Source organism: Coptis chinensis, chromosome 2 (genome assembly GCF_015680905.1).
Source record: "Coptis chinensis isolate HL-2020 chromosome 2, ASM1568090v1, whole genome shotgun sequence".
NCBI lineage: Eukaryota > Viridiplantae > Streptophyta > Magnoliopsida > Ranunculales > Ranunculaceae > Coptis > Coptis chinensis.
The window spans coordinates 103,566,355-103,705,714 of NC_141457.1; the positions used below are offsets into that span (position 1 = coordinate 103,566,355).

The following is a 139,360-nucleotide window of genomic DNA, read 5'->3' on the forward strand; positions in this document are numbered from 1 at the left end:
GATGTATCATCAACTATGGATATATCAATTCATGAACATATATCAACTGGCGTCATCGCGAAAACATTATCTCATAATATATACTTCAAGTTTTCGATATATAAATTAAAATAATCGAAATACGTTCAACCTCTATATACTTGATTTTTTTTGACGTATTATTTATATTTGTTTCGATCGGTACATCGCGGCAATCACATATATTTGTTACCTTGATATATTTTACTGCGGCATACACATATATTTGTACACGCCGCCATTAATCCTCGCAGATTATATTTTAAATCTAACATACGAAAGGGCTGTGTCTTACAATTATATCCCATCACTAATTTTTAACATGAACACTACATATTGGTTTATAATAAGTAGCGGTACCACAATATATCAAGCATTGTATCCTATTTAAATATACATGTGCATAAATTAATAAATATAAAATGCAGTTCTATCGGTTTTAGTTCTCAACGGTTTTTAGTATGAGAATTATAGAATTAACCCAAAACCATCAAAACCCACGGTTTTATCGGTTTCGGTTCTAATTAGGGTCTTTATTATTTATTATGATTATTAAACAATTTCAATCATTTAAACACTAAAACTTATTTTTATTTTTTTATTTTTTTTTTTTTCCTACATGATAATATTTTATGTATAATTAGTGATATATCAACAACCATATTTACATCAATCTATGAACATATATCAATCATACATGTAAAGACCCTATTTTATTTCTACTTTATTTTATGTAACTATATTTTAATATTTCTATATTTGATTTTATTTTTCTCGTCAATGTGCTAGTATGGGATTTGATTATCTTTAATTTTTCGAAAAATTTTAAATAAAAAAGGAAACAAGATATTAACCTAAGGAACATAATATATATAATACTTTTAATATTAATAATATTCCATAGTTATGATATAAGAATATTTAGTAAAATAGGAAGGAGAGCTTAATGTAGGGTACTGAAGAAAGGAGTTTTCTCAAACACAAACAGACACTCAAGCAAAAACGGCGAAGAACGGTAGATTTTGCGAGAAGCTAGCTGGATTGGTTATCACGCCGTCAGATTTCGATATTTCTTTTTCCGATAACACGTAAGGTGAGTAGTTTAGTTTCATTTTTTTTCGCCTATACACATAGATGACTTTACCGGTAGGACTATACGCTTAGTTCATTTTTCATGTCCGCTCATTTATGTTCAACAATGGTTCTTCCCCTTAAGGTTTAAACTTATTAGATTGGTTATTTGTTAGGATGGTCAAATCCTTAGGTGGTTGTAAAGGGAGGCGAATCCCCCTCCTCCTCCCCTAACTTTTCATTATCGCGACATCTTTGAGGGGTTGGATTTTTATATGTGATTTCGTTTTGTGAACCCGCTTTTGGTTGTGTTATGGGTTGTTGGTTTAATGAATGGTGGTAGTGGGGAGTTTGTAAGGGAAAGCTTCAAGAACTTTAATGGCGGTCGGATCTGTGGATTTGATAGGGATTTCAAAACTGAAAATTCGGGGTTGCTTGGTGGGTGAAGTTGTGGGTTTTTTCACCCACACAAATTTCACGAGTTATTTTGTAGGTGGTGTGTGAAGGATTTTTTGGGTGGTCGGAAGCTAGCGGCTATTCTTTGGTGAAGGGATGACCGCGGAGAGCCATCTAGTGCTCCTGTTAGACTTGTGAATTTATTAGTTGGGCGAGACCATATCAGTTTTGGTTTTGGGCGGTTTAAAGGGCTCATTATCTGGTCCTTAGAAGGTTAAGTGGATCGGATAGTATTTTTACTATTCTTACATCCGCTGAGTTTAGATAATTTCAAGTTGGGCGATTAGTTTACGCCGCGGTTAAGCCTTAAGTTATTGAACCCGTGCCGGTTTAGCCCCGCATTAGGACCGGGGTTTGAACTCTTTTAAATATGGGTTTGGTGAGGACCGGTTGGGATGACCAACGATTAGGACCATTGATTGTTGGGTTGATTGTTGACCGTTATCGCCGACTTTTTCCAAAATGTTATAGATAGTATTTTTAATGACCAATCCATCGATAGGATGTTGGTGACACTTGTATAAACTTGTTTGTGGGGTATCTATTATAGATTTGACGTTGATCTTGTGTGAATATTGACACGTGAAGAGAGGGAAATTTTAAGATGCATAGATGTATACATTTGAATAAATCACGTAATCGAAAATCCTAGAACCTAGCTACCACAACTCATGTGATTTGCCCCTTGGTAGTAGGTAGGTGTGCATTTGATTGGCCCCTTCCGGGCGTTTTAGTGAATCTCGGAATTACCGCTTATGCCGATCGAATAGTATTTTAATTGTCTCATCCAGGAAACTTTAGAATGAGACGCCAGCATTATTTTTATGCGAATAGTGGCATTACTCACATAATGGTTTTCGTATGAGGGTTACCCACATCGATATCCCGCAGTTAGGGTAGTTCGCATGGAGTGGTTCAAGATATGAGGGGTACGTGTGGATGTACATGTTCGCATTGGGTATCGATTATGGTAATCAGGAAAACTAGGTAAAACCTAGAGACGACGCAGTTATTAGGGACACTTGATAAATATTATCGATATGATATTTTCCCTTATTGGTTATTGATTTAAGACTTTCAAGTTAAGTTTCAATTTATGCTATGATTATTACAAATTGTTTCTGCGAGAAGTGGGTTAAACTAATTATTCTTTTGAGAGGACCCACTTTTGTATGATAGATCGAAATGCATAAAGGTAAAATACTTATGATACCATACGTTTGATTTACTTTTAGTTAGAAGCTAAGGTGCCTTTATGAAGGAACTGACCACCTTAAGCTAAAGGCCTCATGGAGGAACCACCGCCATTAAAGAACGAAATTTTATGTATATCTAAATGGTTTTTCTAAAGGCTACTCATACCAAAAGATTATAAATAATGTCAACCCGATTTGTATGTTTGCTAATCGGTGTGTTCTTATATGAACATAGTCATCACCGGATAGGGTTAATGATGTTCGAAGGTGGTGTGTTGCTCGTGATTGATGTTAGCATTTATTTTTTTAATAAGATGTCGCTTTCATTTTCCTCGGAGATGTAAAGGGAATTTGTTGGGAACATATGTTTTAATTTATTTTTCCAATTCTTAAGTGAAGAAGTTTGTAACTTAATTTTTTGATCACAAGTTTTCATAACGATGAGTTGATTGTTTTGAGTATTTTGTTGCTTAGTTTTTCCCTAAGATGTGTTATTATTCATTAGGTTTCTGAAATAGATTGGTTTTGAGGTTGTTGTCACATCTGGGATATCGAGAAGTCGGATATAATTTATATTATCTGATTTATCGAAATTGGAATGTGACAATACACATTAAAACATTTATCATTCATGCATGTGATTATTTCAAGCTTTGATATAGAAATTAAAATAATCAAATATCTAACCCTAAAAATTAATTTCAAGTTTTGTTATAGAAATTAAAATAATCGATATTTTTTTTTGGCGTGCATACACATATTTTTTTTCCTTGTATTAACTCGATTGTGTACATCGCAAAATCACATATATTTGTTACCTTGATATATTTTAATGTTACATACACGATATTTTGTACATTATGATAACTTTCGCATTATATTTTAAATCGAACATGCGAAAGTACATGAGTCTTATAATTACATCTCATCACTAATTTTTAACATGAACACTATATATTGGTTTATAATAAGTGTGTGTACCACAATATATCAAGCATGTGTATCCTATTTAAATATACGCGCATGAGTTAATAAATATAAAATGTATTAGTTGGTTCAGAATATACACGTTAACATTATTATTAACATCTATGATACACTTGTTTAACGTATTGTTATAAAATATACATTTAATAACACGCATAATATTCACTATTATGCTATATATATTTAATAAATTTTTACACTTAAAAAAACATATTTTATATTATAATGTATTAGTTTGATTATCTTAAATGTAATATAATACTAAATTTTATATATCAAATCATACTAATCGGTTTAGTTTCGTTCTGGTACTCACAGGTTTTTACTAATTCAATTCTTTATCGGTTCGGTTGTTAATGACTTCGTTTTAAACGAAGTCTAATTTTTAAGACCGAGGACCCGAATATTCGGTTTCAGTTCAGTGTAATCGTCCCATTGGCACCCCCTAATTAGAGTTGTGTTGTATTAGAAAACTTCTTAAGATTAAGAGTTCATGTTGTATTAGGAAACTTCTTATGATTAATTAAGAGTGTCTACGTGGCATACCTATGTCTCAAGAATCATACACCTAGAAAAGAGATTGTCCACATAAGATGTACTATGCTTTAATATAGAGAGAGGTGATCAGAGATACAAAGGTCGCTAGATCTTCCTAGTCGGGATGGACTCATCCCAAAACAATCCCAAGGCATAAATTTTATTATTGTAATAGTAAAAAGTGTGGGAGGGGATAGGGGTGTTGGAATAGGCTCGGGGTAGGTATCAAAGATGGACAATTAAGCAAAGTGAGTATGGGCACCTTACTTGATGCAACCTCCAACAAAGTTAATATTTGATTCCTATGCAACAACGCCGATAAAAAACATGAGTTTGGATAAATTGTCCGAAAGACGTTTAACCGGCTTTGGCTTCTAGAGTCATTATCTTTGTTGATAAATTATGCGGAAAGGTGTGCGCCCGCGCATAAATGCCTTTTAAAACAATGGGTTGAAGTGAAAAACTTAATAGGTTGTACTAATACTCTTGGATAAACTACTACCGGGATAACCGCCACTACATGTCTACATAGAGTAGCTTTCTCTATCTCAATCTTGTATTAAAGTCATTAACGTTCCTTTATTCCGTGGTAGAAACTGTTTCCATGTTGGTTTACAAATAGGTTAATCAAGAAAAAGGTATTGAATCACTTTTTGAGAACTCATTGCAAGAAAGGAACATTCTTAGAATATGCAAAGTAACATTAAATTTGAACTAATAATAAAAAGTTGCCCTGTTTGAAATGATTCTTTTTAGATACTTCCTAAGAGTATTTCCAATGCAATTCCAAGCAACAACTTGTTATCTCTACATATTATCTCATTGTTATGTGCCTTTATATTAAATAATTGAGGCTCCAAAGTTTCTAATTTCTCATTAATTATTCTTTGAGGTTAGTTTAATGCAGCTTTTGCATCAAGTTTATGATTTCTGATTAATTATTATTTGAGGTTAGTTCGGTCACAATTGTATCAACTTTATGATTTCCGTTAGTTATTCATTAAGGTTAATTCAATATAGTTGCATCCAGTTTTCGATGTTTCGTTAATTAGTCTTTGAGATTAGTTCATTGTATTTGCATCCAGGTACCAATCTCTCATTAATTACTCTTTGATGTTAGTTTAATACATCTGCATCCAGTTTCTAATTTCCCATTAATTATTTTTCTAGGTTAGTTCGATAGTTTACAATTCTATCTACGGTTTGCCTACATGTAAGAGTCTCTGTTTTATAAACTCACTTTCGTTTTGGGTTCCTAATTACTTTCGTTAACTATTTTTTAGTTATTTCAATGCATTTGCATCCTATTTTCGATTTCCTGTTAGTTAATCTCTGATTTTAGTTTAATCAGTTGCATCCAGTTTTTTTTTTTCGTTAATTATTCTTTGAGGTTAGTTCAATGCAAATTGCATCCCATTTTTTTATTTTATGTTAATTGTTCTTTGAGGTTAGTTCAATGCATTTGCATCAAGTTTCCAATTTCCCATTAATTATTTTTTGAGGTTAGTTCAATGCAATTACATCAAATTTATAATTTCCTGTTACTTATTCATTTAGGTTAGTTCAGTGCAATTTCATCCATTTTTCAATGTTTTGTTAATTAGTCTTTGAGATTACTTCATTGCATTTGGATTCAGTTTCCAATTTCCCGTTAATAACTCTTTAAGGTTAGTTTAATACACATCTGCATCTAGTTTCTGATTATTTATGCTTTAAGGTTAGTTCGATACAATTATATCCGGTTTCTGATTTTCTGTTAACTATTCTTTGAGGTTATTTCAATGCATTTGCATTTAGTTTCCGATTTCCCACCAATTATTCTATGAGGTTAGTTCAATGCAGTTGCATTCGGTTTTTTATTTTTTGTTTATTATTTTTTGAGTTAAGTTCAATGCATTTGCATCCAGTTTCTGGTTTCCCATTAATTATTATTTGAGGTTTGTTTGATGTATTTGCATACCGTTTCCGATTTTCCGTTAAATATTTGTCAAAGATTTGCATCAAATTTCTAATTTCCCGTTAGTTATTCTCTGTCGTTAGTTTAATGCAATTTCCATAAAGTTTTCGATTTTCCGTTAATTAGTCCTTGAGCTCCGAGTTATATATTTGAATCCAGGTTTACGATTTCCTTCTAATTATCCAATATGGTGTGTAATACCAATTTATACTTTATCCATCTATAGTGTCCTTGCAAACATGACATAATAAGTAAATTATGTTTAATTTACTTATGTGGGATCATCGAAGATTATCCAAATTCCCGATTCCGTTAATTATTATTTAAATTATGCATGACTCTCTATGTGGAATCTTCAAAGATTATCTCACGTTATATTAATTATTCTGAAAAATATTTGTAAATTTGCGTAACTATTATATATTAATATTATATTGATCACTCAACTAAATTTCTTATAACGTTGAAACCTCACTCTCATTAAAAAAAAGAACTCGCCTTTGATAAAACTCTTCAACTTCATTTTGTTGTTTAAAAAGAAGTTTGATTGAAATTTTGTAAGATTGCCTAATAAAACGAAGTTCATATATATTGAAGCTACTTGAATCTGGAAAGAGATAAGATAAACACCATTTTAAATGCAAAACTATACTTATCGAGACATTCCACAAACATATAACTCAACTATGTTTTGAGGTTAGTTCAATGCATTTGTATCGGTTTCTGATTTTTTTTATTTATTTATATTTTGAGAGGTTAGTTCAATGCAGTTGCATCCAATTTACAATTCCGTTATTTATTTTTGAAATCGGTTCAATGCGGTTTCCATCCGGTTCGATTTCTAATTAATTATTCTTTTTTGTTAGTTCAATACATTTGCATCCAATTTCCAATTTCCTGTTAATTGTTCTTCGAGGTCAGTTCAATGCATTTGCATTCAATTTTTGATTTTCCGTTAATTATTCTGTGAGATTAGTTTAATGCATTTGCATCCAGTTTCCAATTTCCTATTTCTCGTTTATTATTTGATAAAGTTGCATTTGCATATAGTTTCCGATTTTCCGTTAATTATTGTTTGAGGTTAGTTCAATGAATTTGCAACCAGTTTTCGATTTCCTATTAATTATTTCTTGAAGTTTTGTATCCAGTTTATTTTTTGAGATTAGTTCAGTGCAGTTGCATTTGGTTTCCGATTTCTCGTTAATTATTTTTTAAGATTAGTTCTACGCATTTGCATTATGTTTCCAATTTATAATTAATTTTTCTTTGAGGTTAGTTCAATGCAAATTGCATTCGCCTCATTTTCTGTTAATTTAATCTTTGAGGGTTAGCTCAATGCATTTGCATCAAGTTTCCAATTTTCCGACAATTATTTTTTTAATGTTAGTTTGATGTATTTGCATCCAAGTTTTGATTTTCCGTTAATTATTCTTCGAGGTTAGTTTAATGTAGTTGTATCAATATTCCGATTTTCTATTAATTACTTTTTAAGATTAGTTTAATGCTTGCATTTGCATCCAGTTTCCAATTTCCCGTTAAATATTATTTGAAGTTAGTTCAATACGTTTGCATCCAGTTTTCGATTCCCCATTAATTGTTTTTTGACGTTAGTTTTATTCAGTATTATATATATTTTAAAATATTTGTCATTATTACTTTGCCGTTATTTTTTTTTTCATTTTCTATTATATATTTTGTGATGTTATTTTTTGTATAATTGTTCCGTGTTAAGGATATATTTGAAATAAGTCGATGCTTTATCATAAACACTAAAATTGTATGATTTGTAATAGAGAATTAGTTTCTACAAATCACCTATTTTTTAGCAATTTTTATTTATTTGATCCATATATAAGAATTGTAACTAGCTTTCGAACCCGTCCTACGAACGGGTATCGTTATATTAAATTATTCTAAAAAATATTAGTGACTATGCATAGCTATGAGATATGAAAATTATATTAATCACTCATTCAAATTTATATCACCACTCTCTATAAAAAGAAAACACCAAACCTTGATAAAACCCATCAACATAATTTTGTTGTTAGGTTTAATAATAAAAGTTTGATTGAAGTTTTGTGAGAATGCCCAATGTGGCGAAAATGATATTGAAGCTACTTGAATAGCAAAACATTTCCAATCATAATAAAATAATTACAATAAATACTACTTAAAATGTAAAACTATACTTTCCGATTTAATGTAAAACTATGTTTCGGGGTTAGTTTAATGCATTTGCATCAAGTTTCCGATTTTACGGTAATTATTTTTTGAGACTAGTTCAATGTAGTTGCATCTAGTTTCCGATTTCTCATTAATTATTCTTTGAGGTTAATTCAATGTAGTTGTACCAAGTTTCTGATTTCCCGTTAATTATTTTTTGAGGTTAGTTAAGTGCAGTTGCACTAAATTTTACTGTTCCGTTAGTTATTCATTAAGGTTAATTCGGTCTTGGTTTGCATATAGTTTTCAATGTTTTGTTAATTATTTATTGAGATTAGTTCATTGCATTTGCATCCAGATTTTAATTTTCCGTTAATTACTCTTTGAGGTTAGTTCAATATATCTGCATCCAGTTTCTGATTTTCCGTTAATTATTTTTTGAGGTTAGTTTAATGCATTTACATATAGTTTTCAATTTCCAGTTATTTATGCTTTGAGGGTAGTTCGATGCAGTTACATCCGGTTTTCGATTTCCAGTTAATTATTTTTTTAGGTTATTTCAATGCATAACATCCAGTTTCCGATTTTTCGTTAAATATTCTTCAAAGATATTGCTTCCAATTTATGATTTCCTAGCATGTTAGTTAATTTATGATTTTAGTTTAATACAATTGCATCCAGTTTATGATTTTCTAGTTAATTATTCATTGAGGTTAGTTCAATGCAGTTATATCCAATTTTCGATTTCCCATTAATTGTTCTTTTAGGTTAGTTCAATGCATTTGCAGCAAATTTTCAATTTCCCGTTAATTATTCATTGCAGTTGCATCCAGTCAATTTTCCCGTCAATTTTCAATTTATGAGGTTAGTTCAGTGCAGTTGCATCCAGTCTTCGATGTTTTGTTAATTAGTCTTTAAGATTAGTTCATTGCATCAGATCCAGGTTCGATTTGTCATTAATAATTATTATTGAGGTTAGTTCAATACATCCGCATCTAGTTTATGATTTATAATTATTTATGTTTTGAGGTTAGTTCGATGCAATTTCACCCGGTTTCGATTTCCGTTAACTATTATTTGAAGTTATTTCAACGCATTTGCATCTAGTTTCGATTTCCCTTAATTATTCTATGAGGTTAGTTCAATGCGGTTACTGCATTCAGTTTTGATTTCATGTTAATTATTTTTTTTAGGTTAGTTTAATGTATTTGTATCTAGTTTTTGATTCCCGTTAATTATTATTTGAGGTTTGTTTGATGCATTTGCATACCGCTTTTCGATTTCCGTTAAATATTTTTCAAGGATTTGCATCCAATTTTAATTTCCGTTAGTTAAATTATTGACGTTAGTTTAATGCGGTTTGCATCTAGATTCTGATTTCTAATTAATTACTTTTTGAGTTTAGTTTATTGCATTTGCATAAAGTTTTCGATTTTTCATTAATTACTCTTTGAGCTCACCAATGTATTTGAATCTAGTTTTCAACTTTATTTTAATTATCCAATGTGGTGTGTAATACTAACTTTCTACTAATCCACTTGTAGTGTTCTTGCAAACATGACATAAAAATAAATTATGCTTGATTTACTATATGGGATTATCAAAGATTATCCAGTTCTCGATTTTCCATTAGTCTTTAAATTATATCTGACTCACTATGTGGGATCTTCAAAGATTATTTACGAACAGGTCCTCTCATATTAATTATTCTGAAAAATATATGCAAAACTATTATATAAAAATTTTATATTGATCACTCATCCAAATTTCTTATAACATGAAAACCCCACGTACGTACTCTCCACTAAAAAAAAAGCTCACCATTGATAAAATCCTTCAACTTTATTTTGTTGTTTAATAATAGAAGTTTTATTGAAGTTTTGTGAGATTGTCTAATAAGCTACTTGAAGCTACTTGAATAGTAAGACGTTTCCAATCATATGAAAAAAAAAAAACAACACCGTTTTAAATGTAAAACTATACTTATCGAGACATTCTCACAACATATAACACAACTATATTTTGAGATTAGTTCAATGCATTTGCATCCAATTTCAGATTTTATGTTATTTATTTTTTGAAGTTACTTCAATGCAATTGCATCCAGTTTCTGATTTCTTGTTAATTATTTTTTGCAATTAGTTCAATGCATTCCAATTTCCAATTTTATGTTAATTATTCTTTGAGATCAGTTCAATGCATTTGCATCCAACATCTAATTTTTCGTTAATTATTCTTTGAGATTAGTTTAATACATTTGCATCCAGTTTATGATTTCTCATTTATTATTCGATAAGGTTGCATTTGCATCTAGTTTCTGATTTCATATTAATTATTGTTTGAGGTTAGTTCAATGAATTTGTATCCAATTTCCGATTTTCCGTTAATTATTTCTTAAGGTTAGTTCAATGCATATGCATTTTTTTTTTTTTTTTTTAGATTAGTTTAGTGTAGTACTATAGTTGCATATGGTTTCCGATTTCCAGTTAATTATTTTTTAAGATTAGTTATACTCTTACATTTGCATCATGTTTCTAATTTGTAGTTAATTTTTTTAGGTTAGTTCAATACAATTGCATCCAGTTTCCGATTTCCGTTAATTTAATCTCGAGGGTTAATTCAATGCATTTCCATCCAGTTTCGATTTCTCCACAATTATTTTTTGATGTCGGAGTTCGATGTATTTACATCCAGTTTTGATTTCACGTTAATTATTATTATTATTATTTCGATAACCCAACGTTAATTATTCTTTGAGGGTAGTTTAATGCAGTTCTATCAATATTTCGACTGTCCATTAATTACTTTTTAAGATTAGTTTAATACTTGCATGTGCATCCAATTTCCGATTTTCCGTTAAATATTATTTAAGGTTAGTTCGATGTATTTGTATATAGTTTTCTGTTTTCAGTTAATTGTTCTTTGACGGTAGTTTCATGTAGTATTATATATATTTTAAAATATTTGTCATTATTGGTTTTCGGTTTTTTTTTTTTTTTATTTTTTTAATTTTCTATTATATATTTTGTGATGTTATTTTTTGTATAATTTAATTTTTCACATGTATAGTAATTTGTTTTGGTTTGATATATAATTTATTTAAGCCCAACTTCCACTTTAACTAAATCTATAGTTATATAATTTATTTAAGTCAACGTCTGCTTTAACTAAATCTCGTTATTCCGCTAAAATTGGAAATTATAAAATTCATAAATGTAATTGGAATATGTTGTAATTATTGTGGCCGGAATTGTGGCTTTTGAAATTCTTAACTACGACTAAATGTCTAAATCCCACAGTGGATGACACATTAAATTGACCCAACTTTATTTTTTAGTCATATATATATAGTGCATAATACAATTTTATTTGTTTTGGGTGTATACTATTACTTATTTTATAATTCGTTGACTTTTTTCTTTTTTTTCAGTCACATGTGTGGTAAATGTTCAAGAACTCAATTCATTTTTTTTTTGTTCTTTCATAGATTCATTGTCATTTTCTAGAAAAACTTTGTTATTAAACTTCATCCGAGATTAGTGTGGAACTATTTTTTGTAGGCGTAAGAGTTTTAGAAAAACTGTTTGTAAAACTACTGTTTTTGTTGAAACTACTTGTTTTTAGGCAATTTAGTTCTCTGTATCTCATTTTTTCCGTAATTAGCTATATTATTTAGGAAAAGTTGGAGACTCTCTAAAACTTTAGATGAAATTGTTTAACTTTATTTATATCCTACTTTTTAAGTAATTAGTAATAGAATTTAGAAAAAAACTGAGTCTGAATATGTGAGTGCTCCCAAAATTGATTGGTGACGGTATAAATATAATATATATCTAATGATTTGGAATTCCTTTTTTTTGGTAATTAGTGTTAGAGTTTATAAAAAATTTGAAACTCTATGAAGTCTTGAAAAATAGAGCCAAGAGGGTATAGCTATAATATATATCTAAAGAATACATTCAATCTCTCCAAATATAAGAATTAGAAATACACGCAAACTCTCCAAAGTTTAAATTATGCACATAAAATTGTGAAAATTTATTAAAAATATTATCTTTTATATTAGAGTCATCACATGGATAAAAAAAGCTACCGTATTAGAGTGTCACATAGGAGAGAGAAAATCCTCTTTTAAAAATCTCTGCTTTAGTATATAGATAGTAGATATAAATCCTATTTTATCTCTTACTTTTTCTTAATTAGCCATGACACGCGCTTCTTCAATTGAAGAGAGTAGAGCTATAATATATATATAAAGATAAAAATTATATCAGGTCTTGATGGGGACGTGGCCTCTTACAAGGCTTTAGGAGATCCAGCACCTAGCTAAAATCCATGCCAGGTTTCGTAAGTCCTAGGTTCTAACTAAAATACTAGGCACAAACTCAATGCTACATGGCCACATGTCAGTATTTTTTATTTTACAAATAAAATGTCTGCTATCAACTTATCCACGTCCATCTCACGGGTCCATTTGGGACTGCTTCATGAAATTTCTAGGGTCTCTTGTCCACTTCGGGTGGTTGTCATAATCACATCCAAAGCAACAGTTAGACGTGTTCCAGCAGCGTTCTCCTTTCTCAGAGTCAAATAGATCAACATTCCCATGTAAACTATTACTAAAGCGAGGACCACAAATGCAGCAAAAATGGAGCCAGCTTTGGGTATGTGATCACTCACTAGCCAGTTCAAGATGCTGCCACCCAAGAAATACATGTTGACTCCAATCAAACAAAATCCCAACACCCAGGAGAGAATTGCCACCTAAGGAAAAACACACAAAGGTCTATGTTAATTGCAAGTTTGTAACTGTAGTGAAAAGGTTTGTTTTAACAATTCTAATACGTAAGACCAATTTAAAGTCGTTCATAATAAATGGTAAAAAATTAAAATGAAATATATAGAATGAGGCAAATAAACAACATTCTATTTACATTTATCTCAATGATATGCCGATCCGCCTAGTAGACTTATTACACCCTCTATTCTGAAAACTTTTTGATAATTTTTAAGAGATGTGAATACTGTAACTGTAAATTTCAATTGGTTTTATATAATTTTAATGCAGACCCAAGCAAAATTGCTTCACTAGAAGGTTTGTGATCAGTCTATTCAACTATTGTGCAGAAACCGTGAGACTCCATACCTTCAAGGAGTTCTTGTGATGACCCATTTTGGTTTCGCTGCTTGTAAACCTGAGCAGTGGAATCAACGCGAACGGCAGTTCAAATGATAAGATCATCTGCACACATTAAAAATTTATCCACAGATGGCATTCATTTCAATTCCTTAAAATAATAGTAGGTATGAAATGGATGAATCATATTTTTATTTTATTTTTTTTGAGGGCGGCGGCTATGAGGCATGGACACTGACACTGACAACAACACGGACGCGGACACTGACACTGACATATCCTAAAAAAGTAGGACACGAACATGGACACGGCAAGGACATGGATATTAAGTAATATTGTAAAATTGATTTTATATTGATGTAACATTAGATTTTAAGTCATATTGTAATAATTGAATATTCCTAAACATAATGACAACAAAAAGGGTCATTAAGACATCTCACATGACTATATAAGTCGTGTACGGCTCCAAACTGCATCCATCACGTGTTTGACACGGGCGCAGTGGAATTTAGAGGTGTCTGTGCTTTGGAGGGCGGCGGCAACTTTGGCTCAATTATGTTATATGAAACCATAACTACTGACACGTACCTTGTCTGATACGACACGGACACATTGTATGCGATATACCTCAATTTTTTATATTTCGCTATGTCAGAGACTTCGTATCCGTGTCATATACGGACACACATGTCTGTGTCAATGTAACTTGGGACTATTTCAGACGGGGTTATGTGTACATATCAATTGTAATTTCATATTAAAGAGCCAATAATCAATTGCGAGTTACCGAAGCAATGATTATAAGTGTCCCAGTTGCAGATGAGCCAAACAGAATGGTGACCACTAAGCTTGGTACAATTGCAATGCATCGAGTAAGTAGATTTCTTAACCAAAGTTTCATCTTCAAATCCAGAAATCCCTGCACGCAAGAATATACACCCTTTCATCTAGATACTTTAGACTCCCTTTTCTTGTAATAGATTTCAATATATGTCAGCACGCCTTAGTACCTGCATTATATACTGGCCGGCATAGGTTCCTGTAACCATTGAGCTCTGCCCTGAAGCCAACAATGAGACGGCGAATATAATTGAGCTCCACTTGCCCAAGACATTCTACATAGTACATCCAATTGTAATGTCATTTCAGAAAATAGAAAAATTTGAAATAATGAAGATATGTCAATATGTCATACCTTGAGCAACAAAGCAGCAGTTTCCAGAGTGATGTTATTGCAATGAGCTCTGTTTCCAACAGAGAGATCAGGCTTGGAGCAAACATCACCAGTAACAGATACGACAGCCACATTGATAAGAAATGCAATAAACAATGCAATCCCACTTTCTATCAAGAAGTATTTGCATGCGCTCTGGTGGCAATTCATGGCATGAGTAGTTATCTAAAAAAACACTCAAAGATTGATTGATTTGGATATGCTTTAGTTCACTAACATTGATTCCGTCAGATGTGTGAGGGATTTTTCTCGAGGTAACCAGAGCTGAGTGAAGGAATAGATTGTGCCTGCAACAATATCAGTGACCAACCATGAAATTTGGCGACATATCTTTATCTTTACTGTATAAGAATCTGGCGCAATGAACAGTGTTCCACGTCCGTCACAGGGGCATTTTAGTCATTTCACTTTTTTTTTTTTCCTTTTTAAAGGGTAAAACAGTAATTTTACAATTTTAAAAAAAAAATTACAATTGTCTTCATTGGTGGACCCCTATGTCTGGAAAAGATGGATAGATGGGGCATAATCATAATTTCACATACCCTTTATTAATTAAAAAAATACAAATCGGTAGGGCCCATCTTGGGAATGTTTCCTACGTGGGTAACACGTGCATAGTGGCTAGTGTCTGTAAGCAAAATAGGTACAAAAGTTTTACGTACTTCACTTCACATGGCGAAGTGTGCAAAAGATTAAACTAAGCTAACCTTTTTAACTTGACACAGATAGCATGGAAAATTTACACCGTCTTAGATTTTACAGATAAAATCAGCTTGGGTCACCACAAAAAAGAAAAAAACAGGATATAAATTTGAGCTGCCTGTGTTTTTAAATAGTCACTCAATCATGCTAAGTCCGGATGAAGGGCAACGCAAAATAATATACTAATTTAGCATGAAAGTAAGTGACTGTGATGCTATAACTTGAGGACATATTTCCTTACATATTAATCATATCATTCTATCGAGGTCTAGTACAAAGGTCTCAACATGTGTACCAAGAAGGACCAAAAACTGTTTCACTAGTCAGTTATGAGGGAAAACCAACTTTTCATATATCGGTCAGGCTACATTGACACCCCTAAATGACACCCCGAATTGACACCCCTACCAAAAACTGCACTTCTACAATGACTTAATGGCTGATTTTTTGTGGAGATGACCCTCTTACCATGTTGATCATGCTTGCAAAATATCGATTCATTTTGATATCTCTAGCCGTGTCAAATTTAATTACAAAACTGAAAAAATATAAAAACTGTTAAAAATTGCAAACTTTGACACAACTTTTGACAATGTTACACATTGAAATGAGCTGAATTTTTTGGAGATCATATCCATAATGGGGAGATCATATCTACCAAAAATCAGCCATTAAATCATTGTGTTCGGTAGGGGTGTCAACGTAACCCAACCGTTCATATAAGAGGCATGCTTACTAATACCCCCCGACAAGGAAAAGAGTACCGCACGAATCATTTCATACTCCTCGCTCACATAGCCAGGTGAAACTTTAAAGAGGAGAATTAAAAAGAGATAATAGCAAAGCCCAATCAAATCATCTATAAATCACACAATGCAAAATAATTATGTAGTCCAGGTTATGCACTCCATGAACAAGTGCGCTAGCTAAATCGTTAAAGTACTGCCACTTTCGCTTAGCTAACCTGACTAACAATTTAATCCCCGATCACAATCAGGCTCAAAAACTCCCGAGTACTCACCGATTATCCCCGATTGGCCGATTAATATGTGCCAATTAAGCAGAGTAATTGTGTTCAAAATATTGAACTTGACATTTTCCGCCGATCAACGATCGATTATTTAAAGTTTTACACTTTAATCATATTTATTTTAGTTGATTGAGTGTTTTGATTGTTTATTAATTGATTGGATTCTTAATTGGCTCCATTATGTTGGGTATTTCAATGTTAAATATATCTAACAAGTATTTGTAAAGAAATATAGTGTTATGAAAAATCACCCGATTAAATGCTAATTAATCCTCGACTGATTACACCTACTCGCTACTCGCTCTTCAAACGAGTAGCGACTGAGCAGCAATTTAACTGCACAGACGACATAAGAAGTCAAGCGTGCCTATATCAAGTATGATCACAATATCTTGGTCTAAATTTCTGTCCACTAAACTAAATGCTTGCTCCTTATCAGGTACTAAGGCTCATCCCATGATTTGTAGGTCTAATAATTAAGGGTGACTGCATGCAAATGAGCCATTTTCTATGGATATGAACTACTGCAAATATAAGTGGGGCCATGGTTATAAAGACTTACGGCATAATCAGGGCACCCAACAGAGCAACAGCATCCCTGGTTGCCCTATCACCCTTCAGCTTGGGAATAAACATTCCCATCATGACTTCCTTTGGATTGGGCTTGAGTTGTGCTATCACCCCGTAGAAGCTGCCACCAACGACAAACACCAGAATGGCTATTGCTAGCTCCAGCTTCCGTATCTACAGAAACAAAGACTGTTAGATGGTCTTATCTATCTATGTTAGTTTAGTAATATTTATGATCCCACTTGATTCCATAAAATGGAGCAAATCCAAAGAATGGTTTTTGAACTAATGTGGATAATCAATAGTTAACTACCAATCTGATCAGGTGTCAATATGGAATAATATTTACTGGTTGGAAAGATCACTGATGTGGCGTTTTTTCTTTGGCCGGAATTGTCCTTTTAGCTAGGGGTCCTCACATAAATTTATCATCATCTAACAGACTGTAAAGCTTCCTTGTGCATCTTCTACAAAAAATGACATTTTCACTAGTGATGCACTTAAAAAACGATACAACTACTCACACCATATCGTTGCAACCCAAGGAGGAGGAGAGTATTCAACCCAGCAAGCAGCACACCACCCCATATTGGTATATTGAAAAGTATGTTGAGAGCAAAGGCCGTACCAATCACTATAAAACAGGAAAATAATTAAATAAATGAAGATCAATAATGAGTTCACAACTTCACATACAGTCAAAGTGTTTGTCTTGGACTTGGACTAATTTGTTCAAGGAAACCTTTGGAGTATTATAAATAAACCAAGTATCATTGAATGGCTTATTTACTTATTTGTTTATTTATTTATTTATTATACATAGTATGATCATTTGTCTTATTATTCTTCCTGTTAGTTTGATAATACAACCTTCTGGGATGTCGGCTGCAATAACAGAGACCTCAGCCAGAAACCAAAGGCAGTAATTCACTGGCTTGGAGTATTCAGTCTTACAGTGCTCCGAGAGATGCTTCCCTGTGGACCAAAAATGATGACAATAATGTATAAGATACCATGCATGCACAATAATGTAAAACAGTGGATGGCAACCAAATGTTTCCTAATGCATGTAAGAGAATTTTTGCGTCTAGGAGAGAACCAAGATAAAGACACAATGTTCAACCTAAATTCAAATACACAAGAAATTCTGTACAAAGCTAACAGTTATCACAGTATATCAAAAACAACGCATACTCAAGACCAGCACCACACATATGAGATACTGAAATGGAGCACACACAGTGCCACAATGTACCTATTTACCTATTTTCAGTATTTTGAAGCCGGAATATAGGAAGGTACAAAAGATATTCACAAATTTTTGCAAGTACAATGTAAGCCTTTATGCAAACCTGTAGCTACTCCAAGATTTGCCGAGAGAGACTGGATTATCAAGGCAAAGGTAAGCCCAGCAAGCACGATCCACAACAACTGTCTCAAAAGAATACTAATAAGAAAAACAAGATAGAAAGCCACAACAACTGTTTCATACATTTATAATGAGAGAGAGAGATGGCTTTGCAGTTGATAACCTCATATTTATGATCAGCTCCGGCCTGTAAATCCGTTTGCACTTTAGTTCATGCATTAATATAGAACATAATCGTATATGATCAGGACATCAGTGCACATATAAAAAATCAAAGATAAGCAGACAAATATATCTGATACAAACGTATAACAAGGAAAGACATTCTAAGAGATAAAGAGGTTTAATACAGTTTCCAGGGTCAAGGTAAGCAACAGAGACGAGAAAACCTGGACCAACATAAGACAAAAATTTCTTCCATCTTGGAGTCTCTTGTATCTGAACAAGGGCCATAACTGTTAGTACACACACTATATAGAGAAATGACTTGATATTTATAAAGAGATGATGGTTTATCAGTTGTCATTATAGATATACAAATCAGAGCATTTGATATGGTAGTTGAGATATGTCATCAATAAGGGAAGGAACATGTCTAGTGCACTTGCTGATTGTACAGATATGGAAATATGAAGCTAAATGTCAAAATATATAAGTCGTGATGGTGCGATCATTTTGGTCTATGGATCCAAAGCAATGTATATTACCATGCTGTAGAAAAGCAATGCAATGCTAATTACCGATTGTATGTCATAGTATAAAGTTATATTCCAGTCAAAGCATAACACTAAGGAATGGGGCACATGCAACTCATAATTCTATTAATACCCAAGCGATGGTAAAATACTAAAATCTATATGCGTAGAGGGTTACACGTATGGATTTGTGATTATGCTGATGTAAGAGCTTGTTTCTCATGGAACTTAGACACAACTGGGAAAACTTGGGATGTTGACACTGTATACATGCAGTTTAAACAGTATAAACATTTTCACCAGTTCTCCTAAAAACTACGGCCAACTTTAACAGTAATTGTTAATAGTTAGAACAACATTGATATCTCTGCTGACAAAATTAGGTAATCCAGGATCTTAGGTGGTGGGTTCGGGGGGGTGGGCTACGTTAGGAAATGTTTGAAAGGAAGAAATCACTCTCACATAGCAAAAAATAACACCAAGTAGTATTATGTATTTATGTAAACTACAATAGGATATACAATATATATTTTTTAATAGAAAGTTAGCAGGGGGGGGCTGCTACTTTAGGGAATGTTTCTGAAAGGAAGCAGCCCTGCCCTAGGCCCGCCCCTGTCTACAACTGGAAATCTTGACAAGAAATAGTAATTGCAAAGAGGGATAGCCCATAGTAGATATATTTTCTTAACTGAACATATAAATAAATATACCATACGAATTTCAGGATAATAGGTAGGATAACCTACACTACAATTATACTCTCAAAGTAAATTTATTCTCTCTACATGATGATATCTGTCTACGTACCTGTCTTTACCATCTCTAGAGTCTAGAGCTCATAGATATTAGGTTCATTCCAGTTGGCTGCCTCAAGGGCCATCACCCGTAAATTGTTCATATAAAAAGATCGGAATCTTCTACTCCAGCACTTTAATATGGTGCTGGTTAGTTAAGTATTTTCCATCACCTGGAAAAATAGTGCACTTCATCCGATTAATTATAATAATCAGAGTATTACCTTTAGCAAAAGCAACAGTAACCATAGAAAACCTATTAAATTCACTAAGTTAGATTACTTATGAACACAGGTTGCTACTATGATGGTATGGATCAAGAAGATGGTCCACGCTGCCCAACCAAGCCAACTTAAATGGGAGAATATGCATGAAAGTTTTGAACATACATGAAATACCCTTAAAAGAATGTATCAAGCAAAGATGAGACCCTCCAAAAGATGGCAATTGTCAGAATTATATTGAAGGAATATCGATATCAAACTTTAGCTATTTTTCTTATATGCATGGGGAAGGTTTGGTAATTGACCAGAGCAACTTCAATGAGAAGTTTTTTTTTCTTTCTTTCTTTGCTCAGTACTTCAATGAGAAGTTGAATACTAACACATTCAACTGAAAGTAAGTAGTTAAAGACTGTCAAACCACTCTCCCCACTTCATAACCACCAACCTATAGCTTGGTCAATTTAAACTTGAAATAAGCAGTCCCATCTAGGTTATTATCCATGAAAACTTTTAATTAATATTTTCATAATACAAGTTACGAAGTATTTGATTCTCTCCCTGTTGTTACACATAACAGAACTACAGAAGAGCCCTATGAGTTGTCAAGTTTGATAAAGACCTTCAAACCACTCTCCCCACCTCTCCTCCCCTCTATACAAGATATTTTTTAGGACTTCACAACCACCAACCTATAGCTTAGTCAAATTAAACTTGAAATAAGCAAGTCCCATCTAGCTTAGTTGGTAGAGTTGTGGAAGTTGTTCCCTTATAACTGGACGCAGAATACTTAAGCACCATAATGAAAGGCTTAGGGACAAAGGGTGGAACAGTATAATCTGACATACAGGTCTGACACCCTTTCCATGACTGATTAGTTGGGGCAAAACATGGCCATTCTAATTGCTCAGAGTTAAATTTTGATTACTACATTTGCTGTCTTAAGTCCTAAACCATCTAACTATTAAGTTAGTACATTGAATTGTTGATATCTATGACACTTCAGACCATTTAAAACTATTTTGCACCACCCATTAAGTCCTGGTATAGCATGTGCCATGTGGAATCAACAACTAACCCAATAGAAGAAGAGGACAAAGACACAGCATCTTAGGGACTACAGCAATATTAATTGCTCAGTCTCCCCCTCCCTCTTCTATCTCTCTTTCTCTTTTACTTGCAGCTATTTTTCCTCTCAATAATTGACCAATAAATTGTAATAAAAAGAATCTATTCAGGTCATATACCACGTCAACTATTTGGTGCGTCATTGTCAAATCATGTGGTGTCTTGGCATTTCTGAAACAGATTCAGTTGCATGACATTCATCAGTGTTCAACTAGTTGTATTAGTACAAGAAACTAATATATATAGACATTCATCATTAAATGAGACTGATAATGTTGATGTTACTAGACTTGATGAGGAATTGTTTTCTTGGCAGAACTAAATTTAGTGGATGAGAGCTGACAAGGTAGGACATGATCCCACCTTGAACCAATCAAATTATCTTGTACACCTATCACAAAAGCTAGTTCTTTCCATGCATGTTACTTCGCTTGCTATGCCAGAGACGGCGTTCATGGAAAATTACAAATTTGACAAGTCAACAATCAACTCTTCCTCTTATGAGTGGAGAGGAACAGGTTGGTCCCATGTGTATTATGCTTCTATTATCACATTATACATATATGATGCTTTGTTATCTCCCAGTCAAGATTTCTGAAATAAATGTAAATGAAAATGAAAAAGAAAAAGACTAAATGAGTTTGAAACAACCCATCCCCATTCCATGAGTCGCTATTATTCCCATTTAGCCACCCAAAGACCCAAGCCCATAGCTTGGCCTCATCCAAGGAAATTTTCTCAAAAAGGTCACTACACAAGTGTTCGATCATTAAAACTTGCCCAGGAAAGCTTACCGACTGATGTGGAATTACACCCCCACGTTGTGAAACCTAAATTGCTCTCTAAGAGTGTATAGTTGACTTTGATAATGACTACTTCCCTTAGTATATACAGACTAAACTAATTAATTCCTCTGTATTTTCCTCATTGGAGTAGCAAACTTTGTCGAGGGTGTTCGGTTTCCATGTTACGGAGAATAATGACTACTATAGAGAAGTAGCTCAAAAGGAGCTTATAGTTGATGAAGGTTTGTACGAGGTGGTTGGGGCCGTTTAATACATTTTAGGATGACAAGTAGGTGGAAATTTATCCTCTAAAACTCTTCTACACAAGCCAAAAACATATGCCACCTCTAAATGTCTGGTAAAAGAATGTGTCACCAATACCTGTAGACAATATAATGAATACCTTATATAATCAAATACTTTTTTCTATCTACTGAAACCCTAAAAGGTTGAACACGCTATAAGGCGATGTTTTCAAGTATAAAGACATGGCATGAGATAAAAATTCAGAACATTAATTCCAATTACGCTACTCATTAATTATTATTGATTTAAAAGAAAAACAGTTGAGTTAGGGAAAGATTTCTTACTTGATCCGTGAGCGGAGCGAACATTTTGGGAGAAGGGGGGGGGTTATGCAGACAAATCTGTCTGTCTGTCCTCATCTCTTCCTTCTGTTTTCTCTCTTTTTGTCTCTCTCAAAGATTTCTTCCTCACCCACCCGCTTGCTTAGCAGTATACTAGTAGTAATAGGGAGCGACTAGTTCATGACGAGAGAAAGGATGTGAAGCCCATGTGGAATACGAAGAAGAAGAAGCAATTTTCTCCAGCCATTTAGTTCATTCATGCGGAGCCCACTGGGCCTCATTTAGCCCATCAATTTGTTTTTTTTGCATCGTTGTAGGGAAAAATGGTGTGTTCACTTCTTGAGTACTAGGATGCTGGCAGTGGGGAGTGAGCGGAGCTGCGGGGAGAAAGAGAGAGTTGGGTGAAGTCGTTCGCTCCCAAGTGTTAACAGAGGCTTATAATTTTACAAAACCACCACTTCTAGAGGATATCCCCTAATGGCCTAAGGCCAATTCAGCACCAAGTCTTTGAAGCAGTAATTGCTTTTCTATGGGTATAGGCCGATAACCAATACCCCTTTCACCTCCATAACAGATTTGGGAACAGAAATATTGATCGGGGCAGAATATGGAAAATGCTCGTTCCATAGAGTAGAGATAAAATTCAATAGTTAACGCATCATACCATCCACATATACATAACAAAATGCTGAATGTCTGCTATTCGGAAAATTCAATCACATAAACTACCTAGTCAGGTGCCTACCATTCAAACGACCTAGCTCGGTTAGGACCCTATATACCAACCAAACTACATAGGAAACAAAAGTGTAGCTAATGGTGCTCAACTGCTCAAGACTAGCAAAATATGAGAGTCCACCGATAAGCTAAGGCATTAATGTAGTAGCTTTACAGACTCCGTATTGGAAGATGAAGCTCTTATACATGAGTAATATCACCCAGATTCCACCGAGAAGCCCAGGCATGACTGTAGCTTTACAGACTACTTATTGGAAGATGACGCACTTATACGTATAAGGAATATCACCCAGCCATCTCCACCTGTTAAAATGCCTTAGCCTGCAGTTGATGCACGAGGTCCTCCTGATGAAGAAACAAAACACCAAATGTATTAATTTGATAATTAATATGCAATCAATAAGATTAACAATATGTAAAGTAGTAGAAATGTCTATTGGGACTACACAAGTGAAGTTTTGGAAACAATCTTTACTGAAAAAGAGTCACACGTTATGACAACAGTTTCTTTATAATAAGTTGTGGGTTGCACACAGTGAACTCTAAAAATTACAATTAATAACACAAAAAATAAAATAAAAAATCGGGCTAATGGATTTTACTTCTCCTGCATGCATTTAAAAGGCTCCACCAATACCACCAAAATCAAATACATGTGGATCAAACCAAGGTCCAAAATACGCCGATATATATCGTTTTTTTGGTACACCGACATGGATATATTCGATATATCTCAACCGAATACTGAATCCTTTTTTTCCCGATATATATCGCAATCTCCGATATAACGATATATATATATCGACCGATATATACGATATGTCCAATATAAATTGTTGACTTTGACCGATATTGTTGACTTTGACTGATATTGTTGACTTTGACCAATATATTGACGATATTTCCAATATATCCAATATAATCGACGATATTTCCGATATATTGACATAAAAAACAAAAAAATAGATATCTTTGATATTTCTGATATCCGATATATATCGGTTTTTTAGTACATCGAAATATTCACCGAATTCGATATTTTGGGCCTTGGATCAAACAGCATAAGGCAGCATTTTCTTCCATGTATATACAAAGAGAATAGGGGCTAACACAATGATTTACAGTTGAAATAGAACTTCGAACTGCAGTAGGTTCCTCAAGAAGGAACTTTAAAAAATACAAAAACTCTGTAGATATGATGATGTATAAAGGATTATGTATCATTTATTAAAACTATAACTTGGAATGATTGACTGGCTGGCTAATGGAAGATGTTGGCATAGTTATGGATCAAATTATGAAAGAGATCAAGGAAACTCGTGTTCACTGTACAAGCAGCGGATATCAGACAAATTGAACCATACTAGTTTACCATCAAGTGTAGATGCTAGTCTAATTCAACAAACAGTTCCTCCACACTTTTTTTTTTTTTTTTCCCCACACTTTTTTTTTTTTTTTCCTCCACACTTTAAAATTTTCTGAGCAGAAGCCCTCAAATTTCCCGAGAAAAAGTTTCTAACTATATCTCTAAAACTAATTTCTGTTTAAAGAATACTATGTCTCATATCATATTTTGTTTCTTTTTCTTACTTGGTTGAGTTAAGGAAAATGTACTTGCACATTACAGTTCATATCACAATCTTGCTAATGTTTCATAACCAAACCATTACCAAAATCTTTCTTCAACTGATAACACTACATTATTCTATCCAGAACAACACATTTATTCTAAAAGTTTAAGCATGCAGGATCTTACCTCTTCTTCTCTTTGGAGCAGAGGAATCAACTGTTGGCACCACATTTCCACGCCCCGAGTCTGGGAGGTCCTTAAATGTCGAATCAAGATTTCCAATACACTGCACATTCCCAATATCACAAGCCCCGGATCCTTGTCCACTAAGCACACCAGTATCTTCAACACTGCCCCCCATACCAGCCTGGTAGCAGTACATCTGATCATTGCAGCGCAAATCACATGGATTCACAACATATCCCCCAGGCAAGTTCTGGTAGGGTATATTTGGGATCCCATTGGAACACTGGGATGGTTTCTGATAAGGAAAAAGATCCAATTTCCCTTCAATCCTTCCTCTAATGTCAACAAGTAAACACTTGAGCCTTGCCACCTCTACTTCGAAAGTGCAGCTTGACCCTGCAATTTTTTCATCAACTGCTGATTCAGAGTCGTCAATCTATTAACTTCACTTTCGCTAAGAAAGCTTTTTCTTCCTTTAACTTCTCACGATACTTACGAACTGCTTCCCGATTTCCCGTGGGGCGTTTCTTAGCTTTTTTATCAGTCGATTCAGAAGAGTCGTCGCCAGTGACTTTATCATCAGATTGGGCAGGGAGGATTTTGGTGTGGACATGGACACAAGTGTGTGAGTGTGATAAATCTGGTCCAGGTGGATTGCAAGTATGTGTATGAGTACAAGCATGAGTATCCTTCAAAATCTCATCAAATAAACTATCCATAGAACAATTACTCGGAAACTGTTCATTCATGTTCACGTTCGAGAAATCAAGCTCCCCATCGTCCATCATGATAAAACAGATATGCTTCAAAACCACAGATAATTCAATTTTAAATATTCATTTGACTTACTAATATCGCAATTATAAAAAGATTAATTCTTTAATAATTCTGATTAAATATATACTAAGTAAAACGAATACCTTACTTTTTTATGATGATGAATTGAAAGACTTATCTTATAATCGTCATTGAATTGAAGGTGTTAACTGGGAATCGTTGCTGAGAGAGAGATGGAAAAAGGAGGGCTTTAGACTTTAGAGAGTGATTGGTTCTGAATACAACACTACAAGATTTTCTCTTTAAAAAATATATCTAAATCGCGGCCCCGAGCTACAGTTCCGCATCAGTGTTTTATTTTTATTTTTATGTAATTTTGTTTTTTGTTTTGACGGTTTTGTCACCTACACTATGTGTTGAATTTCTAAAAAACCTTCTTGTAAGTGTAAAAACTGTTATATTATAGCCTCAAATTAGTCTTTATCTCTCTATATTTTTCTATTTGAAACGTTTTGTCTCCTACGCCCCATTAATCTTTTTTTATATTTTGTTTCCTTTCTTTGTCGGGCCACAATAATTTAGCATTTCACACAGGCTGAAACTGCACTAACCAGGTGCGAGGGGCCTTGATTGCAGTATTTTTTGGGGCAATACATATGCACCTCTGGTGACGAGTGACCTAGATTCTCGTGCACATCTCTTTCATGTGTACTAGTATATCTAATTATTCAAAATTATTCACATTATAAAAATAAAACGAATAATTCGCGAATTTTTTGAACGATACGGTTTAATTCAGGAATTTTTTTTATAATCACTCTAAATTATTCAGCTTTAACCTTATTAAATTATAAGGTTTGGCTAATAAAATGACATTTTTATTATTTTTCATTTAATAAAATTGTAAAAATAAAAATAAAAACGTTATATACTTATATATCAAAATTTTAAATGTAAAATATATAAATTTTAAAGAAATATATTCAGATATACCCGCTTAAAACACGATATCGTATTTTTACCGTTAGGGTTTATTGGACCTAATATTTAAAAGTATTATTGTTGAAAATTTCAATCTTAGGTGATAATTGACGAACTTTTGCATGAATTTAGCTATGCTAGTATATCTAAATCTAAACTATTATAAAAATCACTTTACTTTTATTTACAGTTCCAACAGAAATTTTTTTTTTTTATGTAACTCTAAATTTCTTTAACCTTATTATTTTGCCCCCATGTATTTTTTAAATACCAATAGTAGCTTCTATAATATATATAGTAATAATAGTTGAAATAGAAAGATAAATATGAAACTAAAAAATAATATAAATTATCACCAAATAGGGGTTAGGGGTCCCACTAATATGGTGTTATTCCAAATGTGTGAAGAAGTGCATGACACTAGTTGCTATAAAAATCACTAACCTCGTCTACAGTTCCCCAATAGTGAAAATTTATTTTGTTTTGTATCTCTAAATCTCTTAATCACTTTTTTAGGATGTTTATGTTCCTATTTGAATTATTCAATTTCGATGGCTGCTTTTGTGTCATAATTATTCCATGTCCAAACCTCGAGGGTTTATGTTCTAATTATTCTTGGGCTCATGTGCGATGTGTCCTTCCTATTTTCTTTTTCTTTTTTCAAAACTCACAAGACAACAAAAGTATAAAAAATATCTTACCCAATTAAACAACTAAAATAATAATAATAATAATAATAAATAACTACATAATTCATAACAAAAAATACAACGTAAGTAATTATTTGTCTATGTTAAAGAGATTAATTAGTCGAAACTAAAGTAATTCTTTATTTATTAAAATCAATAGATAGAGAATCATGTGATTTTTTTTGTTCCTTTTTGATTTGTTTGTGCAAAAAATATAGAATATCTCTTGTTTTGTTGCCATATAAGTGGTGAATATATATAGGTATTTTTATACTTATTTATATTTATATTTTTTAATGTAGTTATTTAATTGTTTATTTTCTTCTTCTTCTTTTTTGTTTTATTATTTGTTTTTTAAATCACTCTCTCCTGAATACCCATATTACATAATTTGTAATAAGATTATTCTCATAAATCAAATTTGTTCATACCCATGTAGTAAAATACTTGTTAAAACAAAATTGAAACTCCCATGGCTTCAAATAATTTGGGTGTGGAACTTTCAATGCTCCTTGTACCTAGTATTTTTTATTTGTCTGTTTTTGTTTTTGTTTTTTCAGTATTTTGATTTTTAGTTGGTTTTTGAATTTTTGATTCCATCATCAAATGGGAAATTGTGAAATTTATCTTGATTTAGTTACAAAATTAGTTTGATTTCGAGTTATTCGAGTGTGTTTCTTTATTTATCTTCCCCGTTTTCATATATGTATTTTTTTAATTTCTAGTAGACATACCCCAATTAGTTTGGGAGATGATTATTAGATTGTGGTAGTACACTATCATTTCTTTGGGTTTGGGTGTGGCCAAGATCATTCTTTAGGCTCCGTTAAAGTTGTTTATCCTGCATTAGGTTGTTCATATACAATAGATGTATAAATAAACAAGTAACAACTCAATACCAGTGTGGAAGGTGTTTGGTATCATTTTTGTTGTAGTCTCTTGGCAATCCACTAAAAAAAAACTATTGAAATTGAATCGTAGGATCAAGAAATAATATAAATTTATCAGAAAATTCACTATTTGAAATTGCATACCAAAGCATTCTTTCCATCACATTGGTAATTTTACATTGTAGAACCCTGACTAAAATTCCAAAAAAAAATAATAATAATAAAACAACCAACCAACTTTTACTACTCAAAAGAATGTGTTTATACAAGTTAGAGTTTCTATATGAATACCCACCCTCCAATTCATCAAAATCAGCTAAACAAATTAAGATATACAATGAGTTTAAGAAATCTCAATTTCTATATAGCTCATATTCAAGAGTTCTTGACCAAAAGATACTGCAAGAAAAGGGAGAAGTGATGGATAGAGAGAGATGGGTTTAGAGAGATTGTGACTGTTTAAATTTCCGGTGGGGTTGAGAGCTTAATGGGCGGAAAAGAAGAAGAAAAACTGAAGAAGAAGCCACCATATTTCCTGTTTTCTTATTTTTCGGGTTTTAATCGATGGTTTTTATTTTAGTTTTATTACTGAATAATGGAATCTACTATCTATATACTAAAGTAGAGACCTCTAGGTGAGATTTTTCTCTCTCCTAGGTGGCACTCTAATATCAAAGCTTTTGAGTCTGCTACGCCACGTGGATCTCTAATTGAAACCCTTCCTACTCTAATTGAAACACTTCCTACGTGTAATTAAGGAATAATACTACTCTAATTGAAACACTTCCCACGTGTACTTAAAAGTTTACAATCAAACAATAACCGTGTATGAATGCAACAACTATGTTATGATTTCTGCTTTTTTGAATTGAGTCTTGGTCCTGCAAGTTTGATGTGCTAGACGATTTCCTGACTCCATCAAATAAACTGGTCACTACAGAGTCTCCAAGTCCCACTAGGACTGCATCAGCATCTGCTGCAAGGGCAATTCGACTGCTGGACTTAGGCCTCGGGGCTAGACCTTTCCCTTTTATAGATGAAAACACACTGCCCCCACCATTGTCCTCCATCAATGGCATATTGAGGGTGTGAGAGCCAATGTCGGTTTCACCTTTGACGCTCATGGACGACTTCTTCAATTTCTCAGATTCACCATCCCTTACTTCAACAACTGGCACATCCTCATCTAATCCACCTTCTTATGAGAAAATGTCGTTGACCAGGCTTCTAGACTTTCTATGTCAATTTGGAGGTGGCTCAGAAAACGAAAATGGTCCAAATTCTAAGTAGTGAGCTCTGACTGTCCTGTAAACTACCATCTCTGTTTCCTTTTCCGTGTGTTTGTTATTCTATGGTTTAAGACGGTAATAGCCCTGTAAACTGCTCATGGCTAGAGAAACCTTACGTTGGGGTGACTCAAACTTGAGGGAATGTAATGATTCCAATATATCAGAGCATGCACTTCGGGATTGGGTCTGCTCGGCACTTTTTTCCCTGTAATAAGATCCAACAAAGTATTATGAAAAGATTGCCTATTTTTTAGAAACTATATAAGAGTCCTGCTAAAAAATAGGTATAGATTGTTACCGAAATTTTTTCCATCCTGACAACACAGAGTCAAGCAATTAAAGTGATAATTACAACTACTAGAGTTACAATAATTCCTCCCAACCCTACCTTAGATACAAGGAAACCAATAACTGAGAGAAGATAATGAATTTGCTTACTACAACAAAGGGGGGAGTGTATGCCAAAAAATGGGACAATGTCCACATGCAACCAGTTCTCAACCGCCGATCCCACCACAACACCCACAACCAAATTCCCCCAATAGTTATCACAGTTGATTTTCCCAAGCAAGATGCAAACAACGCACTTCTTATATACTCTCATAAACTGAAAAACTAAATGTCTAGGTGCATTTGGAAACATATTCAGATTAAGATAACAATCAAAGATAATAACCTTAACAATTTGACCTCAAGACGCGTCTCACCTAATTCCCGAAACAGATGGCCCCCATTTGAAGGAAACTACTCAATGCAATATAAACTTACTACAGAGTACGATATTCTCGACAAAGGTCACTTGAAACTTCAAAAATTGCTGCAACAATGTCCTCTTGCAAAACACTTGGAGATTGTTAGAGGAAGGCACCTAGAAGAGTTCATTTACTCTTTTATGACATGGATGAAGTACCCAAACACTAAACAAAGTATGAAACAACCAAAAAAGCAATAAGAAAAGCAAACTGTCTCGCCCCAGATCATGGTGATAGTCTAGATAACGAGTTTTAGTTTTTAAATGCATCAATCAGTTGTGTATGTACAAGCGAGAAACTAAGTTTCCAGGCCACACCCATTATTCATAAATTTGCAAAATGTGCACTGTAATGTACTAATGTGAGTGGGCATGAAGTGCAGTTAAAACTTCAAAAATGTCATACTAAAGCGCGAATCAAACAATGTCACACAAAATAGAGTCCAACAATGTCAAACTAAAATCATGTCAAAAAATGGATATGAAACGTAGACTTCCACACTTCTACCAAAACCACAATAGCGTCTTAAGAGGATGATTATGTAATCACAGCACAAGCCTTAACTTCAATTTCAGAGACAAACTTAATGAATAAAATCAAGTATTGATACCATTAAGCAAGGAATAATAGATGAGACACCTATCATGCTTGGTATAATATGGAGGTACTTTACAACTATGCATGTTTGCGGATTTTCCTTGCAATGCATGTTTTCCAGGAATTACACCTATATATATCCAGTTTGCTACTAGAACTAGGTATGTTGGTACTTTACAAATAAAAAAAGGCATGGGTGCGCATACAACTACAAAAATTCAGCAGAGATGAAAGACTCAACACTTGCAGTTCAGATAGTGAAGGGAGCTGAGGGGTGAATCCACCTTGGTACATCCTAAACACAGTGTTCTCCATTAGGAACAAGGTGCTCATGCTAGAGCAATGATTTTTTTTTTCAAGTATTTAGAGGTTTAGGCTAACCTCAACCTACAATACTATGTACCACACAAGAAAAAGCACTTGAAATTGACCAAACTCTATGGGGGAGATACAAAATGTAAAAACGGACAAAAATATAACAAACTCACGGAGTTTGACAGTGTAGGTAACATACTTAGATATCAAGACTTACTGAGTTTGGCAAAATTGTACCAACCCTGTTAGTGTTTACTCACAGTTCACCTAGATCTAGACAGATATACAAAAAGTTGGTATCATAGTCAAACAATCAAACTCTTTCAACTATATATAAAAAGCCCGAGAGTTTGATTGTATTTCTATTTCCGCAAGAGAGTCTAATTTGTATGATCTATATAACTGACCTGCTAAAATATATAACATATTCTTTAGGGAATTATCCAACAAACAGTGAGTAACTGATCTACTGCTTCTACGTATATATAACTTTGTAGCATCAAGTAAAGGAAGCATTTGAAAGTTTGAAACCTTGCAATATGCATACAGTACTACGTACCACACAACACAGAGCACTTTAAATTGACCAAACTTTGTGGGGGAGATACAAAATGTAAAAACAGACAAAAATATAATAAACTCATGGAGTTTGGCAGTGTAGGTAAAAGACTTGGATATCAAGACTTACAGAGTTTGGAAAAATTGTACCAACCCTGTTAGTGTATACTCACAGTTCACCAAGATCTAGACAGATATACAAAGAGGTTGTAACTATTCCAGAAATAAAATTGACGCTTCTGTAACCGAAGTGAGCCAAACTACCAATATAGTTTAGGCTCAAATCTTTAATGGTATTGTAAATCCACTAACACAATAAATCCAATTGGTAATAAACTTAGTATTGATTATTATTCTTTTCAAAGTTCTTATAGAAGTGTGAGTTTTTTTTCATGTAGAGTTCTCAACGGCTTTGGTGAGGTAAGCCATGATTAGTTATTTTTTAAATCCATATATATTTTTGTTAGGTGATGTTTGACATGGTTTTCAGATTGATCTGATAGAAAGCAATAAAACTCAAATGCCAATCCCTATTTCTGACGTAATTATTACATGCTCTGTTTTCCCTTATACATGAATATTGTTTTTTAAACAGGTAGCCATTTGGACTGCACAATGATTTTAATGGACTATTTTCTTCCAACGTAATATATGTCGGAGAAGTTTCTTCAATGATTCGAGTGTTCAATGATCAAATGATCATCATCTTGGAAGTTTTGCTCCATCGACTATAGGGGTTTCCTCAATCATACAAGATAACGCTCTTCAGCTCAAAACTTAAACGGGTGTCGCTTCTGCCTTTAATGTATTCCCTTGGAATTGATTGTCATTTTCCATCAAGTTATATTCAAGTATTCAAGAATCTAAATGGTGCTGACCTATGAGTCTATGACCAGAGTGATCCTAAAGGCTGCTTCATCACGTGGATGTCAAATTCAAGGCGACTATAGGAGTTTCGTCAAACAAGATAACGCTCTTCAGCTCAAAAGTTAAATGGAAGGCAAATCTTTAGGATCTAACGATCTGAGTGAGTGGGTACCTAGATGATAGGGAAGGTGTTATTAAGACGAATATAAGAACTATATGTATTTTTGTTTTTTTTATTTTTTTTTTCTGATAAATAACAGAAGAACTGTATAGACATTAGAGGGTTACTTTCAAAAATGTTTTGTTAGTAATTGTAAAGTAACTTTTGTATCCATTTAAAGTATACTTGCATATTTTCTAAAATAGATTTGCTCGACAACCTTGATTATCGATCTAACAATCCAAGAGATGTAGATCTTACCAACTGTTCATTTGTTATTGTAATTCCAAGATATTAGCACACCGTGGAATTTGTAAAAGTAATGTATATCCATTACGGTGTAGCACTTGAGTTCTCTCTAAAAGCTTTGTAGAAGGTAATTTTTTATTACGAATCAAACACTTTTAGTGTTCCAATTCTTATATATATTTGATCAAATAAAAAAAATTGTTAAAAAATAGGTGATTTGTATAAGCTAATTCTCTATTACAAATCATACACTTTTAGTGTCTATGATAAAGCACCGACTTATTTCTACATATTATTCAGTTAATAATTTATTATAGGGTGTAAAATCAGCTTCCGACAGTTCCCCACATTCTTTAAGGATTATATGAGATATACCTAATTAGAACACTCAAAAATGTTATTCGTGATAACCCTTTCATATACCTAGAATTTGCATTTGTTGTTGGTTATTAACTTCTTAAGAAGTAGACCAATATACTTCCTTTGTAAGTGCCCTAATACCTATCACGCACTCTCACATTTTTAACATATGCACTTTTCTTCCTTTTCATTTTTCTTTCTTGGATCTGATTCTGATTTTCAAATACATGTAGGCTACAATATGATAATACATATTAAAAGTCTAAACATGTAAAAAAACACCGCTTATTATGAAGGGGTGCTTTTATTTGCACATTTGATTTATGCTTATTTGTATGGTATTGTTTCTTTAGACAATCTAATGATATATCTAATAATCATCCAAACACAACCTCTAATATACATACACTCGATTCAGAAAATGCCAAAGTTAACACGAGATCAAATGCCAAGGTGCAAACTCTCCCAAGTTCTTTCTCATTAATGTAGAGAATTGTGTTTCTATCGATTTAAGAACACTATGAAAGGATCGAATGATCACCGATAGTCATATTTGGAAGACAGGTAGATGTAATGTATGGTTATGCATGTGATGTTGTTTTTCTATTCAATGTATATTGAGCAATAGAGTATGTTTACATGTGAATCCATAGAGTTTTTTCCATCACAATAAGAGCTAACTATAAAAATCTAAATTTTGTATTCGGATATCATCAGGAAACACAAATGAACTCAAAAGCAAAATTGTATTTGGCACCCGAATGCTTTCTTTTTTATTGCCCAAATGGTAAGCAAAACCTTAAGTATATGTACTTAACTAATTTCATTTATAAATAATATATTGGCTTTCTTTAAACTAAATATATACAACCTTCTTACATTTCATTTCAGCTCCTGGAATAGAAATTGGAACTGACTCTTATAACAAATACAAGATACGGTGAGTGAAATCACATCATTTAGGAGCGAGGATTAAATTAATTGATCGAGGTGGATGTCTTTGGTTTCCTAAGTTTTGTTATTTTTTTTCCCGAGTATAGAAAAATGGGATAGTGCTAAAAATAAATATTCAAAATTTGTGCTCATTCTGAGTGCAAGAAAATGTGATAGTGCTAAAAGATATGGGTCAGGATGCTTATAGAATGTCCATATTTTGGAGTATGATCCTACCAAGTATGTTTCACCCCTCTAACATTATAAATGGGTGTGGATGCTTATAGAATGTATATATCATCATGGAGTAGGATCTTGCCAAGTTGTATAATAATATGATGTCTTATATGAGCTACTCTTGGTATTGCATAAGAAAGCTATTATTGATTTTGCATTGTGATGAGCATTTCAAAGCGATGGAACTACAGTTGAACTTGCAATAGCTTAACAACCTTTATTCGATACGCAACAAACTTCGGTTGCAAAGAGAGCTACCTAAATATTTTTTCGTTGTAGGAATTTTAATAATTTTGGAGTAAAATATATCAAAGCTTAAAAATTCTTACAATTGTTCTACTGATAATTGATGGATGATAATTCTTTGGTCCAAAAGAGTGAAAAGTGTTTGTGTGAATTATTGTTATACTTATTTTTGTGACACTTTATTGATATTATCAAATTTAACCCTTTCAACATTAGTGCAATATTGGAATAACTTTATGGTACTGTTTCTTCATCCGAACTTTGTTTTGCAATGTGCTTGCAGAAACATTGAGAATCGATAAATCTACTATAAGAAATAAGGAAAAATGTGAAATAAGATGGAATATTTTAGCATTTTATTGTAAGTTCAAGGTGTGTGTTAGAAGCTTCAAATTTGGAAAGGGAACGTTATTTGAAAATTTAATTATTAGATTGTTCAAATTTGAAAATTAATAGTCATTACTCATTTTACCCACCCAATCTTACGTTAACACTTTGACATATTTACATTGACGAAAGACATAGAACGACATGATATTCTCTGTTATTCATATTGGAATTGAATAAGAATATTTTGCATGTATACAAACAATCATCTAGAAAAAGAGAAAATACTTGGGGGAGTATTCTAAGTAGGTGAACGCATTTTTTTGAAATATAATTTTTTTTATATTCATCAATTCATCGTAGAACACGTTCATATGATAACAAATTTCAAGTGGAAGTAGTATATTCTTTGAGGATATGGAAACAATTAATCTGTTTTAGTGGTTTGATAGATATTTTAGTGATTTATACACATTAGTACATAAGCTAAGCGGTGATGATTTACCGCTAAATCACCATAAATCTAATAAAACTATTATACAAGCTAAATTAAGTTTAAGATAATTCTATTTGAAAATTACAGATTAATATCTTAAACCACAAAGTGAAGATACTATCTCAATTTGATCATTTAGTTTCCAAGTACGTATGCACCATAATCGTTGCTCATTAACGTATTTCGGTTTATTTTCAATAAAAATATATTCTGATTTGAAAATTTATGTGAAACATTTTGCAAAGTCTTTTCAGCATACAAAATATTTAATAGATTCCGGGTGTATACCCGGTCCAAAATCTAGTTCTAGCTATAGCAATACCGATATACAAACTTTTTGGGCCAACCAACTAATAGCCTAAGGTCCACAATATATGATCCAAAATATATGAACCAAACAGAAAAACCCGGATAGTGCACCCTAACCCATGTACAGGTTGGTCCCATTCGTGCTGCCAAATAGGCCGTTAATCTGTATGTTTTCTAGGCTTTGAAGTTTGGAGTTTGGACACTTGAAAAAAGGTAAGTACACAATTCCGTTTTGGGCAAGTATATACCTTTAAGTTGTCCCAAGTCCCAACAAAGCAAACTCCTAATTTTCAGTTGGATATATTTCCTTAAGATTCACGTGTTAAATTCAGATATATAGCTCAGATGGTAACAACAGAGAATCACATGTTACATTGCGTGACACAAAAGCAAACATTCCCCGTGTTTCCCTGAAATTTCTCTCTTATTTATTTTCAGTCTTCACCTGTTCAAACAAAACCTCCTCCCAAAGAAAACATCGAATACAGAAACCATAGTCTCAGAATCAATTAAAAACAATAACATAACTTGGGAGAAATTAATATTGATTGATCGTGATTAGCAAAAATAATAATGTCCCGTTGTTTACCATTCCCACCGCCCGGGTATGAGAAGAATGGTCTCAGTGGTGAAGACTTGGTTGAATGGATTAAGGTTGTTCCTTACTTTCTATTAAAAGTTTAAAACCATTCAACCTTTTCTTGGCTTATGTCTTACTTGTATTTGTTTGTTCTGTATTTGTGAAATACTGTTGTATTATTTATGGTTTTTAGATTACAAGTTCATGTAATGAGAATTCAGGTGTTAGAACGAAAATAGAAAAACCTTGTAGAAATAAATTAGGAGAGAGAGAGGGAGAACTAGGTTAGTTTTTTATGGAAAACCAGAGAGGAGACCTTAATGCTTTTGCCATCTATCAAGTGGTAGATTGTGCTCTTTTCATCTAGGAAAGGAGTAAGAAATTCCCTTAAACAAAACGTTGAGCTTATATTTGATTGCTTATAACCTTTTCACTAGCAAGTTCTGTGATACTTAGTGTTTGATGTGTAATATCTTACTACTAGTATTGATTCTCTTATGTTTGTATTACGACGAACCACTCGTGGAGAAAAATGTTGTGCTTTATGGAAAACATGTGGTCTGTTACTGTAACTTTATTGAGTGAAGTAACCAGAATTCTCGTTTGTGTTTGATTCTATGGTGTGTATTCTCTAGTTAAACTTGTTATTGCCATTGACTTGCCAAGAAAGATGATTATTAACAATTTTCTGTTTATGTTCCAGAGAGAGAGAGAAAAGGCAAGGAGAGAAAGGGAGAAAGCCAAGAAGGAAAGGAAGAGAGCAAAGAAGAGGGACAAGGAAGAGAAATCCAGGGAATGTATGGGGACTGGAAAGAGACAACGGAGTCATGAGAAGACTCTCCAAAATGAGATGTGCAAGGTACATCATGACAATGCAGATAACCCAAAGAGGAGAGAAGATGAAACAGATCAATCAGATAAAAGTGACATTACTGAAGAGCATGAGCAGGCTCAAAATGATCACATTGCCTACGAATCGTCTGACAACAGTAGGAACAACAAGAAAAATAAGCTGCAGAACCTGTTATGCGATGTCAAACATTTCTGCTGTGAGTGTGTTTACATAAGTATTCACATTAGATGAAATTCTACGTTTAGCTTAATCACATAGATCCGCTACTTATTTTAATGTGTCTTTTAATGCATGTAGGTGGCACAGATGGTTTAGAAGTACTACCTGACAAGGAGCATCCTTCCTCCCATTTTGAAACAACCGACTTTACCACTCACAAGAAGGATGAAATCATTCATAGGCAAGAAGAGTTGTCTTCTACTTCAGGATTGACTGAGATCCAGTACCAGGAGGATTCTGAATCTGCTCCAGAACATAGCTTATTTGAGAGCAACTCAATGGAACAAGAAGTGCAATTTCAAGAACTGATCAAGAATTGGGTTCCACCGCTATCACAGTTTGAGCACACTGATTTTGAGGATATGGGGTGGCTTTTGAGATAGATCAACAGCACAAGGGTGAAGCAAACAGAGTTAAGTTTAACGCTGACACATCGTGCCATCGTGAGCTGTAGTCTGTGGCCTCAAGCCAATTACTTGCCTGTAATTGATATGTATGCATTACCCTTCACGATTCCATACTGAAGTAAAAGACCACTGACAATGGTGTGCCATACTGAAGTTAACTGCCACTGACAAAGGTATCCGGATTTTCCTGTAAAGATCCCTCCCATCCTCGTAGCAGATGCTGCATATTCTGTATTGCCTCTAGGTTTTGTATGTATACATGTTTTGATTGAGATGTAAGGTTAAATGAGGATGGACAGTTGAATACATGTACAACAACATTTATAAGATCAATCATCATTGATTACTTTTTGAAGCAGTTCCACCCTTCAACTACTGTAAATATTACTTTAGTTGCAACACATGTAATTCAAACTTTTATCATTGATTACTTTTTGAATCCATTTTCAGTCATCATTGCTCTGTACTTTAGCTTGTACTTTTATCAAATTGCAGTCTTCATTGAATCTACTGAAAATGGATTGGTAAAAGTTTGAATTACATAGTCATTGGCTGGTTATCAGGATGAAGAATAACTAATAGAACCTGTCCAACACAGCTTAGAAGTTTCATTCTATTGAAAATAAAGTTGGCAAGTTCATTGGCTCTGTCTACGAGAATGCTAGATGATCTGGAATCAGCTAAATATGAACTACACTTTCGATTAGCTTTTTGTATGAGCCGGTGTGTGTTTCAGAGGCCCATAGACACCCCGGATTAGCTGATTCATTGCTCAGACTCTCAGAGTAGAAAACAACTATGCTATGCATCCTACAATCATAAATCACTCAACATTTCTGTATCCAAATATGCTACATGGATATGCCTCTTCATGGGATTGGTGATTCCAGCCATCTTGACATTCAGATCAAGCATTCAAAAATGCTTGAGGTTTGAAGATTTCAAGACGTTGGATTTGACTCAGGTGCTTGATCAAACTACAATGGTACTTCACAGTTCACATTATATGCCAGTAGTACTTAAAAATACCACGTTATAAGAGTGTAAGAACAAAAAAGATGAATACGCACCTTGTTCAATACAAGTAAATAAAACAAGCTAAGCTCAATACGAGTAAGGCACCGAGGCAGTAATGGTGTCTTTATGCATTTAGTCAAAATCACAAGTGAGAGCAATGTACTCCTTCAGTCCTCTGATTTCACTCTCTTGACCTAAAGTACAGTGTGAGGGACTAATATACACAATCAAATATACACGTGTCCAGCATAACTCGTCACTATATTAAGACCTGCCAGGATGCTCATATCATGACCGCAACTAGGTCGCTTATACCAAAACTACAACCAAGTCTTGCAACGCTCGAAGATGGAAAGGTAGACATTACAACAATTATGTAGCGACAACCATGCACTTTATTACATCCGCATTAAAGCTCATTCAAGACCACATTAAATGGAAGGGCTATAAAATCAGGAGACATCATCTAGAAGGACCTTCTCCACTCGGGAAGGGCATTGCTTCTTCTCCACGATCAATCCATTTTCCTATTCAAAGGACCAATCAATAGGAACTACGTCAGACTTGATTCCATTTCACCGGAGACTGGATACGTAGGCAGCTCGCATCTATCGCAAGCTCAGTCAAATCCACAACTCAATCCCATTATCCTAAGTTGTAAGACTAATTACGAAATCTAGTCTTTACATACAGGATCAGCAATTCAGCATTGACAATTTGGACGAAATGAATGCCTAATTCATTGAAATAAGGACACTATTAGAGATGATTCTTTCCAAAACACATCCACGTGGTGCTTGATCCGATCCATGAATTTCTACATGCAATACAAATGGTGTTGCCTTCCTTCCCTTATCCACGTGGTGATTGATCCATGAGTTACATGCTGCAATGTAAAGGTCGTGTTCTCTGCTTTTCTCCCGGCCTCACTCTTATATCTTGCGCACTATAAATTGACACTTACTAAACCAAAACTCAACAGTCAAGCTTGAGTGACGTGAATGCTAGATTTACTTAAAAACAAAGTGAAGTGAGTGATTGATAAGTTAGTACTTGATGGTACTGAGTGAATACTCTTAGTTAGTGCACTGCTACTAACTCAACCATGGCAGTGAGATCAACTTCCTTGTTAACAACCATTCTCCTATTCCTTCTCCCAAGTTCTATCTACTCACAATCTTATTATAATAATAGCACCCCCTATAATGATATTGACTTTGTAGAGCTCCCGCTAAACTTGGAGTACCTGGAAGCCGAGTTCTTCTTGTGGGGTGCTTTGGGACATGGCCTAGATAGAGTTGCTCCTTATTTAGTCAGTGGAGGACCACCCCCTATTGGGGTAAAAAAGGCGAACTTGGACAAGTTCACTAGGGATATCGTGCTCCAGTTTGCTTTCCAAGAAGTTGGACACCTGAGGTACATACCCTATATTTATTTACTGTTATATTTAAATCTCTCATACCTGGGGACTGAACTGGATTGAGGACAGACGCTGACATCTCTGGCAACTTAACCCAATAACCCCTCCCCATTTCCCACCCTTGGGTAAATGCTCGTGTAGTATGTCAGTAATACTGGTTATTGTTGGTGGTGGTGCAGGGCTATTAGGAGATTGGTTCCAGGATTTCCGAGGCCACAGCTAGATTTAAGCGTTGGTTCATTTGCAAAGGTTATGGATGCAGCAGTTGGTCATGCTTTGACACCTCCCTTTGACCCATACGCAAATGGGCTTAACTTTCTTCTCGCGTCCTACATCATTTCCTATGTTGGGCTTACCGGATACGTGGGAGCTAATGACAAACTTAAATATACTGTTTCCAAGCGTGTACGTATGGTACCTTTCTTTGGCTAATTATTATTACTTACGTAATTTCCCCATCCCCAATGATTTTATGCTGCACATTATACTTCATTGAAATAACTTCATTTGGTTTGCATGACATATATTTATATTGGTATTTGGTAAGTTATAAGTGTGATGGTGTGGAATGGATGCTTGATTATATTAGCTTATTTTCTACTGATGTGCACGCAATAACGCAGCTCGTGGCTGGGCTTCTGAGTGTGGAATCAGCACAAGATGCAATCATCAGAGCGTTGTTGTATGAGTGGGCAGCGGTTACTGTGCAACCATATGGAATAACAGTTGCGGATTTCACAGTTAGGATATCAGAGCTAAGAAATCAGTTAGGCAACTCAGGAAGAAAAGACGAGGGAATTGTGATTCCCCCATTGAGGGGTGCACGAGGAGAATCATCAGGAAATGTTGTTGTTGGGGATGACAATGCATTAGCATTTGCAAGGACACCTAAAGAAGTATTGAGGATCATCTATGGAGATGGAGACGAGCGTGTACCTGGTGGTTTCTACCCCAAAGGAGCCAGTGGTCGCATCGCCCAATCTTATTTAGAAGCTTCCTCAACTTAAATTGTTTTTGTACTTCACACAATCAATAAACTTGTTTTTTTTCCTCGCCGTAGTTATCCCAGTGCACAATATCCATTTTAGTTTCATTTAAATTTCAGTTGATTAGATTGATACCCGGATGATACTTAATATTTTGGTTATGTTTCTGGCTGCCTGTTCGATCACCCTTAGAAGCCACTGATTGTAGCGTTTGTGTACTAATAACAGGAAAACACTGCACGTCTTGCCATGGTACAACCGTACAAAAATCAATCTTCGTTTTCACTCCTTGCAATCTATCAACATAATTCTCAAGTCAACTTTTGATAAATTAAAAAATATAGTGGTTGTCTAATAATGAATTAGTATTACACATGTTTAATCATCTGGGTTTTGATGGCTGAACTGGGATCCCACAGATTGTGGCATTTGGAGCATTAGCAAATAGATAGTACTGAGCAATGGTACCATTTGCACCAATAGGAAAGAAACCTCCGGGCTTGCTTGCACTGCCCGTCCCGTACAAAATCCTCAGTATTTCCCATGGGGCTCTTGCGAAACTGATGGAATTCTTGTCGGCATTAATGACATTTCCAAGGGTCGACATTCCGTTACTTCTCTCTCGTGATGCAACAATGACGCCTTCATCTTTGTTGCTCTTCAAACCACCAAGTTGGTCTCTGAATGCTGAGAGGCGCTCAGTTATCTCTGCGACATTGTAAGTATAAGGGTGCAACGGCTGAAGGGCACGCTCGTACAAAAATGTGCGTATCATAGCATCTTGTCCAGCTTCCACTGCCACGAGTCCAGCCAACAACTGAAAAACACAAGCATGCGTTCATACATACAATGTATGATAAATACCAACTCCAACTATGTCTTGTTTTCTTTTCAATATAAAGCAAGGATACAATTTTATTTACCCTCTTTATTGCAATCCCATTGAATAATGAGTTAGTCCCCACATAACTAGTTAGGCTCAGATAGGGGAAAAGGTAGGATGCTAGAAGGAAGTTGATGTCATTGAGATAAGGGTTGAAGGGAGGTTGCATTTCAATGCCCATTGCAGTATCCATCAATCGTGCAAAATGTGTGGCACTCAGGTCCATCAGTGGCCTCGGAAATGCACCCACTAATCTTCGAATTGCCCTGTATAAATAAGAAGGCTAATGAAATAATCTTCTAGTTGAATTTGGTTAAATGCAAGTAAATTTTTATTTTAAAACAAAAATAGCTTTCATATTTTTGCTGTTGTCTTGGTGATTCAAATGCACAAGATGGTTCAACTAGCAAGTAGTAACACACCTGAGGTGTCCAATTTGTTGATAAGCAAGTTGGACGACGAGATCTCTAACAAACCATTGTAAGTTAGCCTTCTCTCCGCCTACAGGAGGGTAGCCTGAGTCGACCAAATCAGGCGCAACGATATCTAAGCCATAACCCAGAGCACCAAACAAGAAGAACTCTGCTTCTAAATATTCCATATTCAAAGCAAACTGAAGCAAATCAACGTCGCATCTTACAAGACTTTCTACTGGCTGGGCATTGGCTCTCAGGAAGTGTGATAAGACGAAGAGATGAAGGATAAAAACAATTGACATTATGCCCCAAGACGAAGATGAAAGGAAAAATCTCCTGACAGATATATAGAAGTATGTAAGGAAAAATCTCCTGACAGATATATAGAAGTATGTCTAGATCTTGTACTGACGGCGCTGTTGCTTGGCAAGGAATGCATGATTAAATTGAGGAACAAATTCACCTTACACTCCCTTTGACATATAAACTTGATATAACCTTTCAAGATGAGTAGGTTGCTTTCAACTCATAACTCATAAACTTGATATGATTTGGACAATTTTACAAATTCATTATAACAATATGACCACATTCATTTTGCATTTCAAGGATTATTGCAAGGACTCACCAAATAGTTGCTGGTATGTAACAGAAAATCAAAAAGTAAAGATTGGAGAGGAAGATGATTTTTCTTTACTCTTTGTATAACATATAAAAAAAATCAGATCAGTTCAGACATATATACAGCTTTTTGTGTTTCGGTGAAATCAAACACAACATCTTCTGCTACTGAGCACCTATATCTACAAATCTCCCCACTTCTTCGGTGAAATGACTCTTTTTACACAATCAAATAACATGTTCCTACTTCCTACTGGGGAAAAAAGTGTCTTTTATCAAGTCAAAACTACAGTAAAGGAATAACAATTAGCTAGTCGAAGCTTGATGATCGGCTGCAACGTCCCTTAAGGTAGTCCTCGAAAGTATAATGGCTCTGCTGATCTACACTGCTGAATGATGTTGTGTCATCATCCAAATCAAGCAAAGCTACACCAAGATGGGACTCGGCACTAGAATCAGGATAAATTTCATCATCCTCTTGGATCTCACACTCTTCTTGATCTTTGGCCTGGGAGTTTGCCCATTCCTCGATATCCTCCACCCCTCTTAGAAGCTTCAATATCTGGACCCGGGAAAATTAGTTATCATCTTTTCAATTGAATGCAAATTACAAGGTTAATGAAAAGCAGTATGCTGTACACATCACGCGAGTCCATGGGAGAATGGATAATGTGGTATATACCCTTATTGCTTGTGGATTATTTTCCCAAGAATAGTACCTGGTCCATTTCAGGCCGGAGTCGAGCATTCCTTGTGATGCAAAGATTTGCAGCCCGAATCAATCTTTCCATTTGAACCTCGTTGACTTTTCCAGAAAGATTGGGATCCAATAAAGCCATTGCATCTCCACTCTCCAATATCGGTTTTGCCTGGACGCAAAGTACTGGGTTATACATGAACAAAAACATTTGCAAAACAAATATTTTTTTTGTATATAATTTCTTACCCACATGACCAAGCTCTCTTGACCTTTCAGAGTCCCAGTACTAATAGGTTTCTTTCCTGACAACAATTCAAGTAGAACTACACCAAAGGAGTATACATCTATCTTCTCGCTTATCTTCCCATACATGAAATATTCAGGAGCAAGATATCCAAAAGTCCCCACTACATCACTGTGCGCCTCAGAGGAGCTCGTTGATGCCCATATAGCAAGTCCGAAATCCGATATCTATGACACACAAAATCAGATATCAATGACATAAAAATGAAGCCTAAAAAGTAGTATGTAGCATTATGATTTTTTGTATTCATCTAGCTGTCATCGGCATATTACCCGTGGCTCAAACTCATCAGAGAGAAGAATATTTGAAGACTTGATATCTCTATGAATCACAGCCCGAGAACATTCCTTATGCAGATAATTTATGGCCTCAGCAACTCCGATGGCCAGATTGAACCTCAACTCCCATGACAAACCACATTTCTCTTTCCTACCTGCATTGTTCAGGCTTATAAGCCCTTAAAAGAAAAAGATACAAATACAAGAAGCACAATTAAGAGAAAGTATACTGTGCAGGTCATAGAAGCCTTACCGTGAAGACTTTCCTCTAAACTTCCCTTGGACAAAAAATCATAAACTAAGATAAGATCATTGTCATCTAGGCATACTCCAACCAGAGGTATAATGTGCTTGTGTTTCAAGGAAGACATTATATCAACTTCTAAGATGTAATCCTTCCATGATCCTTTGGACATTTTCATAACTTTCACCGCCACCGCCTTGCCATCCAGAAGATAACCCTTGTATACACACGACTACATCCTCCCTTGGCGATCAGGTTTTCTGTTGAAGATTATGCATTTAGTACACGGTCTAGATTACGATAAAACAACTTGAAATAAATTATAAGCATCACCTGATGAAAACTGAGAAGTTGCTTCCATGAGCTCCTTATGGCTGAACCATCTACATCTAGAGGAGTTTGTTCTAAGGAGAAGCTCCAATTCCTTGGGTAACTCTCCCCAAGCAGACAAACTGCTTTTACTGCTCTTATGGCTAACACCAACTATCTCTTTTTCAAGAAGAACTTCTGTTTTATCTGAACCAAAATCAGACTCGTCTTGAGTAATTGAAGGATAATTAATTCGTTTAGGTAGACTCATTGCCCAATGAACCACTGACATGTCCCTCGCGGTTGACTCTTTCACAGTTACTTGAGTCACTGAACTTGCCCTTTTGAGAAGGGGCCAACCCGGCCTAGGTTCTGCTATCTCTTTTACAAGTTCATCAATTGAATTTGATGGACTTTCCTCTCTATCTTCACAAACAACGCTTGACTCTGCATCCCTTGTGTCGTCACCACCAGGTGTTGAGCATAAAGAAACTTCATCAATATACTTGTAAGTATGAAAATTGTCATGTTTCGTCTCATCTACGCCATCTCTTGAACCAACGATAATGTTTTGAACCACTTTGGTTTCAGAACTTGCAAAACTAGGAGATTCTGAAACAACAGGACTGGATTGGTTTCGTTTGGTACACTGAGGCTTAATAGGATAAAGACTACGTGCCCAATCTCCTTTTATTCCTGTTAAAATTAAAAGGTAAATCTATTAAAACATTGGAAATTTCTTTTTACAAGGCACCATAAAGAATCAACATGCAAACCTGGTAGCTCGTTAGTGAAACCTCGTTGGAATATGACTTTGCCATCATGGACAGCCAACACTATAGTAGTCAGTGGTAACCTCTTAGCACAATAATTGGCAACTGAGACCCAACCTCTGAAATACAATTTCTCCTTTAGGGAAACTCTGAAAGCGGTCAACAGGAATGGAGTTTCTTACAGCAATAACACTTACCTGAGAGCATTTTGGCTGCTGATTCCCACAACAACAACCATGGCATCACATAACTTAGCCTCTTTCGCCACAGTTTTTCGAATCGATCTTCCACAAGATAGCTTACCAGTGAGATTCAGCTGATCAAACAAGTACGGCAACATCAGTACCAAGGGGGACTAGTTATAACATAGTTTTAAAAGCGCAAAGTTACCTGCTTAACATTACACAAGCCTTTATAAACTTCCAAGTAATCATCTAACAAAGAGCTTTTATTCGACGCAAGATCTGCAAACCCAAAAGTTTAAGACAACAACGAAGTCAATAACAACTTTGCTAAAATGAATTATAGAATCATAAAAGTAAACACACAATTCCCCGTACCTTGACAAACATGGAGTGCGACTACTTGGTCCCCTGGTTCAGCAACTCTGACAAGAGTCCAATTTAGCAACAACCTATCATTGTGATCCAATCTAATTCCAACTAGCACATTCTTCTTCTTAGTCTTCTTCTCCATCACAACCTTCTTCTCAATAATTTCCTCTTCCACAGTCATTCTTCTTCCTTAACACAACTTACTTATAAATCTTTCCTCTTCAATCTGCAAAACCCAGCTAACTCTCTAAACACTCTCTTTCAAACTCATAACCACTATTCCAATGCATATAAAAGCTCCCTTCTTTTTATTTAAACAGGCCCAACAGTACAAAACAACAATTAAAAATGAAAAAGTTGTAATTTACAAGACCATCTTTAAGCTTTTGGCCCTCATCAATTCCAGCTAACTTTCCATAGATAACATCATATGAACCTCAAAATAACTATTCTTTCAATGCAATAAAAAGCTCCCATAAGCAGAAACTTAAACAATTAATAATGGAAACCTAAAAATCTATCTAACACTCAAGAAAGATGTCTTTAAGGATTAAAAAAACAACAAACCCCACAAAAGCTTTTGAACCAAATAAAGAAATAATATATTATTATCATTCATTAAAAACAAGCTTACCCCATGACTACAATCTACCTAAACCTTTTTTCTATCATTTAAACTCTCCTTCATTGCCGCCAAACATCATCAAGTTTACCTACTGCAACTAAACTCAATATTAAAACTACAAAAGGTGATGTTTTGGTAATAATAAATAGCATTAAAACAAAGAGAGAGAAAATATCAAAGTTTGGAAAAGCTGAAAGAGAAGAATAAAATGGAGAGAATTGAGGAAAGCCAAAACCGTTGGCTGAAAGTGAGAGAATTTCCCGCGAAATAACGTTATACTATGAGGTGAGTCCAAAATAACAGAAAATTATTTTTTTTTTGTTCAAATATTACCGTGTTTTACTCGAGTTCAACCCATGATAACCGGTCATTTTACTCAACCGACACAACGGCTACTAAAGAGTCCAACGTTAAATGTTGTGAAATATTATTATCACACTCTTCAAGTGTATGATTAAAACGTGGTCCCGTTTTTATGCTTTTAAGTACGACGGCAGAGAATTTATATTTATTATTAAGGACCACGATCACCACGAGGGTGTCGTGATCATTTCACGGTGGGTTTCATTGTGATGGGCGATGAGTCAAGTGACCTATACCATTTGTCTAGATCAAGCACTCGCGATATCCATGACTGATCTATGTCTGTTTGCCCACTTGAGTAGTTGCGTACTTTGGGGGCGGCTCAAGAGCCAAGGCGTGGGACTTGACTAATTTAAGATTGTTTTTTTTTTACTCTGTCTAGATTTCTATTTTATTTTAATAAAATAATAATAATAATAATTTAAAACTCTTATGATAAAATGTTGAATATGTTCTCAATGGCTATCAAATACATTAATTAAAACTTTAAACACCCATTGAGTACTTTTATTGTTTCACGGTTGTTAAATAGTATAATATAAAGACTTTATTTTAAATAATAAATTGCATACGAAATAGAAATCGTTGAGGACATATTTGGTATTTAATTATGGAAGTTTTAGATTATTATTTATATTTTTTATGGAAAGAAAATAGAAAATTTGTGCTAACGGTCAATAAAAATCAAATCTAATTGACTGGCATCAAGCATTAAAGTGGAGGGCATGTCTAAAGAAAATTAGAGTAAGAAGTTATATCTAATTCCCAATTATAAATAGGAGGTATGTCTAAAAAACCCTTGTTTTTTTAATAGTTGGAAAATATAGATATCAACTCATAATGGTGTAAAGTTTTTGATGGTTCCATAATTTAGGATTTCAGAATTACCATAATTATAAAAGTTTCAAAACTCGGGATTCTGACCGAAATTCTAATATATTCCAAACAAATCCATTTTGATTTTTTAAAAAATTGAAGTATTTGATGGTATTTTGAGGTTCTGTTTGAAATCATGAACTATGATAGTCACAATATGTGAACTTTGATGGCAAACTTAGCTAAAGAACTGTCACATGATTATCAGTCCAACAGCTAGTCTGACAACAGAATATAATCTCTTTGTCTAGGGTTTAGCAGTGCCAGCTATCCATAAAGAAACTTAGGCGGCCGCTTAAGGCCTCAAATTTAAAAGGCCTCAAAATGTTCTTATTTCTCCTTACATAAGTTTTATATTATCATATTTTATAAAGAAAAAAAAACACGTGAATCTAATGGTTGCTACTTGCTAGTGGCCCAGTTATCTTAATTTTTGTGGAAGTGTCTTCATTAAGTTAGATCTCTTAATTATAGAGAATTAAAAATAAAATAAAATAAAATCTCACAATTTATGCTAGAATCTCCACATATCTTTTATGGGGCCTTTCAATTTCTTCTCAACTTAACTAATTAAAAACATTTATACTAAAAACATATTAACTTAACTAATGTCTCCCTTTCTCAATGTCTATGAGTCTCTCTCTCACACATACTATTTTCAAATTTTCAATAAATTTTTAAAGTGAAAAATGTCTCACTTGGATCAGTCGCCTAAAGCCACATCTAAGCTCGAGCCAGCCCTGAGCTCTAGAGTACCTGCTAGCAGATATTTTCATATATATTCATATATTTTTATCCAATAATATAGCAGATTTACACCAACATTTTGATATGTGCTTTCATGATCCGTAGTTCCGTACTCATACTTGTGCCCTGTTAATCTGTTATCTCATAAGTTGTTAAAAGTTTTCCATAATTCTATTTCTATTTTGAAGTCAAGTTGATATTAATAGAAGAAATTAAGCTAGCCTTTGCCCAAACTACGCGAGATGGAGTCATTCATCTGCACCGCCTGCACGGCTGCACCTAATTAAATATGAGTTTTTTTTTTGGTAACTAATTAAATGAGTTAAACCTCAGTTATAAATGTCTTGAGAAATCAAACGAAGATTCTTGCAGAATTGAGAATGAGAGTGAAACACAGGATGGACATGTCACTCTGGTCTGGAACTGTGGATAGGGCCATCGATTAGATGGGTGTTCCTTTCTAAGTAATTTCTCGTAAACGGCCAACGGAATAGTGCTCTCTGCTCTTTGTCAATGGACCGATTATAGTGGGTTGTTAAGACATCACTATCGGTACTCAACTCAACAAGTCACTGACATGATACTGTGTACTGAGTACTGACTTCTATTTAGTGGGTCATTAAACTCAGAATACGATTCCGAAATAGAGTATATAGGTGTTATTCTGGTCACCAACCACTATACCATTATGCACAACAAATGGCACAAGATGGATTGCAAGTTCACAACTAATTGATGTGGCGGTCGGCTATTTGATGCTTTGATCATCTACTGATCCAAACTAATTATATTGGGGAATATTAGCCAAATTATTATTATTATTTTTTTTTGATAAAACAAACCCTAAACCCTAAACCCTAAAGCCAAATTATCTTGATCAATGTGTCTAAGCAATATTTGTTGAGGTTAATCACCGATATCAATCGATTCTTCACTACACAGATAATTTATATTTGAACAATAACTACTCCAATCAACAATCTAAATATTCTCTACAACCAAACTAACATGTCCAACTCACTAAACAACTATTAACAACAGATAATAATGTAAAGCAGTAAAAGCAAATCATAACACAAAGATATACCGTAGTTCGGCCAATAGAGTCTACTTTCACAAGAGCTTGTCATTTTATAAAGTGGGAAGGAAGATTGCAATCACTTCTCGCTTGCGGTCTCACCTTTACTAGATCACTCATCTTTCTTTCTGAGATCTCTCAGAAAAATTATCTCTTAATCTTGATAGCTTTCAAAATTGGGTTTTCTCTGACTTCTGTGTTGTATCTCGTGTGTTAGATTTTGCCAAAAACCCTAACATATAATGCAAAACTCGCGGTTCCACAAAAATAGAATCCTGCCAAATTAGACATGGGCGCGTGGCGCGCTCATAATTGTTCTACAACGGGCGCGTGGTGCGCTTTCTTGCTTAAGTCGATGTCCAGGCGCTTGAGCGTGGGGCGCACTTCAGAATAGCTTGTGGAGGGCGCGTGGCACGTTCTTGCTTTTCCACACAAACTGAATTGATTTCTCTCCTCTCTTTATGTGAGGAATAACTCAAACAATATTAAGAAAAAGCCAATAATAAACAATAGTAATATAAACTATATTTTTTTTTTGGTAAAGACGTAAAGTATATAAACTATCGAGACATTCTAATATTTGTTTTTGGCTAAAAGAGACATTGTAACATAAACACAACAAAACGAAGACTATACATATTTTCAGGTACCAATCAAAAAGAAGAATACAAATATTTTCAGCTACCAACAAAAAGGAAGACCACACATATTTTCAGATCCCTTTAAAACATCGCGTATATTATAGAGTATAGGACTAAATCAACTGTTAGATGGTCAGAATGCTTTGCAATTTGTTGACTTGAACTCTTATAATTAGAAATGCATTGAGTTTTTGATCGTATATATTTGGATATCTATAACGAATAGTGAGAAAAAAAATCTTTACAGAAATTGGGGTGATTGTATGAACTATGGATATTTTCCTGGATGTTGTGTTTTTTCATATGATAAGGTAGACGATCTAGAGTGCAAGGCCAGCTCCATAAAATTAACATAACTATTGTTTAGTTAGGTACATCAGAGTCTCTTCCAACGTCCATTTGCGTATGACTCTAGCTAACTCGATCATTCAAATTTATTTCGAGTGAATTGAAGCTATATTGCAATGCACACGGCATGCATGCATTCTTAAATCTTAAGTCTCACCTTATGTCATGGTTGGAAATAAGAAAATATGAAAACTCGAAATGATTAGAGCGTTTTGTGCTAAACATAGCCTGCATTGTCAACATCATGATCATAATGCATCATGTAAGAAAGAACACACGTATTTCAGACAGTGTTCACGATTCGGAATGTCGGAATTTCATCGGATATTTCGGTTTTAAAAAAATGGAAAAACAACATTGGATTGAAATATTAATGATTCCGAAATTAGTCGAAATCAAAATATGATATAGGTCAAAATATTGTGAATTTCAGTTTTCAAAATTTATGGAATTCCAATAATTTGAAATCCCATACTATGATTTCAGGTACAATATGAAGCGTAGTACAAAATATCCCGATATATCGCGATATTTGGGGATATCTATCTAGGTTTCTGAGAAAGATATATAAATATCACGATATATTTAGAGATATATACGACTGCAAATATCAGTGATATTTCGACGATATTTGTGATATTTGGAGATATTTTGGTGATATTTAGAGATATTTGACGATATTTTGTGTATATAACAATTTTATTTAATATTTACCATTATATTTCAAATAAATATATATAATGTATCATTATATATCAATAAATATCCACAATATCTACGATATTTATCGGTATTTTAGATATATCAACGATATTTGCATGTGAAACAATGTCAAATATCCCAAAAGAGGGAGATATATCCACGATACATATCCAGAAATTGAATATCGATAAATACCCATATCCTGATATTTTGTACTATGATATGAAGTATTGCCACATCCAGATATAGAATTGAGTTTTGTTGTCTCAAAATTGTGTGTCCAACTATCCCAAGGCTGTGACAACGGTTGATGTTGTGCTTCGAGGTTATACACACATCTATGACATGTGCGTGTTAATGCAAATCGAAGATTTACAAGGTTTTTAGATAGCTAGACACATCATTCTAGAATAGCAAAACCGGATCGGACTCTCCAAATATGTGTTTTTTTATATTTAATTCCTCGCATAAGAAACCAATTAACCTTGAACTTTAAGCACTATTCTTATCAACAAGGATAAATAGACTTTGACGAAATTGAAATTGAAATTGAAATTGAAATTGAAAATATTTTTAGTGTGTTTGACATGATATTTCATCATGTCAAACAAAACTACACTTGTATGTAGTATAGTGGAAATGTGGAATTCATTGGCCGCCCCCCACTTTATAAACAAAATTCTATAGGCAAGCAGACTTATTATCTTGTTTTATTGCACAATATTTTCCCTCAAGGTTGCTTTCCATGACGAGTTAAGATTTATGTTTCAAACCATATCTTTCATGATGTGGCATGTTATATAGCTTGATTATCTTAAGAAATGTTTGACAAGCTAAGACCAAAGAAGGCGATTCCTATTTGCTATTCAAAATTTTCAATAATAATAAATGGAATGGAATGTATAAGTCAAAACACAAACATGCTTTGAAAACAACATTGACACAGGAACAAAACTTGATTACGAAGGATTAGGAGACAGTCAAATCAGATTGCATAATACGTAATTCGATCACTTTTGACTAAAATTTGTAATTTTCTAATCCACTTTACTTAGAAATTCAAGATGGAATTTGGCAGTAAGATGAGCTGAGATTAGTTGAAAGTTGAAAGTTGAAAGTTGAAAGTTGAAAGTTGAAAGTTGAAACTAACTTGAAGTACTACCAGTGACGGACCCACTGTGTTGAAGGTATTTCACCTCAATACTCTCAAATTTGGGAGGGAAAAAATCAATATGTTATTGACATTTCAAACTTTGCCCACTAGTTTATGTTCTTATTATTACTATTTAGTAGTTTTTTTTTTTTTTTTGTAAAATTAATATTTAGTAGTTTGATGCTCATAGTTGCATATATACAACTTACAAAGACTGAGTAGATAAAATGTCAAGTATACTCTTGATGCGAAATAAAAAACGGTTTGGATAGATGAAATATCAAATATACTCATGACACGAAATAATAAACGGCATGGCCCAACCGAAACGACCCGGTGTATATAGTATGAACAATGAGTGCAATGATTGTTCATACTAAAATAAGTATGAACAATGATTGCAATGATTGTTCATACTTATTTATAGTATGAACAATTATTGTTCATATCTCAACACAATGTGTGGTAATTGTGGTAATTAAGAAATATGAACAATCATTGTTCACACATATTGGAGTATGAACAATGATTATTCGTAAATTCATACCCCCTCTTATATGAACAGTGATTTTATAAAGAATAACTATTTAAGTTAATTTAAAATAAGTACGTAGGTAAAACTTAACCTATAAAATGAATTCAACTCCAATGTTTTGTGGATATGATATAATTACTATAAATATTATCTTTATAAAATTTCAGTTTATTTGGAAACCTTCAACATTAGCAAACAATTATTGTAAAAATTCGACATTTCTGGACCATTAAATTTATTTTTAAATATGACAACAATTTTTATCTATGTTAGAGGTTTCCAAATGAGTTAAAATTTTATGGGGGGAGATTTTTATGGTGAGTGTTTCACAACCACAAAACATTAGCTTTTAATTCATTTATAAGTTAAGTTTTACTTACGTACTTATTTTAAGTTAACTTAAGTAGCTACTTTTTAGATAATGACTGTATATATATACACCTCGACATGAGTATGAACAATCACTGTTCATATAAATACTCATTGTTAATACCTATTTATGGTTGGTTAGTAGGAACACCTATTAGAGTATGAACAAAATTGTTCATACCTATTTTAGATGTGAACAATCATTACTCATAGCTCAACACAAATTATGAACAATCACTGTTCGTATGAACAATCATTGTTTATACCTATTTGGAGTATGAATAATTAATGTTCATAAGTTCATACGTCAACACAATGTATGATTAGTGAAAACACACATTGGAGTATGTTGTTCATATATATTTAGGGTAAGAACAATCATTATTTATATCTCGACATAAGCTATGAACAATCATTGTTTATACATCAATATATATAGTGTATGAAGTATGTTAACTATTTGGGTATAAACAATTATATGAACAGTGATTGTTTATACCAAAACGACAAAAAGGATAAAATCAGAAGGTATTAATTTCAAATTCGGGCTATTTGTCTTTAACAATTATTTTCACCTGAAAATTGGGTTTCCGGGTTATTTTCACTCGAAAATTGTCACCGAGAGTGATTTAAAAAAAAAACAATGGTTCTGAGAGTGATTCACCCGAGAATGGGCATTGGGACCAATTTATTGTTAAAAAATACCGTTTTACAACTATAAAAATTATGAAAATTTAATTTTGCTTATTGATCATATTTAGGGACCTTTATGAAAGAAAATGAAGTACACATGTTTTTAATGAAACGATTGTCAATATGAATACCCTAGGTCCGTCCCTGAGTAGTACCTAATTATGGTGCAAGTGTGCAGCACAACACAACACAACACGTTTGTCAGCACTCACCATTAGCTATAGATTCTTCCTCAACGTGAAAATTGATACAGGCTACAAGTACTTGTGTATTTCTGGTTCTCTCTTTGCTTTTCATAAGAGATTACTGGAGTACTGCTAGTACAAAATTGACTTCCCATCCTAGTATTCAACAATCGAAAAATGAGGCTTTGGGTTGGACCTAAGTAGCCCAAAGGCCAAATTATTCTGCTGGTGGTAAAGAAACAAAGAAGCATCTGCCAGGCATGGACTTCTGAACCAAAATATTAGGATTAAAATACAAATTTCAAAATTCAAACACTGCCCAAGTCCAGTGGGCCGTGACTACATACAAACAAATTGAAAAGTCCAATATTGTGGGCCTCGAAGTATACTTTGGGCCTTGGGTGTGGGGTCCAGGGAGCAAAGGGCAGTCCAAAAAATGAAATAGCAGAAATCCAAATTGCAGTTGGCGTAAAAGAGCAGGTGATGATTCCCACTTGAGAGAGAGAGAGAGAGAGAGAGAGAGAGAGAGAGAGAGATGGTTTCAGAGGGAATTGAAGACGAAGAAAAATGGTTAGCAGAAGGGATCGCAGGTCTTCAACACAACGCTTTCTACATGCATCGAGCCCTGGTAATCCCTAATTATTTTATTTTATTTTATTAATCATTAGAAGGAGCCCTAATTTGGTAATTTTGTATCAATCAATCAATCAGGATTCAAACAACTTGAGAGACGCATTGAAATATTCTGCTCAAATGCTTTCCGAACTTCGTACTTCACGCCTTTCTCCTCACAAATACTACGAACTCTGTAACTTACTTTCCCCACATTATTTTTATTGTTATTGTTATTGTTATTTAATCTTTAATAATCTTATGTTTTGGCAATTGGAATTATTAGATATGCGGGCGTTTGATGAGTTGAGGAAGTTGGAGATGTTTTTCAAAGAAGAGACCAAACGAGGGTGTACCATTATTGACTTGTATGAGCTTGTACAACATGCAGGAAACATTTTGCCTAGACTGTAAGTTTATTATCAATCAGGTTGCTTTAGATAGTTGAGGTAATATCTGTTAATCTAGTGTTAATTATCAGGTATCTCCTCTGCACGGTAGGATCTGTATACATCAGATCCAAGGAGGCTCCTGCTAAGGATGTTCTTAAAGATCTTGTAGAAATGTGCCGTGGCATTCAACACCCTGTACGTGGCCTCTTTCTGAGGAGTTATCTATCTCAAGTCAGTAGGGACAAGTTGCCTGATATCGGTTCAGAGTATGAAGGGTATGTTTATCTCCGTTTAACCTAATGCTAACATCACTGTTTCTACAATTGTTCTCTTTGGTGGGGATTGTTGTATCGTAATCTTGTTATTGTTTTTCCGCAGGGATGCTGACACTGTCATGGATGCTGTGGAATTTGTGCTCCAGAACTTCACAGAGATGAATAAACTCTGGGTTCGAATGCAACATCAGGTTGGTCATGTTTCAGATTTTACAGCTACCTGCGCTCATGTTTGGACATGCACAGTGCACCAGTACTTTCATGTCGTGAACGTAAAATGAATTATCAGAGCATGATTTGTGGTTGTGCAATCTTATACTACTTACTAGTTCACACTCGTAGGTGATCCCTTGCAATTTGGGCTATCTTCTTTGCAGGGTCCTGTCCGTGAAAAAGAGAAGCGGGAAAAGGAGAGGAGCGAGCTCAGGGATCTGGTATTATCAGATCATTTTACTGAAATTTTTTAATCTCCTACTCTAATATTAGTTTATAAGTATTCTGATTGCCTTCTATGTACTTATTAGGTTGGGAAAAACTTACATGTCCTCAGTCAAATAGAGGGTGTCGACCTTGAATTGTACAAAGAGACTGTGCTTCCTAGAGTATTGGAACAGGTTATGTTAATCTTGATTTCTTGACTTTATTTTGTTTTCCCCTCTTTAGAAACCTGTAGCATCAAATCTTGTTGTCCTGATCTTCATGTTGTTTTGAGTAGGTCGTCAACTGTAAAGACGAGATTGCTCAATTTTACCTGATGGACTGTATAATCCAAGTCTTTCCAGATGAGTACCACCTACAAACGCTAGAGACATTATTGGGTGCTTGCCCTCAGCTTCAGGTGGGTAACACAGTTATTTGAGCAGTGTTTTCTGGTCTAAGACTCGCTGCATTTTGGTTTCATGTGTACTAGGTTTTATTTGTAATGTGGTAAAACGAGGGTACTGGTGTTTATGTCTTTATGTTTTTGTTTTCATGTCAACAGTACAATATCATTTGCACTATACTTCATCTGTTCCAACAGTGTTTTTCTGTAGATCAATTTTCAGGATCTCTTTCTTTGTTTGTTTTTTCCCTAGTTGAAATGTGAGCAAACACTATATTCAGTTTAGAGGAGTCTAGTTTTTTGTGAACAAATACTACTCAATTCAGAATAATTTGTTTTAAGATGATAGAGTTTTGTGAAGTAGTGATGCCAAGACCATGTCCAGGGAAGCAGTCGCTATGATCAATGTGACAAATGGTAGCTAAGACTTCCTTCTTTTTTGTTTCTCAGCCAACCGTCGACATCAAGACAGTGCTATCTCAACTGATGGAGAGACTATCAAACTATGCTGCTTCAAGCGCAGAAGTGAGTAATACCCATATTTTCTTTTTAGGGTCAAGAAGTTCTTCTCTTTCCCTCTTCATTTTTATATTTCTTCCTGCCTCTCCTTATAATTTTGTGTTGCAGGTTCTGCCTGAGTTCTTGCAAGTAGAGGCTTTTGCCAAATTGAGTAATGCTATTGGGAAGGTGAACACTCAACGGGTTTTGCTCCCCTCATCTTGATAGATTCATTAATTTTTTTTTAGGAGTTAAGTTGTCTTGTCTCCACAGTGGCTTCATTGTACACAACAGTTTCTTTGATTTATTTTCTTTTTTGTTTTACATGGTAAGAGTGCTTCTCTTATCAGTATGAATGATCTGAGATAACAAAGTAGAAATGTTTTTTCTTTTACCCATGCACATGTCCACACCCCTCCCCTGCGCAAGCATACGCCACACCCAAAAATTGATTTTATCGTAAGGGACTTTTTCTGTTTGGTAAAACACTTTTTCTCCAGATTTTAAACCAATGCTCTGGATCTATTGAAATTATTTGGATTTCCTTATCTGAGTGTGTCAATGGCTAATTGCAAGGCTTTTTAATTATTGACAAGGGACGTTTCCATGGGGAAACATGTAGACATAAGTATCATAAAATAGCATATCCCCCTGTGGATGAAAGAACCACATGTCATGAGACCTTTATCTTGGTTTAGCTTTAGAATTGGCTGCATAGTTTTAGTACTAATATTGATCTAGCAATAGCTACTCATTTTGTCATCCACATTGGCCAACCTCGAATCATTTTTGAAACTTTGATAAGTCAAATAGTGAGTCTTACCGTCTCCAAAAACTGATGTATATTTTTTTTTGTTTATTTTGTTCTTGTTTTTTTTTCATGTATACGAGTAATTAACAGTAGTTTTTTGCACAGCATTTGTGATTTTTAATAATTATCTTTGTGGCAGGTCATCGAGGCACAAGTAGACATGCCAGTTGTTGGATCCATAGGTTTATATGTGTCCCTTCTTACGTTTACTCTCCGTGTCCATCCTGATCGGCTCGATTATGTGGATCAAGTTTTGGTATGAATCCCATGAAGTTTCATGATGCCTTCCTACTTATTTATTTGTTGTATTTATTTTAAATTGGGTATAAATTGCATCATAATGCTTCAGAATTGACCATTTTTATTCTTAGTGTTAGAACAGGGGATCTGGTATCTAGAATCATTATTAGTGTGCCCTCTCCATAAATCTTGTACACGGAAAAGAGGGTGGAGGTGAATTGTTCTTTTTGGTGGGCTGTTCAAACTTTTTGTTACCGTGGGATCAAACAATGAAAAGCAAAATTTTCATTTTCTCAACAATGGTTAAGGCATTTTAAAGTTTTGAAAGGAAAAGCAAAATTTTCATTTTCTCAACAATGGTTAAGGCATTTTAAAGTTTTGAACCGGACCCCTTTGTCGCAAAGCCAAAATAGATAACAATGAAAAGCAAAAAAAATGAACTGTTTGCGGAAATCTGCAAGGTTCATTGCCATGCGATCTTAAATCATCTGTGTGATGTCTTCAGTTTCTTATCGATATACAATTAGTTCCTTTATATGCTATTCTTTCCAGGGAGCATGTGTGAAGAAACTTTCTGGCAAAGCTAAGCTCGAAGACAGCAGAGGTACAAAACAAATTGTTGCCCTATTGAGTGCTCCACTGGAAAAGTATAATGATATTGGGATTGCACTGAAGCTTTCTAACTACCCACGAGTCATGGATCACCTCGACAGTGGTACAAATAAAGTCATGGCAGTGGTTATTATACAAAGCATCATGAAAAATAACACTTGCATTTCAACTGCTGACAAGGTTTGCTCCATTCTAATGCATGTTTCATTTTTGTTGCAAATTGTTCTTTAATGAGATCCTAATGTTGATATTTTCATAGGCTGAGGCGTTATTTGAACTAATAAAGGGCCTTATAAAGGATTTAGATGGAACTCCTGTTGATGAGGTGATTTTACATTTTTCTTTTTCAACAATACATTCAATTTGATATACCGCTTTACTATTTTTTTGGGTACCAGTTCCTCTGTTACAGATGCCTGATGGTTGTTCAATTCAAGAATATTATATAAGTGCTAGATGTATAAGAAAGTTTGATGCAGTCTGTTCTAATAACAAATAGGATATTTCCTTTTTTTGCTTTAGCTTGATGAGGAGGATTTTCAAGGAGGAGCAAAGTTCTGTTGCTCGCCTCATTCACATGTTGCATAATGATGATCCAGAGGAAATGCTGAAGGTATTTGCTGTGTTCAAGTTATTACGTTTTTTGCTCCATTGATGGGCAAAACTTCATTGATGTCTTCCTTTTGCAAGTCTTCTTATATCTGTTAATTCTGTTATCGATGCTGATACGACTTTGGATATAAAAAATCTTTTTCTTCAGTGAAGGAATGTGTTTCTTTCATCTCCTTTTGAGAGGTGATATGTTTGAATGGAGATAGCATCATCTATTTTTTTGAGAACTGGTCTGTTTAAGTAGTGGTAGCATAATTTAATTGTTCTAAGTTATCATTTGACCTTTTATATCATTCTGGAATTATAAATTAATTTGGTTGAGTTTTGGCAATCACCAATATGATCTTCTTTGATTTTTCTATGCTGGTTCATCTGATTCAATGTTCTGCGGAGCCAGAAATTTTTTCCTACAATATTAATAGTAGGACACTCCATATTCATTAAGGAAAGATGTATACTTAGACTGTCCTTGTGTATTTCAGATTATATGTGTTGTGAGAAAGCATATTCTTGCCGGAGGCCCCACACGCCTTGCTTTCACTGTTCCTCCCCTTATATTTTGTGCTCTGAAGGTGTGTTTTCATGAAACTCTTGAATTTGTGTTACGCTCCTAGAAGGTACTGGAAAAATTTTATTGTTTATGGTACACAGTTGGTCAGGCGATTGCAAGGTCAGGATGGAGATGTAGATGGAGAAGAGACGTCTGCGACCCCAAAGAAAATATTCCAGCTATTGCACCAGGTAATGTCTTTCTAAAAGGTTTGCAATTTTCTTCTCTGTTTATTTTTTCTGGTATTACTTGGGGTAGTGGTTTGACGAGTTGTGCATTGAATGATGATTCTCATAATCAAGGAACATATTATAGTTTTGTAACTAGAATGAGGTTTAGGCATTTCAATTCCCCAGCTTTGTTTTTTCCCTTACGATTTTACTGCTTTTCATTGTGACATTTGTCGACTTTGAAGTCATTACTTTGCGGAAGCCACCTGGTCAAGGCCCTTCTTTCTTTGTTAATTTCCGTATGGGGAAGGTGACTTCACTTGACCCTTTGTTTGACAGCTTCCCCTGGACCAGTAGCCATTCTTATTTCTTAGTAGGCAACAATATTTATGGAAAATGGACGCAACTGACTAAATGCAACTATAAGTTTGAGTGTGACTGCACTTACCGATACAAATAATAGTACATTGACTGGTATCTTCAAATGGAGTTGTGTTTGATCCTTGATTCCAGCGTATTTAATAAGTTGATTGACTTTATTCTTCAGACTATCGAGGCTCTGTTATCCGTTCCAGCACCTGAACTGGCATTAAGATTGTATTTGCAGTGCGCTGAGGTAGGCTTTAACTACCTTTGGGCCGCCTCCTTAACCATATCCATTTGCTAATTTTAGCACTTGTCTTTTTTCCTCTCCATAATTTCAGGCTGCCAATGACTGTGATCTTGAACCTGTTGCATACGAGTTCTTCACTCAAGCATTTATACTTTATGAAGAAGAAGTTGCGGTAATCAGCCAGAAATTTTGTTTGGTTTCATGCTTTTGCACCTTTTGTAGTTTTAGTGATTACATCTGCATGTCTTTTTATGGGGGATTTTTTTTAGCACCCATTTTACTGAGCATAAAAACAATAATAAGTTGCACTCATTTTCGTGAGAACCCTTTTGATGCTCGTTTGTGGGGCCTACATGGTGCTGAGTTAGTGGTGATATTTTGTGATGAATGGATGACTAAATTGCCAAAACATGGACATTTCATATTCTTAAAAAAATCCGTGTCTGACACACGGACATGTTGTGCATAGAATTTAAACTAGGTTTCCTTCTATAGCCTAAAAGACTAAGAAAATAACATAGTGACATAATTACAATTCCATGAGATGCCACTTTCATAATTATTTATTTGTAAGGAGGCGCGTTGTCAGGTCTTGAAACCAAAAATTAGTTGTGTAACTAAATAATAGTAATATTTATCTTTCTAATTAGATGTGTTTTCTAATTAGATATGTCCACGTGTCCTCCTTCATAAGGGTCATCGTGTCGGACACTGACACACGTATCTGTATCAATGTGACTTAGGTAAAATGTGTGTCACCGTTTAATTTTGAAATTCTTATCAATAAGGTTAGAAGTTATCGTTAAGTAGTATTCCTGTGGCAAGGATCTCCTTAATAATATCATCCTCACATAATACTAGCACTCTCATATCCTAATGGTTATGTCCAGTGAAAGGTTGTCATATTAGCCATCTCTTATTGTCGTCATCATCATCATCACTATCTTTTTCATTGTCATCAGATTGAGATCAAATTAGTTCTTATCCAGATGCATTATGTTTGTTTTCTTTAGGATTCAAAAGCACAGGTGACAGCAATACACCTAATAATAGGGACTCTTCAACGAATGAATGTATTTGGCGTTGAGAACAGGGATACTCTAACACATAAATCCACAGGGGTAATGATAATTGATTGGCGTAATTGATGAAACTTTTCTTTCATTCTTGTTCCTGAACCCTGTGTGTTTTTCTTTTTCTTTGAGCAGTATTCAGCAAAGCTCTTAAAGAAGCCTGACCAATGCAAAGCTGTTTATGCATGTTCACATCTCTTCTGGGTCGATGATCAGGATGGCGTCAAAGATGGAGAAAGGTGCTATAGCAGTATAGCATAATATGGCATTAATAAATGTGACAACTACATGCATGTTCACATTTACATAAATGGATCAACTTGTGCATGTTAAATTTTATGTTTTCTCTAGTTATTTTGACAACATTTCACTCCACACACAGTACAATAAGGGGCGAAGGAAGTGAAAGGTCTATTAAAATTGTCCCTGAAGACTTCCGAAACTGTGACTTCCTTGGCAACTACATGGATCAGACGTCTGTACTTTTTCAACCTTTTGGGAACATAACCCAGCTCAGTATCTGAGCCACATGCTTATCAGACCAACCAAAGTCGTAATTGTAAATGTAATACCTTATTTCGTCTTTCTGGCTGCCAATAAGGTGGGATTCAGTTGTTAACTTAGAGCACTCTGGACAGTGGATACCTTAAAACTTTAAACCTGGGAAGAAGAATAATAAATTTTTGTGGCATAAAGGTTTCTATGCAATTAATATGTTGTTTTTCTCTGACAGGGTTTTGCTTTGCCTTAAGCGTGCTTTAAGGATTGCAAATGCTGCTCAACAGATGGCCAATGTTACACGGGGTAGCAGCGGACCAGTTACTCTTTTTGTCGAAATTCTAAACAAGTAATTTTCTTATTCAATTATGTATGCATTATTGGTATTCATTTTACTCCATGAGTTTTATTCACTCATGTAATTGTCAGGTACTTATACTTCTTTGAGAAGGGGAATCCTCAGATCACAAGTGCTGCTATACAGGGTCTGGTCGAGTTAATCACAACCGAGATGCAAAGTGACACTACAACACCAGATCCCTCTGCAGATGCTTTCTTTTCTAGTACACTACGTTACATTCAATTCCAAAAACAGAAAGGTGGTGCAATGGGCGAAAAGTATGAATCTATAAAGGTGTGATTTCCCAGAGTTTAGATGATATATCGGAAGTGATAAAGATGCCAGTGTACAGTATCGAAGTTTTGAGAACTGGTTTAGTTCAGCTGGTTTCTGTTGGAGTGATGGGGCTGTGTTATTTCGCAATGTAAAATTAGCATCACGTTTCAACTAACTTCAGTTATTGTGCATCTGGTGGCATTTGTATCAAGACGTGTGTACATGCTTATGATCTTCATTCCCACACTTGTTCCCTTGAAGGCCTCCATGGGAAACAGAGTATTTTTGAACTTGTTTCCCCTAAGCTATGTAAAAGAGAGATATAGTTACTTTTAGCACTCATTGTAAACTGAAATATGGTTGCCTGAAATTCTAACAGGATCTATTTCTCCTAATCTCCCTTTTTTGGGTCCGTTGGGTGATGTAATCATGTAAGTAGTTTGGTTTGAACGTAATTAAAGGTAAACTGTGAAACATGAAACGTCATTATTTGTCACCTGTCACCACCCGATGGCTTGTAGCCTTGTACTAGAATTCATTCTTTTCTTCACACTTTTTTCCTATAATTTCCTTTTTAATTCTATTAAGAATATCGAACTCCTATTAGTGCATTAATATCACGTACTTGTTCAATTGAAAGATTAATTTAAACCAATCATTTTGAGTAACAAAAATTATTAGACCACTTTCAACAGAATCACAATAATTTCTAATTTTCTGGCATGATCTTTTTCCAAAAAAAACGGGCACGATGATCTTTACTTCTTGAAGAGATCATGCATCATCTCACGAACCTAAACCCGGCTAAATGCTGCATGTTGTGTAGATCTTCATTAGGCACCGTAATTTTCATTGAGTTAAGAGACTCATTCATTTGCACAAGTTTGCTATTCATGGAGTTGGAATTGAGGAATTGAACTGAAACTGAGAGCTGAAGTTGCTCATTGCCTGATAAACGCAAATAACCAATCCACTTTTATTGTGAACAAGTAAGGCTCATGTATCCAAAGTTCTTACAGTAGATTCTATGCTCTTAATTAAACAGTTGGAATAGCCTAAACTAGACCATCTCTCTATATCTTTTAAAGAAACACACTTCATATAATCGTAAGTAAATATTGCTTAAGGTTCATCGGGTTGGCTATCGAAAATATATATTGCTTAAGGTTCAGCCCATGGCGTATTTCTGGGTCCAGTTGCGAGCGGTGGATTCGTACTTGGTCTTGTCGGCCTTGCAGATGTGAGCAATCTCAGGAACTAGTGGATCATCAGGATTCGGGTCTGTCAGCAGTGAACATATGGAGAGCAAAACCTGCAAGACTCCCACCCCACGTTAATATTACTGGTACGGTGAGTACTACGCACAGAGAGATTATACCCCTCAAATACAAAAAAAAATAGCTGAGAAAGAATGACTAATTTAATTCTATAGTACAACAGTTTTTACACTTATATTTGAATAGTTTTTTAGAAATTTAATAAATTGTTTAGAGACAAAACTGGTATGAAAAAAGTAACCAAGAGTTACACTTTTTTTAATATTTATTTACTATTGCGACACTTTAGGTGGAAGACAGGACTATTAAAATATTAAAGATTTGAAATATCAAAATCGAGAGCATGGCTCCAAGTAGAGGTGTCAAAATGTCCGCCCCATAGGCCGAAAAAAAACCCCTCGAAATAAGGCCCTCACACATTTGAGGGCCAGACCGACCCAACTTTCAAGGCTTGAGAGAATGGTAAGGGCTAAGACTTTGAAGCTTAGGTCCGACCCTAAGCCCACCCTTGTAGGCCCTCATTAAACCCTCACTAGACTTTCTACATTTATCACATAGATTTATTGATTTATATTGTAATGTATCTTATTTTATAAAATGATTTAGTTAATTTTAATTGACAAATGTAACTTCAACAAGTTTTTTAGTAGCTTATGTGAAGGGAGTACAGGTATATCATTTTTAACAATTTTTTTATATTTATTTTGTTAAATAAATATTCAAATATATGACATAGTACTCGACACTCAATTTCAACTCTCTCAAAAAAGTTGAGCGGCGGGTAAGGACTTCGAGATTTGAGATTTAAGCATTGGCCCGGCCTAACCCTAAAAGCATGATGGCGCATGATGGCTTTAGTGTTTGAGGCCGGGCGGCCCATTTGACACCCCTACCGGCTACCGCTCCCAGGCCTCCAACAATCTAAATTATATAGGCGATACTTCATTTTCGCGCTGCAATATTATGGATTTAGTCCACCAATCTTTAAGCCTTTGAAATTTTGAATACTGAAAGCTTGGTACGGTCAAGGGACATTTTGTGAAAATTAACCATAAAAATATTGGCAAGTTATATAAATTCCTATATTATGTTCTTAGAAGCAGATGTAATATTTATCAAAGCCCGTAACTATGAGTCTATAACATATTCCTATAGGCTATAGCTTAGTCTTTGATTAATAGGAGGAACCTAGCAAAAAAAATTAATATGAGGAATATAATTTAGTGAGGTTATGAAAGCGATAAGCTTCACCTTGGATATGGTGAGCGCAGGACTCCATTGTTCTTTGAGTATGTCCAGGCAGATATTCCCATTATTGTTGATATTAGGATGGAATACCTTTGTCCTGAAAGCAACCTGCCGACAACATTTTATTGTTAAGATCAGGAAGTCACAGATGATCTTGTTTAGGTGTGAAAGAAAGCTAGCTTCTAGTTACCTTGGGTGGCTTAAAAGGGTAATCAGGTGGAAAATGAATGGTTACAAGAAAGACACCACCGGAGTAAGGGCTATCGTTTGGACCGATGATAGTTGCTTGCCAATGGAACATATCTTCACCAACAGGACCTATAATTGAAACCAGCGATAGAAAACCATATCATACAACTTACAAGATCACGAGTTCAATAGGATAATTTTGACTTTTTGTTTACCTGCGCTACATGAAGTAGGAGGATCTCTCTGCAAGTCCTTGAGCTCCTTGAGAATTCTCTTTGACGCCATTCTGGTTAACTCTCAACTGTGTCTACGTGTAAAATAAAGATTTTAAGCAGATGGGAATGCGAGTTAGGCAACCATCCTATGTAACATAAAGGGTGATAGATATATATATATATATAATGTATAACTAGTGGTGGAGGGGATGAAAAGGATTGGGAGGATGAGCATGTCCATGAGTCCCATCAATTCATAAAGTTGTTGTTGGCCGAGTGGGCTGTGGGCGCTGGGTATATTCTCCTAAAAGAAAGGTGGCAAGTCGAAAATCGGAGTTCAAAGGATTAAAGGCAAGGCAAAGCAATGGTCATATCTTACTCAAATTAAGAAACTAATCTGTTGAGAACCAGTTCTTTACTTTCTGCAAAATAGAAGTATATGAGTAAACGAAACTATTTGACCAAGTGATGAGCTTGAGATGGTGTTGTTAAGGTAGTTTGTAACACATTAACTAGGAATAAAATGAAAATGAAAGGTGTTTTTCCCCTAGCCGACTGAGAATCAAAATGACTTCTGTCCCACTTATCATCTCCACCAGAGTGACAGCAGCACAACTCATCAAAAGCATATTTCCTTATATTTAATAAAAAGCAGAGGGATTTGTGTTAAGAGCCGACTAATTTGCTCTTGGAGCATCCAGATATCGTGTACATTAAGTTGACATCTAGTGGAGAATAACAGTCTACGACCAGTGGCATTTTGGCACAAACTAATCATAAATCAAGCAAAAGCCAAAAAGATATTGGCTTTGCAGAGGATTCACATCATACCATTCTGCTGGGCAAATACAAGTGCGAAAATATTCGTGCTTAGCCTACCAAACTTTCCTCTCAAAAAAGTATGCAGAAACATTTTTTTCCAAGAATCTGCCAATCCCCTTAAAGCTACCCTTCGAAATTAATTATCACACGAGAAACAAACATCAAACCAAAACGAGATACAAATACAAATGTAGTCACACCCATATTACAAAATATTAGGATATGAGTATTTATAAATACTCAATTTCTAGATATGTATCATAGATATATCATTCTCTTTGGGGATATTTGATATTGTTTCATATGCAAATATCATAGATATATCCAAAATATCATAGATATTTCTTGATATATCATGATACATTATTTATATTTATTTGAAATATAATAGTAAATATTAAATAAAATTGTTATATACACAAAATATCACAAATATCATCGATATTTGCAGTAATATATATCTCTAAACATATCGTGATATATATCTTTTTCTGAAATCTAAATAGATATCCCCAAATATCACGATATTTTGTACTATGGTCACACCTAAATCTGTGGGTAGTTCACAATCAGGTTTTCTGTTATATGTTCACACAATAAATCATTTCGTGTGAATTTGTTAACTAATGCTATCCAAGATTAGTCATCTTCAAGAATTCTTAAACAAGAACGCTATAAAACCATAAAAGGGCATCATAAATATGTTATTGCTAACTAAACACATGCACTTCTACAGTCGAAAGACCATACACTAACATAATTCAGACATGCCATTAACTCGAACCTTAGGCAGAATTTAAGATAAGATAACAAATGTAACCTTGTTTCACATAAGGATCTTTCTCACATTGGTCAAAGATGGAAAAAAAATTCTAATCAGAAAAACAAATGTGCGCAGGTTACCACATAAGCTCGTCTTTTCCCACATTATCAATTACAAATCATAACAAGACTGAGAAAGCAAGAAACAAACCACCCGATGCTTTCAGAACTACCTAGTATTGTCAGTTAAGACTATACACCAAAGGCTGCTGCTTCCTCAAATAGGGAATGAGAAATAAATTGAAAGATTGGAGACACTACATGGAAACAGCTGGGGAGGTCATCTTTTCTTTCACACCTCTTTGTGGCTCAATCATAATATGGAGCAACCCTTCTATGACTTTCTCTTTTTCTTCTTCTTTTGCTTGGGTGGCTGGAGCACCACCTTGATGGCTGCATCAAAAACGGCCTTCACATTCTGCAACGATATTTTGCAAGAGCGCCATCAAAGATAGAAGTACTAGCATATATTTACATGAAATGAAATATAATTGGGGGGGGGGAGGTAAGCAAATATACCTGCTGTGTTTTTGAGCTGCACTCAATGTAGGCAGGAGCTCCAATGAGTTTTTTCAGTTCTTCTCCCTTAATAAACAGAAAAAGGCTGTTAAGAACTTGTAAAATAGATGAGAAAAAGTAATGGGTGTATTCGTAGGCATTACCTGAGCTGTAGTTATAGGAACCGCACCGGGGTGGTCATCAAAGAACTTCTTATCATCCCGAAGATCTGCAAGCATAATTAGAGGAGGCCGATCACTATAAAAATTGATCTTACTTGTCAAAAATAATCAAGACTTGATCTAATTTGTTATGTTCATTATTAAGTATATCAGGAAAGAAGTTTCAAACAAATACAAAGATAAACTTCAATGAAGAGCAAGAATGTCTAGTTATTAAGCTAAAATAAAAGACATGCTTGCTTGTAAACAATATACTAAGGTTAAAATAATAGGATATTTCACATAATGTTGATTCACAATATAGAATTCTTCACATTCAGACCAAAAAAAAAATCTAAAACAATATAGAGATTAAAGTCTTCACAACCTAAAGGGCAAACTCAGAAAATGGCATTCCCTATATTCCAATGCAACACAACATCTAATTATACTAAAACTCGATCTGCAAATTCAATCTCCAGATCTAGGAATTCCCAGCTACTCTCATAAGATAGATAACACCATGTTGTAATTATTAACCCATTTACCACGCATGAAGAAATTACAATTGATAAACCTAAGCAGAATTACGAATAATGAAGCTTCTAGAAATCTTGATTAATTGCTGGAAAAATTCCATTCAAATTCATTTGACATTTAAAGCAGGGAGATATAGTCAGTGGTATATATATGTAAGCTGCAGTAATGATAATGCAAGGCTCTTAGTTTGGCCAACTAAAAGTTGGATCATGTGCACAAAGCACAAGAAACTGCAATTTGTTGCTTTTGCTGATCCATTCTCCGAGTGAAAACCAGTGATATTCAATTATCTGGAACAGAACTATGATTTTTTTAACGTAGAAAAAAATTTACAGGGTCCCCTCTGTAAATCTCTAATCACTTTCTAACACTAGAAAGTAGTAAAAGAAGCAATAAATTAAGAATCAAAATTATAAAGCATAATCGAGATTCAAACAAATGAATCGAGTACAATAAAGAAACATCAGAACATGTAAAGCAACTTAAAATACACAAGGATAAAAACGATACTGGTGCAATCTCAGTAATTGACTAGAACCAAACAGGTCTAAAGAACCATATAACAGAAAATCAAATAAATAGGACAGGAAACAAATTGAAAAAGTAGTAATAAACACACGTAACAGCATTGAAAATCTGAGGGACTGGATGAAAATAAGAAGAAGTCTTACCAAGCTTTGTTCCAACTAGAATTATTGGAACACCAGGTGCGTAATGCCTCAGTTCAGGAATCCACTGGAACATTTAACGAAAACCAATTAGACAACCAACAATTTCTGTTTCAGGGAAATAAAAAGGGGTAAGTATGCATATAAACACAAACCTTTTTAGCAACATTTTCATAACTAGCCTTGCTAATGAGAGAAAACGCCAGCAAGAAAACATCGGCTCCACGATAACTCAGAGGTCTTAATCTATTGTAATCCTCCTGGCCTGTTTCATTAGACATAAAATTTAGCCTATGACCAAAATAAAACATTGAATATAATTCAGTAATGTTAAACATTATTACCAGCAGTATCCCACAGGCCCAAATTAACTGTGCTTCCATCAACAACCACATTCGCGCTGAAATTATCAAAACCGTCGGTACATAATCCTGTTGTTTTCCACCACAAAAAACAACAAACCATTCAGATCCCATTACACTAACACCTATCATTACCAGAATCATGAAAAAGTTAATAAATTTTTACTCAAAATGAAAAAAACAGTAAAAATTCTCAGCCCCAACATTAAAAACGAAACTAGTATGTAAATTATAACATTTCCAATCAAGCAAGATCTAGAAAGTAGCTTTTTCTACAAAAAGTTTGAAACTTTGACAAAATTAACATGGAAAGGGGTAAAAACTAACCGTTGGGAAAGTGTTGCTGGTGTATGAAATCAACATGCAAGTTTTACCAACGGCGCCATCACCAACTGTAACACACTTTATGAACCTAGAAGCACTCATTTCTCAAATAAATGAGATCACAGCTTCAAATTCTCTTCTTCTTCCTTGTTTTTTTTTTGTATGTGTTTGTTTCAAGTAAACATCTGTTGAAGAAAAAATGCACCCATTTCTCAAAAAACCAAAAAAAAAGAACAAAATTTTCCCACACACCCAAAAAAAAACTCTAATGGATCCAAGAGGGAAAAAAATAAGAGAGAGAGAGGGAGAGAGAGTAACCTTTGAGGAGAGAGAGAATGAGGCGGAAAAGAATGCTGTTGAAGCGTTCTACGGTGAGAGAGAGAGAGAGAGAGAGAGAGATTAACTGAACTTACCCTTTTAGTTGGTCAAGTTGGACAGCTAATGTTAATTGGGGTGCCCAATATTTACAACTCAACACCAGAGACACCCACTCTTTTCTTTATTTTTATTTTTTATTTATTTTCTTTATTCTATACCCACTCCCACTCACACCTTCCACACCATAATTAATTCCAACTCTCTAAAAGTGTTTTTATTGGTCTTTAATGGCATGCCATTATTTTTTCCTGTACAACACCCTGCGTTGTTGTCATATACGTAGGCGGCATTCATCTAGTAGGTGAAAATAAAAGCAAAGGTCCTTTGGTTTGGCTTTCTGCTTTGGCCTCAATAATAGGTAGTTTTTCACGTTTTAGTTCTATTTTGCTAATTTGTTAGGGAAAAGAATGAGAGGGTTTTCTGAAATTTTCTTATAACCAATGGGGAAGCCAATTATATATGTTCTGGTCAATCTCCATTTTTTTTTATCTTAGACAATGTCCCACCATTGGTGCTGCATGTCTAGCAGTATAGAGTCTATAAACTATGACGTTTGGAGTCCATATATGGACATGGAGTCACGGACCCGTGAACTGAATATCATTCTCATATATTTGGCCTTCATTTGGGAAACAAGTGTCAAGTCAGATTGGTTTAAACAAGCTACTACATCCGTATTGTCCATGTAAGAGTACGACCAGTGTTCGTGATTCCGAACGAAACTGGCATTCCAAATATAAAATTGAAATATTGATTATTTTGAAATTAATTGAAATTTTAAATATAATAGAAATTGAAATTTGATAAATTTCAGTTTTTAGATTTATTTGGAATTCTGAAAATTCTGAAATCTCAAACTATGAGTGCGATGTGATTTGGAATTTCGGGTTAAAAAGTTGAAGCAGTAGTTTTTCAGTGGCCCCTAATGATCGTCCTTGAGCTAGTTGGAATGTTGGATGCTGTTAAATATTTGAGTTTAATACCAGTGGCCTATGTTTTTTTCGATAAGGTATTTCGGCAACGTTGTGATACCAGTGGCTTTGAATGTGGGGAAATTCATGCCAAGTATTTGGTGCACCTGCGCGTTGGTCTCATGGCACCTTCATTTATGGCTTGGTACTACGGTAGCCAGTACTCAGCTAAGGTCTAGGTCGTCCACACAATTTAGCAATTTTCAGGACCATCATTTTTGTCACAATTTGAGTATCCGGTCGCTTCTGGAGTGACCTAAAGACTGAGACAGGTACCAACTAGTAAAATTAGTAAAAATTTTGGGTGATGATATCAAAAGTCTGGGTCGAAATTCAACACTAAAGAGTTACTAATCTCATTTAAAAAAGACTTGTCAATAAAATAAAATAAAAACTGATGATTAGGACTTTAGGTACTGAGGAACTGATATGGTCTCCTTAACCAATCTGCAATTATTTTTGTGCAAATTCATTTTTTATTTTTGCAAGTTAACATCTAATCCCCATATTAGTGTGATTATAATTATTTCAGCATAAAAAACCTCATTGTATCCAAGGCTACAAGCTGTTAGGGAATGTAGTTGAGGTTTGGCCTTTGTGCCCATGTGAAACCAAAAATAGAGATAAAGGAGTGAAGAGAGGGGCTTGCATGGATTTTGTTGGATTTCCCTCAAGACTACTGGCGAGACAGTACCCAGTCGAATTTTCAATTAGGACCCTGAATTAATCAAGGTGTATGTAAACTGCTCGACTCCCGGTTAGCAAAAAAAAAAAAAGAGGGGTCTTGCTTAGCTTCGAAGAAGAGACTTGTTTAAAGAAAAAAAGTCTTAAAGTTCTTAACTTAATTAAAGACTATAATAGAACATGATCAGCACAACTGTAACAGACAACCTGAGTTTATGAAGATTATTGCATTGGGTCCATTGACCTATCAGTCTATCACTCTCATGAGCCATGCCCATGAACCACCCAACCCCGTTTTTGTATAGAAAAAAAGATGTGCATGGTGGTTGAGTGGGAAATTGTCCATAACCCCACAAATCCACTTCAGCCTGGCCATTCCCCTCTTTATGTCATTTCTTGTGTTTCCAAAGCATTAGGAGTTCGGTATTATATCATTTATATATGGACTTGAAAGATGTGGCTAGCAATAACAACTTTACCTCATTTTTGTGCCTATATCTTTATGCCAAAAATAAAAAAATATCTCACTCGAGGAAGTGAGAGAATAGATAGTAAATTTGTGGATGGCAAAAGTTTGATACGGTAATTATTCGCCTAAGATTTGAAATTTTCAACAATAATACTTTTAAATATTCGGTTCAATAAAACGCTAACGATAAAAATACGATATATGTGTTTTAAACGGGTATAATACGAATATATTCCTTTAAAATTCGACTATATATTTTACATTTAAAACTTTGATATATAAGTACATAACGTTTTTATTTTTATTTTTACAATATTATTTTCTTGAAAAAATAATACAAATGTCAAATTTTTTGTTCTACTTACTATTATTAACGCATTTATTTTTGGTTCCAACTAAGGCCCGGCCCGTTTTTTTTTAATTTCAAAGATCCAGACATTATAATTCGGCAATTATAAGCCCAGCCCAACCAATTCGTGAATTAAACAGTATCATTCAAAAATTCGCCGACTTATTCGTTTTATTCGCCAAACCTTATAATTCGACGAATTACTAGCTATGAGTAAGAGGATGTCATGGTATACTTGTTTAATATATATTTTACCTCAAGAGTGAATGAAATTTTTGCATATCAAAGTTGGCTTATAATACAAGTTAATATTTAATTCCTAATCTTGATAGATTTGTTTGAAAAACCTTTAATAGGCACGGGAAGTAAAAGACTACTATGAGTATATATATATATATATTTTTCGATAATATACTATGAGTATATGAGTCTATGACACATCGAAACCTTGTTGTACTATAGATAAACATATTAAAGACACTAATTATTCTAAATCTCCAATAATCTAAATATATCTATCTAATAAAAACACACGTGGTGTGGGGCCATCCAAATGATACCATTCTGTTTATCTTTTTAAGTTGTGGCATGGCAAAATAAGGCAATCCCAAAGAGTATGCTTCCTTACGCCCTAACACTTTCGGATCTCTTGGATCTTTTCCTCATCTTCAAACAAAACATCAATACCCTATTCTTACTTTAATTTAAGATCCATGGCTTCCATTTATAGTTCTTTAACCCTATCCTTGGTGTTGTCATTTTTGCGGTTGGGAACTGATCTGTAGAGGTGACCCATTGAAGGGTAGTTGACATACTTGGGATGATTGTTGGCATAATTGGCTCAAAGGATCGGCTTCGTTAATGAATATCGTGTTATGCTTGCGAGAAAAGCTTCTCAACAAATCGATTATGACATCGACTCGAGATCGCGCACTTTAGAACTCCTCAAGGTAGCGTCTTGAACTATTGGCACTACATCCGTCGACCCTTTTATTATTATTATTATAATAATAATAATAATTATTATTATTGTTTGCTCTGCTTGGTGATCTTCTTTGTCTTAACGGGCATCTTTGTTTCGCGATGTCGGTTTGGACTCTTTACATCGTTGTTTTATTTAAATGGACACATTGTTGTGCTTATTGTTTCACTGCAATGCTTACTGCGTGTGTGTATGATCGTCGTTGTTAAATGCAAACTTGAAGCCACTCCATCTCCGCTACCATCGGCTTGAATCGTTCCTACTACGAGCGGTGATGTTCCCTATTTTACCTGCTCTAGAAAATAATCCTCTTGTACCTCCCAATTAATACAATATTCAACCCTCGTCAATTCTAAACCCGGATCCAATCTTGCACCCAAACCCGGACCTACCACCAATTCCAACAATGCACTATCCCAACTCTCCCTCACTTCCTTACGTCCCATTACACGGGTTCGAATCCCACTCTTGGGTATTACCCGGACCCGCTTAAGACGAAATGCACATTAGTTCATGTTATGTAGTTGTTTTATTTTCTAGCTCATGTTACAATAATTTATTGATTGATCGTATTGTTCGAGATTAGAATTTGAGTCTTATCATCGATAATTTCTTCTTTGTACTGTTGTCCCTATTTAAGTTATCTATTTTTTCCGTCCTAATTCTTCTAAAATCATCTTTGGTTCTTTTGGACAATGTAATCATATGGCTGTGTTTGAACAATTCAGTTTGGTTGTATTATGAATTGTTCAAGTTGGTTGGTTCTTGGAGCCAAACAGCTGAAATTTCTGTTGCTTTTCGATGATTCTAACATTTTATTTGCTTAAGTGGTGGTCATCTGTTGCTTCTGTTATCAAGTGTGTTGAAGTTCAAAAGCAATGTTAGACACATTAATATCTTGATAGGCCGTTTTAATAGCTTACGTTATCAACGTTCAGACATTGGAGCCAAGGTGTTAATAGCTTCTGTTAATAGCTTCTGTTATAGACATTTATACCATTGATAGGCCGTTTTAATGTTCAGACATTGATAGGCCGTTTTAATGTTCAGACATTGATAGGCCGTTTTAAAACAATGTTCAGACACATTAATAGGCCGTTTTAATGTTCAGACACATTAATTAATAATAAGACACATTAATATTCAGGAAGATAGGTGTAGTATTTTGGCGGTATATATAACAGCAATCCAAGAATGTAATTAAATATCTTAATCCTATAACACTAAAACAGCAATCCAAGAATGTTCAGACACATAAATAGGCCGTTTTAATAATAACACTAATAGGCCGTTTTCTAGAACACTAATAGGTGTAGTATTTTGACGGTATATATAACAGCAATTGTTCAATAAATCATGTAACTAAATTAAAATTAAAATTAAAATTAAGTGCCAAGTCTTACCTCTCCCTTTTAGTTAAAATTAAAGCATGTAACTAAATCGTCTGATTTTTATTTCTCATTTGTTTTTCGTTTTTTTTTAAATTTCGGCGTGGTTTACTACCGTCTAATTTTTTTAATCCCTTTTGTTTATTTACTGCCACCTAATTTTTATCTGTGTTTACATGCGAAACCCTACTACTACCTTTACATGCGAAATAATCACTGCTCGTGGTTTACTACCGTCAGCTACCCTCTACTTTTTTAAATCCCTTTTGTTTTATTTATTGCCACCTAATTTTTTATCTGTGTTTACGCTAAGTACTACTACCTTTACATGCGAAATAATCACTACTGCTTTGTCTTTTTTTTAGGCACCCTTTTTCATTGTAGATTCGACTTTCAATGGTATGTTATCCCCACCTATCTTTTTATGTTTGTTTATGTAGGTTTTATTGAGTATCTATTTCTATTTGTTTCTCTGAGGATCCCATAGATAAGGGCAAACGTCCAATAGACCCTTATAAGGATCCTTCGAACAAGAAAAACAATATTTATGTTCCAGTTCAAGATGGACTCTACCTTCAGCCACCTACTCCTCAACGACCTGCTCGCCCCCAGGTATTGATAACTTCTATTAACATACTTTGAGTTACCCTCTTATTGGTTTTACATCACATTTTTCAACTCTCTTTCAAATATTTATAGCTTCCTACGCACCAATTCTTGACAAAGGAAAATGCCCTATGGACTCCTTTAAGGAACCTTCAAACCAAAACAAACATGTCTTTGTTCCCCACCAAGATAGGCTCAATCTTCAACCGCCTCTTGGCTTCCAGGTATTTCTCTCTTGCATTGCCTTATTTATTCTTTTGTTTTATAAATGTCCTCTATCTAATCTCCCGCCATCCGGTTAAAAAAAAATGTAATGGCCTGATGTATCGTGTCCATAAGGTGTTTCACTGCCATTTAATATACTGACTTTATGAATCTCATTTCCCTACTTGCGAATTATTTTTCTACACTGTTGCTTATGTATATTGCATTGTCTTATTTTTTTCTTTTGCTTTATAAATGTGCAGCGCCCATCAGATAGTGTTCCTCTATCTCATCTCCCGCCATCCGATTCTCATGTAAGATGAGCTTTAATTAAAATGTAATACTATAATTGCTCATGCATTATCCAACAGGTGTTTTTGTACACTATAATCGTAGTAAATTCACTGCCATTTAATGCTAGCTTATATGTATAAATGTATAATATTTACCCACTAACTGTGTTGCATGTGGTCATCCATCTATTCATTTACAATTTGCTTTTATTTTTGGGTCTTCGATCACTTATTATCCTTGACTACTTTATTCATATCTTTACATTTCACGTTTTCTAATTTTAATACTAACTGCCATATTTGCTATTATCTATGCATTCATATCTTTACTATTAAGCTTGATTATACTTATAATTAGGTGCAGATAACAAATAGAATGCTAGGACAAATGCTTTCGAAAAGAGAAAGGAGCACTAAACTAATTGGCAACTGTCATGTCATTGACCACCAACTGATGGGTTCAACATTGAATGGCTCTCCTTCACTTCCACAAACTCCACTTCAAGCTGACAAGCATCAAGCACTTCTCCCGCCATTCGGTTCTCATGTAAGAAAAGCTTTAATTAAAATAATACTATAATTGCTCATGCATTGTCAAAAAGGTGTTTTTGTACACTATAATTGTAGTAAATTCATCGCTATTTAATAACTTCCATTTAATGCCTGCTTATATGTATAATATTTACCCACCAACTGTGTTGCATGTGGTCATCCATCTTTACATTTCACGTTTTCTAATTTTAATACTAACTACCATCTTTGCTATCATCCATGCATTCCTCTTTCTCCCAATCTATTCGGTTGATTATACTTATAATTAGGTGCAGATAACAAATAGAATACTAGGACAACGTGCTCGAAGGGAAAGAGAAAGGAGCACTAACCTAATTGGCAAAGACAAACTTCACCATCCAAAGTGCACAAGTAGTCACCCGTCATGTCATTGACCACCAACCGATGAGTTCAACATTGAATGACTCTCATTCACTTCCACAAACTCCACTTCAAGCGATAAGCATCAAACACATAATAGTCCAGTTACACCTCATGCAACACCATACCGGCGTCTTTCTTCTTGAGTCTCTTGAAAATCTCTATCATTCCTTAATCACTGTAAAGCTATTTACACTCCAAGAACGTGTCACATCAAGTGCCCATGCTGATTCATCGGATCAAAACAACACGTGAGTACTTCACTTAGCAATTTTCTTTAATCAAAATCTATATATAACTCACGTGCAAGTTTCATTGTAGTACATGTATCTCTTACGCTTCCGTATCCTTACCTCATGCAATTCCACATTCAACCAATGAGAACTTTGTACCAACACCATCTCACCAAAATGCAAGGTTAGTCGTGGTTTTATTACATCTTTCTCTTGGTTCTTTGTGGTTTGGTTTATAGTTTCAAAGAAAACCATAAGATCCGACCTAACATCACAAGTTTCTTCGCAGTACGCGTAACTGTAGGTCTTCTACCTCATCTTTTGTCCATCCAACATCACATTCGACAAATGCAGCTTCTACATCATCATCAACTAACCGAAATTTGCGGTATACTTCTTCACACTTATTGAAATTGGAATACCAATAAAATAGCACCTTTGTCAAAATATATACAATTATTTATCTTGCAGACAACAACCATTTGGGGATCCTGCACAATATTGTGAGGAGTTTCACCATAATGATTTTGACCGTCCAATTTCTGCTAATAATGCTGACATAAGTGATGATGAAGACGAAGTTGACAATATTGTTTCTAATCGTCTGATTGAACAAGGAAGACACTCCTTGGGGAGAATGGATGTTCAGTGTCCATTTTGTAATGCACTCCATTGGATGGATGAACGACTAAAAGATTCATCATTATCACGTCCTCGATTCGGGACTTGTTGTTTGCAAGGGAAAGTCAAATTGCCTCCACTACGGCCATTACCTCCAGCCCTTAAAGCTTTATATGATGGAAATGATCGCAAGTCAAAGTCATTTCGGAAGTACATGAGACAATACAACCAAGCTTTCGCATTTACGAGCCTTGGAGGAAATGGCGTGTCTTTACTTGGGGCGAGGTCCAAGGCCTTTTACTATACATGGTCGGTTCGTCATAGAACTGGATCTCTAATTCGACGGGGCGGCAGCCAACTTACTCTCTTTACATATATGATCCCAGTCTTTGCATTGGATATCGTCAACCGTAATCCCCGCTTGAACACGATGTTACAAGATAATTCATGCAACTATGCTCGGTATAATTGCTTCTCTGCTACTTTTAAGCCATGCATACGATGTTCTTAGATCTGCCTCTCTTCAACATGGTGAGAACTTCAATGTACCTGCTTATTTGCATTCAATGCTACTAGAGACGAGGCGTCGTTATAACTTGCCAACCGCGGATGAGATTGCTTTGTCATTTTACAGGGATGGCAGCGCCGGGATAATATGAGGGATATTGTGATATATCTTAAAGGAGGGCAAGAATTCATGCGGATCGATGAATGTCATCCACTTACTTGCCTTTGCATTATGTGCTAATGTTTCCTTATGGAGAGCTTGGGTGGTCACCGATATGAGGCGTTCAAATACTAATGACCGATTGACCGCGGATGGATTTCTACTCTTATCGGATATTTGAACATACGGAGAATATTCTGCAATCTTACGCGGGCACAAACTATTTCAAGAGTTTAAAGGGTGGATGGATGGGCGTGGATCGAACGAGAACAAAATGAGATATTATAGGCTACAACAAGACAAGCTTCGAAATGAACTTTATCAAGGTATCATCGATGTTGCGGTTTGAAGCTTTTCGACCAAACCAGATTGGAAGACGAGTGGTCTTACCGGATCTTGTGTCGGCAAAAGTCTAGGCACATGTTCGAAATTTTTCAGGATTCAATGGCCATCACACGTTACAATAAGCATCCTGATATATTTCTCACAATGACTGCAAATCCGCACTGGGACGAAGTTGTTGAGGCATTGTCTGAGCACCAAACTGCAACTGATCGACCAGAGGTCGTGGCCCGTGTCTTTGAACTAAAGCGAAGGGCCTTGATGAATGAAATTAAAAAGAAAGGTGTGCTTGGTACTGCCGTTGCACATGTCTACACCATTGAGTTCCAGAAACGCGGGTTGCCCCATATGCATGCACTTATATATCTCCGACATTCCGACAAGATCCGTATACCTGCTCAAGTTGATCGCATTGTATGTGCAGAGTTTCCTGATCCAGAAACCGAACCTGAGTTATTTCGGACTGTCCTCACATGTATGGTTCATGGTCCATGTGGACTAAATAATCCTAACTCTCCATGCATGGTAAATGGTAGATGCAAGCATCACTATCCCCGGACTTTTGCAGATGCTACCACCATGGATAAAGATGGATATCCTATCTACCGTCGTCGTGACAATGGTAGATCATATATTGTGAGGGGGCATACAGTTGATAACAGGGATGTTGTTCCTTATAATCCTTATCTTTCTAAGATGTTCAACTGCCATATTAATGTCGAAGTTTGTGCTGGGATCCGTTGTGTTAAATACATTCATAAGTATATATTTAAAGGGCATGACATGACAACAATAGTGTTGAATGAGTTGGATGAGATCCAACAATACTTGGATGCGAGATACATTGGCCCACCGGAAGCAGTTTGGAGATTATTAAGTTTTCATCTTCATGAGGAGATTCCCACAGTTGTGCGCTTGGCACTTCATCTCCCTGGAATGCACCGCGTAGTTTATAAAGCGGATGAACCAATACATGATATACTATCAAGGGCGGAGCACCAAAAGTCAACTTTGACTGCCTTCTTTGATTGTTGTGCATCAGATTTAAGAGCAAGAAGCCTCACTTATCAAGAGTTTCCCGAATACTATGTCTGGAACAAACAATCTCAGACTTGGACAAGAAGGATACGAGAGGGAAAATTTGCTATTGGTAGAATGTATTTCGCCAGTCCTAACTCCGGTGAGCGATTTTACTTGCGCTTACTTCTAACCGTTGTAAAAGGACCTCAATCATTTGATGATCTGAAAAGGATTGATAATGGTCCTCCACTTCCAACTTTTAAAGATGCATGTGTTGCACGTGGACTTCTGGAAGATGACAGCGAATGGGTGCAATGTCTACAGGAAGCTTCAGTCATGCAGACTGGATATCATCTTCGCCGACTATTTTGTGTTATTCTCGCAGAGTGCAATCCTTTGCAACCCCAAACATTGTGGAATGATTTTTGGGAAAATATATGTGATGACCTTCCACATAAGCTTCACACAATGTTCAACATTCCAGAACCTACCCCTGCTGAAGTGCAAGATTATGGTTTATTTCTCTTAAATGAGATTTTGATAGAGTCAGGTAAATCACTGGCTAATTTCCCTCTAATGCCGTTGCCTTTGTTAACTACAAGATGGAACTTAGTTGTTGCAAACCGACTCATATGGGACCAGCGACAATTTCAGTTTGATCCTCAAAATGCAAAAGCACATGGCAACAGGGTTCTCCTAAATGCAGAGCAACGCTTTTCATATCAAACAGTGATAGATTCCGTTTCCCAAAATTTAGGGAAACTCTTCTTTTTGAATGGAGCAGCAGGAACAGGCAAAACTTTTGTTTACAACACAATCGCTGCTACGTGTCGTGCTGAGGGGCATATTGTTATTATGGTCGCTTCATCCGGAATAGCTTCATTACTATTGGCTGGTGGTCGTACTGCTCACTCGACCTTTCGCATCCCACTAGATATTCTTGATACCTCTGTTTGTGGGTTTAGTAAGAATTCAATGCATGCCGAATTATTCAGGGAAGCTAAACTTATTATTTGGGATGAAGTCCCAATGCAAAATAAGTTTTGTGTGGAGGCAGTTGATCGCACACTTCGGGATACTCGCGACAATAATAAACCTTTTGGTGGAATAACAGTTGTACTTGGTGGTGACTTCCGTCAATGCCTTCCAGTTATACCCAAAGGGGTTCGAGCACAGATTGTGCGTGCTTCCTTGCGGTCTTCCTTCCTCTGGAGTCACATTCATGTTCTAACTCTTGCCCAAAACATGCGATTGGAAAATGGAAACTCTGCAAATATTGCGTTCGCAAATTTCTTAATGGAGGTACCAAACAGTGTATTTTTCTTTGTACTATTTTGCTTAATATTGATATTCATTTGCATCATTCTTTGTACTATTTTTATTCGTACTAATATTCATTACTATTTTCTGGTTAATTAGATAGGAAGTGACCCAAGCGAGACAGTTGAACTACCATCAACAATTCATCGATGTGCAAATCTTGGGGATCTCATTTCTACTACATATCCTCATTTAAATCAACCTACCACGGTTACACCGAATTTTAACGAAAGACAATTCTATCTGCCGCAATGATGATGTCAATGATATTAATGCAAAGCTTTAAATATGTTCCCGTGGGAAAGTACTCTCTTTCTAGCTGCGACAAGATGGCGGGGCGAGGATGCAAATCGAATCCGAACAATATTAACCAATACCCAAATGAGTACCTAAACTCACTTGATCCAAATGGTCTACCACCGTTTCGTCTCAACCTAAAAGTCGGTTGTCCTATAATGTTGTTAAAAATATTGCTCCCAAAGATGGATTATGCAATGGAACCCGATTGATGGTGGTCCATTGTCGACCTCACGTTCTTTTCACAAGAATTTTGACTGTGAAAAAGGGTAATCATGCATTTATTCCAAGAATATCTTTGTCACCATCGTCTTCTGATTTTCCTTTTCATATGACAAGAAGACAGTTTCCTGTGCGTGTTGCTTATGCAATGACTATAAATAAGTCACAAGGACAATCGGTGAAGTATGTGGGGATTGACCTTCGCACTGAAGTTTTCAGCCACGGTCAATTATATGTCGCACTATCAAGGTGTACTTCTTCAGACAGAATCAGTATTCTCCTCCCTCCAAATTCAGAAAGTCACACCCCAAACTTTGTTTACCCAGAAGTCTTACTATAATCCGTAAGTTCTTTTCATTTATAGTCACGTGTTGAGTAGTTTCTCATTGAATTTATAGTCATCAAATTGATACATTTGTATTTGCTCTTACTTGGTTAATTTGCTTCGTTCAAATTATGTAGGTTTTGCGAGTTGGTGTGTAATTACATTTTGTCAGTATTGCGTTAAAGAACTTTTTGCGAACCTTGGTTAGTTATTTTTCCCCCTAATTTCTTCTTTTTGATCTTATAACACCTGAATTTATAGTTCTATACAAATCTATTTCAATTCCTACTAAATGGTGACGTCTGTTTATATGGTATTTAGCTGAACGAAGAAATTTCAATTCTCATATCTTCAAACTTAGTGATCTCTGCTGATTCTCAGGTATGTTCCTTTTCATTTTTCATTTTTCCTTCCCCTGGTCTCTCTACTTATTGTGTTGTTTAATTTTTTCATCCATGAACGTGACGATGGGACCTTGGCCAATCACTATAACTTAGTGATCTCTGCTGATTCTCAAATCAAGTGAAACAGGTAACATCTCTTCTCTTATAACTCAATCTCTTTGATTTTCCATGTAAAGATTCAGTTCATTTTAAAATCGTTTAGCCAGAGATGAATTATTTGTTTTCTTCTATGTAAAGGTTTACTCTGAGCTTCTTCTGGTGTTGTTACAGGTATTTATTTGCTTATTTATTAAGGGTTCTATTTTTTGGTTTTGGGTTTGTCAAAAAGTATTAATTTTGATTGATTTGAGCTTTGATTTGGTTCTGTTGCTTTTATAGGTATTTTAGTGTAGGTAGCATTTCGGTGGCTATTGTTTGTTCTTTGATTTATTAGCGTTACAGAAAGTCGCGTTTATGGAACTACCCCAATGAAAATTTTAGAAAATATGGTATATGTATACATTGTAAATATCATTTGTTATAGGTGTAGACCTTTTGATAGTTATGGGACTCGATGTATGTATTTTTTACTTGTGTTTTCAGTAATGACTTTGTACGAGGTGCTTTGATGATCTGGCATTAGGTCAAATACTTTGGTGTACTAAGTCATAATGTTGAAGTGGTCTCATTTTTGTAAGCCAGTTATTTGACAGCTCTGGCATCTGTCGAGACGGTTAAGTAAATGGATTAACCAATGAGAAATATATGATTGTGATTTTCAGGTTATGACAGGTTTATATTTATGAAATGTTAAAAATACAGAGGAGATGCTGCCGAAATTTGACTATAAAAACCACGTGTCATAGGTTTGTAATTGTTTGAGTTTTGGGGCGTTACATATTTGCTTGTTCCAAAACTAGAAAAGAGTCTAGAGGTGAATACAATCGTTCATTGTTTCACTTCTAAATTGTAAATTTCTTCTTCTCTTTAGTATATATAGTATTTCCTACTCACTCAATTTAACGAATTTAAAACAGATAATTACATACTTCTTCGATGAAGTTTCCTCAAGGCTTGGGATTTATGATAATGACATTGACATTGGCGAACGAGGCTGGGGTTTCTGGAAGAGTTATGATTGTCAACAATGTTATCTGTACTTTTGCTACTTTTTTTTGTTCTTGGCGTACTTTTGTGGGTGCTCTTTTTGGTACTGTTTTGATGTCCTCATTCAAACCACTTGTTGGAGTCTGATTATGTATTTGTTTCTCATATTGTTCTTATTTCATTTGGCTTAATTGATGTTCTTCTATGTTTAAGTCCATTTAGATGAATGAGTCTAGAACATATGTGCAAATCACTACCCGATTTATTAAATGAGAATTGTCTTTGCAGCCTTTTAACATGATCCAAAACATTGGAAAATCATCAAATAATGGGGAGGTTCTATCCAAATCACCCTTCAGGTGGTTCAAGTTAGTGTGATGTCGAGTTTCTCAGCCTAATAATCATTCTTGACCATAAATAGAACAATAGCCGGTATAATAGAATCAAAACGGGGAGAGGGGTGTGTTCAAGTTCAGTCGCTTCTCTGAGTTAAGCGTCGCAGGCGACTTCTATCGATCTTAGTCACGCACGCATACCCTAGTCTATCTAATAAAAAACAAATGGTGTGGGGCCCTTGATCCGTCCATGGTTACCATTGTCTTTTTCTAAGTTGTGACATGGCAAAATAAGGCAATCCCAAAGAGTATGCTTCCTTACGCCCTAACACTTTCGGATCTACCGGATCTTTTCCTCATCTTCAAACAAAACATCAATACCCTATTCTTACTTTAATTTAAGATCCATGGCTTCCATTTATAGTTCTTTAACCCTATCCTTGGTGCTGTCATTTTGCAGTTGGGAACTGATCCTGTAGAGGTGACCCATTGAAGGGTAGTTGACATACTTGGGATGATTGTTGGCATAATTGGCTCAAAGGATCAGCTCGTTAATGAATATCGTGTTATGCTTGCAGAAAAGCTTCTCAACAAATCTGATTATGACATCGACTCGAGATCGCGACTTTAGAACTCCTCAAGGTAGCGTCTTGAACTATTGGCACTACATCTGGCTGACCCTTTTATTATTATTATTATAATAATAAATAATTATTATTATTGTTTGCTCTGCTTGGTGATCTTCTTTGTCTTAACTGGGCATCTTTGTTTTGCGAATCGGTTTGGACTCTTTACATCTGTTGTTTTATTTCGCCGGACACATTGTTGTGCTTATTGTTTCACTGCAATGCTTACTCGTGTGGCGCGTGATCGTCAATGTTAAATGCAAACTTGAAGCCACTCCATCTCCGCTACCATCGCTTGAATACGTTCTACTACACGGGAACGGTGATGTTCCCTATTTTACCTGCTCTAGAAAATAATCCTCTTGTACCTCCCAATTAATACAATATTCAACCCTCGTCCAATTCTAAACCCAGATCCAATCTTGCACCCAAACCCAGACCTACCACCAATTCCAACAATGCCTGCTATCCCAACTCTCCCCTCACTTCCTTCTGTCCCATTACCTGGGTTCCGAATCCCACTCTTGGGTATTACCCAGACCCCTTAAGACGAAATGCACATTAGTTCATGTTATGTAGTTGTTTTATTTTCTAGCTCATGTTACAATAATTTCGTGATTGACTGTATTGTTCGAGATTAGAATTTGAGTCTTATCATCAGTAATTTCTTCTTTGTACCTGTTGTCCCTATTTAAGTTATCTATTTTTTCCGTCCTAATTCTTCTAAAATCATCTTTGGTTCTTTTGGACAATGTAATCATATGGCTGTGTTTGAACAATTCAGTTTGGTTGTATTATGAATTGTTCAAGTTGGTTGGTTCTTGGAGCCAAACAGCTGAAATTTCTGTTGCTTTTCGATGATTCTAACATTTTATTTGCTTAAGTGGTGGTCATCTGTTGCTTCTGTTATCAAGTGTGTTGAAGTTCAAAAGCAATGTTAGACACATTAATATCTTGATAGGCCGTTTTAATAGCTTACGTTATCAACGCTCGGACATTGGAGCCAAGGTGTTAATAGCTTCGTTAATAGCTTCGTTATAGACATTTATACCATTGATAGGCCGTTTTAATGTTCGGGACATTGATAGGCGTTTAATGTTCGGACATTGATAGGCCGTTTTAAAACAATGTTCGATTAACATTAATAGGCCGTTTTAATGTTCGGACACATTAATTAATAATAAGACACATTAATATTCGGAAGATAGGTGTAGTATTTTGGCGTATATATAACAACAATCCAAGAATGTAATTAAATATCTTAATCCTATAACACTAAAACAGCAATCCAAGAATGTTCAGACACATAAATAGGCCGTTTTAATAATAACACTAATAGGCCGTTTTCTAGAACACTAATAGGTGTAGTATTTTGACGGTATATATAACAGCAATTGTTCAATAAATCATGTAACTAAATTAAAATTAAAATTAAAATTAAGTGCCAAGTCTTACCTCTCCCTTTTAGTTAAAATTAAAGCATGTAACTAAATCGTCCCTGATTTTTATTTCTCATTTGTTTTTCGTTTTTTAAATTTCGTGGTTTTACTACCGCCTAATTTTTTAATCCCTTTTGTTTATTTATCACACCTAATTTTTATCTGTGTTTACATGCGAAACCCTACTACTACCTTTACATGCTAAATAATCATCGCTTTCGTGGTTTACTACCGTCCTACCCTCTACTTTTTAAATCCCTTTTGTTTTATTTATTGCCACCTAATTTTTATCTGTGTTTTACTTTACTAAGTACTACTACCTTTACATGCGAAATAATCACTACTTTGCTTTGTCTTTTTTAGGCACCCTTTTTCATTGTAGATTCGACTTTCAATGGTATGTTATCCCCACCTATCTTTTTTATGTTTGTTTTGTAGGTTTTATTGAGTATCTATTTCTATTTGTTTCTCTGAGATCCCATAGATAAGGGCAAACGTCCAATAGACCCTTATAAGGATCCTTCGAACAAGAAAAACAATATTTATGTTCCAGTTCAAGATGGACTCTACCTTCAGCCACCTACTCCTCAACGACCTGCTCGCCCCCAGGTATTGATAACTTCTATTAACATACTTTGAGTTACCCTCTTATTGGTTTTACATCACATTTTTCAACTCTCTTTCAAATATTTATAGCTTCCTACGCAACCAATTCTTGACAAAGGAAAATGCCCTATGGACTCCTTTAAGGAACCTTCAAACCAAAACAAACATGTCTTTGTTCCCCCCCAAGATAGGCTCAATCTTCAACCGCCTCTTGGCTTCCAGGTATTTCTCTCTTGCATTGCCTTATTTATTCTTTTGTTTTATAAATGTCCTCTATCTAATCTCCCGCCATCCGGTTAAAAAAAAATGTAATGGCCTGATGTATCGTGTCCATAAGGTGTTTCACTGCCATTTAATATACTGACTTTATGAATCTCATTTCCCTACTTGCGAATTATTTTTCTACACTGTTGCTTATGTATATTGCATTGTCTTATTTTTTTCTTTTGCTTTATAAATGTGCAGCGCCCATCAGATAGTGTTCCTCTATCTCATCTCCCGCCATCCGATTCTCATGTAAGATGAGCTTTAATTAAAATGTAATACTATAATTGCTCATGCATTATCCAACAGGTGTTTTTGTACACTATAATCGTAGTAAATTCACTGCCATTTAATGCTAGCTTATATGTATAAATGTATAATATTTACCCACTAACTGTGTTGCATGTGGTCATCCATCTATTCATTTACAATTTGCTTTTATTTTTGGGTCTTCGATCACTTATTATCCTTGACTACTTTATTCATATCTTTACATTTCCGTTTTCTAATTTTAATACTAACGCCATATTTGCTATTATCTATGCATTCATATCTTTACTATTCGCTTGATTATACTTATAATTAGGTGCAGATAACAAATAGAATGCTAGGACAAATAAGGCTTTCGAAGGGAAAGAGAAAGGAGCACTAAACTAATTGGCAACTGTCATGTCATTGACCACCAACCCGATGGGTTCAACATTGAATGGCTCTCCTTCACTTCCACAAACTCCACTTCAAGCCGACAAGCATCAAGCACTTCTCCGCCATTCGGTTCTCATGTAAGAAAAGCTTTAATTAAAATAATACTATAATTGCTCATGCATTGTCAAAAGGTGTTTTTGTACACTATAATTGTAGTAAATTCATCGCTATTTAATAACTTCCATTTAATGCCTGCTTATATGTATAATATTTACCCACCAACCGTGTTGCATGTGGTCATCCATCTTTACATTTCACGTTTTCTAATTTTAATACTAACTACCATCTTTGCTATCATCCATGCATTCCTCTTTCTCCCAATCTATTCGGTTGATTATACTTATAATTAGGTGCAGATAACAAATAGAATACTAGGACAACGTGCTTTCGAAGGGAAGAGAGAAAGGAGCACTAACCTAATTGGCAGCACAAACTTCACCATCCAAAGTGCACAAGTAGTCACCCGTCATGTCATTGACCACCAACTGATGAGTTCAACATTGAATGACTCTCATTCACTTCCACAAACTCCACTTCAAGCTGATAAGCATCAAACACATAATAGTCCAGTTACACCTCATGCAACACCATACCGACGCGTCTTTCTTCTTGAGTCTCTTCGAAATCTCTATCATTCCTTAATCCTGTAAGGCTATTTACACTCCTCAAGAACGTCACATCAAGTGCCCATGCTGATTCATCGGATCAAAACAACACGTGAGTACTTCACTTAGCAATTTTCTTTAATCAAAATCTATATATAACTCACCTGTGCAAGTTTCATTGTAGTACATGTATCTCTTCTGCTTCCGTATCCTTACCTCATGCAATTCCACATTCAACCAATGAGAACTTTGTACCAACACCATCTCACCAAAATGCAAGGTTAGTACGTGGTTTATTACATCTTTCTCTTGGTTCTTTGTGGTTTGGTTTATAGTTTCAAAGAAAACCATAAGATCCGACCTAACATCACAAGTTTCTTCAAGCAGACGCTGTGAATCAGTAGGTCTTCTACCTCATCTTTTGTCCATCCAACATCACATTCGACAAATGCAGCTTCTACATCATCATCAACTAACCGAAATTTGCGGTATACTTCTTCACACTTATTGAAATTGGAATACCAATAAAATAGCACCTTTGTCAAAATATATACAATTATTTATCTTGCGCATAACAACCATTTGGGGATCCCCGCACAATATTGTGAGGAGTTTCACCATAATGATTTTGACCGTCCCATTTCTGCTAATAATCTTGACATAAGTGATGATGAAGACGAAGTTGACAATATTGTTTCTAATCGTCTGATTGAACAAGGAAGACACTCCTTGGGGAGAATGGATGTTCAGTGTCCATTTTGTAATGCACTCCATTGGATGGATGAACGACTAAAAGATTCATCATTATCACGTCCTCGATTCGGGACTTGTTGTTTGCAAGGGAAAGTCAAATTGCCTCCACTACGGCCATTACCTCCAGCCCTTAAAGCTTTATATGATGGAAATGATCGCAAGTCAAAGTCATTTCGGAAGTACATGAGACAATACAACCAAGCTTTCGCATTTACGAGCCTTGGAGGAAATGAGCGTGTCTTTACTGGACGAGGTCCAAGGCCTTTTACTATACATGGTCAATTGCGTCATAGAACTGGATCTCTAATTCCTGACACTGGGCGGCAGCCAACTTACTCGGCTTTACATATATGATCCCAGTCTTTGCATTGGATATCGTCAACCGTAATCCCCGTTTGAACACAGATGTTATGAAGATAATTCATGCAACTATGCTCCAGTATAATTGCTTCTCTGCTACTTTTCGCCATGCATACGATGTTCTTAGATCTGCCTCTCTTCAACATGGTGAGAACTTCAATGTACCTGCTTATTTGCATTACAATGCTACTAGAGACAGACGTCGTTATAACTTGCCAACCGCGGATGAGATTAACTTTGTCATTTTACGGGGATGGCGTGGCGGGGATAATATGAGGGATATTGTGATATATCTTAAAGGAGGGCAAGAATTCATGCAGATCAGTGAATGTCATCCAGCTTACTTGCCTTTGCATTATGTGCTAATGTTTCCTTATGGAGAGCTTGGGTGGTCACCTGATATGAGGCGTTCAAATACTAATGACCGATTGACACAGATGGATTTCTACTCTTATCGGATATTTGAACGCCCTGGAGAATATTCTGCAATCTTACGCGGGCACAAACTATTTCAAGAGTTTCTGGTGGATGGATGGGCAGTGACTGAACAGAACAAAATGAGATATTATAGGCTACAACAAGACAAGCTTCGAGCTGAACTTTATCAAGGTATCACTGATGTTGCAGCTGAAGCTTTCGACCCAAACCAGATTGGAAGACGAGTGGTCTTACCAGCATCTTGTGTCGGCAGCCCTAGGCACATGTTCGAAATTTTTCAGGATTCAATGGCCATCACATCGCGTTAATAAGCATCCCGATATATTTCTCACAATGACTGCAAATCCGCCCGGGGCGGTTGTTGAGGCATTGTCGAGCACCAAATCAGAATCGATCGACCAGAGGTCGTGGCCCGTGTCTTTGAACTAAAGCGAAGGGCCTTGATGAATGAAATTAAAAAGAAAGGTGTGCTTGGTACTGCCGTTGCACATGTCTACACCATTGAGTTCCAGAAACGCGGGTTGCCCCATATGCATGCACTTATATATCTCCGACATTCCGACAAGATCCGTATACCTGCTCAAGTTGATCGCATTGTATGTGCAGAGTTTCCTGATCCAGAAACCGAACCTGAGTTATTTCGGACTGTCCTCACATGTATGGTTCATGGTCCATGTGGACTAAATAATCCTAACTCTCCATGCATGGTAAATGGTAGATGCAAGCATCACTATCCCCGGACTTTTGCAGATGCTACCACCATGGATAAAGATGGATATCCTATCTACCGTCGTCGTGACAATGGTAGATCATATATTGTGAGGGGGCATACAGTTGATAACAGGGATGTTGTTCCTTATAATCCTTATCTTTCTAAGATGTTCAACTGCCATATTAATGTCGGGTTTGTCTTTGGGATCCGTTGTGTTAAATACATTCATAAGTATATATTTAAAGGGCATGACATGACAACAATAGTGTTGAATGAGTTGGATGAGATCCAACAATACTTGGATGCGAGATACATTGGCCCACCGGAAGCAGTTTGGAGATTATTAAGTTTTCATCTTCATGAGGAGATTCCCACAGTTGTGCGCTTGGCACTTCATCTCCCTGGAATGCACAGCGTAGTTTATAAAGCGGATGAACCAATACATGATATACTATCAAGGGCGGAGCACCAAAAGTCAACTTTGATGATCTTCTTTGATTGTTGTGCATCGATTTAAGAGCAAGAAGCCTCACTTATCAAGAGTTTCGAATACTATGTCCGGAACAAACAATCTCGGACTTGGACAAGAAGGATACGAGAGGGAAAATTTGCTATTGGTAGAATGTATTTCGCCAAATCCTAACTCCGTGTGGCGATTTTACTTTGCTTTACTTCTAACCGTTGTAAAGGACCTCAATCATTTGATGATCTGAAAAGGATTGATAATGGTCCTCCACTTCCAACTTTTAAAGATGCATGTGTTGCCGTGGGACTTCGGAAGATGACAAATAATGGGTGCAATGTCTACAGAAGCTTCAATCATGCGGATGGATATCATCTTCGCCGACTATTTTGTGTTATTCTCAGAGAGTGCAATCCTTTGCAACCCCAAACATTGTGGAATGATTTTTGGGAAAATATATGTGATGACCTTCCACATAAGCTTCGCACAATGTTCAACATTCCGAACCTACCCCCTCACCAAGTGCAAGATTATGGTTTATTTCTCTTAAATGAGATTTTGATAGAGTCGTAAATCAATCGGGCTAATTTCCTCTAATGCCGCTTGCCTTTGTTAACTACAAGATGGAACTTAGTTGTTGCAAACCGACTCATATGGGACCAAATGACAATTTCAGTTTGATCCTCAAAATGCAAAAGCACATGGCAAAGGGTTCTCCTAAATGCAGAGCAACGCTTTTCATATCAAATGTTGATAGATTCCGTTTCCCAAAATTTAGGGAAACTCTTCTTTTGAATGGGAGCAGGAGAACAGGCAAAACTTTTGTTTACAACACAATCGCCGCTTTCGGTCGTCGTCTTTGAGGGGCATATTGTTATTATGGTCGCTTCATCCGGAATAGCTTCATTACTATTGGTCGGTGGTCGCATCGCTCACTCGACCTTCGCGATCCCACTAGATATTCTTGATACCTCTGTTTGTGGGTTTAGTAAGAATTCAATGCATGCCGAATTATTCAGGGAAGCTAAACTTATTATTTGGGATGAAGTCCCAATGCAAAATAAGTTTTGTGTGGAGGCAGCTTGATTGATCGCACACTTCGGGATACTCATGACAATAATAAACCTTTTGGTGGAATAACAGTTTGTACTTGGTGGTGACTTCCGTCAATGCCTTCGGTTATACCCAAAGGGGTTCGAGCACGAGATTGTGCGCGTGCTTCCTTCTGCGGTCTTCCTTCCTCCGAGTCACATTCATGTTCTAACTCTTGCCCAAAACATGCGATTGGAAAATGGAAACTCTGCAAATATATTGGCTATGGGAAATTTCTTAATGGAGGTACCAAACGGTGTATTTTTTTTCTTTGTACTATTTTGCTTAATATTGATATTCATTTGCATCATTCTTTGTACTATTTTTATTCGGTACTAATATTCATTACTATTTTCTGGTTAATTAGATAGGAAGTGACCCAAGCTTGAGGCAGTTGAACTACCATCAACAATTCATCGATGTGCAAATCTTCGTGATCTCATTTCTACTACATATCCTCGCCTAAATCAACCTACCACAGTTACACGGACGGATATTTAACCGAAGCGCACAATTCTATCTCAGACGAATGATGATGTCAATGATATTAATGCAAAGACTTTAAATATGTTCCTGTGGAAAGTACTCTCTTTCTAGCTGCAGACAAGATGGCGACGAGGATGCAAATGAATCCAGCCAATATTAACCAATACCCAAATGAGTACCTAAACTCACTTGATCCAAATTGGTCTACCACCGCTTTAGTCTCAACCTAAAAGTCGGTTGTCCTATAATGTTGTTGCGAAATATTGCTCCCAAAGATGGATTATGCAATGGAACCCGATTGATGGTGGTCCACTGTCGACCTCACGTTCTTTTCACAAGAATTTTGACTGGTGAAAAAGCGGGTAATCATGCATTTATTCCAAGAATATCTTTGTCACCATCGTCTTCTGATTTTCCTTTTCATATGACAAGAAGACAGTTTCCTGTGCGTGTTGCTTATGCAATGACTATAAATAAGTCACAAGGACAATCGGTGAAGTATGTGGGGATTGACCTTCGCACTGAAGTTTTCAGCCACGGTCAATTATATGTCGCACTATCAAGGTGTACTTCTTCGCATTTAATCGAAGATTCTCCTCCTCCAAATTCAGAAAGTCACACCCCAAACTTTGTTTACCCAGAAGTCTTACTATAATCCGTAAGTTCTTTTCATTTATAGTCACGTGTTGAGTAGTTTCTCATTGAATTTATAGTCATCAAATTGATACATTTGTATTTGCTCTTACTTGGTTAATTTGCTTCGCTCAAATTATGTAGGTTTTCTTGAAGTTGGTGTGTAATTACATTTTGTCAAGATTATGTTAAAGAACTTTTTGCGAACCTTGGTTAGTTATTTTTCCCCTAATTTCTTCTTTTTGATCTTATAACACCTGAATTTATAGTTCTATACAAATCTATTTCAATTCCTACTAAATGGTGACGCCTGTTTATGGTGGTATTTAGGCTGAACGCGAAGAAATTTCAATTCTCATATCTTCAAACTTAGTGATCTCTGGCGATTCTCGGGTATGTTCCTTTTCATTTTTTCATTTTTCCTTCCCTCGTCTCTCTACTTATTGTGTTGTTTAATTTTTTCATCCATGAACGCGGACGATGGGACCTTGGCCAATCACTATAACTTAGTGATCTCTGCTGATTCTCAAATCAAGTGAAACAGGTAACATCTCTTCTCTTATAACTCAATCTCTTTGATTTTCCATGTAAAGATTCAGTTCATTTTAAAATCGTTTAGCCAGAGATGAATTATTTGTTTTCTTCTATGTAAAGGTTTACTCTGAGCTTCTTCTGGTGTTGTTACAGGTATTTATTTGCTTATTTATTAAGGGTTCTATTTTTTGGTTTTGGGTTTGTCAAAAAGTATTAATTTTGATTGATTTGAGCTTTGATTTGGTTCTGTTGCTTTTATAGGTATTTTAGTGTAGGTAGCATTTCGGTGGCTATTGTTTGTTCTTTGATTTATTAGCGTTACAGAAAGTCGCGTTTATGGAACTACCCCAATGAAAATTTTAGAAAATATGGTATATGTATACATTGTAAATATCATTTGTTATAGGTGTAGACCTTTTGATAGTTATGGGACTCTGATGTATGTATTTTACTTGTGTTTTCGGTAATGACTTTGTACGAGGTGCTTTGATGATCTGGCATTAGGTCAAATACTTTGGTGTACTAAGTCATAATGTTGAAGTGGTCTCATTTTTGTAAGCCAGTTATTTGACAGCTCTGGCATCTGTCGAGACGGTTAAGTAAATGGATTAACCAATGAGAAATATATGATTGTGATTTTCGTGTTATGACAGTTTATATTTATGAAATGTTAAAAATACTGAGGAGGAGATCTTTGCCGAAATTTGACTATAAAACCACGTGTCATAGGTTTGTAATTGTTTGAGTTTTGGGGCTACATATTTGCTTGTTCCAAAACTAGAAAAGAGTCTAGAGGTGAATACAATCGCTCATTGTTTCACTTCTAAATTGTAAATTTCTTCTTCTTTTTAGTATATATAGTATTTCCTACTCACCAATTTAACTAATTTAAAACAGATAATTACATACTTCTTCGATGAAGTTTCCTCAAGGCTTGGGATTTATGATAATGACATTGACATTGGCGAACGAGGCTGGGGTTTCTGGAAGAGTTATGATTGTCAACAATGTTATCTGTACTTTTGCTACTTTTTTTTGTTCTTGGCGTACTTTTGTGGGTGCTCTTTTTGGTACTGTTTTGATGTCCTCATTCAAACCACTTGTTGGAGTCTGATTATGTATTTGTTTCTCATATTGTTCTTATTTCATTTGGCTTAATTGATGTTCTTCTATGTTTAAGTCCATTTAGATGAATGAGTCTAGAACATATGTGCAAATCACTACCCGATTTATTAAATGAGAATTGTCTTTGCAGCCTTTTAACATGATCCAAAACATTGGAAAATCATCAAATAATGGGGAGGTTCTATCCAAATCACCCTTCAGGTGGTTCAAGTTAGTGTGATGTCGAGTTTCTCAGCCTAATAATCATTCTTGACCATAAATAGAACAATAGCCGATAATAGAATCAAAACGGGGGGAGAGGTGTGTTCAAGTTCAGTCGCTTCTAGAGTTAGCGTCATGGCGACTCTATCAAGATCTTGTCTGACAAGACGCATACCCTAGTATCTAATAAAAAGGCTTGGTGTGGGCCTGCAGTGGGCCTATCAGGCGGCTACGATTGTTTCTCACAAATTATAACATGACAAATCCAAAGTCTTCTCTACACTATATGATAGCCGGATTTTTAGGAGGAAAATTTCTCAACCGTGTATTTATAATCTCTCTATTTTATGATTTTAGAACCACATCTCTTAATTATTCTAATCAGCTCCCTCATTTTTAAACAATTTACCAAAAACTTTCTCATTTTATTGAAATTAGAATTAGTTTCATATTATTTAAAATAATTTAGAAAACCTCATTCACGTCACTCAAATTATATTCAACCCCTCTTAATGTTTTTATATTATTTTTTAAATTATAATTAGAATTCAAAAAATCATACTATCAGAGAGATGTTAGAGTGACAGGTTTAAAGATTTGAAAAAACACCGATGCTAACACAGTTCGCATACTCGTATAAAATATGTAGCAGTTTAAAATGTTAATTTGAAAGAGTACTAGATCATTATTGATTTGGTCAACAAAGACTGTTTTGTGGACTAGATTTTTATCATTATGTTGGTGGGAGGTTTTTTAGGCTTAATTTGAAACAGTATTGTGGGCACAGCTATATACTAGTTAAAAACAAATATGTTTAGCTTATGCCAAGAAAGTGCGCATGTGAAAGCAGCACAACCACCCCCATGTGCTTAGGTGAACGATTCTCCTAAATGCTACTAACTTTTGAATAAATTTTTTTGGATCGTTATGCCTTTGGTGAGATTCCAGGGCCCATCAGCATAACCAAACACGGCAACACGTACCAGATTTGATATTTGAAGGAGGGGACCACGCTTGAATTTTTACGCTGTCTAGTGTCTACTTCAGTTTTGGAAGGTGTATGTTTATCGGGAAAAAAAAATATTTGGAAGGTGTATTAGGTATCTGCTTATTTCACAAAACTTGAAGCGAGGTTTTAAAAGGGTCCATTACAAGTTTAAACGGCATGATGCTGAGCTGAGATCATAATTATGGTCGTTACCAAGGATGCCCACCTTGTAGTATATAACTATATATACTCATGTCTTCATTACTTGTATCATAGTATTAGTAAGAAAATAAGACTAAGAAGCTACCCCCATGATGGTTAACGCTAACCTTGTTTATTTTATAATTTACACCAGCAAGGGACCGTGTTTGATAGTGTATTCAAAAGTGACGTGCCCATGCAGCCATGCATGGGTGTCAACGGTTTGATTGCTAAAGAATGATGTCATTAGTCATTACCGTTGCATTTTTAGGCTTCTAGTTCAGATCTCAGACGAACCAGAACTATAACCAGTGAAAGGTGAGAATGCACCGTCAATTTTATGATGAAATCATTACTTACAAACTTTGCCGTTGCTTGAGATATACTTTAAGGCAAGGACTATAAATTTTCTTATTTACACCAAAACTATCAAAATTGGGGATAATAATGATTGGAAGACGAAACAATGAGGGGAAAAGATCTTAACCAATGTGGCAATGAGGGGAAAAAATTTAATAGCACAATTAGAGGATACACGGCACGGGGCACGCCAGGTTAGAGGTGGAAACTATTATAATTTCTAAATATGTCCAACTGCAATATATTTATTGTACAACTGAATGCTGTTAATTACGGAGCCACCAATAAACGGAGCATTTTAATACTACTTCACTACTTCTGTTCTTCAGTGGATGTGTAAAACACGACAGTTGTTAAAGCAGCAAAAGAAAATTGAATTTCAGGACTACAGTTATTTAATGTCAGGACTACAGGGCATAAATAACTGACAAAACAGGGCAGAATGCCCCACCTGAAAATTTGCATCTCATTTGGAGAAATCTGTTTTAAGAATGTGTTGTGGACTTGTGGTGACACAAACTCTCCGTCGGTTGCATCACAGGAATTTCAGGTTCTCGAGCAGCTCAAACATGAAGCTTCTACAGTCCTTCCGCCCTAACCATCAAAAGGTACAAAAAATTATAGATGGCCGGCAAGCATGATTGACATGTTACTCTCTTTATTCTCCATCTGAACTAAAAAGTTCTATTTCAATCATCTTTTCTGTAGCTTCCTCAGTTTTCCTTCTCTTCGCTTCGGGGTGTTTGTTACTTACCGTTGCTGAAGATGGCTTCATGGATGAAGACAACCTGAAGAACGATATGAGTAATTCTCCTCGTTATAATAATCCCAGAATAAAAATTAAAAATAAAGTACAAATCATTTTCCAATGACTCACCTTTTCTCTGAGCAACAGTTCTCTTTGTTCAGGAGTGTAGACCGTTTACTTGGATCTTTTGGATGCGTCTTACCTATATTTTGAAGATGGTATGGGGGGAGGGGTTTAGAAAGTGTAGAATATTATGGTCAGCAGTTAAACAGAAGAGGAATGATCTCAAACCTGTGAGTTCAGTAAGGAATCTTATCCCTTGTGACCGGGCATTGGTTGTCACCTTACCTGCATTGCTGTTAAAATATGGTACAATGGTAAGATAGAGAGATTATTTCTAACTAAAATCAAGTTATGGAAGATGACTATCACCAAGGTTCAACTCTTCAGAGAAGGTCCTGCTTGGTAGGAAACGAATTAATGCAAACCATATGTGGATAAATATATCAAGTATTACGAGGGAAAAATCTGTCTCTTCCTGAACATCTCCATCAGAAGATAGGAATGAAGAATGGGAAACTCTACCAAATCTTTGCAACTTATTCGCGGCTATACCAAGCAGAACCAAAAAGCGAGCTTAGGACAATGGAAACCTGTTATTTTTCCCTAAGTAGGAGGATTTTGATTGTTGATAGAAGTTGGAGCAAATGCACTTTTATGCAGATTAGGTTCGATATACACACCTTAAGGCTTTCTTTAAACCATCCACAGACAACACTTTCACTGGTTGCCTAGGGTTTTCAAGTTTGTCCGTTCAGCTAGAGGGTCAACCATGTAAATGCCCTCTGACCGATGAGTATCCCTGAAGGCTGTTCTCAAGTTCCTGACACAAAACTGCATATGTTAAAAACACAAAGAAGTGGAAATTATAGCAATGGAAAGAGGATCATAAGAAAATGAATTCACTTTAAAGAATAAAAGAACAAACGAAACAACTTTGCCAAAATACTTACCCTCCCTTCAGTTCAGTACGTGTTACAGAGTACTTCTGGGATGCGTTCTGTAAAAGAAACCGAAATAGAGGTACATCAAATTTCTAGCCATAAAATAATATTTTAGTCAGATGGTATGAAGCCAGGCTTACAGATTTATGGTATGCACAGTGTATTCCACGAGCCCTGAAATCATGCAGTGATTTGGTAAGACAACACTGCAGAATCAATTTATGTCCAGAACATACAACAACAATCACCTTATGATTTTACAATAGAATACTGTATTTGTAATCCAGGAAAAGAGAGGGGAAAAGAATAAACTACCTTTAGTTTGTAAACTTCCACTAATATCAACATAACCTGAATGTAACTAACTTGACGGGAAAGAACCCATTAAAAGATGACACTTGATAAGGGAAGTGCAATTTGCATATGTTGTTTACGGGATAAAGTTCTGCTACTTGACGGGGGCACGAGAGTGGAAGTACACCGACATCATGGATGGTAGAGATGTCGACAAATCTATGGCAAGTGGTATCAAACATTAAATGGCACTCCTATGTCCCAAGGGGCAGACTGAATGGGGACTAATTGTATCAATTATTACAATTATCTTTTAACAAAACCAGCACACCTGATAATTTAATTCATTCAACCTGGAAAGACATGTCTAAATTATGAACGAGTAACCATCAATACTCAATAGCCAAAAGTGGGAAACTAAAGAAGGTCAGTGACTCCAGTTATCAGTTAAAAAGGTGTTGGCTAGGGTTCAGTACTGATTGAAAACCTTAACATAGCATAATTTTTGAAATATGCATGCAAAAAATCATTGGCATAAGACTAAAACAACTCTGGAACTAGGAGACGAAAAGAAGCATAAAAAAGAAGAAGAAAATGACCATCAAGTAAAAAAGTACAGGAGAGAACTAGGGAGGCATGTGAACATACTTGTTTATGACCATGTTACACGATACACCATCTTTTCGTTTTGCCTTGCAAACGCCATAATCAACAGAGGTACCCATCTTTGCAATTTGATTGCTCGAAAACACACTCAAAGAAAACCCACCACTCTACCAAAACATGTAAAAAATTTAGTGAACTTCCAAAGCCTTCGTATACTAAACTAAAATCAGAAGTTGAGAACCTCATACATACCTTGGCATCCTTGCGGACACTGGCATTGAAAAGAGCAAAGACTGTTCCAACCGACTCCTTACAATTCTTTGTGTAAGCATCTCCAAACAAGAAAACAGATGTGAGCTTTTCATCCAGACATCCCAGTTTCCATATACAATATTTCTTCCCAGTAGAACTCACTCTCGGACTCCCATTCTCAGTTAAAATAGCAGCAGTCGCCCAACAACCCGAAATAGTCTCACCACTTAGCATGTTCCTAATAACAACCCAACAACTGAAATCAGACCCACATTACAATGAAAAACATACCACTCATGCAAAATATTGAGTACCTTATAGCGGGTAAACGAATAAATCGAGTCTCAGAAAAACTCAACTCCTCAGCAGAAACCAAGAGCTTCCTAAACAAGGCACCAAAAATAATTAATAAATATCTGATAGAACCATTTGGGCATTATTACTTTCTCTTAACTTACCTAATTCGCAAACCCGAAAACTTTTCAACGAGAACATCATTAGATTTGTTAGATTGATTTGACTTGGGATTTTTATCAACTACTACACTAGGTACATTTTCAAGATAATCTCCAACAGAATCTTTGAACACAGACATGTCTGTCTTTCCCATAGGCCGCTTCGGTGATCCATGGTCCGAAAGATAATCTGGCATATTTGATAAAATTAAGCAATGCCCCATTTCTAATCTCGTAAAATAAAGAGTACAATCATCGTTTTGACATACCTGGTGAATTGGTGTGAAGATTATTACAAGGAGAAGCAGGTGGGGTTTCTAAAACCCTGTCTTGAAGAGAGAGGAGAAGATCGAGATCGTCTTGTTCACTCGACATTTGAGGTGCCTTCTTCTTGATTCTGGCAACAACAAAAAATGAGACTTTGATGTCAGATTTAACAGATTTTATAGTTTGGCGCTAATATTTCGAAATTGTGGAGGGAAATCTTAAATTTTTGGCGTTTTAAATAAATTAAACTTAGGAGTGGAACTCGGGTGGGTTGGGTCGGGTTGAGGCCTAACCCGAGCTCAACCCGAATTTCAAATGTTTCAATCCGAGCCCAAGACCAAACTCTAGTCGGTCTTTAAATTTTCAGCCCAAACCAATTTCGGGTTGGGTGGGTTGGGTCGGGTTGGTAATATTTCTCGGGTTTCAATGTTAAACAATGAAGAACTCAACACTTTTTCATTGTTAAATAAATTAATTAAGAGGTAAATAACACTGAAATTCAATATTCTAACTAAATCAAAGAGATTTGATTATTTGAAATGAAAACTAACCTGATTGATTCAATTATTCTCTCTAAAATTAATATTTTCAACTTTATTTTTTACAAGAATAAATCTTTATAAGGAAACAATATAACATAATAATATATATGTACATATATATATAGACGGCTCGGGTTTTTTGGTTATTTGATATTCTAACCCGAGTCCAACCCAAAATTGAGTTGGGTTTTGATTTTACACGACCAAATCCACCACGGATCTTGGTCTAGGACCAACAAAAGTCGGATTTTAGCCCATAGGGCTTGGGCTAACCCGACCCAAGTTCCACCCCTAATTAAACTTGACTTTTCTGTTTTTGCTATTTTACAATATGAGCCACGTGGCATGAGCATAAAATTACACTTCATCTGGCCGATCATACTGCTTTTATCTGATTTCATTTTTGGGTTTTTGTGACGAACTAATAAGTTTTCATAGAATAAAAAGTTGAGCACAAGAATCTTGTGACCAAGTCAAGAACCATGCATGTCCAACTCTTTCCCTCCATATAAGGAAGTGAAAGGAGAGAGACAGAAGAAAAACTTAAAATAGAATACACAACTGATGAACAAAGGAGGACCAAGAACTTAAAACAGCAATAGAAACAATGTCAAATATTTATTAACCTTCCTATCTGTACTCCTAAATTCTTTTTAAACTTCTATTAATGAACACCACTTAAATGGGATCTTCACAACTCTTGTTTTTGAGTTTGTCCTCCATATGAGGAAGTCATTCTCCTCGTATTGGTGAAGTTTTACATCCAACTGCTCTTGGCATTAAAACATTCTATATTGATTCAGAGACATATAGGAGCATTACTGAATATCTTTATTAAGGATCAGAGAACCCCTTCTTCGGTTAGAAGTGTTTTCGAAAATGAAGACACTACTTGTTCTAACACTTCTATCCCTATGGGTTGCCATGGTTGCTTGCAAGGGACAAAAACTCACTAAGGGAGTCGTCACTTACGATGGGCGTTCATTGCTCATCAATGGGAAAAGAGATCTGTATTTCTCGGGGTCTATCCATTATCCACGTATGCCTCATGAGGTAATGCATGGTGAATCGTATCAAATTCTGCTGCTAGACTTTTTCTTATTTTTTGATTTGCAATATTGATGATGGTATCATATCGTTGATTATTTTTCCAGATGTGGCCTAAAGTCTTGGATAAAGCTAAGCATGGTGGCATAAATGTGATCCAGACTTATGTCTTCTGGAATGTTCATGAGCCTGTACAAGGCCAGGTAAGAAGAAACATGCTCATACGAGTCTGTTCAAATTGTTTTATAATGGTGTAGGGCTGTAGGCTTATAGCACAAAGTGTTAGTATATATATAGGAAAGGAAAAAGGTCACCCACAAGGGCACAAGGCGACAACCACTCATTTGTAAAAGTGTCTTTAGAAGTTTTTACAGGAATAAAGGCAATGTACTTCATAATGCCCTACTAAAATTACAAGTATTCAGTGCATCAATATCATAATGCCAAGTTTGTATTAGTCACGCATGCAATGCGATAAAATTATCTCCTTACAGACTAGCGAAATTATCCTGTGTAGAACTCTCCTAAGAAACATTATATAAGCAGTAGGATGGAAGCGACAAGTTCGGGGTTAAGTTCGTACGTAATAATAGCCAAAATGTCGACACGATAATCACAATAAAAGTGTTCCTCATTCTTGTGCCATTTTGCGTTTGCAGTACAATTTTGAAGGAGACTATGATTTAGTTAAATTCATCAAGATATGCCAAGAAAAAGGAATGTATGTGAACCTAAGGGTTGGACCCTTCATCCAAGCAGAATGGAATCATGGGTACGCATCCACTTCTCCATTTTAAACTTCTAACTTAAGATCAGAACATATATAACATTTTTCTGTCAATATATCTTTCTATCCTTCCACTGTTCTAATTATTTAATTTTGCATGATACAGAGGTTTTCCATATTGGCTTAGAGAGGTCAGCAACATTACTTTTAGAACGGATAATCCGCCCTTCAAGGTAATTAATTTCATTAAACTATTATGAACTGATACATGTTCTGTATCATAATCTTTGTCATTATCATCATAATCATCTGTAGTTTATTCCCTTATTGGAGTCTAATTCGTTTCAACTACTTAATTCTACCAAGAGCTAATATAGTCTAACATGGAAATGCACCTTGCTGAAACAACTGAAACGCTTCTTGTCTGCAGTACCATATGAAGAAATTCGTCAAGATGATTATAAATAAGATGAAGTCTGAAAAGTTGTTTGCTTCTCAAGGAGGTCCCATTATTTTAGCACAAGTATGACTCCCACCATAGCTACTCTTATTCTCGGTCATATTGTATTGTTTTAACTCCTATTGGCATGTGGTCTGCGCAGATAGAAAATGAGTACAACAATATTCAACGTGCGTACAAGGAGAAAGGAATGAAGTACGTGCAATGGGCTGGAAACATGGCTGTGGGGCTCAAAACAGGAGTTCCATGGGTTATGTGCAAGCAAAAGGATGCTCCTGATCCAGTGGTTAGTGTGTGCTACCATCTTGCACATCAATTTTTCAATTTAAAACTGCGAATAACTGAATACTGATGGTAAAACCTTTAGAAAACTGAATAGTGCCTTGATTCTGCATTATGGATTACAGATCAACACATGCAATGGGAGGAACTGTGGAGATACTTTCGTTGGTCCAAACAGAGCTAACAAACCTGTTCTTTGGACCGAGAACTGGACTGCACAGTAAGTATTATCACTGATAGTCGTTTTGAATCAACAGTACAGTGTTGTCCAACTCAATAATCGTCATGCTCATGATTTGTTAAGCAGTTTACTCTGTTAGAAATTATCTCAATAAGTTTGACTTTTGACTATAGGTACCGTGTATTTGGAGACCCTCCATCTCAGAGATCAGCTGAAGATCTTGCATTCTCAGTTGCTCGCTTCTTCTCTAAGAATGGTACTCTTGCAAACTACTACATGGTATGCTAAAGAGTTTGTCAACCATATTCTCTAATTCTTCCCAAGTAATTAACCGTTGGAACACGGCTAGATATTCTCATCTCCTGATAGAATTTCTCTTTACATTCTTAATCACAGTACTATGGTGGGACAAATTATGGGAGAACTGGTGCCTCATTTGTAACAACTCGATACTATGATGAAGCTCCACTTGACGAATATGGTTGTTGCACCCTCCTGCCTAGTAATTTACCTTCTCTTCTAACTATTCAGTACTCACTGTATTACCTTCAATCTATTGATCAGGCTTGCAGAAGGACCCAAAATGGGGTCACCTCAGGGACCTGCACACTGCGTTGAGAATGTGTAAGAAGGCTTTGCTTTGGGGAAGTACCACGGTGGAAAACTTGGGCCATGAACTAGAGGTAGGCCATTGAGAAATCCTAGTTGAATGCAAAGGATGTTGTAACAAAAGAGAAAACAATAGCAAAACAAACTACAATTTGAAAAACTCCAGAAAAGCTAAAAGTTCTACATTCTACTTTACAGGCACGAATCTATCAGAAGGATGGTGGCCAAGAGTGTGCCGCTTTTCTCTGTAATAACCGTACCAGAACATCTGCAACTGTATCTTTCAGAGGTCAACAGTATTATCTGCCTGCTGACTCCATTAGCATCCTTCCCGATTGTCAAACCGTTGTCTACAACACTAAAACAGTAATCTCCTATTTCCAGAACATTTTTCACTCATATCATTCCTGACTCCTGAGTATACTCTTTTCTCTCATAAAAACTCGTGATCTAGCATACACAGGATCGAGTGCCCTTTCACTAATGCAATTCCCTACCACCCGTTTTGGTGTAAAACAGGTAGTGTCGCAGCACAATGCAAGAAGCTTCCGTGTATCGAAAACAGCTCACAAGGGTCTCACATGGCAAAAATATCAAGATAAGGTCCCAACCATAGCTGAAAGTTCTATTGGAGCAACGAGCCCCTTAGAACACATGACTACGACCAAGGATACCTCGGACTATTTGTGGTATACCACTAGGTGAGGAACTCCTTATAGCTGTAAATTTGATTGAATTCGTTGAATTTTCCTCTAGGAGCTACTTGTAAATTTAGAAATCGGAGTAGCCTCAGACATTTTTCCTCTATACTGACTCTGAAACATTTGTGTGACTCTAATTGTAGCATCACATTAACAAGAGAAGATTTCCCCATGAGGCAAGACATTATCCCAGTCCTGCAAATTGCAAGTCTTGGGCATGCACTGCATGCATATGTAAATGGAGAATACATTGGTAAGGAATTTCTTTTATTCTAATTAAGATATACATATACAACTTTTTTATCTGTGAACTCCACTCCTAGTAACATGTTTTGTAAGTTAAACTAAGATGCATTTTTCAATTTCTTCTTCAACATCTGATGTTCCTCAAAACCGAGTTTTTGTTTTGGTTTACTGGGTATTCTCACGGTGAACATGATATTTCAGGATTCGCACATGGAAACCACATCGAAAAGAGTTTCACTTTCAGGCGACCAGTACCTTTGAAAGTTGGAACAAATCATATACAGTTGTTAGCAATGACCGTTGGCCTGCCGGTATAACTTCCTATTTTCCCCCCCCCCCCCCTAAATAACAAATAATAAACAGAACATTGATGAATCTTTCTTTATTGGTGAAGGATAGTGGAGCCTACCTAGAGAAGAGGCTTGCTGGAGTCCATGCTGTATCTATACAAGGCTTGAACACTGGAACACTCGATCTATCAATCAATGGATGGGGACATATCGTAATACCGATCTTCCCAGCTTGGTTTGTGATTGTCATATGATATTAATCTGGGTGTACTGATATTGCCGTTTATGTGGCAGCCTGGTGTGGATGGTGAAAAGCTCCAACTGTACACTGAAGAAGGATCTAAAAAGGTACAATGGACCACTTCTCAGGGACCTGGAAAGCCTCTTACCTGGTACAAGGTAACTTCAGAAACACTCCTTCCGTCACGCCAATTCAAAATATGTATCAACTGAGTCAATGATGAGACAAGTTTCTTTGTACTTGGACATTGATTTGTAAATGTTGAAGTACATTAGTACCCAGTGCTCCCACACATACGATACTCCAACATGCCTGATATTTCTAGATCTTATAAAACTGGAGTATCTTTATCTCAACATTCTTACAAAAACTTTGTCATCAACAGACATACTTTGAAGCTCCTGAGGGAGACGCTCCTGTTGCTTTCAATTTGTCCAGCATGAGCAAAGGTCTGGCTTGGGTTAATGGTCGTGGCATTGGCCGTTACTGGCCGTCGTATCTCTCTCCTCTTGAAACCTCTTCTCAATCTGAGTAAGTATTGCACTAGTGTCTCAGACGAATGGTATAAAATCTGCACTACTAACCGATCCAATATAGTTCTCTAACTCATATGCCTTCGTCGTCTTTCACTCAGGTACCATGTACCAAGGGCCTACTTAAAGCCAAAAAATAACCTATTGGTATTTTTTGAGGAAGCCGCGGGGAACCCAGAGGAAATAAAGATTTTGACAGTCAATAGAGATACAGTCTGTAGTTTTATAACAGAGTACCATCCACCACATATCAAGTCATGGACAAGAACCGGAAGCAAACTACATCCTGTGCTGGATAATTTGAAACCAAAAGCACGCTTGAAGTGTCCCAACCACAAAGTTATCACTGCAGTCGAATTTGCGAGCTTTGGTGATCCTTTTGGAAGCTGTGGACACTTCAAATTAGGAAACTGCACTTCAACCTCAAGCAAGATGATTGCGGAACAGGTAATAGTCTCTTTCCCTCCCTCAACACTAATACATCATAGAAATTTGATCCTTCTTTAACTGGTTTCATTGGCATTGAACAGCATTGCTTGGGAAAGATGAAGTGTGAGATACCAGTAGACCGGGGCTTATACGATAAGGCAAATGAAGATCCATGTAAGGAGTTGACAAAGAGTCTAGCCGTTCAAGTGAAGTGCTCCCACAAGAAATAGATGCTTCAACTCAGAAAAATAGCATGAAACATATTGTAAAAGCATATGATGGTCATATGATTGACTGGAAGAACGACAAATCTATTTATAATACAACCTAGAGTCACCGTATTCATTTGAATGTATCTTGACCAACATATTTTTGTGAACATCTAATGAATCCCACAAAGGGCAAGAGAAGGCACGAAAAACGACATTTTCCCTACAGTTACTGCTTGTATTATTTGTTTCTCTCCCGCCTTGTTTCCGAAGTGATATAAGGCAGATACCTACCTGTTACCTGTTGATTAAACTTTCAAAGAGTTACATATCCCCCACTGATCTTTAGAGGGAGAATCCTCACTAATACAACACTAGGCTATAAATGCCTTGCAATCGTAAATAAAGCCTTCAATCGTGAATACTAGTGAACGTATCCCATCCGGGTACACACAAAAACAACTTTTACTTCCGAAATGATACTTGCTTGCTATTGACATAGACTACTGCTATCGACATGATACTTGCTACGGTTTAAAGTACAGGCCTACAGGTTACAACTTGCATCAAGTTCACCATGTAGCGTTTTACAAAACAGGCACTTTGGGCCATTGGAATTTGGAAGTTCCCCCTAGATGCAGCAATTGAGATCGAGTTTTGGGCGTGACCTACTTAGTGAACGCTTTTACGAGAATTATACACCCTTGATCTGGGACCTTCTTGCAGGTACAAATTGACTCCCAAAAGTCTAAAGCACAACCGGGGAAATTCTTGTTCAATTTTTATTAAGAATGTTTTGGCCACAGTTTAAGAGACGGACAATTTATAATGGATCAATTATGGTAACGGACGTGAAAGGACGACCTGGCCACGGTAAAAAGCTGTGATTTTCCCACACTTGCTAACCCGTCTCCTTCTAAACTATATGGAAATGAAATAGGTCTACACGATAAACTAAATTGGTTCCAAAAACTATTGGATTACCATTGTAGAATTAAATGTCTGTTCAGCAAAAGGCACCAAATTATGATTAAGTAACTTTAGTATTCAGCATTTCAATGAATAGCTAACAAAGCCTCGTGAAATTCGTCTGACCACATCTGCTTTTACATATTGCCTGCAAGGTACTAAGGTCCGGAGTTTTTGATAAACGCTCAACCTACTTCGTACAGAAACACAGAATACCTCCTTGACTATGTCTACAATAAGCTGCACTAATTATAAGCCAAGTGCCATACAGAGTCACAAAGGCAAACAAGAAAAAATAGCTCGACTTTATTTCAGAAACGAAGCTTCTTTCTTGGGGTTTGTAAGAAGCAAATTAACAAACAACAGGAGGCTTTTGGATTCAACTTAGGAAGAAATTGTGATATATTATTGATGAATTAACGAAGGAAACTCAAAAAACAAAAAATTTATGATATTGGGTGAGATGAATTAAGAATTTACAAGAATAAAACAAAGAAGGGCTGGACTGCCAGATCTGAACACTGCACCCTTCCCAGAAACTATCGTTATCTGATCAATTACAGCCTTCATGAGGAAAACAACATGTCCTCGTCAATTTGAGTTCAGAACGAGCACTGGGAAGATCCTTTCCTTATCATAAAGGGTCTCTGCCACTACCAACATCGAACTCGAACCCCAACTCCTAACTGGACTTTTTAGCCCAGAACTTGTCATCACATATGTACTTCACAAAGACTTAGGACAAGTCAAATGATCCCTGCCCCTCACTAATGGCATACAATAGTTTCTTGAACATAATTTCCTGCAAAAGAGAAAAAGTAGAAAAAATTGAAAATATGAACTGTAAACAAGAATCAAGAATAAAAACTTCTTTTATTATCCAAAATCAAGAGTCAAGTGAGATGATATACCTTCGTTGAATAGGGTGGAAGTTTAAGGTAATTGGCACAAGTCATGACACTAGGTAAATCATCATCGGCTGATTCTGCAACAATGGTTCCATTGGATGTTGTGTTTGTCGCGGTCGAAGAATGCTGTAACCAGACATGCACCACCAATATTTAAAATTGTGAACATTTCGCAAGAAAGTTTCACCATAAGATTTACTATGTGGTTATGTGAACAAGAATACCATACCTTCCTCACTATGGTTAGTTTTGGATTCAGCACAGCAAGGCCACCGGGTGGAAGCCTGGGTGCTCCAGTCACAAACTGGCAAAACGAACGCTGCTGGTCGGGGTTGAGTTCTCCCATAATCTCAAGTAACTGAACAGAACAACAAATGACGTACAAAAGGTTAGACTCAGAGTAGAGTGTTTTGCTTTACCCTCCAGACTTTAGCAATTAGCTTACATTAATTATGGCAGGACTCTTTGCAGTATACCCATGGTCAAACTTTATATGATCGACAAGTGTATCAGCCTGCATTAACCATAGATTCAGTAAAACATGATGCAATAGTCACACTGTTGCCTGTATAATGACAACAACACAAGACAGATGAGGGAAAAATGAGAAATACCTCCCACAACTCCCTACGGCCACATAGTAAGTAGTCGAGTTCGTTTGGAGAAAATATTTGCAGCGACGAAATGTCAAATACCTACAAAGAAAATAGAAAGTTAATATATAAGCAATGCAAAGAAACATAGACACATATAGATGGTTTTCTATTGACGTGCATACTGGTCAAGGATAAAGTGTACGCAAATCCAACTATGTGAACTTCATTTTATCACACTAATACTTTCTAGATGAATACTGAACACAAAAACACAAGAAATTACAATATCTCATGACAAGCATCTGAATGGTGGCCGACTCTTATAGTAAGTATTTGAATGGTAGTTGAAGTAAGAGTCGCCCGGAGCTCTTTTATCCTTATGCATGCATGCTCTAGCAGAGTTGGAAAGAAGTACACAGATACGAGTGATACAACTATCATTAGTGTGACTGGATTAACTTATTTCCGTTATTGCAAAGGGAAAGGAAATATAATACTGAATTAGATGCTCCAGTCACAACAACTAATGCCACCTAGCAACAAAGGACTCAAAGAGCATTATCTATCCCCCCCCCTGAGATCTGCTGCTTTTCACTAAGTCTTTCTGGCAATATTCTTTCAAAATATCAAGAAAAAAAAAGTGATAGTTGGTTCCCTAAAATTGCTCAAAAAAAAGTTTGTACCCCGAATTCAGACTTCATGGAAAGTTCATTACCCAATTATGGATTTTCTTCATATATCAATAGCAAAACTAGAAGTTAAGAATTGCATAGGGGACAAAAGGTTAAAAATTCCACTAGTCCTCAATCCTCAAAGCATAAGGTGTTTATAATGAATGCATTTGGGCCAACCATCAGCAATTAATGTACAGCATTACGGGTAGAAATAGAGAACGTGGCCAATGTCCAACATTCACACTGCCATGTAGCACAAGGATAAGATTTGGGTTGGAATAATAGAACATGTGACAAACTGAGCAGTTTTACTACCGCATCTGTATACAAGTAAAATGTAGACTCTTGCAATACTTACTTGATTGAACCCCGCTCTAAATGCTTCCACTTGCCGCATTATTCCGCTCTTGACAGTTGCATCCACTACCAAAGAGATGTAATCCTCCAAATTATTTATGTCAACCTGTTTGACAAAACAATTATAAATGCCAATATGGAGTTTGGAGCATCAGAAAGAGTGAAAAGCATTGATACATGCCAAATAAAAGGGGAATCAAATTACATTGTCTACTCCTTTTAGAATGTAATCTGGATAGCCAGGAAGAGTGAAATCCAGACACAAATCTTCAATAGGAGTGCCGCGAAATTGCAAATCAGCAATTCCCTCATGATCATCGCCACCAATTGCTTCTAAATAATGTTTACGGGAGACAAGGACTTGTAATTCTTGCAAAATCTTCCCAAATTCAGCATCAAATGAGAGAATATCGTGCAAATCAAGCTCCTGGAAAAGTCAAGTGTCAAGCTAGCCCCAATTAATCCTTTAATAAATGTAAGATACAACAAAAAGAACTGGGATAGACATAATTACTAGTCAAAATGAAACGAACGACACACGGTAGAGAGAAAACAACAGTAAGAAAGAAAGAAATATTAGGCTTACTTGACCAAGCACGAGCTTATAAAAAGCTGTCGACAGGGGAAGGTCCAAAAGTCGTCCATCCTGAAGTGCTTTTGCCATCACACGTCCAACCAAACGGAAATACTCAATGCCCTTCGAAAATTGACTACCATCAGAAATTTCTGCATTTGGGGGATATGGGCGGGGAAACAAACCAAGAGGAGCTTGTACAACATCCCTGCCACCACTAGCAAAACCTGACCCATTCTTTTTTCCATCAGAAACGTTGTCAGCTCTTTTGTCTTTTACATCATCACCATCAATATCCATTGCAGGTTTTTCCGATGACGAAGATCTCCACATTCCCAATGCAATCTTTTGCAGGTCATGACTTAAAAGGGTGTAAAACTCCAAAGTAGGACCCAATCCTGTGCCAACCTCACCGAAATACTCTACTTCCAGAACAGCCTTTTGGCTGGAATACATCTCCATAACCTTTGCAGCAGAATCCAAAATGCGGTTTCTGGAGACGCGCACCTTCTGGCGTTGTAATCTGCCAACACGAACCTCTCTTTCATTTGCAGAGCCATGGCCATCAGCTCCTTGTTGTTGATGAAGCCGGTGTAATGCTCGAGACAATCCAAAAGCAGTTGAATAGAAATATTGCCTCCTGGTCTCAAAAGGAAATAAGAAAAAGCATGATTTGGTCAACTGGTAGCACCAGGAAGGCAAGCTGCCACTGCACAATGCAAGGGCATCCTGTATTTGTCTAGCCAATTTGGGTGTAAGCTTGCTATTTATAAACTCCTCAGAAGGAACCTTAGCTCCAGTCGTGCTTAGATCATCTAAACTGGATATCTTCCCTTCAGCGTAATCATCAGACACTGCTTGGACTCTTAGGCGTGGTGCCAACTGATTCAAGCCCTCTAATACACGCAACAGTGCCAAAATGTTATAAGTAGGGTTTGATTTTTCTAGATCACATGGAAGCTCGGCTTGCAAGATACTATCTAGAAGTGAGGTTTGCTGCCATGAAGGATCAGAACTGGGGTTAGAAGTTGAACCAGTCTTTGAGGATTTCAAAGGAGTAGCAGAAGAAGGGCCTCCTGCAGATGCCCTGTCAGCTTGGTTGTCTGCTTTCTGATAAGTGATGGTGTAAATATCACCCCAGAGTCGGCTCCCGTCACTAGATAGAAAGTCTACATTAGAATACTTCTCACCATCATTATCCTCCTCCAGCACAAGTTGGCGTTGAATGGCTTGATATATAGTTAAGTGCCTATTAAGCTGCTTTCCACCAGCTGAAAAAATCAACTTGGGTGGATCACTCGAACTACCACTAAGGCCACGGCGATCTCTACCTTCTCTGACACCTCTACCACTTGCAGAAGCAAGGCCAGCCATGGCAGCAGCAGCAAACGACATTGTACCCTTGGAGCCAAATGAGCTCCCACTCCGGAACTCAGCAGATCCTATCCCCCTAAGTGTGTTAGTTCTAGTACTAGAAGCAGAAGCAGGATTCATCAGGCTATCACTTGTCGCAGATGCCGAGGTACCATCCTCAGCTGAATCCCCCAATTTCACATCATGCACCTTTTCCGGTGTGCAAACAGGTAATGAATCATCTCTTAGAACCTGTAACAAAATGTGAAGGACATAAAGAAATCAATATAGCACCCAATAAATAAATCCCTGTGCTACTATTACATGTGCGGCATGGTTAAAATAATACCTCACCCAAAGAAAACCCCAATCAACTATAACCCACCAAAATGAATTACATAAACGTTTTTATTTCACTGTTGATCAATCACTTTATTCTTAATTATCCTTTGAAAACATTAAAAAAATAAATAAATTACAATCTTCCAAGTAAACAACTAGTCAGCCAACATACCTCATCATGGTCATCATCTTCATCTTCTGAGAGGTCATCCTCTTCAATCACTAAGGCATCGTCCATCTCAACAGGAGAGATATCCAGATCCTCATCCTATATAAAATAACACAGGCCCATTCACCATGAATTTATCAACACATTGAAACAGCAAAGAGGAATGAGAAACAAGAGAAAATGAAGAAAATTTTACAGTAAAAATTCTGAAACCAATATATAGTTCATCTGTTGACACTAGCATGTGCAGTCTTTTAACTTGCTTGGAGCTGATCCATAATGCACAACCTACTCTAGGAGATGAATATTCCTGAGGTCATCTTATATTATTACTTAATGACCAGAAGATTTAAGTTTGTGAAGAAAAATCATCCGAAAGCACCAAAACCTCATGTTGGTTTTAGGGCAAAAATAGTATCAACAAGGAGAAGAAAGCAAAACCCAAGGGGTTTCAGATATTTCTGTGATATGACCAAAGCCATAATTAGCTAATAGCGATAAAGGGAAAAATGATAAACCGTTAAACCAAAACGAATTTTAAGACCCGCAACATCAAGTTATTAACAAAGCAAATTCAAAGAGACGAATATTGGTGGGACACTAAAACCTTCAAAAATATGTAACTTGATGATTGATCTCAAGTTCAAAAAAGTATTAAAAGCTAATTCCAAATTCAGCTGAGACAAAACAGATGGCGAAGTCCTGGTCAACAAAAAGAGATAAAACCTTCTGTATTCTGTTTCAGTTTAGTCTGTTTTGATTCATGACAAAAAGTGGGATTAAAAGAAGCATACCTCCGAGCTTGAATCCTGCACCGGTTTCATCTGTGCATCTTTATCTGACGCTGCCCTTCTACGTGCAGCGTTTCTTGTTTGAACTCCTCTGGCCTCCTCTGTAGAAGATTTAAGTACAGCTTTCCCTTTACCTTTTGATGAACTTGCATTTCCCTCTTGTGGAGGATCCTTTCGAGCTGCGCCTCCAATAGTCACGGATGACCTGGATCTAGTAGAATGACGGCGAGCAGCAAGAGTGGAATTCAATGGTGACGAAGCACCACCTCCAGTAGCAGAGTCAGTGCCCCCCGCAGATGGCGAAGGCTTCTGTGCAGAATCCCCTCGCTGTACCCTTGGCCAAAGAAATTCTTCGACAGCTGCTAAACTTGCCAGCGGATCAATAAGAACAATATTTGAAGAGTAATCACGAAGAGACTTATCTCCTTGAGATCTACAAAGACGCAACTTAAATGGCTGAGACAACGCACTCAGTCCAGACGAAAGACGTGTGGTCCCACTAGCTGACCTAGATGAATGGCTCAGTACAACTGGAAAACGCTCCAAGGATGACAACGCGTTTTGGAGCTTCTGGACTAAAACTGTCATAGGAGTTTCACTCCTATCATTAATACCAGCAGGAAGACTAACCGCGACAAATGATTTATATCTTCGGAGTGCTTGTTGGCGAAGCTTGGGTAAGTTAGCAACTGATGTTTTCTCCTTTGAGAAAGTCCCACAAGAAAAATAGTTCAGCAAAGCACCAACTACTCCACTACCAATGAATTCAAACGTCGATACTCCATCTCCTTTGCCAAGTTCTGCTAGCATCTCAGACACGATTCTAGTCAAATACTCTTCTTTATCAACAGAATGATCAGTACGAGGTCCAGAAGCTTTTGACTTTCCCTTTGATTTGGTCTTTTGATCTTCAGAACTTGCAATCAGTTTCTGGCAGAGGTTTTTCAAATGTAAGAGATCATCTGTCCCTCCAATATCAGTAGCCCCAGGATTGGAAGTGAAATATTTTTCTTTAAAAGATTTAGCGTAAGAGCTGACTGCTGAACGAATACTTGAATTAACCGTTGGGATTTCTACTGGAGCTGAAGGAGAACAAATGTTTCCCGATACAGTAACTTTTGATTCCTCGACAGAACTTCCATCAGGATTTGAGCCGCCACCACGTCTCCTATTGCGCCGTGAACGGGTTGACGTTCCAGGCACGGAATCATTATCCTTCTCATTGGGAGATGCTTGTGTAATACCTGTACTTGATGAATCTGTACCAGTAAGAGTTTCCACTGCATGAACCACACCTTCTCTAACAAACATCCTAGAGAACGTCTCAGGAAGTTTCTCCATGAGAATCTCAGCTATCTGAAGGGCTGGAATCAAGACTTGTGGATCTTTCCATGCTAAAACACCAGCTAAAAAGCTGAAGAATCAAACAATTAGCCCTTTTTAATGATTAATAGACCATCTATAGCACATAGAGAAACACGTAAGAAAAAACTTTTGTACCTTGATATGTTTGTGAAACTTAACAGAGACTGGATCATATCTGGATTGCTGAAATACATCAATTTTCCGATAACTGAAAGACATTTATGACGAACTGGACCATTCACACTAGAACCATATATCTGCTTAAGATAAAAAGAGAACAGAAAGGGCCAAATAATTGTTTTTTAAAAGGTTACTCCATGATGCTCAAGGGAGATGTAGTTATGTCAAAAAATAAAAGAATCTCGGAAGCACTGACCTGGATAAGAACAGGAAGAAGATCCGTTCCAAAGCGCTGCAGAAGCTCAGGTTGATCCTGAAATAATTTCTCACGGGCTGAAACCTCAGACGCAGTCCCATTAGCAACTTCTTGTTTTCCAGAACTGCTAGCAAGAGGCTTCTTCCCACCAGATCCTTTCACTAGAAAATTCGAGCACGTTGGCAGGGAAATGGTTCCTTGTGGCAAAGGGGGGAGAAGCTCATCGGCAAGATTAACAATCTCATAAATCTATAAGAATAGACAATAGACACAGCATTACCAATAAAACGTCAAAAAATAATAATAATAGTAATAAATACAGCCTGGTCCAAACTAAACAAATATATGGTCAATAAAAAAATAAACAAGTATATAAATAAGAGGAAACAAAAAAAAAACTGCACGTGGGTGAACTTTTAGAATACAAGACAAATACAGCCTGGTATAAACTAAAAAAATGAATTGGTTAGACAATGTCAATTTCTTGGTTATAAGAGACACTGAGCCTGAGGTAAAGATGCAAGTGAGCTTGGTAAATACCTACGGTCAAGTAAAATAAATTTCTCTTATAAACTACACACAATTTTGAGTTTGGTAATTTTATTATTTGAGATAGAAAAGGATTCCAAAAAATAAATTTGATCACTCTCTCCCCAATGATTATATATGGAAAATTAAAATAATACGTAGCAAACTTATGCAGATCACATACCTGCTCCGGGGGTCTGGTTAAAGCAGGCGAAACAGAAATGCTGGCAATTAAACCTGAACCTGAGAGAATTTCTTTGAGGGTACCACTGATTCCCAAGTGAAGTAATGTTTTCGTCCCCAGGGGTGAACCACTAGCGCACGTGGATAGAAGACGAATTAAACCCTGCAGACTGAAAAATGTCACACCACAAGGTCTACTAACTGAGTAATTAATAACAACATTTGAATTTGCATATACCGTGTATGTTGGTGTGCTGAGAGATGCCTGACCACCGCCTGAATTAGTAATGGAAATCAAAGAGGCAGCTTGCTCAACCAAACCATGATTGCAGAGTTCATCTAATTTCTCAGGTGATGATGCAAATGCCTCAGCTATTCGAGTCAAACAAACAGAAGCATGTTCCAGCACCTGCAAATGTTATACATATCATAAGACAAAGGATAAAAGATGATGACTTGAACTTTGAAACTTGAATATAGGCAACCTTACCTTTGAGTCATGATACTGAAGAAGGTTTGTAAGTAGAGGCACAGCTTCCATAACAAAATCCGCAGCATCGGAAGGGAGTTTCTTACACATATTTGCAGCAGTGGATAATGCTACTCGCTGAAATACGACATTGAAAACAGCAGGGCATTAATAAATTGTAAGATAGTGCATCGGTTCATAACGATAGAATGAAGAGCCCATATATCCACTGATATAAGATCTCCAATCAAAGTCTTTATTCGTTCTTGACCCTCTAGGCTAAACCAAAGAGAGGTGAATTGGCCTTACCACGTAATACCATTAACTAACCAAGCTACTATAATCTTTACAATTACCTGAACACCAGTAGAGAAGAAGTCGAGATAAGATAGCACAGCCATAAGTGCTCCGGCTCGTAAACAGGCAGTTGGGTGTTCTTGGGATATCTTCTTCAGAGCTTGTAGGGACTGCATGGTTATTATGAAATATAAGTTTAAAACTTTGAAGTAATCTCACTTAATATAACACCATAACAAGAAACTCGTAAAAAAATTTACTTTCATATAAACTAATAAAGCAAAAAAGTAAACACATCACCTGTTCAGCCAAGTCCATATACTCAATGGTAAGAAGCCTGGCAACGAAACATGCAACAGCACCATAATGAACAACAGCAGCACACGAAGACGGTAACACATCACAAAGATGAGTAAGTGCTCTAGCAGCAAGTAACATAACATCTGCATTATTCTCATGATTCAACAAACCAACAAGAACAGGCACAAACGAATCGACAGCAAATGTACTAAGTGACTCCTCAGTCCCAATACAAAGCATTTCACACAACTGCGTTAACGCCTCAACTTGTCTCCCTTCCTCCCCATCAGCTCTCAATCCAGACAATATCTTCTTAAGTCTCCCACTCTGATGAGACGAAGAAGCAGACGCAATACCAGACGAAGGCAGTAAATCGTCCAACCCGGCACCTAGTTTTCTCAATAGCCCTTGCAATGCACTACTAGCAGAAGTCAAATTCTGATGTAAAATACCAACAGCACCCTCACTGTCATTATCATTATCATTATCATTATCATCCTCAAGTCCCCCACCTTCTATACTCAATCCCAAACTTCTCTCCATTTCTCTCTCCCTCACCCGACTGGCTTCACCACTCTCCTTTTCTTTCCCCTTGTCATTAGTAGTAGGATTAGATTCTTTTTCTTGATTCTTTCCTCCTCTTCGGCCACGTGGGCCAGATGATTCAGTATTGGAGGAATCCATTTGTTGCTGTTGCTGGGAGGAACGAGAGCGAGTGGTTACTGATGAAACTAGTGGTGTGGGTGACGTGGAGGATGAAGATAATAATAGGCGAGGGCGTTTATTGGGACGACTTTTAGGTTGCGATTGTTGAGAAGAAGAAGAAGAAGGTTGGGCTGATGAGGTGGCCTCCGCCCGCTTACGACTCCGTGTTTCCATACAAATTTTTAACTATACTAAATGAAGAAGCCGTCTCGCCCGATTGGCGATTAAGCTTCTTTATTCCGTCATCATCGTCAATCTACTCTTTTTATTTTTATTGAATTGAATCGGAATCGATGATACCCAAGTATTAATTTTGATAAAGATTGAATCTTTGCAAGGGAATTCGAGGATTAGTGGATTGATTTAGATTTAATTGAAGGTGAAATTGAGAGATTGTGCGGTGAAGAAGGGGATGGTCATTTTATTTATCGATTGTGTTTTGGGAAGGAAAGAAAAGGAGGAAAGGTCTTAAATTCCAATGTGGGTGTGTGGGGTGTGGTGGACTGGTGGGGGGTGCCTTTATTCTGTAATCAATCAATCTCAGGTTTTGGTTGTTTTTTGGTGCTACTTCTTTGTATTGTATGTTTCGGACTTTTGGGCTTTCTCTTTCTCAAGTCTCAAGTCTCAAGTCTCAACTTAGTTGCCCCACTTGCTTTCCAACTTAACATAACCTCTAGTCCTCTACTACACCTAGCGGATATTTTACAGCTTCACCATTAAGAAATGTGCGGCGGTATTTATACCCCACTTTATATGACTAGTACCCATTAGATGATAGATGATAGATGATATATGACATATATCATTTATTTTCTGAAGAGAAAAATAGATGATACTAGATTTTGGACCCTGGCATACGTCTGAGATCTATTAGATATTTTGTGTGCTGAAAAGACTTTACAAAATGTCTCACACAAATTTTCAAATAAGAATATATTTTTATAACTGAAATACGTTAATAAGCAGCGATTATAGTGCATAAGTATTTGGAAACTAAATGATCAAATTAAAATAGTATCTTCACTTTGTGGGTTAGAATATTAATCTATAATTTTCAAATATAATTATCTTAAACTCGATCTAGCTTGTATAATAGTTTTCATAGATTTATGGTGATTTAGTAGCAAATTTTTGAATTATAATATATTTTTATTTAAAATAAACCGAAATACGTTAATGGAAGCAAGATCAAATTGATATAGGCTCTACAATTTGTGGTTTAGGATATTAATCCATAATTTTCAAATATAATTATCTTAAACTCAATCTAGTTTGTATAATAGTTTTCTTATAATTATGGTGATTTAGCGGCAAATTTTCGAATCATAATATATTTTTATTGAAAATAAACCGAAATACATAATGAGCAGCGATTATGGTGCATAAGTATTTAGAAAACTAAGAGATCAAATTGAGATAGTCTATTCACTTTGTGGTTTAGGATATTAATCCATAATTTTCAAATGGAATTATCTTAAACTCGATCTAGCTTATATAATAGTTTTATTATATTTATGGTGATTTAGCGGTAAATCACCACGGCTCGATTTACGTACTAATGTATACAAATCACTAAAACAGATTGATTGTTTCCATATCCTCAAAAAATATACTACTCCCATTAAATATTATTTGAGGTTAGTTTGATGCATTTGCATTCAATTTTCGGTCCCCCATTAATTGTTTTTTTTTTTCGTTAGTTTCATTCAGTGTTATATATATTTTTAAATATTTGTCATTATTGTTTTGCCGTTATTTTTTATTTTTTTAATTTCTATTATATATTTTGATATGTTGTTTTTTATATAATTGTTTTTAACTATGTTTTGAGGCCGTGTTAAAGATATATTCGAAATAAGTCGGTAATTTATCATATACACTAAAATTGTATGATTTGTAATAAGGAATTAGTTTATACAAATTACCTATTTTTTAGCAATTTTTTTTATTTGATCAAATATATAAGAATTGAAAATACACTCAAACTCTTCAAATATAAGAATTATAAATACATTCAAACTCTCCAAAGAGGTTCCATGTACGTGGAATTTTAGGTTATTAGAAAAGACTATCTTTCATATTAGAGTGCCATATAGGAGAAAAAAAAATTAACTCTCATATTAGAGTGTCACATAGAAGAAAGAAAATCCTCCATTAGAGATTTATGCTTTAGTATATAGACAAAGTTTTAGACCCGGCCATATGGATCGGAATCATTTCTAAAATTCACATCCCTTAAATTCTTGGGAGTAATTCAATGACTGATAATTAGTAACATAAGTTTTTGGAGTTGATTTAGCAATGTTTTTTTATTAGAGTCGTATAAAATTTCCTTGTCAGATGTTGATTGACTTATTAGAGTTACGGGTGCCAACGGATCGGTTTTGGGTCGAGTTTTAACGGTTTTGGTTTGCGTTTTACTATTTACAGTTCTATCGGTTTTGGTTCTAAATGGTTTTAGTATAAGAATTATATAACCCAACCCAAAACCATCAAAACCCACATTTTTTTTTTATTGGTTTCGGTTCTAATCTGGGTATTTATTATTTATTATGATTATTAAATAATTTCAATCATTTAAATACTAAAACTTGTTTTTATTTTTATTTTTACTTTTATTTTTATTTTTTTATTTTCCTACATGATAATATTTTATATATAATCAGTGAGGTATCAACAATTATATTTACGTCAATCTATGAACATATATCAATCATACACATTAAAACATTTACCATTCATGCATGTGATAATTTCAAGTTTTGATATAGAAATTAAAATAATCAAATATCTAACCCCAAAAATTTGATTTTTTTTTACGTGCATACACATATATTTGTTTCCTCTCGATTGTGTACACGTGCAATCACATATATTTGATACCTTGATATATTTTACATGCATACACATATATTTGTACCGCGTACTAGCTCGCATTATATTTTAAATCGAACATGTGTCTTATAATTACACATCATCACTAATTTTTAACATGAACCATACATATTGGTTTATAATAAGTGCGTGTACATATCAAGCATGCGTATTCTATTTAAATAAATATGTGTACAAGTTAATAAATATAAAATGCGGTTCTATCGGTTTCAGTTCTCGATGGTTTTAGTATGAGAATTATAAAACCCAACTCAAAACCATCAAAACCCATGGGTTTTTATCGGTTTCAGTTCAAATTTGGGTCTTTATTATTTATTATGATTATTAAACAATTTCAACCATTTAAACACTAAAACTTTTTTTTTTCTTACATGATAATATTTTATGTATAATTAGTGATGTATCAACAATTATATTTACGTCAATCTATGAACATATATCAATCATACACATTAAAACATTTACCATTCATGCGTATGTGATAATTTCAAGTTTTGATATAGAAATTAAAATAATCAAATATCTAACCCCAAAAATTTGATTTTTTTTTTACGTGCATACACATATATTTGTTTCCTCTGATTGTGTACATGTACAAATCAATTACATATATTTGATACCTTGATATATTTTACATGCATACACATATATTTGTACCGCGTATTAGCTCGCATTATATTTTAAATCGAACATGTGTCTTACAATTACACATCATCACTAATTTTTAACATGAACCGTACATATTGGTTTATAATAAGTGTGTGTACATATCAAGCATGCGTATTCTATTTAAATAAATATGTGTACAAGTTAATAAATATAAACTGCGGTTCTATCGGTTTCAGTTCTCGATGGTTTTAGTATGAGAATTATAAAACCCAACTCAAAACCATCAAAACCCATGGGTTTTTATCGGTTTCAGTTCAAATTTGGGTCTTTATTATTTATTATGATTATTAAACAATTTCAACCATTTAAACACTAAAACTTTTTTTTTTGATTTTTTTTTTATTTTCATAATATTTTTTTATGTATAATTAGTGATGTATCAACAATTATATTTACGTCAATCTATGAACATATATCAATCATACACATTAAAACATTTACCATTCATGCATGTGATAATTTCAAGTTTTGATATAGAAATTAAAATAATCAAATATCTAACCCCAAAAATTTGATTTTTTTTTTACGTGCATACACATATATTTGTTTCCTCTCGATTGTGTACACGTGCAATCACATATATTTGATACCTTGATATATTTTACATGCATACACATATATTTGTACCGCGTATTAGCTCGCATTATATTTTAAATCGAACACGTGTCTTACAATTACACATCATCACTAATTTTTAACATGAACCGTACATATTGGTTTATAATAAGTGCGTGTACATATCAAGCATGCGTATTCTATTTAAATAAATATGTGTACAAGTTAATAAATATAAACTGCGGTTCTATCGGTTTCAGTTCTCGATGGTTTTAGTATGAGAATTATAAAACCCAACTCAAAACCATCAAAACCCATGGGTTTTTATCGGTTTCAGTTCAAATTTGGGTCTTTATTATTTATTATGATTATTAAACAATTTCAACCATTTAAACACTAAAACTTTTTTTTTTCTTACATGATAATATTTTATGTATAATTAGTGATGTATCAACAATCATATTTACATCAATCTATGAACATATATCAATCATACACGTTAAAAAAATTACCATTCATGCGTGTGATAATTTCAAGCTTTGATATAGAAATTAAAATAATAAAATATCTAACCCCAAATTTATTTTTTATTTTTTACGTGCATATACATATATTTGTTTCCTTGTATTAACTCGATCATGTACAAATACAATTACATTTATTTGTTATCTTGATATATTTTACGTGCATACACATATATTTGCACACGCGTATTAACTCACATTATATGTTAAATCGAACATGCGAGTATATGCGTCTTACAATTACATCTCATCACTAATTTTTAACATGAACACTACATATTAGTTTATAATAAGTGCGTGTACCACAATATATCAAACATGTGTATCCTATTTAAATATACATGTGCATAAGTTAATAAATATAAAATGTGGTTCTATCGGTTTTGGTTCTCAACGGTTTTAGTATGAGAATTATAAAACTCAACCCAAAACCATCAAAACCCACGGTTTTTTATCAGTTTCGGTTCTAATTCGTGTATTTATTATTTATTATGATTATTAAATAATTTCAATCATTTAAACACTAAAACTTATTTTTATTTTGATTTTTTTCTTTTCATACATGATAATATTTTATGTATAATTAGTGATGCATCAACAATTATATTTACATCAATCTATGACCATATATCAATCATACACATTAAAACATTTACCATTCATGCATGTGATAATTTCAAGTTTTGATATAGAAACTAAAATAATCAAATATCTAACCCCAAAAATTTGATTTTTTTTTACGTGCATGCACATATATTTGTTACATTGATATATTTTATGTGCATACATATATATATTTGTACACGTGTATTAACTCGCATTATATTTTAAATTGAACATGCGAGTACACGTGTTTTACAATTACATCTCTAATTTTTAACATGATCGAATACTATATATTGGTTTATAATAAGTGCGTGTGCAACAATATATCAAACATGTGTATCCTATTTAAATATACATGTACATAAGTTAATAAATATAAAATGTGGTTCTATCGGTTTTGGTTCTCAACGGTTTTAGTATGAGAATTATAAAACCCAACCCAAAACCATCAAAACCCACGGTTTTTTATCAGTTTCGGTTCTAATTCGGGTATTTATTATTTATTATGATTATTAAACAATTTCAATCATTTAAACACTAAAATTTATTTTTATTTTGATTTTTTTCTTTTCATACATGATAATATTTTATGTATAATTAGTGATGTATCAACAATTATATTTACATCAATCTATGACCATATATCAATCATACACGTTAAAACATTTACCATTCATGCATGTGATAATTTCAAGTTTTGATATAGAAACTAAAATAATCAAATATCTAACCCCAAAAATTTGATTTTTTTTTACGTGCATGCACATATATTTGTTACATTGATATATTTTATGTGCATACATATATATATATATATATATATATATATATATATATATATATATATATATATATATATATATATATATTTGTACACGTGTATTAACTCGCATTATATTTTAAATTGAACATGCGAGTACACGCGTCTTACAATTACATCTCATCACTAATTTTTAACATGATCGAATACTATATATTGGTTTATAATAAGTGCGTGTGCAACAATATATCAAACATGTGTATCCTATTTAAATATACATGTACATAAGTTAATAAATATAAAATGTATTAGTTAGTTAAAAATATACACGTTGACATTATTATTAACATCTATGATACACTTGTTTAACGTATTGTTATAAAATATACATTTAACAATACACATTCACTATTATACTATATATATTTAATAAACTTTTACACGTAAAAAACATATCTTATATTATAATATATTAGTTTGATTATCTTAAATGTAATATAATACTAAATTTTATATATCGAAATCACACTAATCGGTTTCAGTTTCGGTTTGGGTACCCACGGGTTTTTTACTATTCAGTTCTTTATCGGTTTGGTTCTTAATGACCCGTTTTAAATGAGTCTAACTTTTTAAGACTCAGAACCCGAATATTCGGTTTCGGTTCCGGGTAATCATGTATCCATTGACACCCCTAATTAAAGTTATGTTGTATTATGAAACTTCTTAAGATTAAAAGTTCATGTTGTATTAGAAAACTTCTTATAATTAATTAAGAGTGTCCACATGACATATCTATGTCTCAAGAATGCGCCACCTAGAAAAGATATTGTCTACATAAGATGTATTATGTTTTAATATAGAGAGAGAGGTGATAGTAGATATGACATATATCGGGATGATATATAACATATATAACTAGTGTATGCCCGTGCCTATGGCCCAGCGATGCCTCGACGCGCCTACGGCGCTACCCCCTGACTCTCGATGAGCTGGCCTCCCAACCTGCGATGCCTTGACGCGCCTGTGGCGTGACAACCCCCCCTGCGTACAGCCCATCGATTCCTCGACACCCCTACGGTGCTACCCCTGACGCTCGGTGCGGCCGCTTCCCAGCCAGCGATGTCTCGACGCTCCACAATCCCATAGAAAATGTTACTTTGTTCGCCCATAAGCCTGTAGAGAAATAGGCCCATAAACAGACCCATCAGCTAATGTTGACTTTGTTGGGAGGGGGAGTTTTGGATGTTGATTGTTCCATCAAGTTGGATGAACCAGTTTGGGAAAAAGTTGGATCCGCCACGTCATAAGATGGGAGGAAAAGTTGTAACCACTAGATGGCCCCTGCACTACAACACTGCTATGTATTGTTATATAGATTCAAAAGGGGTGCTAGTACCATAAAATGGGGCCCTTAAGAAATCGGGATGCAATGTTATTTGCACCCAAAAATAACTTTCCATAGTCAAAAGTCAAAACTACTTTTTTTCGCTAATGGTCAAAACTCAAAAGGACTATTGTGTGATCATTTTCTTATCAACTTCAATTATATCACTGTCAGCCATTGACAAAGCCCAAACAATGGATTTGGGCTAATTGATTAAGCCCAAAAGCCCAATTATAACTCTTTCTAAAGTGTAAGTAACACACAGCCCTCTGTTTCTTGTAGTAAGGGTTTCCTCTAAACAAATCGTTTCAAACTTGAGCTCAAGATCGCCCATAGGCCATAGAAACAAAATATTCATGGCAACCATATATTCAACTCTAAAACCAATACCATTAACTCTTAGAGACTCAAAACTAAAATGCAACCCCCACTTTCCATCACTTCCTTGTATCAAAAGTTCCAACGTTCGCACAAAAGATTCACACTTCATCCTTAACTATGGAACAATGGGTAGTACTAGAAACTCGTTTTCTTCATCTTTCAGGCCTAGTTTTTCCAACACATCACTTGGCTTTAATAAAAGTGGTAGCAGACCAGTAGTTACTACTGTAGGTGTTTGTGGTGATGCTGACAATAATAAGAGTGTTATAAGACCGTCCAGTTTTTCACTACTCTCCAGTCTTTTAGAAGTGGCGATGTTTGCTTTTATCTATGTTTTGGTATTATTAGCTGGAACTGTATTTCTTCCACCAAATATGTATCTTATTGGTATGTTTTTTTGGTTATACGAGATTGGACGTGTAAGTGTTTCTCATATTTTTTATTCTCGAGTTTTGAGCTTGAAAGTGGAATGCCACTTTATTTATTTGACCTTTGGGATTGTTTTTTTTTTGTCAGCATATTCTCTTAGCTTTGGGAATGTTTCGTGATTGGACTGCTAGGACTTTGCGAAGTTTGATTCGTGCTATGCCAGGTGAAGTTTCTTGTAGCAATTCTAGCCATGTGATATAATGTGTTTTTGCTTCAACTTGCAATGTGTTTTTGTCCCTTATCATCGACTTTTTCGTTCTTCTGTTTTGCTTTCTTTATTCTCAAGTGTTATTATGACATTGATAACCTGTGATATCTAATTCGTTTTGTGCTGGATCTTATATAAAGAATAGCTTTTGACTCCCTTTGATTAATCCTTTGTCCTTTCAATTGTACAAATCGTTTCAGAAAATTTGACATAAGCACTTAGCCAGTGACCAATAGTTTCCCGCATATGTTAAGATAGATGGTTATTTTTTCCTCTGGAGCTATAGCATCCTATAATCTAAATTAAGACTCCATATAATGATCAACAGTTTTCATATTTATTCTTCAACTGCCAGTTTCTTAAGGTTGAGCTACATTCTTGCAATGGTTTAATTTTGCTTTATTTTCGATACACTCACACTTTTACAGTTTTACTACAACTTTTCAATATCACTCTTATCACTCACATAATGTTTAATATTTTGCTGCAGGGATCATAGTTAGAGCTTTATCTGTAAGTGAAGTTTACCTACTATGTTAGTCATTGGTTTCAACTTTCAACTTATCAAAATTAAGTTGTTTCATTTCATTTCTTATTCTAATGAATAAATAACTTCATAGCTCATCAGTGCGTGAGTATGTTATTTGACAAGATACGCAGATTCCTTAGAATGTATTTAGAAGTGTTAATGACATCCATTATAAGTATATGTACAGATATCTGTTCCATGAATGGGAATATCTTGTTTCCAACCCTTAAGTATGTCAATTGGAATCGAAATAACTGACAAGCACACACCCTTACACATCTTAAACTTGAAATGATTTTTTTCACGACTTTCTGAAAGAGGATTAGTGCAACCTGTACACACTAAGTCACTGTTGATAATGCAAAGAGAAATGTGTCTCTGGAAGATAAGATTAGATTGATGGATCATTATTCTTTCTTAATAAGCTGTGTTCGGTTCCCCATAAAACAGAGGAAAAGAAAATGGCTATAGTAATTTAGACGATTCATTATGTAATGGTTGGGACTAATCCCTGCAATGTGACCTTGCCCCTTACCGGCCTATACTCCATGTGTCTCTGTTCTCAGCGTCTCGTGATTGCAAGTAGTGCATTTTACCAAAGTGAGAATATCCATGTCTTTATGTTTATAATATCTTGGTTTTACACCTCTACTTGACTCCATAATTTTGATGTACTGGTCGAAAATGCTTAACAGAATGGATCATCTTTGAAGTATATCAACTTCTTCATTGATTTTATAGAGATATATTCACTTGAATATGCACTTGTTGATTGACTGACCTGTCTGAGTTCAAGATGTTTTTCTTTTAAGAGGGAGCAATTATGTATCAAGATCCACCCCATCAAAATGTTAAGTATGATGAATCTATAAAAGCTTCTTGTATATCTGCATTCAAGTTCCGGTTATAGCTGGATAAGATTAAAATACTACAAAGGGCAATGTACTATGTGCAGTTAACCAATTGAAACAATGTACTATTTTTTGGACCAATTTATGCAATGCACTATAATACTATTTTTGGACCAATTGGAACAATGTACTATTTTTTGAATTTCTTGTCAATTTCAATTTAGGGTTTTTTTTCACATGACATGTCATTACTCCGGCAATCTAATTTGGCCTGAATTACAGTCGTTATGTCAATTGCTCAAATTGAGATAGTGCATTGTATAAATTGGTCCAAAAAATAGTACATTGTTCCTATTGGTTAACTGCACATAATACATTGCCTTTGTAGTATTTTAGTCAGCTGGATAATGAAATGTTAGCATCTAGAAATCTATTGAATAAGTCAGTGCCAAAGATATTTTAAATGCATGTTTTAATTGAATAATTGTTGCTTGATGTTAATATGAATTATTGCAGGAAAAACGACATGCAAAAGGCTCGTTGAACATATCAATGGAGCAACATGATGGATCGACAGTTGTTCATGGAGAAGACCGAGAAACAGAGGTTTTTGAAAAGTCATCTTCTGATATTCCTAATTCTCGATCTGTGAATATTGGTGTCGAGGAGACAAGTGAAACTCAAGGAACAACACAAGTACCTTGGGAAGAAGCATTCTCCAAGCTTGAGAAGCTCACTGAGCAGGTTTCTCGACTAGTTGGTGTAATGAACGTTGTGGACCAGGACTTTTGCGACAGAATTTATTCTGAAGTAATGGAGTTGGAAGGGTCTGATGAAGTTACCTTGACCAAGGCCTTCGAGTATCTTACTGAAAATCCTCTCGTGGGCAGGCAGTTTCTTTCAAAGAGCGCAGAATTGAGGATTGATTGGTTAACAACCTTTGCTTCCCAAAGACATTAGAGTCGATGGTTTTAACTTGTGGTGGCTGTTTTCTATTGATACTAGCATTTACTTCTAACTTCTTGTTGTTGGTTAACTGTCTTATACTTCCTTTTCATCGGTTGCACTGGATGATACTTCAAATTGTGTTGATGATTAACCTTACTGAGAATAGAGTTTTATAGTTTCATATGAATTGGCTGGCAGTTCTCAAGGTACTTGAAAGTTGAAACAACGGTTGAATAGTTACTTCTCTTGGTATACTCAGAGCATAAACAAATGACATCGAAATTGAAGCCGTAACTGTAATTGGTGATCAACTTGTTACCAATTACCAAACTATACAAATATTGTCTTGTAAGTGTCTTGTACTTCTTAGTTAAATCCGAGCCTAGTGTAGATACACTATGTCCTTAAGACAAATTTTCCCTCTCACGGTGTTTGAAGGTTAATGGGAAACTGTATCCCAAGATAGAACGGATTTTCTTCTATAGAAAACTATCACTTTAATTCTATAGAATCAGCGAACACAATATAGTATTTGACTAAGAACAGAGGGAGAAGAGAAATATCATAACTCTGTGTGATCTGGTGTGTCTTTCTCTCCAAATTCATCCACTATTTATAGGTGAGTGGTGCATTTTCGAAACAATTGAGACAACAAATTTTAATCAATGATAGACTTGAAAGATTGAAATGTGACAAAAAACTCAGACTTGAATTTCATAGGATAAAACCATGTATATCTTGTAAAGTCATCAACAATTGTAGCAAAAAATCTATAACCTTTACAAGAAGAAATAGGAGATGGCCCCAAAGATCAACATGTAAAAGTTGCAACAGATTTACACTTTTACAAGTAGAAAGAGAGAAAGGTAACTTGGTGCTTTTGCCTAAAGCACAATCATTACAAAAAGATGTTTTGCTTAAACTTTGAACTGGAACACTCTTTTCATGAATGAGTTTGCTGAGAATGGTAAGAGCTGGATGTCCAAGCCGCATATGCCAAGTTGAAGTAGTGACTTTATTGGAATAAAAAGCAAAAGGAGACTGACTGTTCTGAGAAGTAAAACGAAGAGGATAAAGACCATTTTCAGTTGGCCCTTGGAAAAGAATCTTCCCGATGCAATGTCCTTGACATAGAAAGCATTAGGAGAGAAGATTAAAACACAATTATTATCACTAACAAACTTATGAACACTTAGTAGATTATGAGTGATTTTAGGAACATGTAAGATATTTTTCAGATGAAATGAATGATTAGAACTTGAAGTTTGAAAGAATGAAGAACCAGTATTAAGAATGGGCAAACCTTGTTCATTGTCGACCATGACTTTATTTGAACCTTTATAATCAATGTGGAGATTAAGGTTGGAAAGATCAGGTGTAAGATGTGTCGATGCTCCAATGTCAGCATACCAATAAGAGTCATGACTGTTCTACATAGAGTGAGTTGCATTGCTTAAAGAAACACCTCCATTATCAGAGTTAGAAGTCTCATTAAAGCTGGCAAGCATGGCTAATTTAGCTGGTGGAATTCTCCCCACATAGCTATGATTCATTATGTTGTGACAATCAAGAGCCATGTGTCCAAATTTATTGCAAATTTGAAACTGCGACCTTGTATTGTTACTGGAAGTTGAAGGATTGTTATTGTAGTGATTTGAACTTCCTCCAGAACCTCTTCCATTAGATCCATTATATTCTCTAGTAAAATTTCTTCCACCATTGTTATAGCCTTTGTCATTTCCTGAGTTGTGTCCATTATAATTTCCTCTGTTGTAACTTCTACCTCTGTTGTTACCTTGACCATTTCCTCTACCTCTTCGATACTGATTTATAGCAGCAAAAGCTTGATGAATATGTTCAGTATTCATACCAGAACCCCAGTTCTCTTGGGAAAATGTAAGCAACTTTTTGAAAAGTCATATGTTTCGAAAGGACACACCATTTCAGCATAAAACACTATTCCGAACTAGTGCCTATTTCGAAATGTCACACCTTTTCGGCATGATGCACTGTTTCGAACTAGTGCACATTTCGAAAAGTCGCATATTTTCAGCATAATGCACTGTTTTGAACCAATGCACAATTTCGAAAATGTTTTTCTCACTTTACGTACTATTTCAAGAGACCCATTTCATCTAACTTGGGAGACAAATTACTCATTCATATCTCAATGAATTTATGCAAATCTATTTTTCTAACAATCCCACACATGAATGAAAATTTGGCTTCTTCTATCATAAACATCGGATTTCTGTTCTTTTACAAATGAAAAGATATCGCATCAGGTCAAGTAGCATGGGAGGCCTTGAACTTGCCTTAGTGAAAGATGATTAGATTTAATTGGACGATCAGTAGACTTCAATTAATATCCTTTAATTGTCAGCCGTTTGTATAAACCTAGACAATCATCTTCACGCAGTACCTTCTCGAATACTGTTGGTTCTCACATTTGTATTAATTTTGGTCTTGAACACTTCTTGGTTTCAGATAGTGCTTTTGAGACATTTGCCTTAAAATTCTCATAGAAACGACCTTACTTCACACTCACATAGGTGATATGATTTCTATAAAGAGTATCATGCAATACTCCACTTGGATAACATAACTTTCCAAGATATAGTAAATCATTAAAAGCTTTACTTATTTTGGGTCTCGCGGCAGATATGCACTGTCTTATATAGGAAGGAGTTATAGTATATTATTACTCTCCAATGCTAACTGAGTCACATACATAATTTAGTAAGCACTAGAGAGTAATATTATACTCTAACCCATTCCTATATAAAATAGTACATAGCTGCCGCAAGACCCATGATAAGTCAAGTTTTTAATGATTTACTATATCTTGAAAAGTTATGTTATCCAAGTGGAGTATTGCAGGATACTCTTTATATAAATCACCTATATTAGTGCGAAGTGGGGATCGTTTCTATGAGAATTTTTAAAGGCAAATGTCTCAAAATCACTATCTGAAAACCAAGAAGTGTTCAAGGCCAAAATGAACACAAACGTGAGAACCAACAGTATTCAAGAAGGTACTGCGAAGATGATTGTCTAGGTTTATACAAACGGCTGACAGTTCAAGGACATTAATTGAAGTCTACTAATCGTCCAATTAAATCCGATCGTCTTTCACTAAGGCAAGTTCAAGGCCTCCTATGCTACTTGACCTGATGCAGTATCGTTTCATTTGTAAAAGAATATAAATCCGACGTTTATAATAGAATAAGCCAAATCTTCATTCATGTGGGGGATTGTTAGAAAAAATAGATTTGGACAAATCCATTGAGATATGAATGAATAAATTGTCTCCCAAGTTATCCCACTTGAGATGAAATGGGTTTCACTTGAAATAGTACGTAAAAAGAGAAAAACCTTTTCGAAAGGGTACACTGGTTCGAAATAGTGCATTATGCCTAAAAGGTGTGACCTTTCGGAATAGGCACTGGTTTGAAACAGTGTTTTATGCCGAAAAGTGTGCGACATTTTGAAATAGGCACTGGTTCGAAACAATATTTTACGCCGAAATGGTGCGTCCTTTCGAAACATGTGACTTTTCAAATAGATGCCTAACTTTTTCAAAGAGTCACTGTGTTGTTTCGAAAAAGCACTCCTCACCTATAAATAGTTGATGAATTTGGAGAGAAAGACACACCAGATCACACATTTCTAATCTTACATTTTTAAAAGTTTATAGGAGCTAAGTTTTAACAATTCAAGATACTAGCTAACTTCAAAGGAGATTGGATCCACAACAAGAAGTTGGGTAGAAAGATAGGCATTGAAGAGTTGGTGTATAAGTCTAAGAGAAATTAGAATGCTTGTAATTGAGTTAGGGCCAGGCAACCATTATTTCATATAAATAATTATGTTTTTAACATCAATTCTAACATAAATAGTTTTTAGATAAACCCTTATGGTAGAAATTATACCAAACAACCACATACAAATCAATTTTGGATTTACTGACCAAGCCAAAAATAAAAAGAGGAATTACCAAACATAATAAGTTATTTTGAAACGAAAGCTCCATAAAGTTTGTTTCTCCTTATTTAAGCTACTTTTTTTGTTTATGTCTTAATGGGTTATCTCATTTTATGTGTAAAATTTATACCAGACAACTTTTTTTATATACAAAATCAATTATGAGACTCATAATAGATTATCATAATGGTTGCCAAATGGCCCTTAAAAACAATATATCTCCAAAACCAATCGTTAACTTCAACTCTAAATAAAACAATTAGCAATCAAACATAATCATAGCTAATATACTATCTATGTACTAAAGTATAGACCTCTAAAAGAGTTTCTCTCTCTCTTAGGTGGCACTCTAATTATGAGAGATAACATTTTCTAATAACCTACAACGCCAGTATAATATATTTTTTTGAGAGTTTGAGTGTATTTTCACTTTCTTTATATTTTACCAAATAAAAAAATTTGCTAAAAAATATGTGAAAATAGGTGATTTAATTTGTAGAAGTTAGTTCTTATTATGAATCAAATACTTTTAGTGTCTACTATGAAACACCGACTTATTTGGAAGTTGGCTAGATTGAAAGATTTGTTAAAATTTGATGAAATCAAGTCCTTTTTACTTTTGCCAATCAACTTAACAAAATAGCTCGCTTTCCTGACTCGCGGCTGGGATTCGTTTTGAGGGTGTATAAATCAAGGGTTACCATGCTTCCACGTTTGGATTAAAAATTAATTAAACGTATTAATTGTAAAAACCGTTCGTGTGCAAACCCTTATCACTTTCGCCATTAATGTACTTCCCACCAATTTAAGCAGGCTAAACTCTTCGTCCTCCATCTCCCTCTTTCTGCCTCTCGATTTACCCTCGCTCTCAACGCGGCTGGGATTCCATCCAAGGGTGGATAAATCAAAGGTCAGGACGCGGTATAGTGAGTGTGCGCAAGATTAGAAATTAGCACCAATTATATAATTGAAAAGTTCCCTTATTAATTAGGCATAATTATATCAAGTCTCAAAACCCTTCGTATCCCGCTCTTCCTCTCCTTCAGCCCTCTATCTTTCTCGAATCACCGTTAGTACTTCACTCTCTGTATTCCACTCAGGTACTGTTCTTATCTCCTCTATTATTGCGTGTAATTTTTTTTGTTTCTTGGATCACGTCAAATTGATGCCGAAGATGACCATGGCTAGCAACCTCTGGTCGGACTTGGAGCGCAAAAAAGGACCAGTCATTTCGTCTTCTTCTTCCATTTTCTAAATTTCTCTGCAAAATTTAGAGGTTTTTCTAAATTCTAAATTCTGCAAAAGGACCAGCCCTTGCAATAGATCTCTCTGCAAATTTCTAAATTCTTTAATGCAGGTTTTAAAGAATTCTTTCATGCAGGTTTTGAAAACACCTTTATCATTGGACATGCTTGGGCGATTTTTAATGGATCGGGTATGTCATAATTTATTACGTGGGTGTGGTTTCTAACGATGGAAATAGATAATAAAGGGTGTATTCGATAAAATATTCAAACTATCAAAAGAATGATACAACCGAACACTTTCGGTTTATTTTCTGGTGGGTGTAACTTACGTGGAATCTGAATAGGGCACTTATTTTGGTCAATGTGAGAGGAAGCTGCATATTCAACCTCACTACCTCCACAACCCTTTTCGGTTGGTCCGCTCAGGTGTAAATTGTAATGACTCCTTGAGGTTATAACTCGGACACTCACTCTTTTGCTGGTTGTAATTTTCCCGAGCTACACGGATCCAAATTCCATTGTCACCGGCCCGCTTATACATTCTCTCAACCATTTCTTTTCTTATAGTTCAATGCTCCAACTCCAATTCTTTCTCTTGCAACTTCTTGCAGAGTAATCCAATTGTTTGCATCATCTCTCTCACTCACTAACTAAATTGCATTTTTCGTTAGTTCATCTTCAAGATTATCGATATACTTGAGCAAGTTCTCGGGCCCAAATGTGTGTTGTCAAGACAATAGCTAAGGTTACATCATATTAGAAGTGTTCAGGTGTTAAATTCTTCTTTTCCGAGGACACTTCTAGGGCACACGAAAAAGTAGTACCTTCGGCCGCTAACTTTCCTAGCTTCCCAATCCATCAAAACTTATTCACTTATGAATCCATTCCTTTCTCTTTTTCCCCTCATAATTTAACTTAACCAACTAACAAGAATCAATCTATGAATAAGCAAGTCGATATTTACAAGTCATTGAAGCCAAATATGATCCACGGAAGTTCCCTTTACTGCCCAAAAGATTCCCTACATAGATACCATGCATATCAACAAGTGATCGATAGCCTAAGCCTGAAACTCCAAAGAAGTCGATGACCCCATTCTACCCGAGGCTTACTTGGATATCTCGGTATGTCATAATTCTTATGCCATCGAGTTTGTTGTTCGAGATATTGAAATGTGTATATCTTCTTAATATTTCTGGTTGGCACGTTTTCTTATTTTAGCCCGATGTTTATATGTGGTTATCGGTGCCTAACACATCACGCCTGAAATAGTCAACTATTTTTCTTATTAATTGGTTTTGAGCTGAAATTTTGGTTAAACTTACAAAATCGGCTCACACGTAACCATTTTAGTTAAGTGGACAATGTGCGTCGACCATTTTGTTGTCTTTATACTATTTCGCGTGTTTTCAATACCTACTCTATGTCTGCAAGTTCTTCTCTCACTAACGCACACCCGATAACGCAAGATATTTGTTAAATAATTAAAACCATTTGCTTAGCTGTGCTTATAACAGAATGTACACGCATTTGTTCGTCAGTTCAGATTTGTTTGCTCCTGATTTGCAATGTCGGCTTCCTATGTTCTGATCCACTAAAAGATTTGTTAATTAGCTTGCCATATTTACCCGGTATAGTTTTATAGGCTGATCAAAAAATATATGTTTGAAGTTGGAGAAACACTTTGTTTAAGATAATGTGTTCAAGGTGATCGATAATGTGTAATGACAAATAATTTCAGTTGTGAAGCCCTCCTCTTTCAGGCAGGTAATTTCTCTCTCTGCTGTCGTGCTCTGTAATTGTCCGTTTACTTTCATTGTTTTATTGGATCTTGAACTAAGAATGACGAAAATTGGAAGTGTCTTTCTTTCATTAAGCTTTTGTTCTCATCAAATTCTCTATTCAATCTGCAATTGATTTATTTTTGGAAATAGGTTGTATTCTACAATCTCCTCATTGAAATTGCCTCAAAGCCCGAACCACGAAGTCATTATTTTTCTCGTGTAGTATCTCTTTAAATCAAATCTCACCTCTCTCTTTTGCAATTCATCTCAATCCATCATTTGGAAGGTATTCTCACAAGTAAGTAATCTCCTCTTATGTGTTTTGTTTTCACCTGAAAGTCCACACCACAATCAAATCTATATTGAATTACTGATTAAGCTATTCTTCATTGAACTCAGGATGACAAATCTTTTGTTGCAAGAATTCTTGAATAAATTGAAAACGTCCAGGTATGAAATGTCTAATGCTTTTTTGTGGATATAATTTGTGTTCTCCCTTCTTTTTGTGTGAAGGTGTTCAAATATGCTCCCACTGTTGAGAAAGCAATCATATTCATTGCTTATTTTTGTTAAATGCTATTGTATAGTTATGTGATGTTTTAATGGGTAAATATTCTCTGCGAATATTTATCTTCATATTGGACGGTATTATCTATTCTAATTAGGTATATATGGCGTATGATTAATATTGTAGATTTTTTTTGTCATTTTTCTTCATGTCCCTTCTATCGGACATTTTTAACAGGATCATAGACTGAGAACCAGTCAAATATTTTACTATCAAAATTTTAGCTTTAATTTTATTGAGATGAAGAATTAGGTTATGGTAATGGCAGACTGGCAACTCTACTGAAGGAGAGGTGGTAAAGTTTGTATCATCACTATAGATAGTCTGCTGAATTTTTTTTTCCCTTTTAATTAAAATTTTAGTATTATGGTATTGGTCAACCTAACATGTCGAACCATACACTATCTGCTGAATAGTTTTTTTTAAAGAAATGTGATAATATTCTTCCTCTAGGGACAATTATGATGTTGTTGATATTATTTGATATTTATGAGTGTAGAAACACGTGTTCATAACTTCAATACTACCTGTTTTATCGTGCACTGATTTACAATCCATAATCATAGGGAGCCATTTCTGCCATGGGTATTGTATAAATGCATTTGCTAATATAAGGAGATCATAGTATTTTAATCAAGATTCAACGGTTAGTACTGTAAAGTCCGTGAGCCTTCTACAGGTATGCGATTGTGCCTTTAGGTATGACTTTATAGTTTGATCTTAATATTATTCCTTTCACATTTTCGTGTAGGCAGTTTTCATGTTTTATTTTTCTTTCTTTTTCGAATAATTGTAGGATAAGCAGCCCCCACCCACTCATTAATTAATATCTTATCTTCCTGTTAATGATATGATATTATTCAAATTGCTCGAAGTTTTACTGCCCACCCTATCATGAACTCTTTATTATATTAGAAATTTTGATATGTTGTTTTCGGTTCGTTTACTCATGCCAAATATGGACTTATATTTGAGTATTATGCGTATGCTACTACTACATTAGCTCATGCACTCCTTAGCCTTACTTGAAGAGGGAGGGCTTATGCATCAAAGCCATGGCCAAAGGAACTGCACAATGGTGGGAAGATGGACTCACTCATTTTAGATTTTTGAACTAAATATAAAAGAGTGAAGTCTAACAAAGCTTCCTTTTAATTCTCCTTGGAACTTGATATATATTTTTAACACTATGTAACACATAACCTATTTGCTATTAATACAAGTATCCTTTTTAATTTTTATCTTATATAAGCTTCCTGTTTATTATTAGTTTAGACAGGGCTGATAATGTAAAGTGGTATTAAGGTTCACATCAATTAAACACACACGAGAACTCAAAAGTGAAGGCGTTAGATGTCGAATTTTAAAACCAACCAAAAGACCACCTTAAAAGGCCACGCTTAACTGTTGAAATATCTTACACGTATCTAGGTCTCATTTCTCAATTTCTCTTCCTGGGCAATCATTGGATTTTAATTATGACTATGAGGCCTGATCTTATATTGTTGGTGACTTTGGTCAATTAAGTCTATCCTTCGATATAATTGATTTGAGTTTTATGGTTGAACTGCTCAAAATTGTTTCGCTTTGTCATTATAAACAATAGAAATAACATATTTGAACCAAATTTGGTAAAACTACTTTTAATTATAATTATTCATGATTCAACTTTATATCAATATGGACAAAACTAATTTTTTAGTTTCTTATACAACTATGATTTTGTCTCAGTAGTATACTCAATTTGCATTCTTGCTTTGATACTCTTAAGCTCTACAATTGTCTATAGCTCGAAACAATAGAAATAACATATTTGGACCAGATTCGGTTAAACTACTTTGAATTATATTTATTCAGCATTCAACTTTATATCAATATAGAAAACACTAATTTTAGTTTCTTATACAACCGTGATTTTGTCTCAGTAGTATACTCAATTTGCATTCTTGCTTTGATACTCTTCGCTCTACAATTGTCTATAGCTTCATTTCATGATTCAAAGAGTTGGAGTGGTTGATTCAGAATTGCATTGTCGACAAAATTAGTGGCTGATTTCGAATCACAACAAACTCATAGAGGTATCATATTTCAATATTTTATTGTACAACTTGCAACATAAGAGCATAAACAATCAATCTATAATAGAATTGTTGTAGTGATGATAAATGTACAATATCTAAATGGATGTTTGGTTAGTTACTTCCTTTCTTAGGGGGTTTGAAGTATTAACGGATAAGACATCTTAATTTGTTGATTGGCAAGTACAAGTTCAGTGGACAAATTTACATGAAACTTGCCAAGGAAGCCAAGGTTTGTGTACACAAAATTCTAATTATTTTATGCTTTAGAATTTTTTACTTCAAAATGTTGTTAGTTGTCACTAGCTTACTCGGGCTTAATGGATAATTTGTGAATTATATTAAACTTCATTATAGTTGAAATTGAATGAAGCAACAAACTAAGTAATGCATTATATTTTTCTATTGGAATTAAATCATGTTGTTTGACTATTTGATGCACTTCAATCCAGTTCTCAATGCAAATGAGCTTTCTTCTTATTTATATCAAAACCAAAACAAGAACAAAGCAAAATTGAAAAGCTGAGGTGGTTTTCTTTATGGTGATGTCATACTTACAAAGATAACCATAAAAAGCATAATGAATTGAAAT

At 35.3% G+C, this 139,360-nt stretch overlaps 15 protein-coding genes, 4 long non-coding RNA genes and 2 pseudogenes across 30 annotated transcripts; 12 read left to right on the forward strand and 9 right to left on the reverse strand.

The window, feature by feature from the left end:
* Positions 1 to 12,604: 12,604 nt before the first annotated feature.
* On the reverse strand, positions 12,605 to 18,886 carry LOC147519902 (metal transporter Nramp7.2-like). Its single transcript, XM_086594209.1, has 12 exons — positions 18,823 to 18,886; positions 18,597 to 18,637; positions 18,417 to 18,495; positions 17,935 to 18,039; positions 17,589 to 17,698; positions 17,057 to 17,238; positions 14,980 to 15,049; positions 14,724 to 14,897; positions 14,539 to 14,643; positions 14,316 to 14,447; positions 13,535 to 13,630; positions 12,605 to 13,152 (listed from the first exon to the last, which is right to left on the reverse strand). The coding sequence occupies exons 1-12, from the start codon at positions 18,884 to 18,886 to the stop codon at positions 12,874 to 12,876; spliced, it is 1,437 nt and encodes a 478-aa protein (XP_086450335.1). The 3' UTR covers positions 12,605 to 12,873.
* A 4,365-nt stretch (positions 18,887 to 23,251) lies between these two features.
* On the reverse strand, positions 23,252 to 26,225 carry LOC147519903 (basic leucine zipper 23-like). The gene is given in 5 exon segments (XM_086591429.1): positions 23,252 to 23,726; positions 25,138 to 25,516; positions 25,519 to 25,596; positions 25,599 to 25,940; positions 26,063 to 26,225. Coding segments are annotated over 4 exon segments (813 nt in total). The 5' UTR covers positions 25,926 to 25,940; positions 26,063 to 26,225; the 3' UTR covers positions 23,252 to 23,697.
* A 2,947-nt stretch (positions 26,226 to 29,172) lies between these two features.
* LOC147519904 (uncharacterized) lies at positions 29,173 to 30,836 on the reverse strand (annotated as a pseudogene).
* Positions 30,837 to 36,533: 5,697 nt separating this feature from the next.
* Positions 36,534 to 38,586, forward strand: LOC147519905 (uncharacterized). Its single transcript, XM_086594894.1, has 3 exons — positions 36,534 to 36,823; positions 37,453 to 37,798; positions 37,900 to 38,586. Exons 1-3 carry the CDS (start codon positions 36,743 to 36,745, stop codon positions 38,202 to 38,204), a joined length of 732 nt encoding a protein of 243 aa, XP_086451020.1. The 5' UTR covers positions 36,534 to 36,742; the 3' UTR covers positions 38,205 to 38,586.
* A 1,618-nt stretch (positions 38,587 to 40,204) lies between these two features.
* LOC147519906 (ferritin-like catalase Nec2) lies at positions 40,205 to 41,720 on the forward strand. Of its 2 annotated transcripts, none has more exons than XM_086591431.1 (3): positions 40,205 to 40,661; positions 40,845 to 41,079; positions 41,289 to 41,720. In XM_086591431.1, the coding sequence occupies exons 1-3, from the start codon at positions 40,351 to 40,353 to the stop codon at positions 41,670 to 41,672; spliced, it is 930 nt and encodes a 309-aa protein (XP_086447557.1). In that variant the 5' UTR covers positions 40,205 to 40,350; the 3' UTR covers positions 41,673 to 41,720. The 2 variants fall into 2 exon arrangements, with proteins under 2 accessions (XP_086447557.1, XP_086447558.1); XM_086591432.1 differs by having other exon boundaries at positions 40,845 to 41,070.
* Positions 41,721 to 41,962: 242 nt separating this feature from the next.
* LOC147519907 (ferritin-like catalase Nec2) lies at positions 41,963 to 43,402 on the reverse strand. Its single transcript, XM_086591433.1, has 3 exons — positions 42,957 to 43,402; positions 42,575 to 42,800; positions 41,963 to 42,468 (listed from the first exon to the last, which is right to left on the reverse strand). Exons 1-3 carry the CDS (start codon positions 43,250 to 43,252, stop codon positions 42,034 to 42,036), a joined length of 957 nt encoding a protein of 318 aa, XP_086447559.1. The 5' UTR covers positions 43,253 to 43,402; the 3' UTR covers positions 41,963 to 42,033.
* A 218-nt stretch (positions 43,403 to 43,620) lies between these two features.
* On the reverse strand, positions 43,621 to 47,508 carry LOC147519908 (protein kinase STUNTED-like). The gene is given in 12 exon segments (XM_086591434.1): positions 43,621 to 44,133; positions 44,291 to 44,440; positions 44,518 to 44,742; positions 44,848 to 45,008; positions 45,107 to 45,323; positions 45,326 to 45,357; positions 45,431 to 46,102; positions 46,183 to 46,298; positions 46,377 to 46,495; positions 46,570 to 46,643; positions 46,740 to 46,959; positions 47,368 to 47,508. Coding segments are annotated over 11 exon segments (2,193 nt in total). The 5' UTR covers positions 46,915 to 46,959; positions 47,368 to 47,508; the 3' UTR covers positions 43,621 to 43,881.
* An 8,004-nt stretch (positions 47,509 to 55,512) lies between these two features.
* LOC147519909 (vacuolar protein sorting-associated protein 35B-like) lies at positions 55,513 to 63,924 on the forward strand. Its single transcript, XM_086591436.1, is given in 23 exon segments — positions 55,513 to 55,676; positions 55,760 to 55,856; positions 55,947 to 56,070; positions 56,142 to 56,327; positions 56,431 to 56,518; positions 56,705 to 56,761; positions 56,852 to 56,941; positions 57,043 to 57,165; positions 57,601 to 57,675; positions 57,778 to 57,837; positions 58,599 to 58,715; positions 59,252 to 59,491; positions 59,571 to 59,636; positions 59,834 to 59,848; positions 59,850 to 59,924; positions 60,406 to 60,495; positions 60,575 to 60,664; positions 61,191 to 61,259; positions 61,348 to 61,428; positions 62,270 to 62,377; positions 62,465 to 62,568; positions 63,063 to 63,176; positions 63,257 to 63,924. Coding segments are annotated over 23 exon segments (2,373 nt in total). The 5' UTR covers positions 55,513 to 55,583; the 3' UTR covers positions 63,468 to 63,924.
* Positions 63,925 to 64,395: 471 nt separating this feature from the next.
* Positions 64,396 to 66,552, reverse strand: LOC147519910 (SUMO-conjugating enzyme UBC9-like). Its single transcript, XM_086591437.1, has 4 exons — positions 66,373 to 66,552; positions 66,159 to 66,286; positions 65,972 to 66,076; positions 64,396 to 64,755 (listed from the first exon to the last, which is right to left on the reverse strand). Exons 1-4 carry the CDS (start codon positions 66,440 to 66,442, stop codon positions 64,612 to 64,614), a joined length of 447 nt encoding a protein of 148 aa, XP_086447563.1. The 5' UTR covers positions 66,443 to 66,552; the 3' UTR covers positions 64,396 to 64,611.
* Positions 66,553 to 67,979: 1,427 nt separating this feature from the next.
* Positions 67,980 to 71,050, reverse strand: LOC147519911 (rac-like GTP-binding protein RAC1; annotated as a pseudogene). The gene is made up of 8 exons (XR_015212371.1): positions 70,888 to 71,050; positions 70,573 to 70,754; positions 70,228 to 70,314; positions 70,039 to 70,148; positions 69,887 to 69,950; positions 68,679 to 68,743; positions 68,532 to 68,601; positions 67,980 to 68,456 (listed from the first exon to the last, which is right to left on the reverse strand). The product of XR_015212371.1 is annotated as a rac-like GTP-binding protein RAC1 (transcript).
* A 3,275-nt stretch (positions 71,051 to 74,325) lies between these two features.
* Positions 74,326 to 76,402, forward strand: LOC147519912 (uncharacterized). Its single transcript, XR_015214314.1, has 3 exons — positions 74,326 to 74,370; positions 76,156 to 76,189; positions 76,268 to 76,402. It is a non-coding gene; the product is annotated as an uncharacterized LOC147519912 (long non-coding RNA).
* An 895-nt stretch (positions 76,403 to 77,297) lies between these two features.
* On the forward strand, positions 77,298 to 84,562 carry LOC147519913 (uncharacterized). 8 transcript variants are annotated; one of them, XR_015212378.1, is made up of 8 exons: positions 82,600 to 82,891; positions 83,011 to 83,076; positions 83,195 to 83,254; positions 83,371 to 83,404; positions 83,515 to 83,765; positions 83,860 to 83,949; positions 84,039 to 84,122; positions 84,294 to 84,562. It is a non-coding gene; the product is annotated as an uncharacterized LOC147519913 (long non-coding RNA). The 8 variants fall into 8 exon arrangements; XR_015212374.1 differs by lacking the exon at positions 82,600 to 82,891 and adding exons at positions 78,148 to 78,243; positions 78,349 to 78,447 and having other exon boundaries at positions 83,860 to 84,562; XR_015212377.1 differs by having other exon boundaries at positions 83,860 to 84,190.
* On the forward strand, positions 79,785 to 82,284 carry LOC147519914 (uncharacterized). Its single transcript, XM_086595026.1, has 2 exons — positions 79,785 to 82,011; positions 82,129 to 82,284. The coding sequence occupies exons 1-2, from the start codon at positions 79,792 to 79,794 to the stop codon at positions 82,282 to 82,284; spliced, it is 2,376 nt and encodes a 791-aa protein (XP_086451152.1). The 5' UTR covers positions 79,785 to 79,791.
* A 597-nt stretch (positions 84,563 to 85,159) lies between the features above and the next one.
* On the forward strand, positions 85,160 to 88,245 carry LOC147519915 (uncharacterized). 3 transcript variants are annotated; one of them, XR_015214317.1, is made up of 6 exons: positions 85,160 to 85,340; positions 87,127 to 87,160; positions 87,239 to 87,372; positions 87,460 to 87,591; positions 87,835 to 87,885; positions 88,220 to 88,245. It is a non-coding gene; the product is annotated as an uncharacterized LOC147519915 (long non-coding RNA). The 3 variants fall into 3 exon arrangements; XR_015214315.1 differs by lacking the exon at positions 88,220 to 88,245 and having other exon boundaries at positions 87,835 to 88,075; XR_015214316.1 differs by lacking the exons at positions 85,160 to 85,340; positions 88,220 to 88,245 and having other exon boundaries at positions 87,122 to 87,160; positions 87,248 to 87,372; positions 87,835 to 87,991.
* A 1,436-nt stretch (positions 88,246 to 89,681) lies between these two features.
* LOC147519916 (uncharacterized) lies at positions 89,682 to 90,050 on the forward strand. The gene has a single exon (XM_086594210.1). It carries the CDS (start codon positions 89,682 to 89,684, stop codon positions 90,048 to 90,050), a length of 369 nt encoding a protein of 122 aa, XP_086450336.1.
* An 887-nt stretch (positions 90,051 to 90,937) lies between these two features.
* Positions 90,938 to 91,723, forward strand: LOC147519917 (uncharacterized). The gene has a single exon (XM_086594211.1). It carries the CDS (start codon positions 90,938 to 90,940, stop codon positions 91,721 to 91,723), a length of 786 nt encoding a protein of 261 aa, XP_086450337.1.
* Positions 91,724 to 97,516: 5,793 nt separating this feature from the next.
* MCM10 (minichromosome maintenance 10) lies at positions 97,517 to 101,157 on the reverse strand. Its single transcript, XM_086594895.1, is given in 12 exon segments — positions 97,517 to 98,077; positions 98,167 to 98,239; positions 98,329 to 98,393; positions 98,781 to 98,830; positions 98,833 to 98,920; positions 99,051 to 99,097; positions 99,182 to 99,215; positions 99,984 to 100,108; positions 100,194 to 100,431; positions 100,508 to 100,576; positions 100,652 to 100,838; positions 100,918 to 101,157. Coding segments are annotated over 12 exon segments (1,212 nt in total). The 5' UTR covers positions 101,024 to 101,157; the 3' UTR covers positions 97,517 to 97,947.
* A 749-nt stretch (positions 101,158 to 101,906) lies between these two features.
* Positions 101,907 to 107,640, forward strand: LOC147519919 (beta-galactosidase 11-like). Its single transcript, XM_086591439.1, has 19 exons — positions 101,907 to 102,510; positions 102,612 to 102,707; positions 103,164 to 103,276; positions 103,398 to 103,464; positions 103,662 to 103,754; positions 103,834 to 103,977; positions 104,099 to 104,193; positions 104,328 to 104,433; positions 104,551 to 104,635; positions 104,719 to 104,837; positions 104,962 to 105,129; positions 105,283 to 105,464; positions 105,608 to 105,717; positions 105,912 to 106,021; positions 106,105 to 106,212; positions 106,295 to 106,399; positions 106,627 to 106,772; positions 106,876 to 107,221; positions 107,305 to 107,640. Exons 1-19 carry the CDS (start codon positions 102,337 to 102,339, stop codon positions 107,431 to 107,433), a joined length of 2,496 nt encoding a protein of 831 aa, XP_086447565.1. The 5' UTR covers positions 101,907 to 102,336; the 3' UTR covers positions 107,434 to 107,640.
* A 1,125-nt stretch (positions 107,641 to 108,765) lies between these two features.
* On the reverse strand, positions 108,766 to 118,904 carry KAK (HECT ubiquitin protein ligase family protein KAK). The gene is made up of 17 exons (XM_086591440.1): positions 117,664 to 118,904; positions 117,423 to 117,533; positions 117,088 to 117,204; positions 116,836 to 117,006; positions 116,599 to 116,760; positions 115,887 to 116,135; positions 115,646 to 115,767; positions 114,149 to 115,559; positions 113,358 to 113,453; positions 111,503 to 113,095; positions 111,122 to 111,343; positions 110,918 to 111,022; positions 109,904 to 109,984; positions 109,735 to 109,803; positions 109,519 to 109,647; positions 109,293 to 109,415; positions 108,766 to 109,183 (listed from the first exon to the last, which is right to left on the reverse strand). Exons 1-17 carry the CDS (start codon positions 118,540 to 118,542, stop codon positions 109,118 to 109,120), a joined length of 5,706 nt encoding a protein of 1,901 aa, XP_086447566.1. The 5' UTR covers positions 118,543 to 118,904; the 3' UTR covers positions 108,766 to 109,117.
* A 7,191-nt stretch (positions 118,905 to 126,095) lies between these two features.
* LOC147519921 (uncharacterized) lies at positions 126,096 to 129,288 on the forward strand. The gene is made up of 4 exons (XM_086594896.1): positions 126,096 to 126,561; positions 126,659 to 126,734; positions 127,270 to 127,292; positions 128,676 to 129,288. The coding sequence occupies exons 1-4, from the start codon at positions 126,118 to 126,120 to the stop codon at positions 129,117 to 129,119; spliced, it is 987 nt and encodes a 328-aa protein (XP_086451022.1). The 5' UTR covers positions 126,096 to 126,117; the 3' UTR covers positions 129,120 to 129,288.
* A 7,063-nt stretch (positions 129,289 to 136,351) lies between these two features.
* Positions 136,352 to 137,287, forward strand: LOC147519922 (uncharacterized). The gene is made up of 3 exons (XR_015214318.1): positions 136,352 to 136,420; positions 136,522 to 136,572; positions 137,257 to 137,287. It is a non-coding gene; the product is annotated as an uncharacterized LOC147519922 (long non-coding RNA).
* Positions 137,288 to 139,360: the final 2,073 nt, after the last annotated feature.

Excerpts from the sequence above, each read along its gene's own strand:
- LOC147519902 (XM_086594209.1), bottom strand. The coding sequence starts at position 18,886 with ATGGCCCTTGTTCAGATACAAGAGACTCCAAGATGGAAGAAATTTTTG. Across the intron at positions 18,496-18,596 it reads GAGCTGATCATAAATATGAG|TTGTTGTGGATCGTGCTTGC; the intron begins GTTATCAACTGC and ends CTTTTGAGACAG. Across the intron at positions 14,898-14,979 it reads ACACATCTGACGGAATCAAT|AGCGCATGCAAATACTTCTT; the intron begins GTTAGTGAACTA and ends AATTGCCACCAG.
- LOC147519905 (XM_086594894.1), top strand. The coding sequence starts at position 36,743 with ATGTCCCGTTGTTTACCATTCCCACCGCCCGGGTATGAGAAGAATGGT. Across the intron at positions 36,824-37,452 it reads ACTTGGTTGAATGGATTAAG|AGAGAGAGAGAAAAGGCAAG; the intron begins GTTGTTCCTTAC and ends TTTATGTTCCAG. Across the intron at positions 37,799-37,899 it reads CGATGTCAAACATTTCTGCT|GTGGCACAGATGGTTTAGAA; the intron begins GTGAGTGTGTTT and ends TAATGCATGTAG.
- LOC147519906 (XM_086591431.1), top strand. The coding sequence starts at position 40,351 with ATGGCAGTGAGATCAACTTCCTTGTTAACAACCATTCTCCTATTCCTT. Across the intron at positions 40,662-40,844 it reads CAAGAAGTTGGACACCTGAG|GGCTATTAGGAGATTGGTTC; the intron begins GTACATACCCTA and ends GTGGTGGTGCAG. Across the intron at positions 41,080-41,288 it reads TTTCCAAGCGTGTACGTATG|CTCGTGGCTGGGCTTCTGAG; the intron begins GTACCTTTCTTT and ends GCAATAACGCAG.
- LOC147519907 (XM_086591433.1), bottom strand. The coding sequence starts at position 43,252 with ATGTCAATTGTTTTTATCCTTCATCTCTTCGTCTTATCACACTTCCTG. Across the intron at positions 42,801-42,956 it reads CAACAAATTGGACACCTCAG|GGCAATTCGAAGATTAGTGG; the intron begins GTGTGTTACTAC and ends TTATTTATACAG. Across the intron at positions 42,469-42,574 it reads ATGGGATTGCAATAAAGAGG|TTGTTGGCTGGACTCGTGGC; the intron begins GTAAATAAAATT and ends TGTGTTTTTCAG.
- LOC147519910 (XM_086591437.1), bottom strand. The coding sequence starts at position 66,442 with ATGGCGTCAAAGAGAATTCTCAAGGAGCTCAAGGACTTGCAGAGAGAT. Across the intron at positions 66,077-66,158 it reads ACCCTTTTAAGCCACCCAAG|GTTGCTTTCAGGACAAAGGT; the intron begins GTAACTAGAAGC and ends TGTTGTCGGCAG. Across the intron at positions 64,756-65,971 it reads CTGCGCTCACCATATCCAAG|GTTTTGCTCTCCATATGTTC; the intron begins GTGAAGCTTATC and ends GGAGTCTTGCAG.
- LOC147519914 (XM_086595026.1), top strand. The coding sequence starts at position 79,792 with ATGGCCATCACACGTTACAATAAGCATCCTGATATATTTCTCACAATG. Across the intron at positions 82,012-82,128 it reads TCGCAAATTTCTTAATGGAG|ATAGGAAGTGACCCAAGCGA; the intron begins GTACCAAACAGT and ends CTGGTTAATTAG.
- LOC147519916 (XM_086594210.1), top strand. The coding sequence starts at position 89,682 with ATGGATGTTCAGTGTCCATTTTGTAATGCACTCCATTGGATGGATGAA.
- LOC147519917 (XM_086594211.1), top strand. The coding sequence starts at position 90,938 with ATGAATGAAATTAAAAAGAAAGGTGTGCTTGGTACTGCCGTTGCACAT.
- LOC147519919 (XM_086591439.1), top strand. The coding sequence starts at position 102,337 with ATGAAGACACTACTTGTTCTAACACTTCTATCCCTATGGGTTGCCATG. Across the intron at positions 103,465-103,661 it reads CGGATAATCCGCCCTTCAAG|TACCATATGAAGAAATTCGT; the intron begins GTAATTAATTTC and ends TCTTGTCTGCAG. Across the intron at positions 104,636-104,718 it reads AGCTCCACTTGACGAATATG|GCTTGCAGAAGGACCCAAAA; the intron begins GTTGTTGCACCC and ends TCTATTGATCAG.
- KAK (XM_086591440.1), bottom strand. The coding sequence starts at position 118,542 with ATGGAAACACGGAGTCGTAAGCGGGCGGAGGCCACCTCATCAGCCCAA. Across the intron at positions 117,007-117,087 it reads TTCAGTATCATGACTCAAAG|GTGCTGGAACATGCTTCTGT; the intron begins GTAAGGTTGCCT and ends TAACATTTGCAG. Across the intron at positions 111,023-111,121 it reads TTCTAAAAGGAGTAGACAAT|GTTGACATAAATAATTTGGA; the intron begins GTAATTTGATTC and ends TTTGTCAAACAG.
- LOC147519921 (XM_086594896.1), top strand. The coding sequence starts at position 126,118 with ATGGCAACCATATATTCAACTCTAAAACCAATACCATTAACTCTTAGA. Across the intron at positions 126,735-127,269 it reads TTTGATTCGTGCTATGCCAG|GGATCATAGTTAGAGCTTTA; the intron begins GTGAAGTTTCTT and ends ATTTTGCTGCAG. Across the intron at positions 127,293-128,675 it reads TCATAGTTAGAGCTTTATCT|GAAAAACGACATGCAAAAGG; the intron begins GTAAGTGAAGTT and ends GAATTATTGCAG.